At 48.5% G+C, this 126,891-nt stretch overlaps 3 protein-coding genes and 3 pseudogenes across 4 annotated transcripts; 3 read left to right on the forward strand and 3 right to left on the reverse strand.

The window, feature by feature from the left end:
* Positions 1-39,120: 39,120 nt before the first annotated feature.
* On the forward strand, positions 39,121-43,742 carry LOC100285911 (uncharacterized). Its single transcript, NM_001158800.1, has 12 exons — positions 39,121-39,642; positions 40,719-40,829; positions 40,924-40,998; positions 41,124-41,184; positions 41,365-41,438; positions 41,515-41,619; positions 42,017-42,124; positions 42,205-42,308; positions 42,485-42,628; positions 42,712-42,841; positions 42,988-43,131; positions 43,324-43,742. Exons 1-11 carry the CDS (start codon positions 39,280-39,282, stop codon positions 43,090-43,092), a joined length of 1,380 nt encoding a protein of 459 aa, NP_001152272.1. The 5' UTR covers positions 39,121-39,279; the 3' UTR covers positions 43,093-43,131; positions 43,324-43,742.
* Positions 43,743-45,174: 1,432 nt separating this feature from the next.
* Positions 45,175-68,492, reverse strand: LOC109941699 (EIN3-binding F-box protein 1-like; annotated as a pseudogene).
* A 2,486-nt stretch (positions 68,493-70,978) lies between these two features.
* On the reverse strand, positions 70,979-74,085 carry LOC103634829 (wings apart-like protein 1). 2 transcript variants are annotated; one of them, XM_008657419.2, is made up of 4 exons: positions 73,532-74,085; positions 72,580-72,913; positions 72,207-72,319; positions 70,979-71,178 (listed from the first exon to the last, which is right to left on the reverse strand). In XM_008657419.2, the coding sequence occupies exons 1-4, from the start codon at positions 73,712-73,714 to the stop codon at positions 71,143-71,145; spliced, it is 666 nt and encodes a 221-aa protein (XP_008655641.1). In that variant the 5' UTR covers positions 73,715-74,085; the 3' UTR covers positions 70,979-71,142. The 2 variants fall into 2 exon arrangements, with proteins under 2 accessions (XP_008655641.1, XP_008655639.1); XM_008657417.3 differs by lacking the exon at positions 70,979-71,178 and having other exon boundaries at positions 71,903-72,319.
* A 1,985-nt stretch (positions 74,086-76,070) lies between these two features.
* LOC109941700 (uncharacterized) lies at positions 76,071-89,980 on the forward strand (annotated as a pseudogene).
* Positions 89,981-90,576: 596 nt separating this feature from the next.
* Positions 90,577-92,009, reverse strand: LOC109941701 (uncharacterized; annotated as a pseudogene).
* On the forward strand, positions 91,589-96,893 carry LOC103634830 (glutathione hydrolase 3). The gene is made up of 6 exons (XM_020542533.2): positions 91,589-92,526; positions 94,692-95,213; positions 95,324-95,559; positions 95,662-95,926; positions 96,062-96,199; positions 96,301-96,893. The coding sequence occupies exons 1-6, from the start codon at positions 92,008-92,010 to the stop codon at positions 96,550-96,552; spliced, it is 1,932 nt and encodes a 643-aa protein (XP_020398122.1). The 5' UTR covers positions 91,589-92,007; the 3' UTR covers positions 96,553-96,893.
* Positions 96,894-126,891: the final 29,998 nt, after the last annotated feature.

Genomic DNA, 126,891 nt, shown 5'->3' on the forward strand with positions numbered 1-126,891 from the left:
ATGAACTCCTCACCGGTAAAAAGCCCAATGTTTTATATTTTAGAGTCTTTGGTAGCAAATGCTTTATTCTTGTTAAAAGAGGTAGAAAATCCAAATTTGCTCCTAAGGCTGTAGAAGGCTTTTTACTTGGTTATGATTCAAACACAAGGGCATATAGAGTCTTTAACAAGTCCACTGGACTAGTTGAAGTTTCTTGTGACATTGTGTTTGATGAGACTAACGGCTCTCAAGTAGAGCAAGTTGATCTTGATGAGCTAGATGATGAAGAGGCTCCATGCGTCGCGCTAAGGAACATGTCCATTGGGAATGTGTGTCCCAAGGAATCTGAAGAGCCTCCACAAGCACAAGATCAACTATCTTCCTCCATGCAAGCATCTCCACCAACTCAAGATGAGGATCAAGCTCAAGATGATGAAAATGAAGATCAAGAGGAGCCACCTCAAGAGGAGGACAATGATCAAGGGGGAGATGCTAATGATCAAGATAAGGAAGATGATGAGGGTCCAAGACCACCACACCCAAGAGTCCATCAAGCAATACAACGAGATCACCCCGTGAACACCATCCTCGGTGATATTCATAAGGGGGTAACCACTCGATCTCGTATTGCTCATTTTTGTGAACATTAGTCCTTTGTGTCTTCTATTGAGCCATACAGGGTGGAAGATGCATTAAGGGATTCAGATTGGGTGTTGGCAATGCAAGAGGAACTCAACAACTTCACAAGGAATGAGGTATGGTATTTAGTTCCACGTCCTAACCAAAATGTTGTAAGAACCAAGTGAGTTTTCCGCAACAAGCAAGATGAGCATGGTGTGGTGATAAGGAACAAAGCCCGACTTGTGGCCAAGGGATATTCACAAGTCGAAGGTTTGGATTTCGGTGAAACCTATGCACCTGTAGCCAGACTTGAGTCAATTCGTATATTACTTGCCTATGCTACTTACCATGGCTTCAAGCTTTATCAAATGGACGTGAAAAGTGCATTCCTCAATGGACCAATCAAGGAAGAGGTCTATGTTGAGCAACCTCCCGGCTTTGAAGATAGTGAGTATCCTAATCATGTCTACAAACTCTCTAAGGCGCTTTATGGGCTCAAGCAAGCCCTAAGAGCATGGTATGAATGCCTAAGAGATTTTCTTATCGCTAATGGCTTCAAAGTAGGAAAAGCCGATCCTACTCTCTTTACTAAAACAATTGCAAATGATTTGTTTGTATGCCAAATTTATGTTGATGATATCATATTTGGGTCTACTAACAAATCTACTTGTGAAGAGTTTAGTAGGATAATGGTTCAAAAATTCGAGATGTCTATGATGGGGGAGTTGAAGTATTTCCTAGGATTTCAAGTCAAGCAACTCCAAGAGGGCACCTTCATCAGCCAAACGAAGTACATTCAAGACATACTCACCAAGTTTGGGATGAAGGATGCCAAGCCCATCAAGACACCTATGGGAAGCAATGGGCATCTCGACCTCGACACGGGAGGTAAATCCGTAGATCAAAAGGTATACCGGTCGATGATAGGATCTTTACTCTATTTATGTGCATCTCGACCGGATATTATGCTTTCCGTATGCATGTGTGCAAGATTCCAAGCCGATCCTAAGGAAGCTCACCTTAGGGCCGTAAAACGAATCTTGAGATATTTAGTTCATACTCCTAAGTTTGGCCTTTGGTACCCCAATGGATCCACTTTTGATTTAATTGGTTATTCAGATGCTGATTGGGCAGGGTGTAAAATTGATAGAAAGAGCACATCAGGGACTTGTCGGTTCTTGGGAAGATCCCTGGTGTCTTGGGCTTCAAAGAAACAAAATTCAGTAGCTCTTTCTACCGCCGAAGCCGAGTACATTGCCGCAGGCCATTGTTGCGCGCAATTGCTTTGGATGAGGCAAACCCTTAGGGACTATGGTTACAAATTAACCAAAGTTCCTCTCCTATGTGATATTGAGAGTGCAATCCGCATGGCGGATAATTGAAAGGGAAATAGGGTCAAACCTTTTCCTAATTGATTTTGGTGGTTGAATTGCCCAACACAAATAATTGGACTAACTAGTTTGTTCAAGATTATACAAAGGTTCAACAGAAACCAATCAAAAGGACAAGTTAGGTCTCAAAATAAAGGAGCAAAAAGGAAACCGAAGGCTGCCTTGGTCTGGCGCACCGGACCGTCCGGTGCACCAGGGTGAATCAGCTCGAACTTTTCACCTTCGGGTTTCCCAGGCGCAGCTCCGCTATAATTCACCGGACTGTTTGGTGTGCCACCGGACAGTGTCCAGTGCACCACCGGACTGTCCGGTGCACCAGCGGAGCAACGGCTATCTGCGCGCAACGGTCGACTCTGATGGATGAACAGTACCGTGGCAGAAGTCAGAGCAGCGGTCAGAGGGGCACCAAACTGTCCGGTGTGACATCGGACTGTCCGGTGCCACATGAGGACAAATGTCACACCCGGTTTTAGAAGGCAAACCGAATGCGAACCATGTACGTGCCAGGATCAGTTATTCACGTACACAGCAGTTACATAATATGGACATCATCACACAGTGCTCAAAATAGTATGAATAAGGGAAATAGTCGATTACATCATACGTCTGAGACGCCCATATAGTTCTTACAATAAATCAAAGTGCGGAAAAGAAACGTAGATAACACGGCCTTCACAGGCAGCCGACTGGGGGTTGCCGCTAACCCACACCTAGAACTCGTCGTAATCTTGGAACTCCTGGAAGTCTCCTTCCACAGCTTCATCTTCTCCTGAGCAGTGGTTGCAATGCTGACAACCTGGGGGGGGGTTTGGTGTGTAGAGCAAGGGTGAGTACACATCAACATACTCAGCAAGCATCCTGTTTGGCTGTAGTGGACTAGCTTTATGTGGGGATAAGTCAAGCAGTTGCTTTTAGTTGGTCAGGTTATTACTTACTAGTAGAAAGCCAAGTTTTAGCATTAACCCAAGTTATTAACCTGATGTACCCTTTCCAAACGGAAAGAATACCACTTACCAGCACCATAATCATAACCAGAACCATCAATCTCATAACCACCTGTACCACAATGTCTCTGATCAAGTACCACTAATCACTGGAGCTCCCTTGGCCGCTCATAACCGCGAGCACGGCTGATATATCAGTTTCATAACACTCTGCAGAGGTTGTGCACTTTACCCACAAGCCGTGATTCCCTCTCTGGCCCGGGCTTGCAAGACCCTTATTCACTCCCGAGGTGAATGGCCAGGGATTCACTACGAAGCCTTTACAAAGATTCCCCGGGGCTGTAGCCACCCGTTAGGTTTCCTAAATGCACCGCACTCCTCCCCAAGGGGCGAACCCAAACTTGGCAGAGCGAGCCGCATACACCGAGCCCCATTGACGGCACGACGGCTAAGTGAACTACACCCCGGATCCTCTAATTATTCAGCTAAGGGCACCCCATTCCACCCTCATGGTTGCACTGTTTTCCCGGGCGGTCATCCATAGAACAGGTCCTTACGGAGAGGCACTCGAGAAACCGCTCGAGCCCCCTTGAAAACCACAAGTATAATCATAAAGAAGAACGGGAAAACAGCGTATCATAGATAATCACATCATGTTCATTGATTAGAGTTGAGCAATAGCATCAGACTAAGTAGTAATAATCCGACCCAAATAGGTAAACAAGGACATGGATAACAAAAGCTAGTCAATCCTTAGGTATAAATGTGTAATGCGGGAGGTGAATTAAAGAATGAATAGGACATAGATAGGTCAAAGGACACTTGCCTCCACCAAACGACTGCTGCTCAGGGGCTTCTCCTGCGAATTCCTCGGGCTCTTCGACCGGATCGTTCTCTATGCGAGCGCAAACATACATACATACATCCACATATTTAATACAAAAGAACAGTACACCATACAAGGTAACAAATAAAGCGAATATGCATCAAGTATGACATTCGATAACGCATTTGTTGTGGCTAGAAAGAAACGGGAAAGGTCTCGCAGGGGGGGGTTAAATCTTATGCACTAACGATCACTTACAAATGGTTCTTAACAAAAGAATTCTGTTACATATATTTATATATACTAATGGAAACCTAATCACTTTTAGTTGATCAACATTGCACAGGGTAAACAATTAACTACGTGAATCAATAGCATAACGGAATTTTAAATTAAACTTCCTATTTCCCATAGCATAAACAGTGATTAGACTACTTAAAATACAGTAATTATGATCACAGAAAGTAAATAAAATAAAAAAAAAATAAAAAAAAACAGAAGGGGGGGGGGGGCGGTTGAACCGGCCCTAGGGCGGTTGAACCGGCCCTAGGCGGGGCGCGCAGGGGCGGCCGAACCGGCGGGGCAGGGGGCGGCGCGGGGGGCGGCCGAGCCGGCCGTGGGGCGGCCGAACCGGCGGGGCAGGGGGCGGCGCGGGGGGCGGCCGAGCCGGCCATGGGGCGGCCGAACCGGCGGGGCAGGGGGCGGCGCGGCCGAGCCGGCCATGGGGCGGCCGAACCGGCGGGCAGGGAGGCGGCCGAACCGGCCATGGGGAAAGGGGAGAGGGGATGGGGGAGGGAGGAGAGGGGGAGGGGGGGAGCTCACCGGAGAGGGGCGCGACGGCGAGGGGCGGCCGGCGGCAGGGGCGGCCGAGGGCGGCGGTTGGGCAGGGGGCGGCGGCGGCTTAGGGCAGGGGTAGGGGCGGCGGCTTAGGGAGAGGGAGAGAAAATGAGAGAGAGGGAGAGGGATTGGGGGGTTTTGGGGAAAATAAAGGGAGGGGGGGGTGGCATGGGCTTTTTGGGCCCAAAGGGGGCGCCAGGGGCGGCTGGGCCGGCCGGGGTCGGCCCACGGCGCGGGAGAGAGAGAAAAAGAAAGGAGAGAAAAAGAGAGGGAGAAAAAGAAAGAAAAGATCTTCTCCTCATTTTCGAAATCCGATCTTTCTACATGAATGCAATTGCGCTTTCAAAGCAATCAAAAGAAATGCAAGGGCGGCATGGTGCATCGAACAACATAAAGTATTTAGGGTTTTTATACGTACGGGAATTCCAAACCGAATCCCGCTAGAACTTTGGAAAAGGTCAAGGTTTAGCGAGGGGAAAAAGAAAAGGAAAAGGTAACGCCCGAATTTTGGCGAGTAAAGAAAAGAAAAAAATTCAACTGCAAAATTCGGGGCGTTACAAACCTATCCCCCTTAAAAGAATCTCGCCCTCGAGATTCAGGGCTGGCTAGCAAAGAGCTCCGGGTACTTGGCCATCAGATCATCTTCACGCTCCCAGGTTGCTTCTTCCTCAGAGTGGTGACTCCATCTGACTTTGCACATTCTGACGGTCTTCCTTCGGGTGACTCTATCTGCAACCTCAAGGATCTGAGCTGGCTTCTCAACATAGGTCAAGTCCTCCTGGACTTCCAGACCTTCCACTGGCAACTGCTCTTCTGGCACACGCAAGCACTTCTTCAACTGAGACACATGAAAGACATTATGCACAGCAGACAAATTCTCTGGCAAACTGAGCTGATAAGCCACTTCTCCTCGTCTTGCAAGAATCTGATACGGACCAATGTAGCGGGGTGCTAGCTTGCCTTTGACTCCGAATCTTCTGACTCCTCTGATCGGTGACACTTTCAGATAAACAAAGTCTCCGACTTCGAAACCCAGCTCTCTTCTTCTTGTGTCTGCATAGCTTCGCTGCCTCGATTGCGCTATCTTCATATTCTCTCGAACCATTTTGATGTTCTCTTCGGCTTCAAGCAAAATATCTGGCCCAAACACCTGCTTCTCTCCAGGCTGATCCCATTGCAACGGAGTTCTGCAACTCCTTCCATACAGCGCTTGAAATGGTGACATCTTCAAACTGGCCTGATAACTGTTGTTATAGGAAAACTCCGCATAAGGCAATCGCTTGTCCCATCCGGACTGATCTTGCAACGCACAGGCTCTCAACATATCTTCAAGAATTTGATTGGTTCTTTCAGTCTGACCATCTGTCTGCGGGTGATAAGCTGAACTGAAATTCAGATGCGTGCCCAAGGCTTCATGCAACTGCTGCCAGAAATGAGAGGTGAACTGCGTTCCTCTGTCTGACACTATCTTCTTTGGCACACCATGAAGACAAACGATCCGAGACATATACAATTCTGCCAATACTGCACTGTTGTAGTTGGTCTTGACAGGTATGAAGTGGGCTGACTTGGTCAAACGGTCCACCACTACCCAAATGGAATCGTAGCCGGCTCGAGTGCGAGGCAATCCGACTATGAAATCCATACCAATTTCATCCCATTTCCACTGAGGGATCTGCAACGGTTGCAACAATCCAGCAGGTCTCTGGTGCTCTGCCTTAATTCTTCGACAACTATCGCACATAGCCACATGCTCTGCGATTTCTCTTTTCATTCCGTACCACCAGAATTTCTTCTTCAGATCCTGATACATCTTCTCACTGCCAGGGTGAATCGAATAAGCTGTCTCATGAGCTTCCTTAAGAATCAACTCCCGAATAGACTGGACATTGGGAACACACAAGCGGTCTTTGAACCATATCACGCCTTCAGCATCTTCTCGAAAATCTTTGCCTCTGCCATCTAGAATCAATCGTCGAATCTCACTGATCTTTTCATCATTCTTCTGCGCTTCTTTGATTTCGCGCTCCAAGGTAGGTTCCAATTCAACTGTAATTCCTCGCGAATTGTTCAGAAATCCGAGACTCAACCTGTCAAACTCTTTGGCCAACTCATAAGGCATCGGACGAGCGACCATCAGATTGACTTGACTCTTTCTGCTCAAAGCATCTGCCACTACGTTTGCTTTGCCGGGATGGTAATGAATCTCCAACTCATAGTCTTTGATCAATTCTAACCATCTTCGTTGCCTCATGTTCAACTCTGACTGAGTGAATATGTACTTCAGACTCTTATGGTCTGTGTAAACATCGCATTTCTGTCCATACAGATAGTGCCTCCATGTCTTCAGTGCGTGAACCACTGCTGCCAACTCTAGATCATGGATTGGGTAATTCTTCTCATGAACCTTCAGCTGTCGGGACGAGTAAGCCACAACTCTTCCCTCTTGCATCAACACACATCCCAAACCTGTGTAACAAGCATCGCAATACACCGAGAAGGGCTTGTGCACATCAGGCAAGACTAGGACAGGCGCTGTTGTCAACTTCTCTTTCAGCGCTTCAAAGGCCTCTTGGCATTTCTGGGTCCACTTGAACTCAACCTTGTTGCCTAGCAACGCTGTCATTGGTTTCGCAATCTTCGAAAACCCTTCAATGAATCGCCGATAATATCCGGCCATTCCAATGAAACTCTTGATTCCTCTAGCATCTGTTGGCGCTTTCCAGTTTAGAATGTCTGCCACTTTCTTCGGATCCACAGCCAATCCTTCTTTGTTGATTATGTGACCCAAGAACAGGACTTCACTGATCCAGAACTCACACTTGCTCAACTTTGCATACAACTGGTGCTCTCGCAATCTCTGCAATACCATCTTCAAATGATCTGCATGCTCTTCTTCGCTTTGAGAATAAATCAGAATGTCATCAATGAATACCACCACAAACTTATCAAGATAATCCATGAATACACTGTTCATCAAGTTCATAAAGAACGCTGGCGCATTGGTCAAACCAAAAGACATCACTGTGAACTCATATAAACCATACTTGGTAATGAATGCCGTCTTCGGAATGTCCGAAGGTCGGATCCTGAGCTGATGATAACCTGACCTCAGATCGATCTTGGAGAACACACTGGCTCCTCTCAACTGGTCGAACAGATCTTCTATTCTGGGCAAAGGATACTTGTTCTTGATCGTGACCTCATTCAAAGCTCGATAATCGATACACATCCTCTTGGTGCCATCTTTCTTTTCTACGAACAAGACAGGGGCGGCCCAAGGCGAGGTGCTTGGCCGGATGTAACCTTTCTCTGACAGCTCATCAATCTGCTTCTTAAGCTCAACCAACTCTGGTCCAGATATTCTGTAAGCTCTCTTAGAGATAGGGGCGGTTCCAGGAAGAAGCTCTATAGCAAATTCAACTTTTCGCTCTGGTGGCATACCCGGTAAATCCTTTGGAAACACATCTGGGAATTCAGACACAACCTTGATACTCTCAATTGGGTCTGCTTCACTGCTATCGACAGCCATCTGATAACAACTTCCTTTCTTCGGCTCAGGTGGGACTAACTCGGTCACCACTTCCTCTCCTAGTGGGGACACCAACTTGATGGTCCTTTTATCACAACTGATAACTGCCTGATACTTATTTAACCAATTCATCCCTAGGATGACATCTATTCCCTGAGTACCCATTACTATAAGGTTGGCGGGAAATGCTATCCCCCTTATTTCCACACTTACATTTAAACAAATGCTATCAGCTCGAATTCTACCACCGGCTGAGTCGATTTGAATGGGGGTTAACATGGTAGTAGTTGGAAGATTATGTGCTTCTACCCATGATGCAGTAATGAAAGAATGTGTTGCTCCAGTATCAAATAACACTTCTGCAATATGGGAATCGACTGGGAACATACCTACTGTCATGTCGGGGGTCTCCTGAACTGCTTCAGCCTCCAAGTGATTCAATCTTCCATGATTATAGCGCGGCTGAGAGCGATTGCCTGCTCCAGGCTGAGGCACATTCTGCTTTGCTGGGGCATTGGGGCCTGACTGCTGCTGGGCTGCCTTCTTCGGACATTGCATCACCCAGTGGCCTTGCTCTCCACAGTGGAAACATGCCCTGTTTCCAACCTGAGCTGGTGCTGCCTGACTGTTCTGCTGATTTGCTGGGGCAGGAAGACGAGGTGCCTGCTGATTCTGCCTTTGGAACTGACCTCCTGACTGATTGCTCTGACGGTTCTGGTACTGATGCTGAGGGTACTGCCTTTGGAACTGCTGATACTGCTGACGCTGCTGATGCTGCTGAGGTGGACGCTGGTTCTGCCTGAACTGCTGAGGTTGATTGCCTGAGAAACGGGGACGGCTGCTGCTTCCAGGCTGGGGTCCACTGATCTTGCGCTTACGATCTTCCATCTCCTTGCGCTTCCTTTCTGTCATGATTGCTCTGTCAATCAGGTGCTGGAATGTCGGGAAGGTGTGGTTCATCAGCTGATACTGCAGAGGGTCAACCAAGCCTCTCAGGAAACGGTACTGTCGCTTGGCGTCGGTGTTGACATCTTCAGGAGCATAGCGAGACAATTGCAGAAACCTGTCTCGATACTCACTGACAGACGATGACCCTTGCTTAAGGGCCAGGAACTCCTCCTTCTTCACTGTCATCAGACCTGCAGGCACATGGTACTGACGAAAGCTACCTCGGAATTCTTCCCAGGTGATGGTGTCGGGGTTGGCATGGGTGGCGAGGTAAGACTCCCACCATGACTGGGCTGCTCCTCTCAACAGACGGGGACCATACAGAACTTTCTCCCTGTCATCGCACTGAGCGGTATGCAACTCCCGCTCCACAGTGCGCAGCCAATCTTCAGCATCCATGGGGTCAGAAGAATGAGCGAACGTTGGTGGATGACCTCTCATGAATTCAGCACGCTTGTCTCTAGGCATCTGAGGCATCTGAGGCTGGGGTGGTGCTTGCTGCTGTTGCTGCTGCTGCTGCTGCTGAATGGCGGCCAGAGTCTGACCGATGGCTTGAACTGCCTGAGTCTGCATCAGAAACATCTGCTCAATCGACATCGGGGGCGGGGGCGGCAGGTGCTGCTGCTGGGGCACCTCATCTTGCGGAGCGGCTCGCTCCTGCTGAGCACGCCTTCCTCCTCTACGCCTGTTCTCTGACATCTGCAGAACGCAACCACACATCAGAACTGATCTGGCAAAGCTTGCAGCATAAGAAAAGAGTATAGAATTCTCCAACAGCACTGAACAGATGAGCATCTTCACTGATCTCCAACACAGACCACACAGCTTCTCAGATAAAGAGGAAAGGAGAATAATGGGTTTCCCAACTATATAACTAACTTTATTGACATAGTATGTAAACCAAAATGCAGGGGATACCCACACTCTGGTGACAATCATTACAAAGATCCAAACCAAACATAGTTCATCATGACAAGCATAAATGCACAGGATATAGCAAACTACCCTGTCTAACTAGAACTAACTAAGACCGAGACTAACGCTAAGACTGAAGCTTCTATGTATATATTTATTTCGTATTAATTACAAGATTCAACTCTAACGATCTATGGTTCTAGGTTTATCTTGGTCTTGCAGGCGGGATTGCCATAAGACTGGTGTCCACGCTGAGGTGAGCGGTACGGGTGCTGAGTCCCAACGGGAGCGGGGGAACCACCGTCCAGAAAACGACGTTCCGCGCGCTCAGCCCGCAGCAGGGCGATCTCAGCACGAGCCCTACTCAGCTCGTCTAGTGCATGGTCCAGCTCCGTGTTTAGCACGGCGGCTAGGTTGACTGTGCTGCTCAACCTAGGATTGCCCTCACCGACGGGTGAGACAATCACGCCTCCTGTGCTGCCAGATGAACGGCGGGGGTAATACTTCAGGTCGAGACCGTCAGCTGCCCCACCGAAAACCGAGCAGTAGTGCGAAAGCGCACGCCGTGCAGCATCTTGCATGGCTGCCTCAGCTGAGTCCCGCTCAGAGATAGAATAGTGCTCTGAACAGGCCTCTGCACCCTGGAGACTGTCCTCCGGGCAGCGCACCAAGCAAGTTGCCTCCCAGCGGTCCGGGTAGACCCCGCGACTATGCTGGTAGACCACACAGCGATACTCGACGGACCAAGTATGCCGGTCAAATGCCCGACGTAGCAGGGTGTCGAGCGCATCATGGAAGTGACACCCGCGAGCAGCGTCGCGAGTGATGGGTCGAGCAACCCATCCTTCCGGCTCAGGGTTAGCAGAGAAGTCGGTGTCGTGGCTCGAGCTGTCGTCGCCTCCTCCGTCGTCTGGGTCTCCTCCAGCAGCTACTCCAGAAGCTGGGGCGCCCAGGGGTGGTGCAGGGGGCGGCTCCAGAGGAAGCACAGGGGAGCAGCTCCTCACAGACTCTATCTCCTGGTGGAGCGAGAAGGAAGAGCTCTGCTGCTCCTGTCGTCGACGCTCCTGCTCCTCACGCAGGCGGTGGTGTAGTCTCTCCAAGTGGCTGGACTGTCCGGCCACGGGACGGCGAAGCGGACGCTCAGCAAGGCGGGAAGGTAAGAAGGGGATGACTGACTTTCGTGCAGTGTGTCTAAGTCGAGCCATCTACAAAAGACATCGCAAGCAAAAGGGTGAGAACAGAATTAATATGACCAGCAAGTAATAAGTAAATGAAGGATCAGAATAAAACACAATTTTTAGCAAGGTATAATATATAGTAGAACATAGGTTTGGTCAGTAGGACCAACTTTTGAAGGGATATCAAAGTCAAGGCAGAGACAGAGGTCTATAATCCTTAGAACGACCATTCTACTCTAGGTTAGCGGTCCTACAGTCAGCACGGCTCTGATACCACTTATGTCACACCCGGTTTTAGAAGGCAAACCGAATGCGAACCATGTACGTGCCAGGATCAGTTATTCACGTACACAGCAGTTACATAATATGGACATCATCACACAGTGCTCAAAATAGTATGAATAAGGGAAATAGTCGATTACATCATACGTCTGAGACGCCCATATAGTTCTTACAATAAATCAAAGTGCGGAAAAGAAACGTAGATAACACGGCCTTCACAGGCAGCCGACTGGGGGTTGCCGCTAACCCACACCTAGAACTCGTCGTAATCTTGGAACTCCTGGAAGTCTCCTTCCACAGCTTCATCTTCTCCTGAGCAGTGGTTGCAATGCTGACAACCTGGGGGGGGGTTTGGTGTGTAGAGCAAGGGTGAGTACACATCAACATACTCAGCAAGCATCCTGTTTGGCTGTAGTGGACTAGCTTTATGTGGGGATAAGTCAAGCAGTTGCTTTTAGTTGGTCAGGTTATTACTTACTAGTAGAAAGCCAAGTTTTAGCATTAACCCAAGTTATTAACCTGATGTACCCTTTCCAAACGGAAAGAATACCACTTACCAGCACCATAATCATAACCAGAACCATCAATCTCATAACCACCTGTACCACAATGTCTCTGATCAAGTACCACTAATCACTGGAGCTCCCTTGGCCGCTCATAACCGCGAGCACGGCTGATATATCAGTTTCATAACACTCTGCAGAGGTTGTGCACTTTACCCACAAGCCGTGATTCCCTCTCTGGCCCGGGCTTGCAAGACCCTTATTCACTCCCGAGGTGAATGGCCAGGGATTCACTACGAAGCCTTTACAAAGATTCCCCGGGGCTGTAGCCACCCGTTAGGTTTCCTAAATGCACCGCACTCCTCCCCAAGGGGCGAACCCAAACTTGGCAGAGCGAGCCGCATACACCGAGCCCCATTGACGGCACGACGGCTAAGTGAACTACACCCCGGATCCTCTAATTATTCAGCTAAGGGCACCCCATTCCACCCTCATGGTTGCACTGTTTTCCCGGGCGGTCATCCATAGAACAGGTCCTTACGGAGAGGCACTCGAGAAACCGCTCGAGCCCCCTTGAAAACCACAAGTATAATCATAAAGAAGAACGGGAAAACAGCGTATCATAGATAATCACATCATGTTCATTGATTAGAGTTGAGCAATAGCATCAGACTAAGTAGTAATAATCCGACCCAAATAGGTAAACAAGGACATGGATAACAAAAGCTAGTCAATCCTTAGGTATAAATGTGTAATGCGGGAGGTGAATTAAAGAATGAATAGGACATAGATAGGTCAAAGGACACTTGCCTCCACCAAACGACTGCTGCTCAGGGGCTTCTCCTGCGAATTCCTCGGGCTCTTCGACCGGATCGTTCTCTATGCGAGCGCAAACATACATACATACATCCACATATTTAATACAAAAGAACAGTACACCATACAAGGTAACAAATAAAGCGAATATGCATCAAGTATGACATTCGATAACGCATTTGTTGTGGCTAGAAAGAAACGGGAAAGGTCTCGCAGGGGGGGGTTAAATCTTATGCACTAACGATCACTTACAAATGGTTCTTAACAAAAGAATTCTGTTACATATATTTATATATACTAATGGAAACCTAATCACTTTTAGTTGATCAACATTGCACAGGGTAAACAATTAACTACGTGAATCAATAGCATAACGGAATTTTAAATTAAACTTCCTATTTCCCATAGCATAAACAGTGATTAGACTACTTAAAATACAGTAATTATGATCACAGAAAGTAAATAAAATAAAAAAAAAAATAAAAAAAAACAGAAGGGGGGGGGGGGCGGTTGAACCGGCCCTAGGGCGGTTGAACCGGCCCTAGGCGGGGCGCGCAGGGGCGGCCGAACCGGCGGGGCAGGGGGCGGCGCGGGGGGCGGCCGAGCCGGCCGTGGGGCGGCCGAACCGGCGGGGCAGGGGGCGGCGCGGGGGGCGGCCGAGCCGGCCGTGGGGCGGCCGAACCGGCGGGGCAGGGGGCGGCGCGGCCGAGCCGGCCATGGGGCGGCCGAACCGGCGGGCAGGGAGGCGGCCGAACCGGCCATGGGGAAAGGGGAGAGGGGATGGGGGAGGGAGGAGAGGGGGAGGGGGGGAGCTCACCGGAGAGGGGCGCGACGGCGAGGGGCGGCCGGCGGCAGGGGCGGCCGAGGGCGGCGGTTGGGCAGGGGGCGGCGGCGGCTTAGGGCAGGGGTAGGGGCGGCGGCTTAGGGAGAGGGAGAGAAAATGAGAGAGAGGGAGAGGGATTGGGGGGTTTTGGGGAAAATAAAGGGAGGGGGGGCGGCATGGGCTTTTTGGGCCCAAAGGGGGCGCCAGGGGCGGCTGGGCCGGCCGGGGTCGGCCCACGGCGCGGGAGAGAGAGAAAAAGAAAGGAGAGAAAAAGAGAGGGAGAAAAAGAAAGAAAAGATCTTCTCCTCATTTTCGAAATCCGATCTTTCTACATGAATGCAATTGCGCTTTCAAAGCAATCAAAAGAAATGCAAGGGCGGCATGGTGCATCGAACAACATAAAGTATTTAGGGTTTTTATACGTACGGGAATTCCAAACCGAATCCCGCTAGAACTTTGGAAAAGGTCAAGGTTTAGCGAGGGGAAAAAGAAAAGGAAAAGGTAACGCCCGAATTTTGGCGAGTAAAGAAAAGAAAAAAATTCAACTGCAAAATTCGGGGCGTTACAACAAAGCCTCCAACGGTCGACCAGCTCAGAGGCCTAACGACGAGGTGACGTGGCGGCGCACCGGACACTATCCGGTGGCACACCGAACTGTCCGGTGCGCCCATCGCCAGCAGACTTCACCAACGGCTAGATTTTGGTTGGTGGCTATAAATACCACCCCAACCGGCCACTTCAAAAAGGGGGAGCCCAAGCAACATTCCAAGTCATCTAGTTGACATACTCAAGCCCTCCCAACCACATATATTCATTGATCCATTCTATACACAAGATTTAGACCACCACAACCAACACAAGTGCCACAAAAGATAAAGCAAGAAAGAGAGAGCTACTCATTTGAGTTTAAGCACTAGTGCCTTGTGAGATTCTTTAAGAGATAGTGTGTGCTACATCTTTGTGTTCATTTGCGCGTGGAGTTTTGACTCCCATTGAACTTCCTCCAAAGTTTTGGAGGCTTGTAAAAGCCAGCAAGAGACACCAAAGAGTGTGGTGGTCCTTGTGGGGTCTTAAGTGATCCTTGAGAAGAAGAAGAGCTCGCCGGTCTTGAGTGATCGGTGGAGAGAGGGAAAGGGTTGAAAAAGACCCGTCCTTAGTGGACTCCTCAACGGGAACTAGGCCTTCGAGGGCCGAACCTCGGTAAAACAAATCACCCGTGTCTCGTGTGCCTATTACTTGTGATTTGTTTGTTCTTTCCCTTTCTAAGTTTTTCTTGCACTACTCTTTTCTAATAATATTTGGTGTTGGTTTGAGTTAAGTTCTCATTTGGTGAAGCAACACTTTGCAAGAAAGAACTTGTGTTATTGCTCTTCTTATCTAAGCCCTCGTGATTTATTCTTATAGACTTATTAGTAGTATTGATTTATCAATTCCGCATTATTTGAAAGCAATACTCTTTACAAGCAAGGACTTAGTTTTTATACTCCGATAATTGTATATCTTGTTCTAACCACTAATCAAGGGATCTAGTTGGGGGATAAAGTTTTAATTTTCAGGTTTCGCCTATCCACCCCCCCTCTAGGCGACTTTCAATTGGTATCAGAGCTAGGCACTTCATATTGAGTCTAACAACTCGAAGTGATGGCTCGTAGAAGATCCCAAAAGAACAAGAAGACAACTCTGAAGGAGAACAAGGAGGTAACTCTTGAGATATTACTTTCCGATTGTTCTAATTATGATCCATGGTCTACTAGAGTGATAAATGCTTTTAGAATCGTAGATCCACAATTAGAACAAATCTTAGACAAGAGTATTATTCCTCCTAGTTATGATAAGAAAAATGCTTCCGAGGAAGATCAAAGATGTATACACTTAAACTATCTAGCTTATGACATCTTAAGTAAATCTCTTAGCAAAGAAGATTATCATGCCTTCATAATGAATTATAATGAATCTATTCGTGATGCGCATGGTATTTGGACTAGAATTAAAACTAAATTTAATGAGTCCAAACATGATAGTTCATATTGTGCTTCTACTTCCTTTGGTATTTGTGAAACTAACCCTTTGAAGGAAGAAGAAGAAGAAAATGAACGATGGAGACCAAACGATGAATCCACCTCTCCAAAAGGTTTGTCTTCCCATTTCGATTCCCACATATGTTGTGTGGCTAATGAAAATGATAACGGAAGCACAAATGAGGATGAGGAGGAAGAAAGAAGCTTCATGCAACTCTACGCTTGCCTAAGCCAAGAAGATAAGGCGGTCATGCTCAAACTTCTAGAAAGAGCGAGAGAACAAAGCGAAGCTCGTCAAATGCTAGAAAATGTTCTCTCCATGAAAATGCTATACTTTGACGAGTTGACTAAAGAACATGAGGAGCTAAAGTGCTCTCATGTTGATTTGGTCCAAAGGTATGAAACTATTTCAATTGAGCAAAATAACGCTTTACATTGTATCGCTCAGTTGGTAAATAGGAATGCCTTGCTTAAGGACCAAGTAGAAAAGCTAAAAGATGAAAATATAGCTTTTCAAGAAAAATATGATATGCTCCTATGTTCTCATAAAAATCTTATGGATGATCATATGATATTAAATATTGCTCATGAGGTTGTGATAGAAAACTTAAAATGCCAACAACCTCACTCATGCACATGTATTCAAATTGAAACTACATTACCATGTGCTAATGCTTGTTGTCCGTCGACAAGCAAATCTTTCTTTGAGCTAGAATTTGCAGGAACAAACGATGATACGTACCAAAAGCTCAAAGAAGAAAATGAGAGGCTAAAAATAAGCTTGACACAACTAAAAGGGAAGTGCATTGCTCAACCTTCTCAAGATAACCGTGATCACATGGTGAAGAAACTTGAGACGGAAACAACCGTTGCATGCACTAAATCCCTTGAAGAAAATGTCAAGGACTTGAGGATTGCCAAGAGGAGGGAGCAAAAGAAGAAAATCAATACCTCTTCCAAAAGCCTCAACCATGCCTCCATAAAAGGTAACATCCAAGGTAATAATCAAGTCACACTTCATACAAAGAGAAATAAGAAGTGTAGTGAATGCTTTGAAAAGGGACACTTGATTAGATCATGTCCCTATATTAAAAATGGCTTGATTATTAACAAGGATGATAAACTTTGTTTTAAATGTTCAAAGAAGGGACACTTTATTAAATCTTGTCCCCATTTGAAACAAAAGGGAATAAGGTTAGAAAAGAAAATATTAACTAACCATGTAGCAAGCAAGAAGCAAGGAAAGAAGAAATCTTCAAAATTTGAGGATCGCCTTTGCTACATATGCCGAAAGAAGGGACATCAATGCAAGGATTGTCCCATTGGTAACAACCCCACTCCTAGCTTGTCAATTAATTCTCATGTAACTAGGCAACCCAAAATTGCAACTTGTGCTAGAAAGGTAATGAGTTTACCTAGCGCTAACACAAAGGACATTTGGGTTCCTAGATCTTTGTTGACTAACCGTGATGGACCCATCAAACGATGGGTACCAAAATATGCTTGACAAGCTTTACAGGAAAAGGAGATGATATGAAGCTTTGGGGTGCTTGAGAAAGCCAATTCAATTTTTATTTACTCAAGTTATCAATCTTCAATGATCTATATCCAAGATTGACCCAAAGTTATTTTGAATTGTTATATCTAAAACTCATATCATCTCGGGGAGGATATTGATGTTGTAGGAATTAAGGAATTAATTCTATGCCGAAAAGTCGAGGCCTACAACATGGAGGAAAGCCAAAGAATGATAACATTTATGTTTTTAAATGCAAGTATATTAAATTATCATTTCTTATGTGTCTTGTGTAGTCACATAGAAAAATAAAGCACTTCAACTGTTTTTAACTTATGTCACCATTCTTTGAAGAAATTCCTCTCATATGGTAGATTGTACACTCATCATTTCCTTACCATAGCAATCTACATGCTTTAAAGCGTTGAAAGTATCCCATGGCATGTTTTACACTAATTATCTTATTATTGACATGATTCTAGATATAGAGAGATATTCCAAGTTCCTAAAAGAATAAGGTGTCATGTAAAGAATTCAAATCCTTATGACACTTATAAAAGGGAAATTCTCTTTATGACTAGAATAGTGTCGGGGACCATAATTAGGGGTACCCCCAAGACTCCTAATCTCAGCTGGTAACCCCCATCAGCACAAAGCTGCAAAGGCCTGATGGGTGCGATTAAGTCAAGGCTCGGTCCACTCAAGGGACACGACCTCGCCTCGCCTGAGCCCATCCTCGGGCAAGGGCAGCCGACCCCAGAGGATTCACGTCTCGCCCGAGGGCCCCCTCAAGCAATGGACGCACCTTCGGCTCGCCCGAGGCCCAGTCTTCGCCGAGAAGCAACCTTGGCCGGATCGCTACACCGACCGACCGTATCGCAGGAGCATTTAATGCAAGGATGGCCTGACACCTTATCCTGACGCGCGCCCTTCAGTCGATAGAGCCGAAGTGACCACAGTCACTTCGCCGCTCCACTGACCGACCTGACAAGAAGACAGCGCCGCCTGCGTCGCTCCGACTGCTGTGCCACTCGACAGAGTGAGGCTGACAACAGCCAAGTCCGGCCTCGGGCGCCATAGGAAGCTCCGCCTCGCCCGACACCAGGGCTCGGCCCCCGTCTCGGCTCCGGAAGACGACGAACTCCGCCTCGCTCGACCCCAGGGCTCGGACTCGGCCTCGGCTCCGGAAGATGACGAACTCCGCCTCACCCGACCCCAGGGCTCGGACTCGGCCTCGGCTCCGGAAGACGACGAACTCTGCCTCGTCCGACCCCAGGGCTCGGACTCAGCCTTGGCCTCGGACGACGGTCTCCGCCTCGCCCGACCCAGGGCTCAGACTCGACCTCGACCTCGGAAGACTGACTCGACCTCGACCTCGGAGGAGCCTCCGCCTCGCCCGACCTAGGGCTCGGACCAACCATGTCATAGGGGGGGCATCATTACCCTACCCTAGCTAGATCAAGCTACGGGGAACAAGACCGACGTCCCATCTGGCTCGCCCCGGTAAACGAATAATGATGGCGCCCCGCGTGCTCCATGACGACGGCGGCTCTCAGCCCCTTACGGAAGCAAGGAGACGTCAGCAAGGACTCGACAGCCCCGACAGCTATCCTTCCGCAAGGCTCCAACGGTCCTCCGATGGCCACGACATCATATGAACAGGGTGCCAAAACCTCTCTGGCTGCCACAACGGCATGTACTTAGGGCGCTAGCTCCTCTCTGCTAGACATGTTAGCACACTGCTACACCCCCCATTGTACACCTGGACCCTCTCCTTACGCCTATAAAAGGAAGGTCCGGGGCTCTCTTACGAGAAGGTTGGCCGCGCGGAGAGGACGGGACGGCGCGTGCAGGCCTCTCGCTCCCTCCCACGCGGACGCTTGTAACCCCCTACTGCAAGCGCACCCGACCTGGGCGCAGGACAAACACGAAGGCCGCGGGTTTCCCCTTTACGCCTATCTCCTCGTTTCCCCCCTTCGTGCTCCGTCTCGCGCCGACCCATCTGGGCTGGGGCACGCGGCGACAATTTACTCGTCGGTCCAGGGACCCCCCACGGTCGAAACGCCGACAGTTGGCGCGCCAGGTAGGGGCCTGCTGCGTGTTGACGAACAGCTTCCTGTCAAGCTCCAGATGGGTAGTCTCCAGCAACCTTTCCAGCCTGGGATGGTGCTCCGTTTCAGGAGTCTCGAGTTCATGTCCCTTGACGGCAGCTACGACATGATACTCCTTCCCCCGCCGCGCGACAGTGACAATGGCGGCCGACAACCCGCCCGCCTGCGGCGGAATCGACGATGTCTTCCCCACGTAGCGGAAGAACAACATTCGGGTTTGTCCCGTCGCCTCCCCCGCCGACGGAGGAGGAGGCGGGGCAACCAAGGCCAAGCAGGAGGCGGCACCTCGTCGGTTGTCGAGCGAGTCGACGGCGCCGGTGCCCCAACAGGGGACACGTCGAGCGTCGACCTCGCGTCTAAGACGAAGACGAGCGCCGTTTCCCCGCAACACGCCAACTCCAAGTGGACGGACGACGCCAGCACGCTCGCAAAGGACTTGCTGGGCGTCACCCTCGTACCCGAGACGACGGTGCAGTCTGCCCCTGACGCGACTTCGTCACCGCCCGTCGACCAGGAGGTACCGACCGATTCCCATCTCGTGCCTTTTGGATTCAGCCTCGACCCACCAAGTGACTTCGCTTCGGTGGAAGCCTTCATAGAGGCGTGTCCAAACCCTCCGGGGTACGGTGTGCGGTCACCCTAGGACCGGCTGACGACCGTCTCGACCTACGGGCCCTCGGGTTCCGAGGAAGATGACGAGCCCGACTCTTGTTGGGATTTCTCCAGACTTGGTAACCCCAGTGCCATGCGGGACTTCATGACCGCATGCGACTACTGCCTTTCCGACTGTTCCGACGGCAGCCGCAGCTTCGGCGACGAGGACTGCGGCCCAAGTCGTGAATGTTTCCACTTCAATCTAGGGGGTCCCGGCGAAGGCAACCATCTTGGTATACCAGAAAACGGTGATCCCCCTAGGCCTGCGCCTCGCGTTGACATCCTTCGGGAGCTAGCTGTGGTCCCAGTCCCTGCGGGGGGTCAGGACGCACAGCTCGAGCAAATCCGCGAGATGCAGGCCAGGCTCGACGAGGGAGCAGGAACACTTGAGCCGTTCCGCCGGGACATCGGGCAGGAATGGGTAGGCCAAGCTCCGGCCGGAGAAGCGCGTCATCTACCCCAGGGCATCCAGCATCGCATCACCGACGATGTCAGGGCAAGGCCGCCACCGGCTTCCAGTGGGGTCGGCCAGAACCTGGCTGCAGCAGCGATACTTCTCCGCGCGATGCCGGAGCCATCAACCACCGAGGGGCGGCGTATCCAGGGAGAGCTCAAGAATCTCCTGGAGGATGTCGCGGTCCGACGGGCCGAAAGCTCTGCCTCCCAAAGGCAGGGATACCCCTCGAAGCATCGCGTCGCAACTTCCCGATTCATGCGGGAAGCCTCGGTCCACACCGGGCGCACGCGCAACACAGCGCCTACGGCCCCGGGTCGCCTCGGCAACGAGCACCACCACCGCAACCGTCGAACCCACCTCGACGAGAGGGTGCGCTGAGGCTACCACCCCAGGCGTGGGGGACGCTACGACAGCGGGGAGGATCGGAGTCCCTCGCCCGAACCACCCGGTCCGCAGGCTTTCAGCCGGGCCATACGACGGGCGCCATTCCTGACCCGGTTTCGAACCCCGACTACTATCACAAAGTACTTGGGGGAGACGAGGACGAAACTGTGGCTCGCGGACTACTGGCTGGCCTGCCAACTGGGTGGAACGGACGATGACAACCTCATCATCCGCAACCTCCCCCTATTCCTCTCCGACACCGCTCGAGCCTGGCTGGAGCATCTGCCTCCGGGGCAGATCTCCAACTGGGACGACCTGGTCCAAGCCTTCGCCGGCAACTTCTAGGGCACGTACGTGCGCCCTGGGAACTCCTGGGATCTCCGAAGCTGCCGCCAGCAGCCGGGAGAGTTTCTCCGGGACTACATCCGACGATTCTCGAAGCAGCGCACCGAGCTACCCAACGTCACCGACTCGGATGTCATCGACACGTTCCTCGCCGGCACCACCTGCCGCGACCTGGTGAGCAAGCTGGGTCGCAAGACCCCCACCAGGGCAAGCGAGCTGATGGATATCGCCACCAAGTTGGCCTCTGGCCAAGAGGCGGTTGAGGCCATCTTCCGGAAGGACAAGCAGCCCCAGGGCCCCCAGCCGGAAGATGTCCCCAAGGCGTCCACTCAGCGCGGCACCAAGAAGAAAGGCAAGAAGAAGTCGCAAGCGAAACACGACGCCGCCGACGCGGACCTTGTCGCCGCCGCTGAGTACAAGAACCCTCGGAAACCTCCCGGAGGCGCCAATCTCTTCGACAAGATGCTCAAGGAGTCGTGCCCCTATCATCAGGGGCCCGTCAAGCACACCCTTGAGGAGTGCGTCATGCTTCGGCGCCACTTTCACAGGGCCGGGCCACCTGTGGAAGGTGGCAGGGCCCACAACGACGACAAGAAGGAGGATCACAAGGCAGAGGAGTTCCCCGAGGTCCATGACTGCTTCATGATCTATGGTGGGCAAGTGGCGAACGCCTTGGCTCGGCATCGCAAGCAAGAGCGTCGGGAGGTCTGCTCGGTAAAGGTGGCGGCGCCAGTCTACCTAGACTGGTCCAACAAGCCCATCACCTTCGATCAGGGCGACCACCCCGACCGCGTGCCGAGCCCGGGGAAATATCCGCTCGTTGTCGACCCCGTCATCGGCAACGTCAGGCTCACCAAGGTCCTCATGGACGGAGGCAGCAGCCTCAACATCATCTACGCCGAGACCCTTGGGCTCCTGCGGATCGATCTGTCCTCGGTCCGGGCGGGCGCGGCGCCTTTTCACAGGATCATCCCCGGGAAACGCGTCCAGCCCCTCGGACAACTCGATCTACACGTCTGCTTCGGGACTCCCTCCAACTTCCGAAGGGAAACCCTCACGTTTGAGGTGGTCGGGTTCCGAGGAACCTACCACGCAGTGCTGGGGAGGCCATGCTACGCCAAGTTCATGGCCGTCCCCAACTACACCTACCTCAAGCTCAAGATGCCGGGCCCCAACGGGGTCATCACCGTCGGCCCCACGTACCGGCACGCGTACGAATGCGACGTGGAGTGCGTGGAGTACGCTGAGGCTCTCGCCGAATCTGAGGCCCTCATCGCCGACCTGGAGAGCCTCTCCAAGGAGGCGCCAGACGTGAAGCGCCATGCCGGCAACTTCGAGCCAGCAGAGACGGTCAAATCCGTCCCTCTCGACCCCAGCAACGACGCCTCCAAGCAGATCCGGATCGGCTCCGAGCTCGACCCCAAATAGGAAGCAGTGCTCATCGACTTTCTCCGCGCAAACGCCGACGTTTTCGCATGGAGTCCCTCGGACATGCCCGGCATACCAAGGGATGTCGTCGAGCACTCGCTGGATATCCTAGCTGGAGCCCGACCCGTGAAGCAGCCTCTGCGCCGATTCGACGAAGAAAAGCACAGAGCCATAGGCGAGGAGATCCACAAGCTAATGGCAGCAGGGTTCATCAAAGAGGTATTCCATCCCGAATGGCTTGCCAACCCTGTGCTTGTGAGAAAGAAAGGAGGGAAATGGCGGATGTGTGTAGACTACACTGGTCCAAACAAAGCATGTCCGAAGGTTCCCTACCCTCTGCCTCGCATCGATCAAATCGTGGATTCTACTGCTGGGTGCGAAACCCTGTCTTTCCTCGATGCCTACTCAGGGTATCACCAAATTAGGATGAAAGAGTCCGACCAGCTCGCGACTTCTTTCAACACACCTTTCGGCATGTACTGCTACGTTACTATGTCGTTTGGTTTGAGGAATCCAGGTGCGACATACCAAAGGTGCATGAACCACGTGTTCGGCCAACACATCGGTTGAACGATCGAGGCTTACGTCGATGACATCGTAGTCAAGACGAGGAAAGCCTCCGACCTCCTTTCTGACCTTGAAACGACATTCCGGTGTCTCAAGGCGAAAGGCGTAAAACTCAATCCCGAGAAGTGCGTCTTTGGAGTACCCCGAGGCATGCTCTTGGGGTTCATCGTCTCCGAGCGGGGCATCGAGGCCAACCCGGAGAAAATCGCGGCCATCATCAACATGGGGCCCATCAAGGACTTGAAAGGCGTACAGAGGGTCATGGGATGCCTTGCGGCTCTGAGCCGCTTCATCTCGCGCCTCGGCGAAAGAGGTCTACCCCTGTACCGCCTCTTGAGAAAGGCCGAGTGCTTCACTTGGACCCCGGAGGCTGAGGAAGCCCTCGGGGACCTGAAGGCGCTCCTCACGAACGCGCCCATCTTGGTGCCCCCCGCTGCCGGAGAAGCCCTCTTGATCTACGCTGCCGCTACCACTTAGGTGGTCAGCACCACGATCGTGGTTGAGAGACGAGAAGAGGGGAATGCATTGCCCGTCCAGAGGCCGGTCTACTTCATCAGTGAGGTACTGTCCGAGACCAAGATCCGCTACCCACAAATTCAGAAGCTGCTGTACACGGTGATTCTGACGCGGCGGAAGTTGCGACACTACTTCGAGTCTCATCCGGTGACTGTGGTGTCATCCTTCCCCCTGGGGAGATCATCCAGTGCCGAGAGGCCTCGGGTAGGATTGCAAAGTGGGCGATGGAAATCATGGGCGAGACAATCTCGTTCGCCCCTCGGAAGGCCATCAAGTCCCAAGTCTTGCCGGACTTCGTGGCTGAATGGATCGACACCCAGCTTCCAGCGGCTCCGATCCAACCGGAACTCTGGACCATGTTTTTCGACGGGTCGCTGATGAAAACAGGAGCGGGCGCGGGCCTGCTCTTCATCTCACCCCTCGGGAAACACCTCCGCTATGTGTTGCGCCTCCATTTCCCGGCGTCCAACAACGTGGCCGAGTGCGAGGCTCTGGTTAACGGGTTGCGCATCGCCATCGAGCTAGGGGTCTGACGCCTCAACGCTCGCGGTGACTCGCAGCTTGTCATCGACCAAGTCATGAAGAACTCCCACTGTCGCGACCCGAAGATGGAAGCCTACTGCGACGAGGTTCGGCGCCTGGAAGACAAGTTCTACGGGCTCGAGCTCAACCACGTCGCCCGACGATACAACGAGACCGCGGACGAGCTGGCCAAGATGGCCTCAGGGCGAACAACGGTTCCCCCGGACGTCTTCTCCCGAGACCTACATCAACCCTCAGTCAATACCGACGACACGCCCGAGCCCGAGAAGGCCTCGGCCCAGCCCGAGGCACCCTCGGCCCCCGAGGGTGAGGCACTGCGCGTCGAGGAAGAGCGGAGCGGGGTCACGCCTAATCGAAACTGGCAGACCCCGTACCTGCAATATCTCCACCGAGGAGAGCTGCCCCTCGACCGAGCCGAAGCTCGGCGATTGGCGCGACGCGCCAAGTCGTTCGTCTTGCTGGGGGACGGGAAGGAGCTCTACCACCGCAACCCCTCAGGCATCCTCCAGCGATGCATATCCATCACCGAAGGCCAGCAGCTCTTACAAGAAATACACTCGGGGGCTTGTGGTCATCACGCAGTGCCCCGAGCCCTTGTTGGAAACGCCTTCCGACAAGGTTTCTACTAGCCGACCGTGGTGGCCGACGCCACTAGAATTGTCCGCACCTTCCAAGGGTGTCAATTCTACGCAAGGCAGACCCACCTGCCCGCTCAGGCTCTACAGACAATACCCATCACCTGGCCGTTTGCTGTGTGGGGTCTAGACCTCTTCGGTCCCTTGCAGAAGGCACCCGGGTGCTACACGCACCTGCTGGTCGCCATCGACAAATTCTCCAAGTGGATCGAGGTCCGACCCCTAAATAGCATCAGGTCCGAACAGGCGGTGGCGTTCTTTACCAATATCATTCATCGCTTTGGGGTCCCGAACTCCATCATCACCGACAACGACACCCAGTTCACCGGCAGAAAGTTCCTGGACTTCTGCGAGGATCACCACATCCGGGTGGACTGGGCCGCCGTGGCTCACCCCATGACGAATGGGCAAGTAGAGCGTGCCAACGGCATGATTCTGCAAGGACTCAAGCCACGGATCTACAACGACATCAACAAGTTCGGCAAGCGATGGATGAAGGAGCTCCCCTCGGTGGTCTGGAGTCTGAGGACAACGCCGAGCCGAGCCACGGGCTTCACACCGTTCTTTCTAGTCTATGGGGCCGAGGCCATCTTGCCCACAGATTTAGAATATGGTTCCCCGAGGGCGAGGGCCTACGACGACCAAAGCAATCGAGCTAACCGAGAAGACTCACTGGACCAGCTGGAAGAGGCTCGGGACATGGCCTTACTACACTCGGCGCGGTATCAACAGTCCCTGCGATGCTACCACGCCCGAGGGGTTCGGTCCCGAGACCTCCAGGTGGGCGACTTGGTGCTTCGGCTGCGACAAGACGCCCGAGGGCGGCACAAGCTCACGCCTCCCTGGGAAGGGTCGTTCGTCATCGCCAAGGTTCTGAAGCCCGGGACATACAAGCTGGCCAACAGTCAAGGCGAGGTCTACAGCAACGCTTGGAACATCCGACAGCTACGTCGCTTCTACCCTTAAGATGCTTTCAAGTCATTCATACACCTCGTTCACACACAAAGTCTAACCATCAAGGAAGGGTCAGCCTTGCCTCGGCAAAGCCCGACCCTCCCTCGGGGGCTAGAAGGGGGAACCCCCTCTGCGTCAAATTTTTCCTCGGAAAAGATCTTTTCTGCCAGAACGTCTTTCGTGCTTTGCGACTACTTCGAAAGTGGGATCCTGAAAATGACGGAGTACACGTAAGCAGCCAAGGCTGACCGAGCCGAGGGACTCCTACGCCTCTGGGATATGGATACCTCACTCATCACCTTTTGCGATAAGTTACTCACGCTCGGATAAGCGATTCCACGGACCGAACAAGTCTTAACACTCGAAATCTCTTCTGCCGAAATGATTTTTCGTGCCTTCTCGACTATATCGATAGCATAATCCTACGGACGAGTAAGAGTACACATAAGCGGCAAGGACGACTGAGCCGAGGGACTCCTATGTCTCTGGGATACGGATACCTCACTCGTCACCTTCCGTGAGAAGTAACTCTCGCTCGGACAGACAATTCTGTTACCGACAGATAAGTCTTGATATCCGAAACAAGAGGAAAAGAAACGCAGCTTTACAACACAACGACAGTATGTTTGGGCCTCGGCGGCCGCAGAAAACATATGCACACTACAAGATAAACAGATCCTGCAGGCTCGGACCTTGACAGAGGGGAAGCAGCAGCACCCTCAGCGTCAACTACACCTTCGGCGAAGTCCGACCGAGCCTCGGACGACAACGCGGTCAGAGGATCTCTGCTCCGAAGGACGACATCAGCACCGCGCCCGGGCCATCGCCGCCAGGGTCTTCTCCAGGAATCCGGCCCGGGCAGACGGCTCGGCCGGCCACCCCGAAGCCTCAGCCAGCGGTCCCCCGAGGACACCAGCTCGGCTCGTGGCTTCGGCAACTTGACTCCGACGTCGATCCCGCCAGTGTACGGCCCGGCCAGGCTCCGACCGACGAAGTCTTCTTTTCGAGCCAACTCTGCCTCTGTCCATGCTAACACCACTGCCTCCGGCTCCGGCTCATCGAAGAGCGGCCGAGGGGTTCCTTTAACTAAGCAAGAGAAGCCTCGGGCGGTAAGGCCGACCGAGCCGAGGGACTCCTACGCCTCCGGGATACGGATACCTCACTCGTCACCTTCGCACGAGGCAGCTCACACTTGGTTAAGCGGTTTAGTTAGCCGACAGGCGAGTCCTAGTGCTCGGAATGAGGAAAAAACAAGGCTTCATGCCAAAAATACATACATGTTCAGGCCCCGACAGCCACAATGAACAGACACCGGCACTCAAGGTGCCATTACAAACGGAACTCCGGTTCCGCCCCCGCGGGTACGAACAACCCCCCACATTGGAGGGCCCGCGGGGCGACAAGGCTCCAGGTGGCTCACCACCGCCCGCTCCGGCAGCAGCGACAACGATCTCCACTCCAGGTGGCCAAACTGCAGCGGTGATGGCCTCAGGGCGGACGCTGCTGCAACAATGCCCTCGCCCACGTCCCCACTCGAGGGGCGAGGATAAGCTATCAAAGCCAAAGAGCTGGAGGCCTGGAGCGCGGATGGTGGCGGTGATCCCGTCGGCGACGAGGACTTCTTCAGCCGCCACCACCTCAGCGCCGACGACGGAAGCCATCTGCCCACCGGCAGATCCCCACTCGGATCCTCCCGGACGAGCGGAGACATGGTTGCCTTTCGAGGGGGTCACCCTCCTTTTAAAGGCAACTCTCCCCACTTGCATCCTCAGCCGTCGCGGACTGAGTCTTCTCCAACACGCTCCAAGGTCTTCCCCCTACGACACGGGGGCTGGGTCCCACGCGTCATGCAAACTGGCCCAGGACAGAAGGAGCCAAAACCGCCGCGCGCGGCGCGCACAACTGCCCAGCGGTTACGAGCATTCCTCCACTTTCGCCCAGGCCAGCGGGTGAAAGGGCGGACCACCATGCAGGCGGCATGCAACCGCATCAAGGGGGCACACCTTTTCGAGTTCGACGCGTTCAGCATGAGGGCCTAGGCCCACACGTCATGTAACCGGTGCGACGGTCACTGCGTACAAGAAACTGCACCGCCACTCGCGCCACTATCGTGCCTCCTCGACTGTGGAACCAGTACCGCGACTCGAGGCAACCCTGCGCATGACCCAGCAGTGCCAACCAGGCACATCGGTCATGGGTCAGTCAGCCACGGGAGAAGGCGCGACGGTCGATACAGCCAGAAATGGGCCGACAGTAATGACGGTGGCAGGCAGGCGGAAGCAGCCGTCACGTCGTCAGCAAGCTCACGCCCCCTCCTGGGACAGCGAGAGGACCCTCTCCCACGGTGTGAAGATGACGCGTCCGTGTTCCGTTCCTCGAACGGCCCGCGCACGCACAACGGCCGCCCCGTGAACCACTCGTCTCGTCGCATTAACTCTGCGGCAGGACAGGCGGCACCTTTGGCAAGCGAAGCAGGCGACACTTCGTTTCCGCCATAATGACCGCGTCAAAAAAGGTGTGCCACGTCGTTCGATTTCGTACCCTTTCCCTTTTCCTCTTTCTCTCTCTTACAACAGGGACCGGGAAAGGGGATACCCCAAAAGGGATCCTTCTCCGCGAAGGAGGCGGGCCCCAAGCCCCATACTGATCAGAGGTTCGAAGGCTGGCCCCTCGAAAGGGTTCAACAGCCGCCTCAGAGCACTCGGGCTCCGCGCCCACTACTGGTCAGAGGTTCGAAGGCCGGCCCCTCGAAAGGGTTCAACGGCCGCCTCAGGCCACTCGGGCTCCGCGCCCACTACTGATCAGGGGTCCGTAAACTGGCCCCCAAAGGGTTCGACAGCCGCCTCAGACGTAGAGCGAGGGATGACCCTGGGTACGTTCGATACATAACCAAGGCTCGAGCTACGCTCCCGAGGTACCCTAGGACATTTCCGAGACCAACGGGAACGATCTTGTAACGGAATCCCACCAGAGGGAGGCATCGAGCCCTCGGACCCCGTCAAAAGGGGACCGGGTCCAGCAAATCACCCGCAGGTACTTTTGGAGCGCGCCTCCGGGCCACTAGCCGACCCCTAACGAATGGGGCACGGGCGTCCACTCGGATTACCCGTTAGCAACTCACTGGAGACACCATGTTCGGCGCCCTCCGAGGGCAGCATGGCGCTTTCCCCCCTCCTCCTTGCGGAAAGACGACGCAGGGGCGTATGTAAAAAAGTCGAGTCTGTCCCTGACCGTCCTCTCGCTCTGTGCGGAGGCTCGGGGGCTGCTCTCGCAAACCCGGCTCCGGCCAAACCGTTGACGGCGTCAACATACCAGCCTGAGAGCTTGGGACTCGACTGTGCACCCGGGCTACGGCCAGTTCGCATGAGGGAACAACCAGACCGGCCGAAGCATCACGAAACGCATTAAGACCTCGAAGGAGTCAAACCACTCCTCCGAGGCCTCGGGGGCTACATCCGGCAGATGCGCTCGCGCGCACCCACCGGAACGAAACGCAACCAAGAAAGGCCGATCCCCTTGCAAAAAAGTGCGACAAAAGCCTCCAAGCGAGTATTAACACTCCCTTCGAGGCTCGGGGGCTACTGTCGGGGACCATAATTAGGGGTACCCCCAAGACTCCTAATCTCAGCTGGTAACCCCCATCAGCACAAAGCTGCAAAGGCCTGATGGGTGCGATTAAGTCAAGGCTCGGTCCACTCAAGGGACACGACCTCGCCTCGCCCAAGCCCAGCCTCGGGCAAGGGCAGCCGACCCTGGAGGATTCACGTCTCGCCCGAGGGCCCCCTCAAGCAATGGACGCACCTTCGGCTCGCCCGAGGCCCAGTCTTCGCCGAGAAGCAACCTTGGCCGGATCGCTACACCGACCGACCATATCGCAGGAGCATTTAATGCAAGGATGGCCTGACACCTTATCCTGACGCGCGCCCTTCAGTCGACAGAGCCGAAGTGACCGCAGTCACTTCGCCGCTCCACTGACCAACCTGACAAGAAGACAACGCCGCCTGCGTCGCTCCAACTGCTGTGCCACTCGACAGAGTGAGGCTGACAACAGCCAAGTCCGGCCTCGGGCGCCATAGGAAGCTCCGCCTCACCCGACCCCAGGGTTCGGCCCTCGTCTCGGCTCCGGAAGACGACGAACTCCGCCTCGCCCGACCCCAGGGCTCGAACTCGGCCTCGGCTCTAGAAGACGACGAACTCCGCCTCGCCCGACCCCAAGGCTCGGACTCGGCCTCGGCTCCGGAAGACAACGAACTCCGCCTCGTCCGACCCCAGGGCTCGGACTCAACCTTGGCCTCGGACGACGGTCTCCGCCTCGTTCGACCCAGGGCTCGGACTCGACCTCGACCTCAGAAGACAGACTCGACCTCGACCTCGGAGGAGCCTCCGCCTCGCCCGACCCAGGGCTCGGACCGACCACGTCACAGGGGGGGCATCATTACCCTACCCCTAGCTAGATCAGGCTACAGGGAACAAGATCGGCGTCCCATCTGGCTCGCCCCGGTAAACGAATAATGACGACGCCCCGCGTGCTCCATGACGACGGCGGCTCTCAGCCCCTTACGGAAGCAAGGAGACATCAGCAAGGACTCGATAGCCCCGACAGCTGTCCTTCCGCAAGGCTCCAACGCTCCTCCGATGGCCACGACATCATATGAACAGGGTGCCAAAACCTCTCTGGCTGCCACGACGGCATGTACTTAGGGCGCTAGCTCCTCTCTTCTAGACACGTTAGCACACTGCTACACCCCCCATTGTACACCTGGACCCTCTCCTTACGCCTATAAAAGGAAGGTCCAGGGCTCTCTTACGAGAAGGTTGGTCGCGCGGATAGGACGGGACGGCGCGTGCAGGCCTCTCGCTCCCTCCCACGCGGACGCTTGTAACCCCCTACTGCAAGTGCACCCGACCTAGGCGCAGGACAAACACGAAGGCCACGGGTTTCCCTTTACGACTGTCTCCTCGTTTCCCCCCTTCGTGCTCCGTCTCGCGCCGACCCATCTGGGCTGGGGCACGCGACGACAATTTACTCGTCGGTCCAGGGCCCCCCGTGGTCGAAACACCGACAAATAGTGAGACTAATGCTCTTATCTAAGTAACCCATGTAGTCTCACTAGTAGAGAATATGTTTCTCTTTGGAGATGCGTAATTTAACATAAAAAGAAAAGTCAATCCAATGATTTATGTTGTTTTGCTTCCTGCTTATATTGGATATGATTCTTCTACATCTATCGCTCTCCATGTTATGAATTAGAAACTGAGCATACTTCAAGGAATAATCTAGTTCATATTATAAAGTTTCCATGCTTTAGTAATCCACTTTTCTTGTCAAAAATGGTTACAAAAGGGAAACTAGTGCTTGTGTTACTAATGACATACCTCTTGAGCTTTCTTATGAAAATCTACAAGAGAGTAAGTGCAAGTTTAAAGCCACAAGCCTCAAAGGATTCTTTTCATCCAAAGGAAGAAAGGTAAAAGCAAAGGTATGGGAACTCATCTTCTTAATCAAATATAGTTCCCATCAATGGTTGTTTACTCTAATTTATCTTATTCTACCTATGTGAAGAATAGATTCGTTGTTGGACCAAAGTCGGCTAGATGTGCACTCAATCTCATTCTCATAAAATGCACTTGTCCATTATAATCTATTTCATGCCTTTGCTATATATGTTCTCATATTGACTTGCTTCTAAGTAATGATTAACGAATTCAATATGAAGAAGTAAATTTCCTATGATTGATCAAAATATTTAAAAAGTGCATATTCCTCTTTCTTAATGATGTGCACTAATGTTAAGAAGTTTACTTCATGTCTATGTGACTTATGGATGATGAATTGTCTTTATTTTCTATCTAAAGAAATCATCATTCATCATTTACTCCCTTGTGCTATTAACATCTCTCTTGAGTATTTTCAATAAGTTTGAAAGGAAAAAGAGTCAACTATAAAGGGAGGACACTCAAATGAAAAAGGAAGACATCAAGAGCAACAACACCTACTTGGATAATGAGATCTTCAAAACATTCAATGGTGTGGTTGTAAGCATTCTAAATCTTTTTCATTGTGAGAATACTAGGCAAAAATTGTTTATTGCAAATTTTTGTAAGCCTTGATCAAATCGAATAGTGCTTCTCCTTATTTGTCCTTAAAAGTGAGTGCATCTATCAAATTCTTTCTTGATGCATATCTTTAGGGGGAGCCTATATCTTGATTATATTGAGACTAGCACTTTATCTTAGTAATCTCATATAGTCTCATGTATGAGAACAAGTTTCTCATAAGGCATGCTACTACATTTCAATCCATCTTGGTAAAATAATGTCACCTTTATCAAGGATTGTAGCTTTCATTGTTAAAGTAGCATATTTACTGGATTCTCCCATTTAAAGCTTGTTTAATGATCTAATGCCTATGTTGTTCCTCTGATCACATCTATTGTGTGTTTGATCATTGAATAGCTTCAATTAACACTTATGCTTCTTAGTGCATCTTGTAACCTGAATCGATATCTCTCTTGATGTGCACTAAGTTAAAAGGAGAATTCATGATACATTTATGCAATTTGTGATCTACTTGATATATAATAACAATGACTTAGAAAAGGATCACTAGTTGTAGAACTCTCTTGTGCAAAATATTTCCATGTATTGTCTTGAGTATTGGTCTTAAGCGACTAAGACTAAGGACAAAGCACAATAAAGAGAGCATCTCTAAGTGAAGGTACAAAAGGGTAAAACAACTTCCTTTCATTTTTACTTGTACCTAAATCTTCCTTTTTCATACTTTCTTTGCATATCTTGTATAAAAGGAAGAGAAAGCATGTTCACGCATTATCCCTGCTTCATACCTAGTTTAACTTCTCAATTACTCATTCTTGCATCTTTGTTAAAACTGGGTGAAGTAATTTTATTGTCAAAGAGCTTAAAGCTTTACCTTGTAACGAGGATAAGCTGCCTTTGTTCCAAAGGTGGATGGTCCTTAAGTCTCTTTGAAATCCTTAAGGGTAAATGCTTGAGATATTTATGACATGCTTTCATAAGTGCATAAACTGTCATGAGCATCACACTAATTCTATGACACAATGCACTTCACATTCTCTATGATATAGACATTATCTCATTAACCTAATTATGTGCACTTGGCATTTAAGACCAAAAATTTGTATTCCTCTCAAAGCATGTATTTAGGGGGAGCAATCTATAGAATTGTTTAAGCTTAATTGACATATCCTTTTAATCATGTCTCTTTCCTTTGGTACATTTGCATATTTCTTATCTCTATTTGTGCCAAGGCTAAGACTAATATGTTTTCATGAGCATATCATGTATTAAGTCTTAGATTGAAAGGGAAATGGAGTATTCGGCAAAGACATCGCTTCCACTCAACTCCATTGGTATTATCCCTCCTTGCCGGTATTCCGCCAGCTCTCCAATTTAGTATAATCTTCACTCATATATTGTTTGACAAAGGGGGAGAGAAAGTAAAAATGGATTATATTTCACTCAAGTATCCGTTTTTGGTGATTCATGCCAAAGGGGGAGAAAGTATTAGCCCAAAGCAAAAGGACCACACCACCACCAATTTAAAAAATTTGAGTTAAGAAAAGATTGTTCAATTAGTGATTTTTCATTCAGTATCTTTTTTTTGATAGAATTTCAAATTGGTTCAACCTCTTCAAAACTAATATCTAAAACCCTCTTGAACACTAAGAGGAGGATTTAATTGAGGGGGAGTTTTGTTTAGTCAAAGGAAAAGCATTGAAACAGGGGGAGAAAATTTCAAATCTTGAAAATTCTTCTCAAAATCTTATTCATTTACCTTTGACTAATTTGCAAAAGACTTTGAAAAGAATTTCCAAAAGAGTTTGCAAAAACAAAACAAATGGTGCAAGTATGGTCCAAAACATTAAATATGAAAAAAGCATCCATGCATATCTTATGAAATATAGATTGGTTTAATTCCAAGCAATCTTTGCACATATATCATGCAAACTAGTTCAATTATGCACTTATATATTTGAAATAGGGTCAAACCTTTTCCTAATTGATTTTGGTGGTTGAATTACCCAACACAAATAATTGGACTAACTAGTTTGTTCAAGATTATACATTCTACAGGTGCCAAAGGTTCAATAGAAACCAATCAAAAGGACAAGTTAGGTCTCAAAAGAAAGGAGCAAAAAGGAAACCGAAGGCTGTCCTGGTCTGGCGCACCGGACCGTCCGGTGTGCCACCGGACAGTGTCCGGTGCACCAGGGTGAATCAGCTCGAACTCTTCACCTTCGGGTTTCCCAGGCAGCTCCGCTATAATTCACCGGACTGTCCGGTGCACCAGCGGAGCAACGACTATCTGCGCGCAACGGTCAACTCTGACGGATGAACAGTACCACGACAGAAGTTAGAGCAGCGGTCAGAGGGGCACCGGACTGTCCAGTGTGACACCGGACTGTCCGGTGCCACATGAGGACAAAGCCTCCAACGGTCGACCAGCTCAGAGGCCTAACGACGAGGTGACGTGGCGGCGCACCGGACACTGTCCGTTGGCGCACCGGACTGTCCGATGCGCCCATCGCCAGCAGACTTCACCAACGGCTAGATTTTGGTTGGTGGCTATAAATACCACCCCAACCGGCCACTTCAAAAAGGGGGAGCCCAAGCAACATTCCAAGTCATCTAGTTGACATACTCAAGCCCTCCCAACCACATATATTCATTGATCCATTCTATACACAAGATTTAGACCACCACAACCAACACAAGTGCCACAAAAGAGAAAGCAAGAAAGAGAGAGCTACTCATTTGAGTTTAAGCACTAGTGCCTTGTGAGATTCTTTGAGAGATAGTGTGTGCTACATCTTTGTGTTCATTTGCGCGTGGAGTTTTGACTCCCATTGAACTTCCTCCAATGTTTTGGAGGCTTGTAAAAGCTAGCAAGAGACACCAAAGAGTGTGGTGGTCCTTGTGGGGTCTTAAGTGATCCTTGAGAAGAAGAAGAGCTTGTCGGTCTTGAGTGATCGGTGGAGAGAGGGAAAGGGTTGGAAAAGACCCGTCCTTAGTGGACTCCTCAACGGGGACTAGGCCTTCGAGGGCCGAACCTCGGTAAAACAAATCACCCGTGTCTCGTGTGCCTATTACTTGTGATTTGTTTGTTCTTTCCCTTTCTAAGTTTTTCTTGCACTACTCTTTGCTAATAATATTTGGTGTTGCTTTGAGTTAAGTTCTCGTTTGGTGAAGCAACACTTTGCAAGAAAGAACTTGTGTTATTGCTCTTCTTATCTAAGCCCTCGTGATTTATTCTTATAGACTTATTAGTAGTATTGATTTATCAATTCCGCATTATTTGAAAGCAATACTCTTTACAAGCAAGGACTTAGTTTTTATACTCCGATAATTGTATATCTTGTTCTAACCACTAATCAAGGGATCTAGTTGGGGGATAAAGTTTTAATTTTAAGGTTTCGCCTATCCACCCCCCTCTAGGCGACTTTCAATAATCCCGTTGAACACAGCCGCACTAAGCACATAGCCATTCAGTATCACTTTTTGCGGGATCACCAACAAAGTGGGGATATCGAGATTGCTTATGTTAGCACCAAAGAACAATTAGCCGATATCTTTACCAAGCCATTAGATGAGAAAACATTTACCAAACTTAGGCATGAGCTAAACATTCTTGATTCTAGGAATTTTGATTGATATTTTGCACACATAGCTCATTTATGTACCTTTGATAATCTCTCTTTCACTTGCTATGACTAATGTGTTTTTCAAGTGCATTTCATGCTAAGTCATAGATTGAAAGGGAAATGGAGTCTTCGGCGAAAACAAGGCTTCCACTCCACTCCATCGAATTATTCATCCTTCGCCGTCACTCCGCATCGCTCTCCAATTTGGTATAATCTTCACTCATATATTTCTTTTTGCCAAAGGGGGAGAGAAAAGTAAAAGGGCTTATATTTCACTCACAAGTATCCGTTTTGGCGATTCATGCCAAAGGGGGAGAAAGTATTAGCCCAAAGCAAAAGGACCGCACCACCACCAATTTCAAAAAATGTAGTATTTTCAATTTGTATTAAAAAAGTTTTTCAATTGGTATCTTATTTATGATATAATTTTAAATTGGTATGACCTCTTCAAAATTAATATATAAAACCATCTTGAACACTAAGAGGAGAATTTCATTGAGGGGAAGTTTTGTTTAGTCAAAGGAAAAACATTTGAAACAGGAGAAGAAAATTTCAAATCTTGAAAATGCTTCTCAAAATCTTATTCATATACCTTTGACTATTTGCAAAAGACTTTGAAAAAGAATTTCCAAAACATTTGCAAAAACAAAATAAGTGGTGCAAGCGTGGTCCAAAATATTAAAATGAAGAAAGCATCCATGCATATCTTATGAAATGTAAATTGGTTTAATTCCAAGTAACCTTTGCACTTACCTTTTTGCAAACTAGTTCAGTTATTGCACCTATATATTTGCTTTGGTTTGTGTTGGCATCAATCACCAAAAAGGGGGAGATTGAAAGGGAAATAGGCTCACACCTTTTCCTAAATAATTTTGGTGGTTGAATTGCCCCAACACAAATAATTGGACTAACTAGTTTGCTCTAGATTATAAGTTCTACACGTGCCAAAGGTTTATAACAAACCAATACAAAGATTAAAGAAAGGGTTCAAATCAAAGGAGCAAAGAAAACCGAAGGCTACCCTGGTCTGGCGCACCGGACTGTCCGGTGTGCCACCGGACAGTGTCCGGTGCACCGGGGTGAATCCACTCGAACTACTCAGCTTCGGGTTTCTGGAATTGCCCTCCGCTATAATTCGCTGGACTGTCCGGTGTAGCACCGAACTATCCGGTGTGCCAAGCGGAGTAACGGCTACAGCGCCAACGGTCGACTGCAAATGTGAACAGTGAACATTGAACAGTGTGGATTGCGCGTGCAGAGTCAGAGCAGGCGCAAGATGGCGCACCGGACAGTGAACAGTGACTGTCCGGTGGCCCACATGTTAGAAGCTCCAACGGTCGAACCCTAACGGTTGGGTGACGTGGCTGGCGCACCAGACAGTCCGGTGCGCCCTTCGACAGTCGCCTTCCCCAACGACCACTTTAGTGGTTGGGGCTATAAATACCCCCCAACCACCAATACTTCAATGCATCCAAGTTTTCAGCCAACACATTCAATACAAGAGCTAGTGCATTCAATACAAGACACAAATAGAGTGAATCAAAATCTCTCCAAGTCCCAATTCCACTCAAAGCAATAGTGACTAGAAGAGAGAGTTTTGTTGTGTTCTTTGAGCTCTTGCGCTTGGATCGCTTTTCTTCTTCATCTATTCTTGTTCCCATGTTCTTTGTAATCAAAGCAAGAGACACCAATTGTGTGGTGGTCCTTGTGGGGACTAAATGTCCCAATTGATTGAGAAGAGAAGCTCACTCGGTCTAAGTGACCGTTTGAGAGAGGGAAAGGGTTGAAAGAGACCCGATCTTTGTGACCACCTCAACGAGGAGTAGGTTTGCAAGAATCGAACCTCGGTAAAATAAATCACCGTGTCATCCGCCTTATTTGCTTGTGATTTGTTTTTCGCCCTCTCTTTTGGACTCGATTATATTTCTAACGCTAACCCCGGCTTGTAGTTGTCCTTAAACTTTATAAATTTCAGATTTGCCTATTCACCCCCCCTCTAGGCGACTTTCACTTTTTTACAACATCTCTATGTATCATGTCTGTTGCCATGTTTGATGGTACACCATACATGTCCAATGTGTAAATTGTGTCTAAGACCAATTATGCAAGCTCTTTGGGTGCTCTGTCCGGTGCACCATATTCAGTGCACATTGTAGATGTCGGTGCTATGCTAGCCGCACTCCTATCGTGTGACCCATATCCAATGCCCATTGGACACATCTAGTGCTACTGCAACACCACCAACTCACTTGTTTCAACCATTTTTCATAGTTGTGTTTTGTTAAAGTATGCTTTAACACTCCTAATAACTAGACTTTCCTAGGTCAAGTTACCTGTTTTATGGCCCCTTTATAGTACGTCCAAAGAAAAAAAGGCCCTATCACTACTCTAAGTATCCAACAACTCCATTGAGACTTAGAACTAGTTGACCTTTAACCCTTCTCACTCATCTTTTGAAAACCAATAATTGATTGCCATAAATAGAGGCATGAATACCATATAAGTCCAATTGTTCTCCATTATTATGACCCAACTCACATTATTTTTGTAAAACACATATTAGTTACAATAATCTTGTGTTTTCATTAATTACCAAAACTCAACGAGGGGCATAGATGCTTTCAGGACCAACAAGAGACTCTATTGCTTAAACTGGTATGAAAATGAACGAGTGGATATCGTTTGGTGCTCATGTTGCTACCCCTTGTAGTGGAGTTTGCTCCTCCCAAGGGTAGTGTAGTGGAAGACGGCGTGGGAGTGATGGTAAAAATCAAACATTTGCCTTTGGTATCATGTTATATTTCATGCACCAACCTTTTGAACATAAAGTTTACAGAATGAGGTGGGTAATCCACTTATAAACTTTAATACTGCAAATAACACTAGTGCCTGAGACTTAGGTGCTCCTCTGACTAGAATAGTAAAGACTTCACCATCTTCAGTGGCATATGCCGACCCCACAACTAGTCACAATTCCTATGACTAGTTAGCTAGAGCGTGAGATAAGAGCTCTAGCGCTAGAGCATGTTAAATAGACAAAGCCTTTTCCGACTAAGATGAGGAGGCACTTCCCATATAGTTTGGGATCACTCCACACACTTCGGCGCTTGACACGATTGTGTAGACCCCTCCATAAAATCCTTTATTTTTAGTTTTTGGTGGTTGACGCTAAAGATGAAGAGGGGACGGGGAGTGTGTGAGATAGGGAGAGGGGGAGAGAGAGATAAGGGGATGATCTTGATCTTGCTATCTTTATGTGTGATACCCTTACGATACTATATTATGTGTTTATATGTTGCTACACATTTTTTTGTTGCATTGTATAATACTTTATGTTGTATGTGTATGGTTGTTGTGACGTGTACTACTCTTTTTGTATTTATATCATATCACTTATGTCTGTTTATGCGCTTACGTTTATATTTCATGCAAACAAGCTTACTTAATCATGTATGTGTTCTTAAACTTTGACATGATATGGACTTGATTTGTATGAATTTGCACTAACATTCCATATCTTAATGCCATAAATCCATGCAAATCAAGTACATAACTGAGCTGAGCACTTGAGCTGCAGAGACTGCAGTAAAATTCAGCAGTGAACCGAACCGTAGTGGTAGTGGCGGTGCGCCAAGTCCACGAGCGCCAAGCGGATAATAAAGCGTCCCCCACCTCCACCTCCTCCTCCAACGACAACCTCCACCTCGCCTTCAACTCCTCCACGCTCCCGTCCTCTCCACCTCTCGCTCCCACCTCCCCCGCCGTCACCACCACCACCACAGCCTCTCCCCCGCAACGCGTTCCTTCCCGGTGCATGAAACCCTAAACCTATACCCCACTCCCCTCCCCGAGCCATCCTCTCCCCCCGCGGCGATGGCCAAGGCGCTGCTCTACTCCTCCCTCCTCCCCGGGCTGCCCCGCGCTGTCGGGAGCAGCCGGAGCGCTGCCGCGAGGCTGCTGCTGCTCCCGCCTCTCCGGCTGCGGCGCGGCCGGCGCGCCGCCTCCGCGTGCGCGGTGAGGGCGGGCCTGCACGGGCTCGACTCCGTCGGCGGGCCCCACCTCCAGGCCGCGCTGGAGCGCGCCGAGGCGGCGCTCTACACGCTCGCCGACGCAGCGGTAGCCGCGGCGGACGCCGCCGCGGGCGCGGGGGACGACGCCGGCCAAGCTGCGGCGGCGGTCCAGAAGAACGGCGGCTGGTTCGGCTTCATCTCCGAGGCCCTCGAGGTCGTTCTCAAGGTAATGATTGCCTAATCAATGGACGGGCCCGCGGCTGCTACCACGTACCGGATTCTTTCTGGGAGAATTGAATGCGCCCGAATTAAGAGTTATGGAAGTGGAGCTTTCTGGAGAGTCGAGGGTGAGGGATGATGGTCGTGGGTCGTCTGCACACTGTACACTGTGCTAGTCTTTAGCTTCCATGCTCTCGTCTCTTGGAACTCGCTGCCACATTGATCCGTGGGCAACTGTGTTTGGTCCTTTACCAATTGGTAGTGTTCGTTTAGGGCTGCGGAGAGCAAGTAGTAGGTGGGCTGGAAGCCTGGAAGCCATGCCGCATCAGATTTATGTTTACGTGGAAGAGAGAGAAATAGAGAGAAGAAAAGTGGACTGCTCACTGATAGCCAAGGACTCCAACGTAATTTGTAAGAGGGAAGAGATAAACCAAACATTAAATATACAACCTACATTATTATATGATTAGACTTTTAATTGGCTACATGTGACATGACAAAGAGTCTGTTTGGTCGGATTGTGGCTGTGAAAAAAAAAGCTGTTGTGGGCTGTGAGCCGTAAAAAAAGGTGGTGTGATCTATGAGTTATTAAAAAGTTAAAAATTATTTGGTGGAAACTACTAAAAGTCGCTAAAAGTTTTTCTATTTATATTTGTCACAGTTTATCCAAAAGCCACTAAAAACAGGTCTAAAGGTGCTTTCAGTTTTTCACAGTGATAAAATCGGCTTTTAAAAAAAAGGTGATTCTTTGTTCCGGTCCTTTGGTTTGGCTTTTGGCTTTTAAGGGATAAAAGTCAAAGCCAAAATCCAAACCAAACACACCCAAAATCATATATCTTGTTAAAGTCGTACATCCTGTTGTGGGTTATATTATTAAAGTTGCTCTTTGAGATAAAATGGGTGTCGAGGAAGACTGCGTAGTTCCACATGCGTGTTTATGCATTTTGCCTCCAAGGCCGTTCACTGTAAATGATAGAATTTCAAAGTTATGTGATGTCATCTCTTACTTCACTAGTTAGAGCGCTAGTTTCATGACACTGAAAGCATTGAAATGCTGATGCTATCCGAGTCCAAACCATACAGGTGCTCAAGGATGGTCTCTCAGCAGTTCATGTGCCGTACTCCTACGGATTTGCCATCATTCTTCTTACTATCATTGTTAAGGCTGCGACATTGCCTTTAACCAAAAAGCAGGTGAATGTTCCAAGCTATTTGAAGAAACCTGTCCCTTCTGTGGTTTCTTGTTACAGATTTGGTGGATTGATTGCTGTGCTTCTCATGTATTTAGGTGGAATCAACTATGGCAATGCAGAATTTACAGCCGCAGCTTAAAGCAATCCAGCAGAGATATGCGGGCAACCAGGTTTGTGCAGATGTTTAACATTTCAATCATCGATGGTGCTCCTTACAAGCTTATTTTAGCATTAACTTTTTCAGATTCACTACTTTGCATATTTTGATTTCCTACTTCTATATAATTTGTATTAGGAAAGGATACAGCTAGAGACTGCTCGGTTATACAGGCAAGCTGGTGTCAACCCTTTAGCAGGTTTCTCGATTTTTTTCCTTCTAAACCATACTGACTATTTTATTTTGTGATTGGTTCCTGAATATGAATCCCTTTGTGTAATATTTGTTTTTTCCTGATGGCTGATACAATCCTCCCTGCCTTGCAAAAACTGTTTTTTTATGACATAGTATCATCATGATCTTATATTTTATCTGACAGGATGTTTTCCAACATTGGCAACAATACCTGTATGGATTGGTCTTTACCAGGCACTTTCAAATGTAGCAAATGAGGTAAGTTTAGTCCAACTACTTTAAGCTTGCTTGATTAAGTGTTTTTTTTGGGCTGAGTGTGTTCTATGATGTGAAGGGGCTATTGACAGAAGGATTTTTCTGGATTCCATCACTGGGTGGTCCTACAACAATTGCAGCTCGGCAAAGTGGTGCTGGGATTTCGTGGCTCTTCCCATTTGTGGTATTGAAATTGATTGCATTAACATATAAATTGGCTGTTTCATTCCTGGTTCTGAAAAATAGTTTGATCTACTGCACTTGAGTGGCCATACTAGTATGTCACAACGTACTCAGTTTAGATTAAACTGATGTGTCGGAACAGTGGCATGTTTCTTTTCATAGTTAGATAGGAAGCACATTCGATGGCATTCAAGCAAACAAAAGCTTTGGCATGTGCATAATTTAAATTCCATGCCTCTTTAGTACCATGGCTGAAATAGTAATTGGTCATGCAGCAATTATATTATTATTGTATATCAGAGCCTGATGATACAATGATCGATAAGCTTTCATGATTGAGGTATGCAGATACGGTAAATGCCTAAAACTAATGCTAACATCTCAACCAATTTATGCAGGATGGCCATCCTCCGCTAGGCTGGTATGACACGATATGCTACCTTGTATTGCCTGTGCTACTTGTTGCTTCTCAATATGTCTCTATGGAGATCATGAAGCCACCTCAGGTGAATGCTTCCCTGTATATCCTTTCGTTGGTTATGATGCCAATTACATGGTTTAACTTAAGATCTATGGTCTGGCACAGAGTGATGACCCGTCACAGAAGAACACACTCCTCGTTTTGAAATTTCTTCCATTTATGATTGGCTATTTCTCTTTGTCAGTGCCATCAGGATTGTCTATTTATTGGTATGTTCATGTCTTTTTTTTCTAACTACAAATATGTTCATATATTCTTGTTGCATATTATGTCGCTAGTTGCTTCAAACAAGATCATGGCCCCTTCCCTGTTCAGTTTTCACTGAATTTTACGATTAATCAAATCCGCAAGTTTTTTTTTGTATTGACTCCATGTTTTCCATTAGGTTCACAAACAATGTCCTCAGCACAGCACAGCAGGTTTGGTTGCGGAAAATGGGAGGAGCCAAGCCTGTAGTGAGTGAGGGGGATAGGAGGATAATTACAGCAGGACGAGCAAAACGCTCTAATGCTCAACCAGCTGGAGAAAGGTGCCTTTGAACTTCATTTTGAATGCTTAAACTTAAACCTCTTCTGTTCTGGATATAATTCTCACACACAATCTCACAAACAGGTTTAGGCAGCTAAAAGAAGAGGAGAGCATGAGAAAAGTCAACAAAGCACTCGCTGCAGGAGACTCAAATGCATCGTCATCAACGTATGACATGGAGGATGAAGAGTCGGATGACGAGACCACAGAAGAGGTACACTCTTCACCTTTTTTTCCCACTATTACAGTTGGGCATTGTGGGGATGAAGAATCATATCGGAAAAAAAACACTTGTCCCTACAGCTCCTAAAGAACGTGAAATTCATCCCCTGTTACTTATATGTAATCATATGCAAGCAGGGAGGGCCCGTGGAGGAAGCATCCAGTACTGGCAGTGACAAGAAGCCTCCAAGTTACTCAGGGAAGAAGGGCAAAAGATCCAAGAGGAAGCGCATGGTGCAGTGATCGTCACAGCTCAATCGGATGCGATTTTCGCCACAACTGGTAAGTGCTATTGACCCTCAGATACTGTTCACGACGAATCACGCCACGGACACAGAGAACTAGGGTTGATCTTCTCCCTTTTACAAAAAAAAAAATGATAGACGGTTCCTTGCTGTTCGTTTCCTCAGTAAATTAAGGTTTTCTGAAACGGGTACCCTCAACAGAAAACATGACAATAGTTTGCCATTGCAGGTTGATTCAGTTGACCAGTTAGGTGCCGCAGTGGATCACGGAGACAGTTTTGGCGGTCTGCTGGAGCCCTATATTTGGGGTGCAGACAAAATGAACAGCTTCCGGGGTCACAGGTATTTGCTGCTAAGCTTATGCAAATGGAGGTAGCTGAGTATATATGCTAGGCCTGAGGGTGAGTGATGGACCGGAGAACAGGAGTCGGGTACGCGTGCAAGCAGAGAGACAGGGTCTGTAGAAGTAGATAAGGTGTAATCTCTCGTCAAGCTGGGTTCCAGAATCTGGATTGTCCTCACCATTCGTATGCATTGCATTGTATTTGCTTTCCTCTTGTAACCTAATGAACCACTGTTTTGGAGGGTATGATCGCGCAAGCTGACAACCATCCAGTCGTATACAAATGAGTTCGAATTCGTCTTGTCAGAACTCGTTAAGAGAATGAACTTGCGCGAGATTTTTTGCATCGCATCGCATGTGCTGTTTACAGAGGCGCAGAATAATCATCGTATATACAGAAGTGGTGGTGTCGGCGAGCGATGACGAAATTGTCGCGCCACCGCTGGAGCATCAAAGGCCCGTCCTACACGTTTTTAGTGGTGACCCAATCCAACCTGACACACGTTTGTGTACTTCTTTCGAAGCTTGTTGCTAGCACGTAACAAACTTTGAAAGAAATCTCGAGGCTTGCAATTTGACTACAGAGGCCGTGTTACCGTGTACATGTCGTACCCAGTCCTCAGTCCTAACATGGCCATGTATACTGTACTAGTTGGGACGGAGCGGCAGCCATGATGTATGATGTATCTAGACCGGTTTTCGTTTTTCCTTCTCTTTGATCTTGCATCTAGCCCGGTTATGTGGCTCCATCCATCCACACAAAAGCTCCGACCAGCGTCCATTGACCTGGCCCCCTCGACCGTCTCGGACTCTCACGGTTATTACACGACCCGTCGGTGACCGCCGTGTTCTTTGTAATCGTGAGGCTCCGTTCTTCAACTCGTCACTAGGTATATGCCTGTGTGTTGCAACGGGTGACACTTGTAGACGCATAGTTCATTGTTTAGTGATGTTATCAACTCACGGGTCACACTTGTGTATGCATAGGTCATTGTTTAGTGATGTTATCAACTGAACTCTGCTTGTCGGGTCGGCACGCAAGGGAGGTGGCATCGGGAGACAGGCTCGGGGGCGGGGCATCGAGTGTGTGCGACCGTGAATCGCGTCGGGAGGCAGGCTCGGAGGCGGCAGGTGGCTGGAGGCCATGGCATGCGGAGTGCTGCGCGATTGGAGCGAGAGGCGGGGAAAAGCTAGAGGAGGCCATGCGTGGATGGTTCTACCAAAAGTGTCGAGTCCATTTGTCGGAGATAGGAAAGGTAGAACCAGACAGGGTCAACCTACCCCTTACCTTCTTCATAGTAGTATAGTTATATACATATACGTTTTTATGGACATACATAAGCCTTGTTTAAATAAGATAGTTATTTAGATAGTTATTTAAACATGTTCCAACAGAATTTGCGAGTAAAGCTTGTTTGGTATTTATACCTTTCCCTCGTGATCTTCTAGACTGCCTTCTTCATCGAGATAAGTAGAGATTGACATATCCTATTTGAATGTGAACCAATCCTATAATTCATTTACCAAATGTATTTTTATATGTGCCTGAAACATTGTGGGTTCCACAACATTGTACAAGCTTGGCTATATTGGGCACCAACTATATATAAAGCTAGTTTATCCATGTCAGCTTCTGTACAACTTTACATTCATATGCTACATTTGCCTGAAAGAACCACGAAGCAAAAAAAGGAACAAAGCCTTTGATTTCCTCTAAACCATGCAACAACCAACATCTTATCTTCTAGCTATATGCCAACTTGTTGAACTTGAATTGATTGTCCCCAAAGCAGGAGAGGCAGCCCTGCGTTTGGTCCTTGGGTTCATGTCGCCGCCCTTGGACATGTCGATCGCCTCCACCATGGACACCACCTCCGCCATCTCGAGACGCTTGTCCAAGTTTGTGTCCCAACATCGCATGTTTGCTAGCGAGCTAGGACAACAACGCAATATCTCAGGCCTCAGGTTTTGTACAAAAGTTTATTTCACCTCAGGCTTTCCATGACAAACATGGCAACGAGGAATGGGACAGAGACATGTCTTTGTTTTCACCTGGTGAACGAAAAGCTGAGATCAGGGTATGGCATGTTACGACGGTATATCTCCCACAGGTAGTTCCCAAAGTTGTACATGCCACACTTCCTATTGTAAGCGTCGCCATTGAGGACCTACACGCATATGCCAAAGTGCATAAGCATCTACATTTATATTGTGTTTTAGGAAAAAAGCATAAGACAATCTCTCTATCATAATCTTATGTTTTAGATGGAATCACTATTACCCGGACTACTGCCAATTATAGGAGCACAAAATAAGGACCTCGCAATATCATTTCCATGCAATAGCGGAAAGGGAAAGTGCATAAAGCAGAAAGGGTGATACACGATGACCCTGGAATCGATAAAACCGATGCAAGAGAAGAGAAAAAGAAAGAATTATTTTATTGTCGTCGAACTTAATCTCTCTGTTTATAAACATTCACGTTTAAAATTATACATCTGTAACGAAAGCATAACATTATGGAGACATTTCCCACATCAATGCATTGTACATAAGATCACAAAACACAAACCTAGCCCTTGAAATCTCCTCTTGTATATCATGCAATCCTTCTCTTATAGCAGGTATCTGCTTGTTCTCAAATCTGATATGCTCTAGCCCCTGGTATAATGACTGAACCTTCACAAACATCTCTTTGTGCAAAGCTTCGAACTCCATCTTTTCAGAACTTAGCACCAACACTTCTTTCATGCCACCCTTGATAATATCCTTGTATTCCATTTCATTATCAGCACTAACTCTAGGAATGGTTTGTTTGGCAAGTATATGGATCTCTTCTTCAATGACAAATAATTCTTGCCTAAGGCCATGAGTATCCTCTAGCACAATAGTATTATCAGCAACAATTCAATGAATCTCTTCACAATGAACTGCAAGTTTCTATTGGAAAGGGAGCAGAGGCATGGGTCCAGGAACTCCTCCAGCTAATGAATTTGGCGAGGAATTTCTTTAGCCATTATTGCTCCAAAGTTGGCAGCCATGTGGTATTCTGATGGTGCCTGCAATGGTGTGGGTAGAAGAGGACACACAACATTTGAATGAATGGATATGTTTGAATAACATGGGATAAAAAATTGAACAGTCTTAAATAGTTAAAATGGCATAAGTATGTGACTGGAATTAGATATGGTAAATAGATTATCATTTCCAAACAAGCATGACTGCATTTTAGTACACAAAACAACATCATACAACATGATTGCACAAACACACCTAAGGTAAAAGTGCAGGTATTTCATAAACCAACAATTAACGGATTAGCTCATTTAACATTTTGTGGCGACTTGCACTTAAATACACTTGGTCACCATGACAGACAACACCATGCAAATTGGGATGCACCTAAGAACTTCGGGATAGAAAATGTAAACTAAGCCATGGGAAATTGAATTTTTAAACATTCATGTTTTGATCTATGGTTCCCTTTATAGTAAGAACCAACTTTCATGTCGAACTATGGTTCCCTTTCCCTCTGTACTAAGAATATAGCATCATTACTTTAATCTAATCAAATTTGTAGAATTCCAGAAGTAGGATCCATGGATAGCTCACTAAATATAACAAATGGGGAAACAAACCATTCCACTTTATTTTCATGCAGTAAAGAAGGATGTACATGACTAAGATAACAAAAGGTTATGATGTATAAACTGGACAGTTAAATTTGTTTTAGGGTAGCTAGAATGCACCTTCCCACATCTAACTTTCCATCTCCAACGATGTGTCCAAAGAGTAAATGAATTATCATTTTGCCAACTGATAAACCAAATTCACTATTGTTGAACTGTCAACCAGTATCTCAAATTTTGAAAGCAAACACTGAGTCATTGATGTCAACATTTGTTTCAGTATAGCTAATTGAATAGATAGCATTAAATAGATCTGTGTTGAGCACAAGTTTTAAGTCTATGTTAAATCTGAATCAAACTATGTGACATAGAAGTTGATGTTTGAACCATGGAATTGTGCTCAACCATAGAAGTTGTTGTTCGAACCTTGTGCAAACATAGGTTTTAGGTTACCATAGAAGCAACATACAAAACAACAGCTTCTTCGGTAACCTTGTGGAACATGCCATACAAAATAGCAGCTTTTTTGGTATGAATCATAGAAGCTGTGGAACCTTGTGCATACAAGCAGCATACAAAACAACAGCCACTATGGATCGATTGGAATCCAAAAGGCACTGAATTTTGTAGCCAACAAAAATATTATAAAGATATCACACTAATTGCATCACACAAAATATAAATTATATATAGCTGACAAGCTTGAAGTTTATTTTATTGGTAAATACAAGTAAATATGATGGAGCTTGGTTGATATCAAACAACAACCAACAGAAATGACAAAATCTTATGATGTTAGAGAGTGCATTGCATCAAGTAAGCTATATAACCTTTGTTTACCCTGTAACAAAATAACATGAACATAAGTAATCTTCTCATGTCAAAACAGACAAAGATCAAGCCTCAAATTAGTGTTGTGTGCTCACTTGCAGTGAAGTCAAAAGTTGCAATATAAGTTAGAAAAAAAATCACCCCTAATGATCACCCCATTGTCCAATCGACATGTTGTTTTGAATTCTGCTTGTTGAGGTTTACCAGCAGGACGCCGATGCTATCAGTTGTAGAGGGCACATAGCTATTTGTTGATTTGTGTTGACTGAAAATGACCAGTCCCAGTCGGATGTTGTAATCTGCTATAAGATTGTGTTTCCTGTCACAGTTTAGACTGCAGAGAATGATGATATACCAACCTGCTTCAGGTACCTTTACTATTAGACAACTTGTACATTAGACATATTAAAAAATCTAATTTCTTTAAGTATAAGACACCATTTTAAGGTGAACTGATATGAGTTCGACCAATGAACTATAGCAGTAAACATATGGTTCATGTCGCTTGGATGATAAAAGTGGAGACTTACAAAGATGATGTTGCCCCTCCTGGATGGGTCCTTGAAGATAGCCTGCGGGTTGCAAGGTGGCAACACATGCCCAAGAGAAAGGATCGTTCCATGTTTGCTAGTAAAACAAACAAAAAAAAGAATGCCTTCAAGCTTGGCTTGCCATGACACTTACTATAGGATGACCTCACTGTCCTCATCGGGTCCTCGCTGGAGCTGGAGTCGTCCTAGTTCCACTTTGGCAGCTTGCTGGGATCGGTCACCGAGCTGGAAAGGGTCTACACCAGCACCCACCAGATCAGTATGATTTTACAATATAGAACAGAGAAAATATAATTATAGTGGTAGTGGTGAGCATGTAGCCTCATTGCATATTTGTACATACATGGAACCACAGATTTATGGGAGAGGGAATTTGAAATATGTGGAACAACGATGATGCACATACCAGCTTTGGATGAATACCTGCAAAGTTATGAATTGCACGAGCTGTGTTGACAGTAGTACGTACTGAGTTACGAAGAAGGTCGACCAGTAAGGTAAATACTAATTGAAATGTGAGGTTATGAAGCTATATTGCATAAACACACTGTTACGTGCTAATATCTGGATGAAGAAATACAAACACATATTCCCTCCATTATATTCTCATTAGGTATTAGAGATACAACTTCAACCACTATCACATCATATTTAATTATAGGTATTGTCGGGGACCATAATTAGGGGTACCCTCAAGACGCCTAATTCTCAGCTGGTAACCCCCATCAGCATAAAGCTGCAGAGGCCTGATGGGTGCGATTAAGTCAGGGATCAGTCCATACGAGTGACTCGATCACGCTTCACCCGAGCCTAGCCTCGGACTCGGGCAGCCGACCTCGAGGGACTTCCGTCTCACCCGAGGCCCCCCTTTTAACGGCGGACACATCCCCGGCTCGCCCGAGGCCTTGGCTTCGCTAAGAAGCAACCCTGACTAAATCACCGCACCGACTGACCGAGTTGCAGGGGCATTTAACGCAAAGGTGGCCTGACACCTCTATCCTGACGCGCGCCCCCCGGCAGAGCCGAAGTGACCGCCGTCACTCCGCTGCTCCACTGACCGGTCTGACAGAAGGACAGCGCCGCCTGCGCCACTCCGACTGCAGTGCCACTCGATAGAGTGAGTCTGACAGGCAGTCAGGCCTCGCCAGGGGCGCCATAGGGAACTCCGCTCCGCCCGACCCCAGGGCTCGGACTCGGGCTAAGACCCGGAAGACGGCGAACTCCGCCCGACCCTAGGGCTCGGACTCGGGCTAAGACCCGGAAGACGGCGAACTCCGCTCCGCCCGACCCCAGGGCTCGGACTCGGGCTAAGACCCGGAAGACGGCGAACTCCGCTCCGCCCAACCCCAGGGCTCGGACTCGGGCTAAGACCCGGAAGACGGCGAACTCCGCTCCGCCCGACCCCAGGGCTCGGACTCGGGCTAAGACCCGGAAGACGGCGAACTCCGCTCCGCCCGACCACAGGGCTCAGACTCGGGCTAAGACCCGGAAGACGGCGAACTCCGCTCCGCCCGACCCCAGGGCTCGGACTCGGGCTAAGACCCGGAAAACGGCGAACTCCGCTCCGCCCGACCCCAGGGCTCGGACTCGGGCTCGGCCCCGGAAGACGACGAACTCCGCCTCGCCCGACCACAGGGCTCGGACTCCACCCTGGCCTCTGCCGAACGACTTCCGCCTCGCCCGACCCAGGGGCTCGGACTCGGCCTCGGCAACGGAAGACAGATTTGACCCCAGCTTCGGAGGAGCCCCCACGTCGCCCGGCCTCGGGCGCGGGCCCGCCACGTCAACAGGGAGCGCCATCACCACTCTACCCCGAGCCGACTCGGGCCGCAGAGAACAAGACCGGTGTCCCATCTGACCAGCTCCGCCAGATAGGCAATGATGGCGCCTCCCAAGCTCCATGACGGCGGCGTCTCTCAGCTCTCTTACGGAAGCAGGTGGACGTCAGCAAGGACTCGACCGCTCCGACAGCTGTCCTTCCGCCAAAGCTCCGTTGCTCCTCCGACAGCCACGACATCACGCCAGTAGGGTGCCAAGATCTCTCCGGCTGCCACATTGGCATGTACTTAGGGCGCTAGCTCTCCCTCCGCTAGACACGTAGCACTCTGCTACACCCCCATTGTACACCTGGATCCTCTCCTTACGACTATAAAAGGAAGGACCAGGGCCTTCTTAGAGAGGGTTGGCCGCGCGGGACCGAGGACGGGACAGGCGCTCTCTTGGGGCCGCTCGCTTCCCTCACCCGCGTGGACGCTTGTAACCCCCCTACTGCAAGCGCACCCGACCTGGGCGCGGGACGAACACGAAGGCCGCGGGACTTCCACCTCTCTCACGCCCGTCTCCGGCCACCTCGCCTCTCCCCCCTTCGTGCTCACCCACGCGCTCGACCCATCTGGGCTGGGGCACGTAGCACACTCACTCGTCGGCTTAGGGACCCCCCGGTCTCGAAACGCCGACAGTTGGCGCGCCAGGTAGGGGCCTGCTGCGTGCTGACGAACAGCTTCCCGTCAAGCTCCAGATGGGCAGTCTCCAGCAACCTCTCCGGCCCGGGACGGTGCTCCGTTTCGGGAGTCTTAAGTTCATGTCCTTCGACGGCAGCTACGACATGATACTCCTTCCACCGCCGTGCGACAACGACAATGGCGGCCGACAACCCGCCCGCCGGCGGCGGAATCGACGACATCTTCCCCGCGTGGTGCAAGAACAACCTTCGAGCTCGCTCCGTCCTCTCCCCCGCCAACGGAGGAGGAGGCGGGGCAACCAAGGCCAAGCGGGAGGCCACGCTTCGTCAGTCGTCGAGCGAATCGACGCCCCCGACGCCCCGACGGAAGGCACGCCGGGCGTCGACCTCGCGTTCGAGACGAAGGCAAGCGCCGTCCCCCCGCGACACGCTGATCTCGAGCAAGAAGACGACGCCAGCGCGCTCGCGGAAAGCTTGCAGGACGTCGCCCTCGTACCTAGGACGACGGTGCAACCAGTCCCCGATGTGACTACGTCGCTCCTCGTCGACCAAAAGGTACTGACTAACTCCCATCTTACGTCATTTCGACTCGGCCTCAACCCGCCTAGCAACCTTGCTTTGACGGGCGCTCTCATTGAGGCGAGTGCAACCCCACTGGGGTTTCATATGAGGTCGCCTTGGGACCGGTTGATGGACGTCTCGACCTACGGGCCCTCTGGGTCCGAGGAAGATGATGATCCCAGCATCTGTTGGGATTTCTCTGGACTTGGCAACCCCAGTGCCATGCGGGACTTCATGACCGCATGTAACTACTGCCTCTCCGACTGTTCCGACGGAAGCCGCAGCCTTGACAACGAGGGCTGCGGCCCAAGCCGCGAATGTTTCCACATCGAGCTAGGGGATCCCTCCGAAGGCAACCATCTCGGCATGCCGGAGGACGGTGATCTTCCTAGGCCGGCGCCTCGCGCCGACATCCCGCGGGAGCTAGCTGTGGTCCCCGTTCCGGCGGGGGGTCACGACCCACAACTCGAGCAAGTCCGCGGGGCGCAGGCCAGGCTCGACGAGGGAACAGGAGCGCTTGAGCCGATCCGTCAGGACGTCGGACAGGTATGGGCGGGCCAACCCCCGGCCGGAGAAATACGTCACCTGCCCCAAGGTCTCCAGCACCGCGTCGCCAACGATGTCAGGGTCAGGCCGCCACCCGCATCCAGCGGGGTCGGTCAGAACCTGGCAGCCGCAGCGATGCTCTTCCGCGCGATGCCGGAGCCATCAACTACCGAGGGTCGGCGGATCCAGGGAGAGCTCAAGAATCTCCTGGAAGGCGCTGCGGCCCGACGGGCCGAGAGCACTGCCTCCCGAAGGCAGGGATACCCCTCGGAACCTCATGCCGCGACTTCCCGATTCATGCGGGAAGCCTCGGTCTACACCGGGCGCACGCGCAACACCGCGCCTGCGGCCCCGGGCCACCTCGGCAACGAGCACCATCGACGCGACCGTCGGGCCCACCTCGATGAAAGGGTGCGCCGAGGCTACCACCCCAGGCGTGGGGGGCGCTACGACAGCGGGGAGGATCGGAGTCCCTCGCCCGAACCACCCGGTCCGCAGGCCTTCAGTCGGGCCATCCGACGGGCGCCGTTCCCGACCCGGTTCCGACCCCCGACTACTATCACGAAGTACTCGGGGGAAACGAGACCGGAACTGTGGCTCGCGGACTACCGCCTGGCCTGCCAACTGGGTGGAACGGACGACGACAACCTCATCATCCGAAACCTCCCCCTGTTCCTCTCTGACACTGCTCGCGCCTGGTTGGAGCATCTGCCTCCGGGGCAGATCTCCAGCTGGGACGACTTGGTCCAAGCCTTCGCCGGCAATTTCCAGGGCACATACGTGCGCCCCGGGAATTCCTGGGACCTTCGAAGCTGCCGGCAGCAGCCGGGAGAGTCGCTCCGGGACTACATCCGGCGATTCTCGAAGCAGCGCACCGAGCTGCCCAACATCACCGACTCGAATGTCATCGGCGCGTTCCTCGCCGGCACCACCTGTCGCGACCTGGTGAGTAAGTTGGGTCGCAAGACCCCCACCAGGGCGAGCGAGCTGATGGACATCGCCACCAAGTTCGCCTCTGGCCAGGAGGCGGTCGAGGCTATCTTCCGAAAGGACAAGCAGCCCCAGGGCCGCCCATCGGAAGAGGCTCCCGAGGCGTCTACTCCGCGCGGCGCCAAGAAGAAGGGCAAGAAGAAGTTGCAATCGAAACGCGACGCCGCCGACGCAGACCTTGTCGCCGCCGCCGAGTACAAGAACCCTCGGAAGCCCCCCAGAGGTGCAAACCTCTTCGACAAGATGCTCAAGGAGCTGTGCCCCTACCATCAAGGGCCCGTCAAGCACACTCTCGAGGAGTGTGTCATGCTTCGGCGCCACTTCCACAGGGTCGGGCCACCCGCGGAGGGTGGCAGGGCCCACGACGACGACAAGAAAGAAGATCACCAAGCAGGAGAGTACCCCGAGGTCTGCGATTGCTTCATGATCTACGGTGGGCATGCGGCGAATGCCTCGGCTCGGCATCGCAAGCAAGAGCGCCGGGAGGTCTGCTCGGTGAAGGTGGCAGCGCCAGTCTACCTAGACTGGTCCGACAAGCCCATCACCTTCGACCAGGCTGATCACCCCGACCACGTGCCGAGCCCGGGGAAATACCCTCTCGTCGTCGACCCCGTCATCGGCGACGTCAGGCTCACCAAGGTCCTGATGGATGGGGGCAGCTGCCTCAACATCATCTACGCCGAGACCCTCAAGCTCCTGCGCGTCGATCTGTCCTCCGTCCGAGCCGGCGCTGCGCCCTTCCACGGGATCATCCCTAGGGAGCGTGTCCAGCCCCTCGGACGACTCGACCTCCCCGTCTGCTTCGGAACACCCTCCAACTTCCGAAGGGAGACCTTGACGTTCGAGGTGGTCGGGTTCCGAGGAACCTACCACGCGGTACTGGGAAGGCCATGCTACACGAAGTTCATGGCCGTCCCCAACTACACCTACCTGAAGCTAAAGATGCCGGGCCCCAACGGGGTCATCACCGTCGGCCCCACGTACAAACACGCGTTCGAATGCGACGTGGAGTGCGTGGAGTACGCCGAGGCCCTCGCCGAGTCCGAGGCCCTCATCGCTGACCTGAAGAACCTCTCCAAAGAGGTGCCAGATGTGAAGCGTCATGCCGGCAACTTCGAGCCAGCGGAGACGGTTAAGGCCGTCCCTCTCGACCCCCTTGGCGACACCTCCAAGCAGATCCGGATCGGTTCCGGGCTCGACCCCAAATAGGAAGCAGTGCTCGTCGACTTTCTCCGCGCAAACGCCGACGTCTTTGCGTGGAGTCCCTCGGACATGCCCGGCATACCGAGGGATGTCGCCGAGCACTCGCTGGATATTCGGGCAGGAACCCGACCCGTCAGGCAGCCTCTGCGCCAATTCGACGAGGAGAAGCGCAGAGTGATTGGCGAAGAGATCCACAAGCTGATGGCAGCGGGGTTCATCAAAGAGGTATTCCATCCCGAATGGCTTGCCAACCCTGTGCTTGTGAGGAAGAAAGGGGGAAATGGCGGATGTGCGTAGACTACACTGGTCTCAACAAAGCATGTCCGAAGGTTCCCTACCCTCTGCCTCGCATCGATCAAATTGTGGATTCCACTGCTGGGTGCGAAACCCTGTCCTTCCTCGATGCCTACTCAGGGTATCACCAAATCCGGATGAAAGAGTCCGACCAGCTCGCGACTTCTTTCATCACGCCGTTCGGCATGTACTGCTATGTCACCATGTCGTTCGGTTTGAGGAATGCGGGCGCGACGTACCAGCGGTGCATGAACCATGTGTCCGGCGAACACATCGGTCGCATAGTCGAGGCCTACGTCGATGACATCGTAGTCAAGACAAGGAAGGCTTCCGACCTCCTCTCCGACCTTGAAGTGACATTCCGATGTCTCAAGGCGAAAGGAGTCAAGCTCAATCCTGAGAAGTGTGTCTTCGGGGTGCCCCGAGGCATGCTCCTGGGGTTCATCGTCTCCGAGCGTGGCATCGAAGCCAACCCGGAGAAGATCGCAACCATCACCAGCATGGGACCCATCAAGGACTTAAAAGGCGTACAGAGGGTCATGGGATGTCTTGCGGCCCTGAGCCGCTTCATCTCACGCCTCGGCGAAAGAGGTCTGCCTCTGTACCGCCTCTTAAGGAAGGCCGAGTGTTTCGTTTGGACCCCTGAGGCCGAGGAAGCCCTCGGGAACCTGAAGGCGCTCCTTACGAAGGCGCCTGTCTTGGTGCCCCCAGCTGATGGAGAAGCCCTCTTGGTCTACGTCGCCGCAACCACTCAGGTGGTTAGCGCCGCGATTGCGGTCGAGAGGCAAGAGGAAGGGCATGCATTGCCCGTTTAGAGGCCAGTCTACTTCGTCAACGAAGTACTGTCCGAGACCAAGATCCGCTACCCACAAGTTCAGAAGTTGTTGTATGCTGTGATCCTGACAAGGCGGAAGTTACGACACTACTTCGAGTCTCATCCGGTAACTGTGGTGTCATCCTTCCCCCTGGGGGAGATCATCCAGTGCCGAGAGGCCTCGGGCAGGATCGCAAAGTGGGCGGTGGAAATCATGGGCGAAACAATCTCGTTCGCCCCTCGGAAGGCCATCAAGTCCCAGGTGTTGGCGGACTTCGTGGCCGAATGGGTCAACACCCAGCTGCCGACAGCTCCGATCCAACCGAAGCTCTGGACCATGTTTTTCGACGGGTCGCTGATGAAGACGGGAGCCGGCGCGGGCCTGCTCTTCATCTCGCCCCTCGGGAAGCACCTACGCTACGTGCTACGCCTCCATTTCCCGGCGTCCAACAATGTGGCCGAGTACGAGGCTCTGGTCAACGGGTTGCGGATCGCCATCGAGCTAGGGGTCAGACGCCTCGATGACCGCGGTGACTCACAGCTCGTCATCGACCAAGTCATGAAGAACTCCCACTGCCGCGACCCGAAGATGGAGGCCTACTGCGATGAGGTTCGGCGCCTGGAAGACAAGTTCTTCGGGCTCGAGCTCAACCACATCGCTCGGCGCTACAACGAGACTGCAGACGAGCTGGCTAAAATAGCCTCGGGGCGAACGACGGTCCCCCCGGACGTCTTCTCCCGGGATCTGCATCAACCCTCTGTCAAGATCGACGACGCTCCCGAGCCCGAGGCACCCTCGGCACAGCCCGAGGTACCCTCGGCCCCTGAGGGCGAGGCACTGGACGTCGAGGAAGGGCAGAGCGGGGCCACGCCTGATCGAGATTGGCAGGCCCCGTACCTGCAATATCTCCGCCGAGGAGAGCTACCCCTCGACCAAGCCGAGGCTCGGCGGGTAGCGCGACGCGCCAAGTCGTTCGTCTTGCTGGGCGATGAGGAGGAGCTCTACCACCGCAGCCCCTCAGGCGTCCTCCAGCGATGCATCTCCATCGCCGAAGGTCAGGAACTCCTGCAAGAAATACACTCGGGGGCTTGCGGCCATCATGCAGCACCCCGAGCCCTTGTCGGGAATGCTTTCCGGCAAGGCTTCTACTGGCCAACGGCGGTGGCTGACGCCACTAGAATTGTCCGCACCTGCGAAGGGTGCCAATTCTATGAGAAGCAGACCCACCTGCCCGCTCAGGCTCTACAGACGATACCCATCACCTGGCCCTTCGCTGTGTGGGGTCTGGACCTCGTCGGTCCCTTGCAGAAGGCGCCCGGGGGCTACACGCACCTGCTGGTCGCCATCGACAAATTCTCCAAGTGGATCGAGGTCCGACCCCTGAACAGCATCAGGTCCGAGCAGGCGGTGGCGTTCTTCACCAACATCATCCATCGCTTCGGGGTCCCAAACTCCATCATCACCGACAACGGTACCCAGTTCACCGGCAAAAAATTCTTGGATTTTTGCGAAGACCACCACATCCGGGTGGACTGGGCTGCTGTGGCTCATCCCATGACGAATGGGCAAGTAGAGCGTGCCAACGGCATGATTCTACAAGGGCTCAAGCCCCAGATCTACAACGGCCTCAACAAGTTCGGCAAGCGATGGATGAAGGAACTCCCCTCGGTGGTCTAGAGCCTGAGGACAACGCCAAGCCGGGCCACGGGTTTCACGCCGTTCTTCCTGGTCTACGGGGCCGAGGCCATCTTGCCCACTGACCTGGAATACGGCTCCCCGAGGACGAGGGCCTACAACGATCAAAGCAACCAGGCTAGCCGAGAAGAATCGCTGGACCAGCTGGAGGAGGCTCGGGACAAGGCCTTACTACACTCGGCGCGGTACCAGCAGTCCCTGCGACGCTACCACGCCCGAGGGGTCCGGTCCCGAGACCTCTAGGTGGGCGATCTGGTGCTTCGGCTGCGGCAGGACGCCCGAGGGAGGCACAAGCTCACGCCCCCCTGGGAGGGGCCATTCGTCATCGCCAAAGTCCTGAAGCCCGGAACATACAAGCTGGCCAACAATCAAGGCGAGGTCTACGGCAACGCTTGGAACATCAAACAGCTATGTCGCTTCTACCCTTAAGATGTTTTCAAGTTGTTCATATACCTCGCACCCACGCAAAGTTTAGTCATCAAGGAAGGGTCGGCCTTGCCTCGGCAGAGCCCGACCCTCCCTCGGGGGCTAAAAGGGGGGAGACCCCCTCTGCGTCGAATTTTTCCCTCGAAAAAAGATCTCTTTTTAGCAGAATTTCTTTCGTGCTTTTTGACTACTTCGAAAAGCGGATCCTGGAAACGACGGAGTACACGTAAGCAGCCAAGGCTGACCGAGCCGAGGGACTCCTACGCCTCCGGGATACGGATACCTCACTCATCACCTTCTGCGATAAGTAACTCGCGTTCGGATAAAGCGACTCCGTGGACCGGACAAGTCTTCACGTTCGGAAGCTCTTCTGCCAAAGTGGTCCTTCAAGCTTTCTCGACTAAGTCGGAGACAGGGCCTCATGGACGGGTGAAGGTACGCGTAAGCGGCAAGGCCGACCGAGCCGAGGGACTCCTACGCCTCCGGGATACGGATACCTCACTCATCACCTTCCGCGAGAAGCAGCTCTCGCCCGCACAAACATCCCTGTTACCGACGGAAAGTCCAGATGCTCGAAATAAGGGGAAAAGAGACGCAGCTTTACAAGCGCAGCGAGGGTGTGTTTTCTGGCCTCAACGGCCGCAGAAGGCACACGCTACAAGACGATCTGATCCTGCAGGCTCGGGTCTTCACGCTGAAGGGGGCCGTAGCACCTTCGGCATCGACGACGTCTTCAGCAAGGTCCGACCCAGCCTCGGACGGCGGCACGGTCCAGGGACTTCTCCGGGAATCCGGCCCGAGCAGGCGGCTCGGCCGGCTACCCCTGGGGCCTCGGCCAACCATCTTCCAAGGGCGCTAGCCCGACCCGAGGCCTCGGCTGATCGACTCCGGTGTCGGATCCGCTAACGGACAACCCGGCTAGGCTCCGGCCAACCAGGTTCCCATTTTCGAGCCAACTCCGCCTCTGTTCGTACTGATATCGCTACCCCTGGCCTCGGCTCGTCAAAGAGCGGCCGAGGGGTCTCTTTAACTAAGCTAGAGGAGCCTCAGACAACAAGGCCGATCGAGCCGAGGGATTCCTACGCCTCCGGGATATGGATACCTCACTCGTCACCTTGACACGGGGCGACTCATGCTTGGTGAAGCGGTACAAATAATAAACAGGCGAGACTTAGTGCTCGAAAATAAGGAAAAAAAACACGGCTCCGTGCCGAAATTACATACATGTTCAGGCCTCGACAGCCACAATGAACAAAAAACCCTGGCAATCGAAATGCCATTACAAACGGAACTCCGGTTCCCCCTCCGCAGGTACGAACAACCCCACTCCATGGGGGAAGGCCTGTGGAGCAACAGAAGACTGACGGGCGGCTCGCCGCCGCCCGTTCCAACTACGACGACAACAACCCCCGCTCCGGATCGCCGAGCCGCAGCAGTGCAGGCCTCAGGGTGGGCGCTGCTGCAATCTTGCCCTCGCCCACGCCGATGCTCGAGGGGCGAGGACAAGTACGAAGAACCGGAGGCCCGGGGCGCGGATGGTGGCGGTGATCCCGTCAGCGACGGGGACTTCTCGAGCCGCCTCCGCCTCGGCGCTGATGGCGGGGGCCACCAGCCCCCCCGGCAGATCCCCACTCAAATCCTCCCAGACGAGTGGGGCACCGGCCTCTGCGCGAGGGCGCCATCCCCGTGCAAAAGCAGGGCCACCCCAGAACACGAACGCCGCCCTAGCAGCGCGCGGCGTCGTGGGTGGTCCTCCCGTGCACACGGCGCGGCAGCCGCCCTCTGGCCGGAGGGGCCGCCGGGAACCCAGCCGACGACTCCGACACGCTGGAGGTGACGACGTCCGCCGTCGATCAGCCCCACGTTGTCTAAGTCCGCGCCGCCCGCAGGGCCAGTGAGCGCCTCCTCCCCCGAACGCTGCGGGAGAAGGTGACCCGCAGGCCCGCACGGGAGGTCGAGCGCCGGCTCAGCCTGGCCCCCACCCCAGCAAGGATGATGAACATCCTTGAAGCTGAGGGTGGGACCAAGATCGCAGCCCGACTTGCTCTTCCCCACCAAGGAACTGGTGGTCATCATCCTGGGTGACCGCCGGCGTGGGGGTGCAGCCGGGCTGGCTGATGAAAATCCTTGAAGCCGAACGATGGCTGAAAGGTACCAACTCCCACGGAGTTGCGTTCCTCCAACGAGGAGGCGGAAAGACGGTGGGTACCCCCCATCCGGAGGCTTGGAAGATGGAAAGACACGACGCATGAGGGAGGAAGAAGACATGGTTGCCTTCCGAAAGGGGTCGCCCTCCTTTTAAAGGCAACTCTCCCTACGTGCGCCCCCAAACGCTGCGGGCTGAGTCTTCTCCAACACGCTTCAAGGCCCACCCCTGCGACTCGGGGGCTGGGTCCCGCATGTCATGCAGACCGGCTCCGAGCAGAAGAAGCCAAACCGCCGCGCGTGGTGCGCACAACCGCCCAGCGGTTACAAGCGACCCCCCACTTTTGCCCAGACCAACGGGCGGGAGGGGCGGGCAGCCATGCAGACGGCATGCAACCGCGCCAGGTGGACGCGCTTCTCCAACTTCTGACACGCCAGCTTGGAGGCCCAGGCCCACGCGTCACGCAACCAGCGCGCCAGTTGCTGCATGCAAGCAGCCGCGCCGCCACTTGTGCCACCGTCGCACCTCTTCGGTTGCGGAGCCTATGCCGCGACTTGAGGCGACCCAGCGCACGACCCAGCGGCGCCAGCCTGGCGTGACGGTCAATGCGGCCGAAAGTGGGCCGGCAGTAATGACGATGGCAGGCGGACGGGAGCAGCAGCCACGTCGTCAGCCAGGCTCACGTCCCATCCAGGGACAGCAAGACAGCCTCCTCCCACAGCGTGAAGACGGTGCGCCCGTGATCCGTTCCTCGAACGGCTCGCGCACGCGCAACGGCCGCCCCGCCAACCACTCGCCCCGTCGCATTAACTCCGCGGTGGGACAGGCGGCGCTTCTGGCAGGAGAAGCGGACGACGCTTCGCCTTCGCCGTAATAACCGCGCCAAAAAAGGTACGCCACGTCGTTCGATTTCGTATCCTTTTCCCTTTTTCCTCTTTCTCTATCTCTTGCAACAGGGACCGGGAAAGGGGGATACCCCGAAAAGGATCCTTCCCTGTGAAGGAACCGGGCCCCGAGCCCCCCTACTCATCAGAGGTTCGAAGGCTGGCCCTCTGAAGGGTTCAACAGTCGCCTCAGATCGCGTGGGCCCGACACCCACTACTGGTCAGGGGTTCGAAGGCCGGCCCCCCGAAGGGCTCCATGGCCGCCTCAGGCTACTCGGGCTCCGCGCCCATTACTGATCAGAGGTTCGAAGGCTGGCCCCCGAAGGGTTCACAGTCGCCTCAGACGCCGAGCGAGGGATGACCAGGGGTACGTTCGATACATAACCGAGGCTCGAGCTGCGCTCCCGAGGTACCCTAGGACATTTCCGAGACCAGCGGGAGCGATCTTGTAACGGAATCCCATCGGAGGGAGGCATCGAGCCCTCGGACCCCGTCGCCAGGGGACCGGGTCCGGCAGATCACCCGCAGGTACTTTTGGGCGTGCCTCTGGGCCCCTAGCCGACCCCCAACGAACGGGGCACAGACGTCCACTCGGATTACCCGCTTGCAGCTCACCGGAGACACCATGTTCCGTGCCCATCGAGGGTAACATGGCGCACTCCCCCCCTCCTCCTTGCGGAAAGGCGACGTAGGGGCGTATGTAAAAAGTCGAGTCTGTCCCTGATCGTCCTCTCGCCCTGTGCGGAGGCTCGGGGGCTGCTCTCGCAAACCCGGCTCCAGCCGAACCGTTGACAGCGTCAACATACCAGCCCGAGAACTTGGGCCCCGACCGTGCACCCGGGCTACGGCCAGTTTGCATGAGGGAACGACCAGACCAGCCGAAGCGTTACGCAAGGCATTAAGACCTCGAAGGAGTGAAACCACTCCTCCGAGGCCTCGGGGGCTACACCCGGCGGGTGCGCTCGCGTGCACCCACCGGAATAAAATGCAACCGAGGAAGGCTGGTCCCCTTGCAAAAAAGTGTGACGAAAGCCTCCAAGCGAGTGCTAACACTCCCTTCGAGGCTCGGGGGCTACTGTCGGGGACCATAATTAGGGGTACCCTCAAGACGCCTAATTCTCAGCTGGTAACCCCCATCAGCATAAAGCTGCAGAGGCCTGATGGGTGCGATTAAGTCAGGGATCAGTCCATACGAGTGACTCGATCACGCTTCACCCGAGCCTAGCCTCGGACTCGGGCAGCCGACCTCGAGGGACTTCCGTCTCACCCGAGGCCCCCCTTTTAACGGCGGACACATCCCCGGCTCGCCCGAGGCCTTGGCTTCGCTAAGAAGCAACCCTGACTAAATCGCCGCACCGACTGACCGAGTTGCAGGGGCATTTAACGCAAAGGTGGCCTGACACCTCTATCCTGACGCGCGCCCCCCGGCAGAGCCGAAGTGACCGTCGTCACTCCGCTGCTCCACTGACCGGTCTGACAGAAGGACAGCGCCGCCTGCGCCACTCCGACTGCAGTGCCACTCGATAGAGTGAGTCTGACAGGCAGTCAGGCCTCGCCAGGGGCGCCATAGGGAACTCCGCTCCGCCCGACCCCAGGGCTCGGACTCGGGCTAAGACCCGGAAGACGGCGAACTCCGCTCCGCTCGACCCCAGGGCTCGGACTCGGGCTAAGACCCGGAAGATGGCGAACTCCGCTCCGCCCGACCCCAGGGCTCGGACTCGGGCTAAGACCCGGAAGACGGCGAACTCCACTCCGCCCGACCCCAGGGCTCGGACTCGGGCTAAGACCCGGAAGACGGCGAACTCCGCTCCGCCCGACCCCAGGGCTCGGACTCGGGCTAAGACCCGGAAGACAGCGAACTCCGCTCCACCCGACCCCAGGGCTCGGACTCGGGCTAAGACCCGGAAGACAGCGAACTCCGCTCCGCCCGACCCCAGGGCTCGGACTCGGGCTAAGACCCGGAAGATGGAGAACTCCGCTCCGCCCGACCCCAGGGCTCGGACTCGGGCTAAGACCCGGAAGACGGCGAACTCCGCTCCGCCCAACCCCAGGGCTCGGACTCGGGCTCTGCCCCGGAAGACGACGAACTCCGCCTCGCCCGACCCCAGGGCTCGGACTCTGCCCTGGCCTCTGCCGAACGACTTCCGCCTAGCCCGACCCAGGGGCTCGGACTCGGCCTCGGCAACGGAAGACAGATTCGACCCCAGCTTCGGAGGAGCCCCCACGTCGCCCTGCCTCGGGCGCGGGCCCGCCACGTCAACAGGGAGCGCCATCACCACTCTACCCCGAGCCGACTCGGGCCGTAGAGAACAAGACCGGTGTCCCATCTGACCAGCTCCGCCAGATAGGCAATGATGGCGCCTCCCAAGCTCCATGACGGCGGCGGCTCTCAGCTCTCTTACGGAAGCAGGTGGACGTCAGCAAGGACTCGACCGCTCCGACAGCTATCCTTCCGCCAAAGCTCCGTTGCTCCTCCGACAGCCACGACATCACGCCAGCAGGGTGCCAAGATCTCTCCGGCTGCCACATTGGCATGTACTTAGGGCGCTAGCTCTCCCTCCGCTAGACACGTAGCACTCTGCTACACCCCCCATTGTACACCTGGATCCTCTCCTTACGACTATAAAAGGAAGGACCAGGGCCTTCTTAGAGAGGGTTGGCCGCGCGGGACCGAGGACGGGACAGGCGCTCTCTTGGGGCCGCTCGCTTCCCTCACCCGCGTGGACGCTTGTAACCCCCCTACTGCAAGCGCACCCGACCTGGGCGCGGGACGAACACGAAGGCCGCGGGACTTCCACCTCTCTCACGCCCGTCTCCGGCCACCTCGCCTCTCCCCCCTTCGCGCTCGCCCACGCGCTCGACCCATCTGGGCTGGGGCACGCAGCACACTCACTCGTCGGCTTAGGGACCCCCCGGTCTCGAAACGCCGACAGGTATATATTCGTGCGTTGCTACGGAATCAATATGATAAAATATATTAATATATAAAAACACTAATTGTTATTTTATACTTTTGTTAGCATCACTAAAAGATGAAAATGATGTACTTTCATCCGCACTAAAATCTGAAATGGACTTCTACTGCAAGCCCGATGCTATCCTCAATTCCAGCTATCGATCTTGCCAATCTTAGCTTATTTTAGATTTCCAGTAAATAAACCAAAAAACATTTAGAATTTAGAAAAGATGAGACTTGATTCAGTATAATAGTTAAACCCGTCACTTATATATGAATGCTCTACCAAGGGAACATTCATGCCACTTTAGCAAATTATCTAGTAATGACTATACTACTGCAGCATTATGAAGCATTCCAATAGCAATATACTTAAGCAACTTTTTCTATCAATAAAACTATGTTTTAAAGCATGCTTGCACAAACCAACCAACCATTTCTTTACCTATTACGTCAATCAGCTTTATAAAGCATTCCAGTAGTACACTGACATGTCTTCATAGCAGTTATTAAAAGACTGCTAAAAATTACGCTCGGGAGAAAAAACAGGTCAATGAAAATTCTAAATAAATACAGATGCAAATAAATCAGTTGCAATGTCATCATACTATTAATCACAATCAGTGAAAATTCTTGATAAATACATATGCAAAATAACCACCAACAAAAGAGAAGTATGAATCTGATGTCTAACCTGACATAGCTACGACACAAACTCATTCATCTAAAACTCTTATCACCTATAATATAGATAAAGCTCTTGATATGACATCCGAAAACAAGTCTTCCCCATAAAGTTTATCATCTTGGACCAACAAAGTTTGTATTAGGGTCATTTTTGGACCATTTTAATGCAAGAAAGAAGCATCGAATGAGATGTAAAAGAACTCAAAGAATGTACATTGTAGATGATGAAACACATCATCCATGTTTCCAAAAGATAAATGAACTGATGGTCACATATAATATATCATACTACATTTTCAACCAAATAAACAAAAGATGTAATATTCCCTCCTTTTATTAGCATAAGACTTATATAACATCAGGCACCGTTGACGTTTGGTTATAACATAAGTACTTTATCAGTTAGGTATTAAAACAATAAAATAAGCAAACAGCTACCTAAACATTAAACTATAAGCTAGTAATACACTACAACAACTATTGTAGCACAGATGGCCCATGAAGAATGTAAGTATGACCCAGCTGAAGAAATGCTCTAGGAACCAAATCTGACACCATTTTTTTTGGAACTGGACAATAAAGTGAATCACGTGATCGAACAACGAACCGCAAATGACATCAAGGTCATGCAGAAGCCTCCAAAAGCATGCTCTTACTAACATCAACCGTAATTATAGTAGTGACCGGAAACTTCTGGTGCTGTCAGACCGGGAACTAAATCTTTGGACCTCCAATCTAGCCATGAGAGTGCTGGTCGCAGCTTGGTTCAGCCAAAATTGTTCCTTATAAACAACATACATGCATTTCATATATCGAGATATCGACAAATAATATTAGCATCACTAAATTTTGGAACAATGCATGTTAGTTTTCTTTTTAATTAAATAATCATGCTTACTGGTCCACGACATCTCATCAGCGTAGTAGTACTACAGACGCTGCTACAAAGTAGCTCTGAGGGAGTCCGACGCATAAATATATGCTGCTGCTAAATGAACTGTTAAAATAATATTGTTTCCAATACTGACTGATTTACATGTACTGTCAGTTGAATTAGGTAAGCCAACTTTTATTTTGCACCGACTGATACTGAGCATAAAGAAAATAGAATTTGGAAGCACAAGCAGATATTCAGACATCAGAGAACCTAATAAACAAAAAAAGAAACAACAGATCAACCTATACTTTGACACGGTTAACTGTGATATGAGCTACATTTTTATGTTGTTGGAATGAACAGCCAATACGATATGCAGACCAAATGTTTAGTGATATTTATTGATGGATACTATTGGCTTTATTGCACAAATGGCTTAAATTTTGAGTAGTGCGTCAATGACAGTAGTAGAGAATAAATTGATATAACCTTAGAAACGTTTGATGAAGTAAGGGCTTCAAGCTCATGTTCATTCGTAAATTCAGAGGAAGATGCCTTGTACCATTGAACCCTGCTAGACCCTTTAGTTCCACTTGTAAGAGTAAGGCAAGTTTTATTTTGCACCATCAGCATCAAGCATGAATAATAGTTCACCATGTGAATAAGCATTCCCTATTAGATCATGCTTCCACAAAAAAGTATAAAGCACCAATTAGTTTTTGTTTGAAACCTAAGAACGATGGAATATCCAGGTTTTCAATACTCACTTTTCGGATGTGCGGTGGGCAGCATGAGCAATTTGGGATGAGTGGACATGGGCTCCTTGTACATCCCGTTCACCGTTGGCACGTCCTTGGCGAGCCCATTCATCGTCAACACCCCCTTTCATCAGTAAAATGTAAATAAAACTGAGAATCAAACTTGCCCGATTGACGTGTGATAAAAATCTATGTGCATTGTGTTACTTAGTCGATAATGCTAACTTTTATTACTTTTTTCTTGTAGGTTTCAGTCTGTGGCATGGTATTGAAAAATCAAATGAGAGAAGGGTCAACAAAAGAGGTGGGGAAGATTATTAAAACATGAACATAAGATTAAATTATTCAAGATTCTAAAAATTACTATCAACAATTCTCTATCCACATGACAAATAAATAAATAAATCCAATAAGAAAGGAGAAAGCACATGAAGAAGAAAGTGGTGATTCATCTGTGTTGTTGACCTAACCTCTGTGCGCAGGTTGCGATTGATGTACTTGAGATGGCTCAGCGTGCGCTGCATGTTATTCTACAGAGATACATATATAGTGAAATTTAACCCAATAAAACATGGAAATTATTTAGACATCTAGATCTCATCATCATCACATGGACATGTGGATAAACAGCGAGCGAGCGAAACAAAAGAGATAAGAGATTTTTATTTAACATCAAGTGATTTTATTGCATGCAAACCTTCCTCACATTTTTAAGTCCATAACAATCAGACCTTTGAATTACATCAGGTCACCTGCAATAGAACAATGACATAACAATTCAGCTACTTCAAGTATCCAGCATAACCAAAAGTAGGTTTGCATGCACAAAACATGCGAGGAAGGGTTCCATGCATGTGCCTATTTATCCAAATTTTCTGTTTTGCACTATGAAGCACTTAGTGCTTTCATGCTGAAACGTCTTCTATTGCCTTGTGAGACTTGTCCATCATTTCTTTCAAACGTTCTTCAGAGGCGTGATAATTATGACATAACGAAACAATCAGATCCACGTCTTTCTCAGTTTGTTTGACTGAATTCAAGCAAACAAAAAACATAACTACAGATGATATGATGAATGAACAATTTAAAAATAGATTCAGAAAGAACAATTACTTATGTGATAAGTGCCATCAGGTCACCAGGTCCTCAAACGAAGCATTAAGAAGAGATGCCACCCAAAAAGCATATACTCAGGAGTATTAGTCGACAATTCAGGATCCTGGTCAGTACTTACACACCTGAGAATACTTCATTATATGCTTTGTGGTAGAACCTGACATTTTGTGAGAATGTCGATGAGAGTTATCATATCATATGAAAGTATGAACCAATAGATAAACTTGTTGAAGTGTATAAGTAGATTGTCTATGAAGTTGAATTGGAGATTCAGCCCCTCCAAGGACGAAGACAAGCTACCAAAGAAAGCTACGCTCTTCTGGGTGACCTTCATACAGCCACACAGCAAGAGGACACGCAGCCTGAGCTGCTTCGTCGCTTCCAAGACCGCGACGTTGTAGTCACTGACCATGCAGTTCGAAAGGCCGAGCTCGATGAGCTTGCTGCAGCTCTCACAGATGGCGAATAGGTTTGCATTAGTGATCTTGATGCATCCCTCGAAACCGAGGTGGCAAGGGAAGCGTCATGGCCTTAACCAAGGCAGAAACAACCGCGTCCGTGAGATTCTCGCAGTTGTTCAAATCAATGTCGACCAGCCCACTGTCTGAGCTCTTCATTAGTGGAAGGAAGCCATTGTCGGTGACTGCACTAAGGCCACTCATATTGATGTTCTCCAGCTGAGGGCAGAACATGCCAACATAGGAAGGTTGGTGTCGGTGAAGCCTGAGCAATCCTTGATGGCCAGGGACTGAAGCGATTTGCATTCTGGAAGCTGTGCAGGTGCAGAGCATATGTCCTTGATCTCGATGCACTTGGACAGAGAGAGGGACTTGAACTTTGGGTTGCAGTTGAGGAAGAAAGCAAGAATGCCCATAAGAGTAACCTTACTGCATCCCTCGATCTGCAAAATCTCCAGGACCTTAGATGATTACGTAAATTCCTTAAGACATCCGTCTGAGACCTTGCTGCACTTCTTGAGGTTAACAAGCCTCAAACTTGGGCTGAACTTGGCGACGGATGTAAGGGCAAGATCCATGAGTCCCGGACAGGAGGCAATAGTCATATGCCTAAGCTTCTTAGGACCAGGACATTCCATCATCCAGAATCCCCTCTCACTGACAGCAGGGAGGCGAGCGAGGGCCAGATCTTTGATTGACTTCCCATAGTACCCAATCACGACAAGATAACATAATTAGTAACGTTCAAACCCTGAAACCGCATCTCCTCTGTATCCCTGGAACGGAGACATGCCGAGCCGCAAAAGACCAAGAACGCACAATCCTGAAACAAGCATCAGACTTTCTCAACGATTTAATCCCAAGTTCAATAGCACATCTATACAAAAAACCAAATCAAGAGAACGACATGCCTTCAATCACATAACAACACCAAAGAGAATCACACAAATCATTCAGGAAGGGCTAGGGTTTGATGTGTTACATCCGGACGTAGGGTTTGTCGTCGAGGCATGACTCGCAGACGATGGTGAAATTTGATCGCTCCCACCCGTTCGCCTGCACGTCCCACAACAGCCGGTGCGCCATCCCCCTCCTCTTCTCCAGCGTCGAGAAGCCGGATGGAAAGAAGCGAAGGGGCTGCGGGCAAGCGAGACGATACCCCGAGCCCGAGTGTCGATTCCCGACCGAATTATCGACGTGCTACCACCACCTCGCTCTCCCTCAGTTGAGCAGATTAGGCCGCGGGCATGAGGCGAGTATGCTCGAGGTGGAGGCGTCGACCACAGGAGGGCAAGGGCGTCATGGAGGAGGAATACTTCATGAAGAGGTGCCATGGCAGAGTTGAGGTCGTGGGAGGGGGCAAGAGTAGCGGGCGTGGAAAGGATGAGGCGGAAGGGCGGCGGCGACAATGGCCTCCGTGAATTTTGCGAGGGCGTGGAAGCAAGGTGGGCATCGAGAATGAGGTGAGGAACCGACGAGTCCGTGCGGGCGGACGGTTGAGCAGATGGGAGGAAGAGACGAGCGAGCGGGACATGGATGGTTCAGATCGATCGAAGGTAGAACGTGGACGCTCCAGATCGATCGAAGGCAGAACAGCAGGCTACTCTTACTGCCTTAATAAATAGTAGAGATTAGCATTTCCGTCAGGACAACGAGGAGGCTCAGACACGCATGCAGCCGTTGACCGCCGCCGACGAGGCAACCGAAGCATGCATGCTGCATGAGCATGGCTGAGCCAGAGGCCTGGCCTCGAGAGGCAGACGTCGAGGCGTGCAAGAAAGATTAGTCACGGTGCCGTGTGCCCGTGTCGGTCTTTTGCGTCCCCGACCACTACGCCCCGAACTTTTCTCTTCTGCGTGTCAATGTTTTTATAATAATTATAAGCATAAAATATAATCTAATTACAAAACTAATTATAATTAAAACTAGGTGGATGCCCGTGCGTTGCAACGGAAACACATAATAATATAACGTAGTCTGAAACAGATATAGAGCTGGAAAGATGGGTCCAGGAAATGAGGCGAACACAGATCCGAATTTTCCAGGATAGTGAAAATGACCCATGATTATTATAGAAAAACATAAGTATTCACATTCTAAGATATAAAATAGCATAAGAGTGGAACGAGGGCGTCCATACTGTCCGTTTCGTGGGCCTCGCTCTTGCCGCTCAAGCACGAAAGAAGTCCCAGCGTCGCGTTCTGGTCCTCGACACCATCCGCGATATGACCTCTCTATAATATATTTTGGCTTCTGTCATGATCGGCGCTTCGTTTTATCTTTAGTTTTCTGTAGTAGCTGATTATAATGTAATATTATTTATAAATTTATCATACTTAAGTATCCATGATACTTATTTGGTATCATAATTAGTATTATTTTATTATATAAATTTAATCATACTTAAAACTACTTTGATCTCTCTAAAAAATATAATTATTTAAACCGTTTTGGAACATAGAATTTGGGACGGAGTATATCACTGCACGCTAGTTTATCTGTACAAGGCAATCTGCAATTGTACAGCGTTGTACAGACTTTTATTATACAAACAGAGTAAAGAGTGCAATACAACATCCGTCATCACACGCACGGGTTAAGCTCGGACGCTCGGCGGCGCCATGTCTGCAGCACAAGGACTGGACACCATGACTGAGCAGTTGTTGAGCTGCATGCAGGAGCGATCAGTAGGTGTCATCGGTGTCTGCCTCTTCCTCGTCGCTCTCCAGCTCTGCCATCTCAGCCAGCAGCGATCAGTAGGTGTCATCGGTGTCAGCGATCAGTAGATGTCATCGGTGTCTATAATCAGTTGCTGAACACATAGAAATAATCGCGCAGTGAAAAGATTTCACTGTTAAAAACCTCACACTATATATCAAATTCAGCAGTGTTCTGCTGCAGACTGGTACACCGTTATCTCGGCCACCACGATCGCGACAGTCGTTGCCATCACGATCGCCACTGGTATACCGTTACTCGCCATTTTTTTTTGCAATGCAATCTTCAGTAATTAACTTTTATGCCTGTAGTTAGAACTTCTGCCGCCGCCGCTGCTGCTTGCGAGTTGCCATCTTTAGTCCTCGAAATGCCTTTCCAAGTCTCAAATCCGCCTCTACCAGTTACTGTCATTATCGATACTACTGTCTCTTTCAACTGTGCTTCGTATGCGTTTCAGGTTGGGTTGCATTCTTCTGGTTTGTTTGGTTTACCGCCAGAGAATGCCTGAGCCTGACGACTAAGCGAAGAACCGGCACCACAAGTCCATGATCTGAGCCAGTTTCTGGGTCGTAGCAGGAAACAGGGAAATGTACTCCATGTTGACGTGTTTGGAGAAGGCCAGCAAAGCTTTTATTTGCGTTGGGCCTTATTTGAGTTGAGCCTAGCCATGAGTTCCACGCTCTCTCCTCTTCCTCTACAGCACTTTGTTAGTCCACAACGCGTGCTACTGCTGCAGCAACAAGGCAACAGACGAAATGATGAATTCTTCTGTTTGTGTCTGGCCGAATGGTGTCCATGAAATGAGATCGCTGCAAGAATTTGCACTGATTTTTTTTATCTCTCTCCACCACCACGGACTGAGGATTGAGGAGACGCCACCCTGATGCTTATCTTCTTCCAGTTCGTAAACAGTAACCTGAACCTGAAACTTGCTCCAATTTAGAACATGAAGCTGAACACTGCCGACAGTTTAGGCCCCTTTGGAACAAAGAAAAATTTTCTTGTGTTTTTGAACTAATTCCTGTGAAATTTCTATACCATGAAATTCCTGCATTCCAAATGATCCAGTTCAGGTTCATGTTCAGACTACCAGCATTGTCATTCTAAAGAACACCATGGCTACGAGTATTTGAACAAACCTGTAATTTGGAAACTTATTCTGTCAAAATCTAAACAACTATGCTTAGGAAGGAATCTTATTGCAGTTTGGAAGCAAACCCAACTACCCTAATTACAACAGCATGACCAGACACCACCTGCTAGCTTCTAGTTAATCGTTCTCGCATGATAGCTGTTTTAGCCTAAAAAGTAGCCCTAGGCCTAGACATATTCCAGAATGCTGCGTTTCTTTCTTTTCAGGTAAAGAAAAATATTTGGGTGGGTCTTAATTAAGAGGTAGTGTGCAAGCAAGATGTCTAGAAAGATAAAAAAAGAAAATACTGAACAGAACAAAAACTCAAAAAGACATCTATGTTTTATTCGGTTTTGTAAAGAGGTGGTCCATCATCATCTCACACCTCAAATTAATGTTTGGTTTAAGTATTGGAATAGGGTGATCTATCATCATCACATTCCTCATATGCACACAAATAGTATATGTATGGAGAATGAGATCATCCCACCAAATTCATATAGGATCACCTGATGATGGACCACCCCATCAAGGATAAGGTGATTCCTCGAACCAAACACCCCATTGATGACACTATTTGATGGGACTGTTAATAATCATCAGCTTGGGAGTATATGGGATGGGAAATTCAAATTTCAAGGCCTTCAAAGGATTACTTCATCATTTCTCCAAAGTTCAAAATGTATTGGTAATCACAGTAAGAGTACATGAACAACAACAACAAAGTCTTTTAGTCCCGAGCAAGTTGGGGTAGGCTAGAGTTGAAACCCAACACAAACCCAACAGTACATTTGAAATCTAAAACATTTCAACCAAAGCAATTACTGCAACATATCCTTGTCTTGCAACATGTTTTTCATGTTGCTCAAAATAATATTCATCAGATTGCAGCTCCAAGTATACTGGAGCATGAATTGTACAAGGCTCAAAAGTTAACCATCCTTTACCATAGCAGAACAAAATAACAAATAATGCCAATTTAATAGTTTTGTATAAACTGTTAGAGAACATACATACACACAAATAAGGTCTTACCTCCAGTTCTGAATGGCAATTCACCATGACATTAAAAATATCATCAAGGCCACCCAACTGCCTTAATGTTTCTTTGAAATTTCCTCCGAGTTCTAACACCATGTCAGATGTATCTGTAAAAATGTTATAGCACTTCAGACTGATGATGTGATGGCAAACCTTGCTACTAAATTAGGTTTATTAAATTAAAAGTAAGAAAAATACTCAAAGTTCTAAATATGACAACAATCAATAACAAGTGAGATAATAACCTGAGAAAATCATCCATGTAATGTTGTAAGATATTACTTATCTTATTATTTAATTTTATTGCTTTGACTAATAAAATCAGACCTAAAGAATCATGATCCAAAATTTTGATTGGAGAATTTACCCTCTAATGCAACAACAGACAAGCACGCCTTTTCCATTGTCAACAAAGCAAGCCACTTTGAACATAGTTCCGGCCTTGTTGTTCTCTTATAATCCCTGTCTGCTGGTTTGATCTCTTTGCAGCTTAAGAAGATTTCTTCAACTTTTGAAAGTATGTCCTCTGAACAAGAGTCCACATCCTTATTGGAACCGTTAAGCATCTGAAATTTACCGATTCCAAGAAGTTTGGAACCTATTGATGGTGCTTTGGCATCAACAACATTCACCGGAGGGTTTAACAATTTGAGGAGGAAATGGACACAAGTTTCTGAAGACAGCAAATTATTGTCTTGGACCTGAATAATAACAAAGGAAACAATAAGCAGAACCCGTATTGAAGTATTACTACCTGAGTTCCACAATCTAGTGCCATCAATCAAATTCTAAAGGTTGACCATTTGTATGCCTGTAAGGTTAGAGTTACATAGATTCACTATATAAAAATATCATTAGAGTTATCATTCGAATGCCTCCATTAAGTTGTACCAATGGATAAAGTTGCATCTCATAGACAATGAAAAGTCAAAAACTTTATTAAGTAGAAAAGAAAGGAAGTGTTTTTTTAGAACAAAAGCAGGAGATCTGTGAGTCATTAAGAAAAAAAGATAAAAGACTTGATATAATATATTGATTGATATATTAATCCGTCGGCGGATGAATCTGTAGTTCATGGATTTGGACAATAGTCGATTAATTTATTAATACACAAAAAATAAAATAAGTAGAGGAGGAGCCTAACCAGCCTAGCACGTACAAGTTTAGAATAGAAAACAAATAAACAATCCAACATCATATTGAGGGAGCTCGTTCATGTCTCCGTGAACAAATAAAAAAATGCTAATATGCTACGGAATTGATAGGCCCTAGATTAGAATAGAATGTTGTGTGCAGTTTACTGCAAAATCAAAACATACCTCAAAAGGCAAAACAATGGATTGGTCCGTTGGTTCCTGATTGGGCTGCCGTCGACGGATGAATCTGTAGTTCATGGATTTGGTCGAAGTCGAAGGAAGAGGTTGGAGCTGTGCCGGAGGCTCTGCTTCTCGAGGACACCGCCGCTTGACCACCGTCCACCGGGATGATGTTCTCGCCCGCATATCCAGTGGGGAATAGATGCCGCCAGCGCCGATTGGTGATGGAGGGGTCGGGTCGGCCCGCGATCTATCCTCGGGTAACGGAGGTGACTGTCTTCTTCATGGAGAAGGCGAGGTCCAGCGGGGAGGACACACGACACGCGGAGAGGATGAGTCGGCTCATGTGAGCATCGATGTCGGCCGTCTCCCACGAGTTTGGCATGGCAGATGTGGTGTCCTCGGCTGCAGGCTCCATGGCTTTATGTGCGCTTGCGATCTTGAGCTAGAGGGCGGAGAGACTGGAGGTAGGGACGAGGGCAGCCATGGAGCCTAGGCATCGGGATCTGGAGGAGGAGAGGCGTTGAGGAGTATTGCGGTGCGTGCGGCGGAGGATGCGGGGGACGTCGAGACGGACGGGCGGGTGGGATGTGAGAGGGGCGTGGGGAGAGGAGAGGCATCGCATGCGCGGAGGGGAGGCGGAGGCACGTCGCGCACGCCGGGAATCGCGGCGTGGTTGGAGCGGCCGAGCGTGCGCGGAATCCGCGGATGCAGCGCGACGCCGGCGGAATCGCGACGTGGCTGGGGTGCGCGGCCGAGCGTGTAGGGAGACAGGGGCGGGGGCAGTCTACATTTGGCCCTTAATAGTTAGTAGAGATACTATAATCAACATTCATAATTAATATTCAAATCGTTTGACGGTGCGACGCTAGCTAAATTTTAGTCGGGAGAGTCAAACACCATCTAAATCGGTTAATATGCAAGTATATTCCATCTTGTTGTCGTCGAGTGCACATATTATTTTTTTGTCCCAATCAATCTTACATCACACACAATGTTTACCGTTCAACCAACCGGTTCTAGCCAACGTTACTTTGCTATGTTCCCCCGCGTACTATTTACTAATCAAACGGTTTACATCATACCGCCTGGAGGGTAGGCGAGAGGGGCTAATATCTCAAGCAAGTCATGTACAAGGCTGTGCCTATTTTGCACTGTATTGTACTATTGTAGAGTGAAGTTTAAAATAATGAGTGTCGTGCTGGAGACAGTCTAATGGCATGTATAGTGGAGAGACACTAAAACGGTTCTTCGAGCACAAAAGATAACTAAGAGACTCTATTATATAATTGAGTGTCTATAAATGTAATGTATTAATAAGAGTTTTTTACATTGGTCCCCTTAATTTCGCCACGGTACTCGTTGCTACCCTTAGTTTTTCTTCTTGCTCAGTTTTACCCAACGCTACTTCCATTTGCTCAGAAATCCGCCTGGCCGCCGTCTCCGTCCATTCTAACGTGACTTACAGCGCGGGCCCACTACGCAGTTCCATCCTTACCTTCGCCGCACGCCCACGCTACGCTGCGCAGCCGCCTCTGCTCTTCCTCCCAACGCGCGACTGGCAGCCTCCCGACTCCAACTCTCCATCTCTCCTTCGCCTGGCAGCCTGCTTCTCGGACCTGTGTCTTCAACGGCCTGGCAGATCACGCCGGGAGGAGCTCCAAGCGACGGATCCGCGGACGAATCGGCGGCGCGGCGCCTGGCGGACGGAACGACGGCGCGGCAGGACTCTTCTTCACCGGCGCGGCGGCCTGCGTCTTCAACCCCTTCGAGTGTTGTTGCTTGCCCTTCGAGTCTGAAGGACGATAGTGCTCCAGCAAAGCAGAAAAAGGCTGACAGCGGCTACACCTTCATCAACCTCGCTACGATTCGACGAATCCGCCCAAGCCCACGCCGGGAGTAGCTCCAATTCGACGAATCCGCCGCCGGGAGTGAGGGAGGAAGCCGCCCGGAAGGACCTGCAGCTGCCCCGTGCCGCCGGCCACAGGCTGCTTCGTGGGGGCGCCCCGTGCCCCGTGCCGCCGGCCACAGGCTGCCAGTCGGCCGGCTCGGCGCGCTCGCTGCAGCGCTCAGCACATCTGGCCACCGGGGACGGCAACGCTCCGGCGCCGGCGGCGGAGGCCAGTTGCTCCTGGTCCGGGGTAAGCTCTCGGTTGACTTTCATTCGTCCAATTAGCGCAGCGTTCACCCTGCACAAAATCCACAATCTTGACCTGCACGATTTTGACAGGGTTATTGTCTTATTGAATCGAGGGCCTGCTGCGCAGCGGCGTCGACGTCAACAGCATTAACCTTGACAGCGACACCGCCCTGCACATCGCCGCGTGCTAGAGCCACCGCGACGTCGTCAGGGTGCTGCTCAGCTTTTTTTGAAGAATTGGTGCTGCTCAGCTGGAAGGCCAACATCGACGCGCGCGACCGCTGGGGAAGCACGGTGAGCCGCCCGCACGCCATTGCCATTTCTCTCAGCTCATGCCATGTACTCTCTATAAATGTTGGCTACTATATGAGTTCTTAAAGTCGTTATTTCCTATGAAATAGGATGGATCATATTATTCCCAATGATGAGGTTGAACCAATAGAAGTAGTTGCTGCACCTGATGATGATGAAAGACAGTATCCTGAGTTTGTTGACAAGTGGGATATGCTAGAATTCGAGGACTATGATGGAGACATTTTCACAGGGGCACAATTTGAATAGACTGATGAAGAGGAGGAGGAGGAAAACATAGCTATGGGGGTGGATGAGCAAGGAGAGGGTGATGATGTACCAAGAAATGATTATGACAGAGATAATCCATCCTTAAAAGAAGGCAGCACATTTGCATCGATGACCGAATTTAGGAATGCAGTTGCTACCTATTGCATCAAAGGTGAGTATGATTATGTAATTGAAAAGAGTGAGCCAACAAGAATGACTGTTCATTGCGCATTTGAGAGGTGTCAGTGGAGGATACATGCTTCCTGTATGCGGAATAGTACAATTATTCAGGTCAAAGTGAATCCATCTCCTCACACTTGTCCAAGTGAAAGAAAAGGGTCACATAAGGTAGCTAAAAGTAGATGGTGTGCAGATGCAGTATTAGAATGGGTGACAGATAACCCATGCATTGGTACAACTGAACTGGTAAAGAAGATTAAAGAGAAATACAACATTTTGGTGCCTTACATGAGAGTGTATTATGGCAAGGAAATGGCTCTTGACAAGATTTATGGCCCATGGAAGGAAAGCTTTAACTTATTATTCACTTTCAAAACTGAAGTGGAGAAGGTGTGCCCAGGTAGTGTTGTTGAGATTGACCATCATACGGTGGATTATAAAGTGAATGGCAAGATTTTGAACAAAGAATGTTTTAGAAGGGTGTTCGTTTCATTCAAAGCATGTTGGAGTGGGTTCTTAGCTGGTTGCAGGCCTTATTTAGCAGTGAATGCAACAGCTCTTTATGGGAGGTTTAGAGGCCAGTTAGTAGCTGCTTGTGCCATTGATGCACATAATTGGCTCTTTCCAGTGGCTTATGGTGTCCTCAAGGCAGAGTCAACAGAAAGTTGGACATGGTTCCTACAGAATTTGCGTCAGGTTATAGGGTTTCCACATGGATTGACTATACACACAGACGCTTGCGAGGGTTTAGAAACTGCAGTGGATTATGTGTTTCTTGTAGTAGAGCATAGGGAATGCATGAGGCATTTTGCTTCAAACTTGGGCAAATCATTCAAGGGAAAGTTGATTGATGACAACTTATGGCCAGCATCATTGACATATAGCCTTAGAAAGCATAACTATCATGTGAATCAATTGTACACAAACTCTAGGTTAAAAATATACATTGAAAGTCATCACAAATATCTATGGGCTAGAAGCAAATTTGGTGAAGGGTGCAAGGTGGACTATGTGAACAATAACTTGGCGGAGTCATTCAATGCATGGATCAGAAAAACAAAGGGGCTTCTGAAAGGGAATTAGGCTTACACCTAGTCCCTAATTAATTTTGGTGGTTGAATTGCCCAACACAAATAATTGGACTAACTAGTTTGCTCTAGTGTATAAGATATACAGGTGTAAAAGGTTCACACTCAGCCAATAAAAAGATCAAATATTGGATTCAACAAAGGAGCAAAGGGACAACCGAAGGCACCTCTGGTCTGGGGCACCGGACTGTCCGGTGTACACCGGACAGTGTCCGATGCACCACCGGACAGTGTCCGGTGCACCAGAGGACTCTAACTCCAACTCGTCACCTTCGGGAAAATCCAGAACCGGCGCGCTATAATTCACCGGACTGTCCGGTGTACACCGGACAGTGTCCGGTGCTCCAACGAAGACGCTGCTCCGGAACTCGCCAGCCTCGGGATTTCACGAAGGCTGCTCCGCTATAATTCACCGGACATGTCCGGTGTGCACCGGACTGTCCGGTGCATCCTCGGAGCAACGGCTACTTCGCGCCAACGGCTACCTACAACGCATTAAATGCGCGCGCAGCGCGCGCAGAAGGCAGACGAGCCCATACCGGCGCACCGGACACTGAACAGTTCATGTCCGGTGCGCCACCGGACGTCGAGGCGGGCCCAGAAGTCAGAACTCCAACGGTCAGAATCCAACGGCATTGGTGACGTGGCTGGGGCACCGGACATGTCCGGTGTGCACCGGACTGTCCGGTGAGCCATCGAACAGACAGCCTCCACCAACGGTCAAGTTTGGTGGTTGGGGCTATAAATACCCCCAACCACCCCACCATTCATTGCATCCAAGTTTTCCACTTCCCAACTACTTACAAGAGCTCTAGCATTCAATTCTAGACACACCAAAGACATCAAATCCTCTCCAAATTCCACACAACGCTCTAGTGACTAGAGAGAGAGATTTGCTTGTGTTCTTTCGAGCTCTTGCGCTTGGATTGCTTTCTTCTTTCTTGATTCTTTCATTGCGATCAAACTCACTTGTAATTGAGGCAAGAGACACCAAACTTGTGGTGGTCCTTGTGGGAACTTTGTGTTCCAAGTGATTAAGAAGAGAAAGCTCACTCGATCCGTGGGATCGTTTGAGAGAGGGAAGGGTTGAAAGAGACCCGGCCTTTGTGGCCTCCTCAACGGGGAGTAGGTTTGCGAGAACCGAACCTCGGTAAAACAAATCCGCGTGTCACACTCTTCATTTGCTTGCGATTTGTTTTGCGCCCTCTCTCGCGGACTCGTTTATATTTCTAACGCTAACCCGGCTTGTAGTTGTGTTTATATTTGTAAATTTCAGTTTCGCCCTATTCACCCCCCTCTAGGCGACTATCAATTGGTATCGGAGCCCGGTGCTTCATTAGAGCCTAACCGCTCGAAGTGATGTCGGGAGATCACGCCAAGAAGGAGATGGAGACCGGCGAAAAGCCCACTACAAGCCACGGGAGCACTTCATCGGAAGAGTCCCGCGCCAAGAGGAAGGAGAAGAAGAAGAGCTCCTCCAACAAAGGGAAGGAGAAGAAATCTTCTTCTCACCACAAAGAGAAGAAGGAGAGATCTTCCTCTCACAAGCCACATCGGAGTGGGGACAAGCACAAGAGGATGAGGAAAGTGGTCTACTACGAGACCGACACTTCATCAACATCGACCTCCGGCTCCGATGCACCCTCCGTAACTTCTAAACGCCAAGAGCGTAAGAAGTTTAGTAAGATCCCCTTACACTATCCTCGTACATCTAGACATACTCCATTACTTTCCGTTCCATTAGGCAAACCGCCAACCTTTGACGGTGAAGATTATGCTAGGTGGAGTGATTTAATGAAATTTCATCTAACCTCAATCCACAAAAGTATATGGAATGTTGTTGAGTTTGGAGCACAGGTACCATCCGTAGGGGATGAGGATTATGATGAGGACGAGGTGGCCCAAATCGAGCACTTCAACTCTCAAGCTACAACCATACTCCTTGATTCTCTAAGTAAGGAGGAATACAACAAGGTGCAAGGGTTGAAGAATGCGAAGGAGATTTGGGACCTCCTCAAGACCGCGCACGAGGGTGATGAACTAACAAAGATCACCAAGCGGGAAACGATCGAGGGGGAGCTCGGTCGCTTTCGACTTTGCCAAGGGGAAGAGCCACAAGACATGTACAACCGGCTCAAGACCTTGGTGAACCAAGTGCGCAACCTCGGGAGCAAGAAGTGGGACGACCACGAGGTGGTTAAGGTTATTTTAAGATCGCTCATTTTCCTTAACCCCACTCAAGTTCAATTAATTCGTGGTAATCCTAGATATACTCAAATGACCCCCGAGGAAGTTATCGGGAATTTTGTGAGCTTTGAATGCATGATCAAGGGCTCCAAGAAGATTAACGAGCTTGATGATCCCTCCACGTCCGAGGCGCAACCGATGGCATTTAAGGCGACGGAGGAGAAGAAGGAGGAGTCTACACCAAGTAGACAACCAATTGACGCCTCCAAGCTCGACAATGAGGAGATGGCCTTAATCATCAAAAGCTTTCGGCAAATCCTCAAGCAACGGAAGGGGAAGGATTACAAATCCCGTTCCAAGAAGGTTTGCTACAAATGTGGTAAGCCCGGTCACTTTATTGCTAAATGTCCATTATCAAGTGACAGTGACAAGGACAACGACAAGAAGGCAAGAGGAGAGAAAAGAAGAGGTACCACAAGAAGAAGGGCGGCGATGCCCACGTGTGCCGCGAGTGGGACTCCGACGAGAGCTCCACCGAGTCCTCCGACGACGAGGACGCCGCCAACATCGCCGTCACCAAGGGACTCCTCTTCCCCAACGTCGGCCACAAGTGCCTCATGGCAAAGGACGGCAAAAGGAAGAAGGTTAAATCTAAATCCTCCACAAAATATGAATCCTCTAGTGATGATAATGCTAGTGATGAGGAGGATAACTTGCTTACCCTTTTTGCCAATCTTAACATGGAACAAAAGGAAAAATTAAATGAATTGATTAGTGCTATTCATGAAAAGGATGACCTTTTGGATTCCCAAGAGGATTTTCTAATTAAAGAAAACAAGAAACATGTTAAGGTTAAAAATGCTTATGCTCTAGAAGTAGAAAAATGTCAAAAACTATCTAGTGAGCTAAGCACTTGCCATGACACTATTGCCAACCTTAGAAATGAAAATGCTAGTTTAATTGCTAAGATTGATTCTCATGTTTGTGATGTTTCAATTCCCAATCCTAGAAATAATGATGATGATTTGCTTGCTAGGATTGAAGAATTAAACATTTCTGTTACTAGCCTTAAAATTGAAAATGAAAAATTGCTTGCTAAGGCTAAGGATTTTGATGTTTGCAAAGCTACTATTTCCGACCTTAGAACTAAAAATGATTTATTACATGCTAAGGTTGTAGAATTGAAATCTTGCAAACCCTCTACATCTAATGTTGAACATGTTACCATTTGTACTAGATGTAGAGATATTGATGTTAATGCTATTCATGATCACATGTCTTTAATTAAACAACAAAATGATCATATAGCAAAACTAGATGCTAAAATTGCCGAGCATAACTTGGAAAATGAAAAGTTTAAATTTGCTAGAAGTATGCTCTATAATGGGAGACGCCCGGGCATCAAGGATGGCATTGGCTTCCAAAGGGGAGACAATGTCAAACTTAATGCCCCTCCTAAAAATTTGTCTAACTTTGTTAAGGGCAAGGCTCCCATGCCTCAGGATAACAAGGGTTACATTTTGTACCCTGCCGGTTATCCCGAGAGCAAAATTAGGAGAATTCACTCTAGGAAGTCTCACTCTGGCCCTAATCATGCTTTTATGTATAAGGGTGAGATATCTAGTTCTAGGCAACCAACCCGTGCTAAGTTGCCTAAGAAGAAAACTCCTAATGCATCAAATGATCATGCTATTTCATTTAAAACTTTTGATGCTTCTTATGTGCTTACTAACAAATCCGGCAAGGTAGTTGCCAAGTTTGTTGGGGGCAAACACAAGGGCTCCAAGACTTGTGTTTGGGTACCCAAAGTTCTTGTTTCTAATGCAAAAGGACCCAAAACCGTTTGGGTACCTAAAGTCAAGAACTAAACTTGTTTTGTAGGTTTATGCATCCGGGGGCTCAAGTTGGATACTCGATAGCGGGTGCACAAACCACATGACAGGGGAGAAGAAGATGTTCTCCTTCTACGAGAAAAACCAAGATCCCCAACGAGCTATCACATTCGGGGATGGAAATCAAGGTTTGGTCAAAGGTCTTGGTAAAATAGCTATATCTCCTGACCATTCTATTTCCAATGTTTTTCTTGTAGATTCTTTAGATTACAATTTGCTTTCTGTATCTCAATTATGCAAAATGGGCTACAACTGTCTCTTTACTGATGTAGGTGTCACTGTCTTTAGAAGAAGTGATGATTCAATAGCATTTAAGGGTGTGTTAGAGGGTCAGCTATACTTAGTAGATTTTGATAGAGCTGAACTCGACACATGCTTAATTGCTAAGACTAACATGGGCTGGCTCTGGCATCGCCGACTAGCACATGTTGGGATGAAGAATCTTCACAAGCTTCTAAAGGGAGAACACATTTTAGGACTAACAAATGTTCATTTTGAGAAAGACAGGGTTTGTAGCGCATGCCAAGCAGGAAAGCAAGTTGGTGCTCATCATCCACACAAGAACATCATGACGACCGACAGGCCGCTTGAGCTACTCCACATGGATCTATTCGGCCCGATTGCTTACATAAGCATCGGCGGGAGTAAGTATTGTCTTGTAATAGTGGATGATTATTCTCGCTTCACTTGGGTGTTCTTTTTACAGGAAAAATCTCAAACCCAAGAAACCTTAAAGGGATTCTTGAGACGGGCTCAAAACGAGTTCGACTTAAGGATCAAGAAAATTAGAAGCGACAACGGGACGGAGTTCAAGAACTCTCAAATTGAAGGCTTCCTTGAGGAGGAGGGCATCAAGCATGAGTTCTCTTCTCCCTACACTCCACAACAAAATGGTGTAGTGGAGAGGAAGAATCGAACTCTATTGGACATGGCAAGAACCATGCTTGATGAGTACAAGACACCGGATCGGTTTTGGGCTGAAGCGGTCAACACCGCTTGCTACGCCATCAACCGATTATATCTTCACTGAATCCTCAAGAAGACATCCTATGAACTCCTAACCGGTAAAAAGCCCAATATTTCATATTTTAGAGTTTTTGGTAGCAAATGCTTTATTCTTGTTAAGAGAGGTAGAAAATCTAAATTTGCTCCTAAAACTGTAGAAGGCTTTTTACTAGGATATGACTCAAACACAAGGGCATATAGAGTCTTTAACAAGTCCTCAGGACTTGTTGAAGTTTCTTGTGACGTTGTGTTTGATGAGACTAACAGCTCTCAAGTAGAGCAAGTTGATCTTGATGAGATAGGTGAAGAACAGGCTCCATGCATCGCGCTAAGGAACATGTCCATTGGGGATGTGTGTCCTAAGGAATCCGAAGAGCCTCCACATGCACAAGATCAACCATCCTCCTCCATGCAAGCATCTCCACCAACTCAAATTGAGGATGAGGCTCAAGATGTTGAACAAGAAGATGAGCCACCTCAAAATGACGGCAACGATCAAGGGGGAGATGCAAATGATCAAGAAAAGGAGGATGAGCAAGAACCAAGGCCGCCACACCCAAGAGTCCACCAAGCAATACAACGAGATCACCCCGTCGACACCATCCTCGGCGACATTCATAAGGGGGTAACTACTAGATCTCGTGTTGCGCATTTTTGTGAACATTACTCGTTTGTTTCCTCTATTGAGCCACACAGGGTAGAGGAAGCACTACAAGATTCGGATTGGGTGGTGGCGATGCAAGAGGAGCTCAACAACTTCACTAGAAATGAGGTATGGCATTTAGTTCCACGTCCTAATCAAAATGTTGTAGGAACCAAATGGGTTTTCCGCAACAAGCAAGATGAGCATGGTGTGGTGACAAGGAACAAAGCACGACTTGTGGCCAAGGGATACTCCCAAGTCGAAGGTTTGGATTTCGGTGAAACCTATGCACCCGTAGCTAGGCTTGAGTCAATTCGCATATTATTGGCCTATGCTACTTACCATGGCTTTAAGCTTTATCAAATGGACGTGAAAAGTGCCTTCCTCAATGGACCAATCAAGGAAGAGGTCTATGTTGAGCAACCTCCCGGCTTTGAAGATAGTGAGTACCCTAACCATGTCTATAAGCTCTCTAAGGCGCTTTATGGGCTCAAGCAAGCCCCAAGAGCATGGTATGAATGCCTTAGAGATTTCCTTATTGCTAATGGCTTCAAAGTCGGAAACGCCGATCCTACACTCTTTACTAAAACTCTTGAAAATGACTTGTTTGTATGCCAAATTTATGTTGATGATATTATATTTGGGTCTACTAACGAGTCTACATGTGAAGAGTTTAGTAGGATTATGACACAGAAATTCGAGATGTCTATGATGGGGGAGTTGAAGTATTTCTTAGGATTCCAAGTGAAGCAACTCCAAGAGGGCACCTTCATTAGCCAAACGAAGTACACTCAAGACATTCTAAACAAGTTTGGGATGAAGGATGCCAAGCCCATCAAGACACCCATGGGAACCAATGGGCATCTCGACCTCGACACGGGAGGTAAGTCCGTGGATCAAAAGGTATACCGGTCGATGATAGGTTCTTTACTCTATTTATGTGCATCTCGACCAGATATTATGCTTTCTGTATGCATGTGTGCAAGATTCCAAGCCGACCCTAAGGAAGCTCACCTTACGGCCGTAAAACGAATCTTGAGATATTTGGCTTATACTCCTAAGTTTGGGCTTTGGTATCCTAGGGGATCCACATTTGATTTGATTGGATATTCGGATGCCGATTGGGCGGGGTGCAAAATCAATAGGAAGAGCACATCGGGGACTTGCCAGTTCTTGGGAAGATCCTTGGTGTCTTGGGCTTCAAAGAAGCAAAATTCGGTCGCTCTTTCAACCGCCGAAGCTGAGTACATTGCCGCAGGTCATTGTTGCGCGCAATTGCTTTGGATGAGGCAAACCCTGCGGGACTACGGTTACAAATTAACCAAAGTCCCTTTGCTATGTGATAATGAGAGTGCAATCAAGATGGCGGATAATCCCGTCGAGCATAGTCGCACTAAACACATAGCCATTCGGTATCATTTTCTTAGGGATCACCAACAAAAGGGAGATATCGAGATTTCATACATTAATACTAAAGATCAATTAGCCGATATCTTTACCAAGCCTCTTGATGAACAATCTTTTAACAAACTTAGGCATGAGCTCAATATTCTTGACTCTAGGAACTTCTTTTGTTAAATTGCACACATTGCTCTTCTATATACCTTTGATCATGTCTTTTTCATATGCTATGACTAATGTGTTTTTCAAGTCTATTTCAAACCAAGTCATAGGTGTATTGAAAGGGAATTGGAGTCTTCGGCGAAGACAAAGGCTTCCACTCCGTAACTCATCCTTCGCCGTCGCTCCAAGAGACTCTCCATCTTTGGGGGAGAGAGCAAAAGGACTTCGTCTTTGGTATAATCTTAACTCATTTATTTATGACCAAAGGGGAAGATAGCACTTAGAGGGCTCTAATGATTCCGTTTTTGGCGATTCATGCCAAAGGGGGAGAAAGTATGAGCCCAAAGCAAAAGGACCGCACCACCACCCATTTCAAAAACTTCGTGTTTTCCAAGAATATTATCAATTGGTATCCTATTGTGTTCAAAAGGGGGAGAAAGTAGTATTTCAAAAATGATATATCAAAACCCTCTTGAACACTAAGAGGAGGATCTCATTTAGGGGGAGTTTTGTTTAGTCAAAGGAAAAGCATTTGAAACAGGGGGAGAAAATTTCAAATCTTGAAAATGCTTCTCAAAATCTTATTCATTTGCCTTTGACTATTTGCAAAAGAACTTTGAAAAGGATTTACAAAAGAATTTGCAAAAACAAAACATGTGGTGCAAGCGTGGTCCAAAATGTTAAATAAGAAAGAAACGATCCATGCATATCTTGCAAGTATTTATATTGGCTAAATTCCAAGCAACCTTTGCACTTACATTATGTAAACTAGTTCAATTATGCACTCCTATTTTTGCTTTGGTTTGTGTTGGCATCAATCACCAAAAAGGGGGAGATTGAAAGGGAATTAGGCTTACACCTAGTCCCTAATTAATTTTGGTGGTTGAATTGCCCAACACAAATAATTGGACTAACTAGTTTGCTCTAGTGTATAAGATATACAGGTGTAAAAGGTTCACACTCAGCCAATAAAAAGATCAAATATTGGATTCAACAAAGGAGCAAAGGGACAACCGAAGGCACCTCTGGTCTGGGGCACCGGACTGTCTGGTGTACACCGGACAGTGTCCGGTGCACCAGAGGACTCTAACTCCAACTCGTCACCTTCGGGAAAATCCAGAACCGGCGCGCTATAATTCACCGGACTGTCCGGTGTACACCGGACAGTGTCCGGTGCTCCAACGAAGACGCTGCTCCGGAACTCGCCAGCCTCGGGATTTCACGAAGGCTGCTCCGCTATAATTCACCGGACATGTCCGGTGTGCACCGGACTGTCCGGTGCATCCTCGGAGCAACGGCTACTTCGCGCCAACGGCTACCTGCAACGCATTAAATGCGCGCGCAGCGCGCGCAGAAGGCAGGCGCGCCCATACCGGCGCACCGGACACTGAACAGTTCATGTCCGGTGCGCCACCGGACATCGAGGCAAGCCCAGAAGTCAGAACTCCAACGGTCAGAATCCAACGGCATTGGTGACGTGGCTGGGGCACCGGACATGTCCGGTGTGCACCGGACTGTCCGGTGCGTCATCGAACAGACAGCCTCCACCAACGGTCAAGTTTGGTGGTTGGGGCTATAAATACCCCAACCACCCCACCATTCATTGCATCCAAGTTTTCCACTTCCCAACTACTTACAAGAGCTCTAGCATTCAATTCTAGACACACCAAAGACATCAAATCCTCTCCAAATTCCACACAACGCTCTAGTGACTAGAGAGAGAGATTTGCTTGTGTTCTTTCGAGCTCTTGCGCTTGGATTGCTTTCTTCTTTCTTGATTCTTTCATTGCGATCAAACTCACTTGTAATTGAGGCAAGAGACACCAAACTTGTGGTGGTCCTTGTGGGAACTTTGTGTTCCAACTGATTAAGAAGAGAAAGCTCACTCGATCCGTGGGATCGTTTGAGAGAGGGAAGGGTTGAAAGAGACCCGGCCTTTGTGGCCTCCTCAACGGGGAGTAGGTTTGCGAGAACCGAACCTCGGTAAAACAAATCCGCGCGTCACACTCTTCATTTGCTTGTGATTTGTTTTGCGCCCTCTCTCGCGGACTCGTTTATATTTCTAACGCTAACCCAGCTTGTAGTTGTGTTTATATTTGTAAATTTCAGTTTCGCCCTATTCACCCCCCCTCTAGGTGACTATCAGCTTCATTTGATGGAGTTGCTAGATAAGATTCGACAAATTCTTATGGTAAAGTTTGAGTTGCGTCAAAGAATTGCACTTGAGAGGTTTCATGGCCACATGATAATCCCAGCTGTGATGAAGACATTGCATGAAAAGACCAGAGGTTTGAAAATGTCTTTCATCAAGCGCAGACCGCTTGAGGCAGAGGTGACAGTGTTGGACAAACAAAAGAGGGAATGGAGATATCCAGTGGACTTATCGAACAGGACATGCACTTGTAGGCAGTGGCAGATTACCGGGCTGCCATGCACCCATGCCCTATTTTTCATTACTTCTCTTCGTGGTGTAGCCAGCGAAATTGATCAATATGTACATAAGTACTACTCTATTGCCAAGTTCAAAGCAACATATGCTGAGAATGTGCCTTCCATAGAGGCAAAACATCAGTGGGAGGTCGTGAATCCTGGTTTCGTTCTCAACCCTCCAATCCAGACTAGAGCACCAGGAAGACCAAGAAAAACTAGAATAAGGTCAAGTGACGAGGGTAGTGGACTTGGACCAAGGAAGAGAAAATGCAAAAGGTGTGGAGGATTAGGACATATTGCGAGAAATTGCAAGAATGCAGTAGATCCAGCTTTTGGAGAGGATCAGCCACTAGAGCCACAATTGGCACTTGATACAACTTTTGGAGATGATCAGTCACTACAACCACTAGAGCCACAAGTGCCACTGGATCAGCCACAAGTGCCACTAGATCAGCCACAAGTGCCACTGGATCAGTCACTACAACCACTAGAGCCACAAGTACCCTCCTCTGTTGGCTCTGTGGTACCCTCCTCTGTCGTGCCTTCCTCTGTTGGCTCCGTGGTACCCTCCTCTGGCGTGCCTTCCTCTACTGCCTCTGTTGTGCCTTCCTCTGCTGCTTCTATCGTGCCCTCCTCTGCTGCTTCTATCGTGCCCTCCTCTGTTGCTATGATAGAGCCCTCTGACCTTGCTTTGGTGCTGCCCTCCATTGCTGCCTCGTCAAGGTTATATTCATCTAAAATATACTTTATTTTTTCAAGTTTCTAAAATTCACATGATTATTTACTATTTTCATGTTTTGTGTAGAGAAAAAAAGGAAGAGAGGAAAAGAGGTTGTAACTGAATGTGCGCGTACAACTGACGACAATCCAACGACTAATACAACGACCAAGGTTATGAAGAAGGCAAAAATCAAGAAAAGGCTCGTTGCGGACTTGTAACTGAATGTGCTCGGTTTAGCTGAATTTGGATGTAACAGAATATGCTCGGTTTGCTTGTGCTGAGATTTGGACTTGTAACTGAATTTAGCTATTTATTTATTTATTTTTGGCTAGGAAGGCATTTAACCCACAAAATAGTAAATAGTCCAAAAAAAGGGACAACTATGGATGAAGTAAGTTTGTAGTGGATAGATGAACAAATTGTACATTTTCCTTGGAAAGAAACCACACAAAACTATAAAATGTAGCTCAAACCATGTAGTTGTAGTCCAATGTCATGAAACTTAGTGAGGTATGTGTCCGTTTGTGAAGCACCTATATTCAAACTTTTGCATAATCCTCTGAATTTTTTACCTTAAGTAAATAAGGCCAAAACATGACTCCATGCCAAGTTTCACTAATTTTTGACCAAATTTGCTATTTATTTATTTATTTATTTATTTTTGGCTAGGAAGGCATTTAACCCACAAAATAGTAAATAGTCCAAAAAAAGGGACAACTATGGATGAAGTAAGTTTGTAGTGGATAGATGAACAAATTGTACATTTTCCTTGGAAAGAAACCACACAAAACTATAAAATGTAGCTCAAACCATGTAGTTGTAGTCCAATGTCATGAAACTTAGTGAGGTATGTGTCCGTTTGTGAAGCACCTATATTCAAACTTTTGCATAATCCTCTGAATTTTTTACCTTAAGTAAATAAGGCCAAAACATGACTCCATGCCAAGTTTCACTAATTTTTGACCAAATTTGCTATTTATTTATTTATTTTTGGCTAGGAAGGCTTTTAACCCACAAAATAGTAAATAGTCCAAAAAAGGGACAACTATGGATGAAGTAAGTTTGTAGTGGATAGATGAACAAATTGTACATTTTTCTTGGAAAGAAACCACACAAAACTATAAAATGTAGCTCAAACCATGTAGTTGTAGTCCAATGTCATGAAACTTAGTGAGGTATGTGTCCGTTTGTGAAGCACCTATATTCAAACTTTTGCATAATCCTCTGAAATTTTTACCTTAAGTAAATAAGGCCAAAACATGACTCCATGCCAAGTTTCACTAATTTTTGACCAAATTTGCTATTTATTTATTTATTTTTGGCTAGGAAGGCATTTAACCCACAAAATAGTAAATAGTCCAAAAAAAGGACAACTATGGATGAAGTAAGTTTGTAAAGGTTAGATGAACAAAAGGTATACTTTTCAAGGGGAAAAACAAAAAAAGTAAGAAATGTAGCTCAAACTTTGGAGTTGTAGTTCAATGTCCCGAAACTTAGTGAGAGATGTGTCCGTTTGTGAAGGACCTACATTCACACTTTTGCATAATCCTCTGAATTTTTTACCTTAAGCAACTAAGACCAAAACATGACTCCATGCCAAGTTTCACTATTTATTGACCATATTTACTATTTATTTATTTATTCTGGCTAGGTAAGGCAATTAAACCACAGAAATTAGTAAATAATCCTAAAAATGGACACCTATGCATGAAGATAAACTTGTTTTTGAACCTTGTTTTTGACCATATTCATATAAACTTGTTTTTGAACCTTGTTTTACATACTTATAAGCCAAACTGGGAACATATAGATAGTTTTGTTTCCTCTAACTTCACACAAGATATGGCATAGTGTAATGGTAATCTGGTTCTCACACTGTGGGAGGTCCTAGGTTCGATCCATGGCTGTAGCGCAGTATGGAACCTGTTTTTTTGGATTTTTCGACAGAATCATGTAACCTCCATTTTTTTGCATGGAATCTGTTTTTTTGGATTTTTCGACAGAATCATGTAATGTCCATTTTTTTGCGGTATGTCTCCTGAATCAAATCTCATGACACCAGAATTCAAATAAATTTGTCTCCCACTAGATTTAACACTAAAAGATCATGGCACACAAATTCCACACTAGAATGCCATCACATACTCAATTCACCACCACAAATGTCCATCACAATTCAACATCACAAATGTTCAGCACAGGTTCACCATGAATCCCATATTTAGCGCTTACAATTATAGTTCATCACAAAGAAAAGGAATAGAATAAAAATCATAGAAGCATAAAAGGCTCCAAACATCTTCTTCAACTCAACCATGTTGTCCTTTATCTTCTTCAACTCGACCATGTTGTCATTCATCTTCTTCAGTTCGGCAGCAAATTTGTCCTAGTTCGTAGTCACATTTGCTCGTTCATCCCACATATTAGACGCCATCATCTCCTCAGAGCCACCCACCACCCCTGCCCCTTCAAGCATCTTGACATAATCGTCCATCCACATGAAAAAATTGCATATTTTAACAACCTAAACAATCCAAATAGGGGTTCACAATTCAGCAGTAAGCACAAAAATGAAATCAACCGTAATGGATAAAACAAGGATGGACCTTATTATCTCGATATGACTTGCTTTCACACTTCACGAACTCTCGACCAAAGTTGCCGTTCTCCCACCTTTTCGATCTTAGTCTCACGAGCGACTCTGACCTTTCGCATTTGGGGCAGCGGATCAGCGACACCGGACCATAACTGGGCCATCCTTGTCCTCCATTGGAGGAGCCGCTTGCCCGCGACATGCGTGAATCCATGCTAGTAAACACAAACAGTTTAGCATTTGAGTTAGCAACAACTGTTATATCACAACAATGAGTTAGCAACAACTGTTATGTCACAAACAGGACCAACTAGAGGACTGCAGGCGGCCGAACCCTAAACCCTTGGAGGACTGCAGGCGGCCGAACTCAAACCCTAACCTGGAGGCACGAAGCGCGGGGCGCGGACCAACTCGAGAGGCTGGAGGCACGGAGCAGCGGATCCCTCCCGGCGGCGTCTTCCTCCTTCCCGGCGGGGCGACCGGATCCGCGGACTGGAGGCAAGCGTGGGGCGCGGACCAACTCAAGAGGCTAGAGGCAGGCGACGTCTTCCTCCTTCCCGGCGGGCCGCCCCCACGAAGCAGCGGGTCCCTCCCGGTGGGGCGGCCGGATCCACGGACTGGAGGCACGGAGCGCGGGAACAGAGCGCGCGGACTGGAGGCACGGGGCGACCGGATCCGCAGACTCGAGCTCGGCGTGGCGGCTCCAGATCCGTCGCGAGGACCTCGAACTCGAGATCCGCCGCCCAGCTCTGGCCAGGCGCTTGCTCCCTCCCGCGGCGGGCGTGGCAGCTCCTACCAATGGCGTGGTGGGTGGGCGGCGGCGCGGGCGCGGTTCCTGGGCGGCGGCCGGTTGAGGGCTCGGGCGCGGGCGCGGTTCCTATGCTGTCGAGTGGAGTGGGGATTTTTTCGCAGTGGGCCCGACCTGTAAGACACGTGAAAGTAGACGGAGACGGCGTCCAGGCGTATTTGTGAGCAACGGGAACGAGAATCGGGTAAAACTGAGCAAGGACAAAAACTAAGGGTAGCAACGAGTACCGTGGCGAAACTAAGGTGACCAATGTAAAAAACCCTATTAATAAATATAGAAGTAAATGTGTTTGTATAGCATCAGATCGATAGAACAGACGACAAATTCGTACAGTGGGAAGTGATGCGTCGGTTGCTACTTGAGTTACGAGTCAGATGCGTCTCTTCACGAAGAGATGACTCCATGATTTTTTTGCAAATACTACTTAAATACCTTAAGAGTCTCTATATTAAATACTACAGTATATGTCCTAATCGTGCTAATAGTTCAGTACTCCCATTGGCCGGATGGCGCTGTCCTTATAATTGCAGCTCCAATCCCCCCACCCAGGCCCAGCACAAAGGGACCGAGCTCTCGCCAGTCGCCATCCAAGAATCTCCTTCCTCTCCTCCTCTCGCGTCCTGTCCAAGGATCCGGCCGGCAAGGATCTCCGGGGCGCGCGAGCAGCCATGGCCGCGAACGGAGAGGATTTCCGGGGCCCTCTCCTGCTTGGAGCGCGAGACGACGGAGCGGCCTGGTGGGGCCGTGACGACGCCGGCCCTCCGCGAGGCCGCCGGAGCAGCAGCCGCCCGTGGACGGCGCTGGCCATCGCCGCGGCGCTCCTCGCCCTGGCGGGCGTCGTCTTCCTCCTCAGCTCCAGTAGCTACGGGGGCCGTCCCGGTCCCGGTCCCGGTCCCGGCGCCTCCCGCGCCGCCGCCGCCGCGCGGCGGAGCCCGCAGGAGGTGGAGTCCGCGGTGGGCGCGGCGGCGGCGGACGACGCGCGGTGCTCGGAGGTGGCCGCCGCGGCGCTGCGCGCGGGCGGGCACGCGGTGGACGCCGCCGTGGCCGCCGCGCTCTGCCTCGGCGTCGTGCACCCCATGTCCAGCGGCATGGGCGGCGGCGCCTTCGTCGTCGTCCGGGACGCCGCCGCCTCCGGCCAGGCCGTCGCCTTCGACGCCCGGGAGGCCGCGCCGGCCGCCGCCACGCCGGTACGTGCGCCCTGCAACTGTAATGCACGTCGCCCCCCCCCCCCCCCCCCCCCCCCCCCCCCCCCCCCCCCCCCCCCCCCCCCCCGCCTCTGCCTCTGCTCGTCACTGGCTGTTAGTTAGAACTAGAAGCCAGCAAGAGCCGAGCGGGAGGAGGCTAGTCGTCGCGATCGCGAGCGAGGAGAGGAGACAGATTGTGGGGCCGCGTGACACCTGGACGGCACCAGTAGGACGCCTGGGCCCAAGTGTGTTGGGTCGTCCGCGTGTCGCTGTCGGGTGGGCCAGGCACGCTTACCCTAGTGATAGACTGATAGGCTCGCGCACGGCGCACGGCACGGGTCACTGAAGCTGATACGACCAGAATCCTTTTTTTAGGAGACAGATTCCGTCGCAAAGATAAGCAACTTCAGCATTTGCTGTATATTATCTATCCATACTATAAAAAACGCTCACTTATTTTTCTTCTCCCTTTCAGAGCACAGCCATGAAAGCGCATATATCACATATGCATTTTTTAAGATGTTTCAAAAAAAATTAACAAAAAAGAGAAAAAAAAGTGAGTTACATACTATCTAGAAGTCATAAAACTAATATTTATAAAATCATAGGATAAAACTTCCCATTGAAAACGAGTTGTTTCGTCAATGTTTTATTTTATTTTATTTTATTTTGTATGATATGTCGACCAGTCATAAAACTCTCCGTCAAGACTTGTCTAAGAGCCATATTAGGATACAGCGGCAACTTACTAACTAGCAGCCAAAACTATCTCCAGCGTACCATGGTAAAAAACATGTGTTGAACTTGAACTACTACGGCAGCTTTATTTTGCAAACCCTACCATGTAATAGCAGCTAGCTCCATAGATTCCTGAAACATTTTTAGTTAGAGCAGAGTTTATGGAGCTACATCTGTTAAATTGAAACATTTTTAAGTACAGCAGTTCCAAATAGACCTTTAAAAGGTGGATGTTTTTTAGCTAAACATTCAACTAGTGGTTAGCCAACTAGCTAGCTAAGCTAAGAACACAGTCGATTTATTAAACTACACGACAGATGACAGAACAACAAATTTCTTAGGTGACATCATCCGATATTAATACATATTGATGGACACACTACTCCACGTTATGTGTTGCTATATGGTACTGAATCCGTTCTTGAATATCTGTCGCTCTCAACAAAAAAAAAGAATAGAGGGAGTAGTACTTTCCAATCGTGTTTTCATGTTAAAGTTGACAAGATCATCTTGTGCGATCGACCACGACGTTGCGTACGATCGCAAGAAACAACGAGATAAATAAATAAATATCAGCATTGCTGAATAGTGACGTTTCGTACGCTTATCCTCCAATAAACGACTCCTGCAACCCAAGGATCATCAGTGGCCTACTCGGCTTTACAGTTCAGAATGTATCTCTTCTCCCACCGGGTGCGATCAGCCTTTTGTTTACTTACTTTATTTATAGCCACGTGGTTCAGCCACGCCCGCGATCTGAGCAGTGCAGACTGACCCAAATGTTTTTCTTACAATTTGTTAGAAGCATAAAATTATTTTAGTTTAAAATATAAATAGAGTCTGATTTTAGTCTAATCCGATCCTTTAATTTATAGGTCTCATTTCGTTTTTTTAATTTGTCGCTTTTTTAAAAAAAATTAGCAGATCAGAAGTATTCGAGAACGATAGTATAAAATTTAAAGTCCATCATTAGGTGGTAGGTACCAGTGTCGCGAGGGATCGGAGAATGTGTACCAGTTTCTTTATATATATATAATTGGAATGCTTCGCATGCGCTAGTTTTTTTTTTCTGCCAAAGTATTTGCCCTGCTCTGGAATCTGTATTAATAATTTTAGATAGCAGAGCCGGCAGCGGCAGGTAACCCATCTTTATATTGGCAAGTTGCTTCATGCTTGTATCCCGTCGTTTTGTGGGACGGCTTCGGAACATTCTCCGTCCAGTGTCTTTTTTAATCACATAAAATATACACTTAACGTTCCAAGTGAAAAATAATCACCGTCTTTGGCACGTAATTTCCAGCAGTCCGGAAAATTGTGCACGGAAACATCTCTCAAAAAAAAAGAGAAATATTTTTTTTTGAACGAAGCAAAACAGCGCGCTCTTTCTGACTGCAGCTCTCCGCGTGTGTTTGTGCTGGTGCCAACTCCAGGACATGTACGCGGCGGACCCGGCGGCCAAGTACAGGGGCGCGCTGGCCGCGGGCGTCCCGGGCGAGCTGGCGGGGCTCCACGCCGCGTGGTCGCGGTACGGGCGGCTGCCGTGGCGGGACCTGGTGGCGCCGGCGATCCGCCTCGCGCGCGACGGCTACGAGGTGGTCCCGTACCTGGCCCGCGCGCTGCAGGAGTGCGAGGGCGACGTGCTCGCGGACCCCGGCCTGCGCGCCGTGTTCGCGCCGGGAGGGCGCCGGGTGCTGGCGGCGGGGGAGACGTGCCGCAACCCGGCGCTGGCGGCCGCGCTGGAGCGCGTGGCGGAGGAGGGCGCCGCGGCGCTCTACGGCGGCGCCGTCGGGGAGGCCCTGGTCCGCGACGTCAGGGCGGCGGGCGGGGTCCTGACGGTGGACGACCTCAGAGGGTACAGGGTGGAGGTGGGCGCCGCCTTGCGAGCCGACGCCATGGGGTTCACCTTCCTCGGCATGCCGCCGCCGTCCAGCGGCACCCTCGGGATGGCGCTGGTCAGTGCTTGCTTTGCTCCTGCTCTGCAAGGGGTTCGATCCAAACGCAAGCGACGTGCACTTATTTGTTCGTTTCTTGGTATCATGCATTTGTATGATGACCAATGCAGATCCTGAACATCCTGCAAGGGTACAGCTCGCTCGAGTTCTTGAAGGAGCTCCTTGGCATCCACCGCGTCATCGAGTCCATCAAGCACATGCTAGCCATCCGGATGGACCTCGGCGACCCCGACTTCGTGGACGTGACCAGCGACGTCGCCGAGATGCTGTCCACGACATTCGCCGACAAAGTCCGGCAGAGGATCGTGGACAACACGACGTTCCCTCCCGGCTACTACTTCCCCAAGTACGTATGCCTAATTTGGCGTTGCGGATTCTATCGGTCGCAGCCTTGCAGCCAGCGGGCATCACTCATTCCTGTTCTGGTTATTGGCGGCAATGGCATCAGGTGGAGCCAGCTGGACGACCACGGCACCAGCCACCTGTGCGTGGTGGACGGCGACCGGAACGCGGTGGCGATGACGACGACCGTCAACGCATACTTCGGCGCCAAGGTGCTGTCTCCGTCGACGGGCATCGTGCTGAACGACGAGATGGACGACTTCTCCGTCCCCGCGAAGCGCACGCCGGACCGCCTCCCGCCCGCGCCGGCCAACTTCATAGCGCCCGGGAAGCGGCCCCTGTCCTCCATGACGCCGCTGATCATACTCAAGGTATCTCTATTCTATTCGCCGCGTGCCGTCTGGCTTGCACTGCATGAGCCCGACGTTGGTCGTCTGAGTCTGACGGCACGAGCACGCACGTCTCGCTCCGTACCGAAGCTGAAAGCCGTTGAGCTGTGCGCGCAGGACGGTGAGCTCGCCGGCGTCCTCGGAGGCAGCGGGGGCACGAACATCATCGCCACGGTGGTCCAGGTGTTCGTGAACCACTTCATCGTCGGCATGGACCCTCTGGCGGCCGTCCAGCATCCCAGGGTGTACCACAAGGTACCGAAACAACCAGGACGCGCGCCATGGCAAACCCTGCCTCGTACGTTGGACGGACGAGTGGCTGACTGAGCAATGTGCTGTTCCTATATATCCTGCAGCTGATCCCGAACGTCGTGACGTACGAGAACCAGACAGTGGGCGACGGCGAGGTGATCGCGCTGGGCGGCGCGGCGAGGGCGTTCCTGGAGGAGAGGGGCCACCGGCTTCGCAGCACGGACTCGGGCGCCGTGTGCCAGTTCATCGTGCACGAGCTGGCGGAGCCGCCGGCCGCGCCCGGACACGGCGTCTTCCGCGGGAGGCTCACCGCCGTGAGCGACCCCAGGAAGGGCGGCAGCCCTGCGGGGCTGTGATTGTGATGGAGGCTGGTGCGCGTGGATAGTTGCGCCTTCCGATCCAACTTTCGTGCGTGGATCTCATCTCCTCCCTGTAGATAGATAGAAAGATTCATAGACATATCATGCATTGTTTCCTGTCCAGCATTCGCATGGAGAGTAGACGAAAAGGACATATATAATTCATCTCTTGTTTATGTATATTGCCTAGATGGGAATCCATCAAACTGCTTTCGTGAACTAGTGGACATGCACGACCAGTGAAAGTTTCGAGAAACAATAGTGAACATTTGAGAGAATTTATATGTAACAGGTGACGAGATTTAATATAATGTCTATTTGCAACAAGAGTTCGCTGATGCATTCATGTAATGGATGATAAGAATTTAGAGAGATAAAGTGTGTATTTACAACAGAAATTGGTTGCTAAGCACATCCCTTGCGATCCTTTTTTCTTCTGTACAAATAGAATCGGCTCCATAAGGTGAAGAATTCGGACGAATGTACCCGGCCTCTTGTAATTCCGTTAATTGCTTATTAAGGTCCTTTAGTTCTTCTAAGGACATCCTGTATGGCCGTTTAGAAATAGGAGCAGTCTCAGGTAAGAGATCAATGACAAACTCAACTTCTCTATCTGGTGGCATCCCTAGTAACTCCTCTGAAAGGACATCCGGAAAATCCCTAACCACACGGATGTTGTCACCAACAAACTTCCCATCTACTAAGAATGCCGCTAGTCTAGTGGCGGTAGTTACTGCAATTCCAACTTCAATTTTTTCTCCTTTGGAACTGAATTTTTTCTCCTTTGGAACTGGTGAGCTCTATGGTTTCTTTAGCACAGTGTATAAACTGTGACACCCCAGGTGTCAGTTTCGTGTTATGACGGGAGATTAATTCTAATCTCGGATGCTCAGTAAAAATTTCTCTTTCTCGCTCGCGTATGTATCTGATTATCCAGATTATTCATTCACATTTCGCCGAATTCGGAGCTATTCGATCTCGACGAATACCGAATTTGGAGCCTGTTGAAACTTTTATTTCTCGGAACGAATGCAAACTCGGAAATCATTCTCGAATTTTAAATCTCATCTGAAGCTCATTTAATCAAACTCTCAACGACTGTTATTTGATCTGTGTCCGAATCCAACTCCTCGAACTTCGATCGATGTCCGACTATTTTATCCGGGTCCGTATTCTCCAACGGGATACTCTGTACGTCGCCCTCTAATTAATTCTTATCCGACTCGACTCATACCTCTATGTTCGATCCCGATTTAAAAATCAACCTCAGCGATAATTTTAAATATCGCGATTTATCTCTTTCAATCATAAATCCAAAAGCCAGTCATATCTTAAGACGATTTATTTTCAAATCTTGCGTAGTGAATTATTGCCGAGCGAATTCAAATCCAACTCTCGGCCGAATTGATCGCTCAATCGTCCGTTCGACGAAATTCTAGTTCGCTCTGTTTTGTGACTGACGAAACCCGCAGGAACATTTTTATTCCGGAAAATAAATTTAGCGCGACCCGAATTGGGATTTTGGGCCAAGCCCATTCTAGCCCAATTGGCCCACTAAAGAACCCTAACCCTAGGGCTCCTTCTATAAATAGGATCCCTCTCCCCTTGCACTTGGCAATTTTGCACTACCACCCCTAGCCGCCAGCAGCCTTCTCTTCCCACACTCTTCTTCCTCCTCCGGTCGTGCATCAGCCCTGCACTTCCCTCCACGGCGCCACTTCCTTCTCCCCCATGGCCGCGAGCTCTCTCCTCCAGCTGCTCGACGCCCCCAGCTTCTTCTCCCTCGCGCAACAGCAGCCGACCATCTCCCTCAGCACAACCGAGCTCCCTCCCAAGGACAACGTCCCTCCCCTGCTGCTGCTCGCCCTTTCCCTCCCCTACGCAGGTCTGCTCCACCCATGGCGCCCAGAAAATTTCAGCCGACTCCCTGTCTTCTTCTCCCCACGGTAGCAGGCATGGAGGTTGGCTCCTCTCTGCATGGCAGCCGAGCTTCCATAGATGGCGCCCTCCTCCCTCTGTCCCTTGCTGTAGGAGCTCCCTTGGTGCAGCCGACGCCCTGCACAGCGCCCCTTCTTCCTCCCTGCTCGCAGCGGCAACAATCTCCAACGACTTCCTTGCTCCATGGCTGGCGCCCAGCAGCAGCCCTACGCAGCGCCGCTGCTCCATCCCCTCCCCAGCGCCCCTCTTTTCTTCTACCTCTGGCCGGTCTTTTCTGCGCAGCAAGACGCGCGCTGCAGCAACACCGTTCTTCGCCTTGCGTCGTCGTCGAGTTTCACCATTCCCCTCCCCCAAAACAGCAAGACCACAACAGCCCCGGATTCCCTCCGTGTCGCTTGCATGCCACCCGCTTGATGTATTGCACAGCCACATTGTCACTGCTCGTTGTCCGTCAACGCGCAACCCCTCTGTTTTCCCCGTTGGCGCAGCAGCCCCGACGCCTCCGCGCTCTGCGGGCTCGCTGTTTTATAAAGCACAGTGAACAGCACGCCGTCGATACTCGCCGGTTGTTTGCTGTTTTTGCGCAGCCCTGTCGTCGTCGTCGTTCACCCCGGTGAGACCGCGACGCTCCTTGTTCGATTCCGCATCGACATTATTTTCCTATGATTAATTATGTATGTGTGCTGCTTTGTTTTATTTTTGTGGAGGAGAGAACCCCGTGTTTTGCGTGGAGAAGAAGGCAAGCCGCTCGACGCTCGTCGATGTTCGTAGCGATGCACAAATCGGAATCGTCGTCGTCCTCACAAACACCGATTGGGTTTGTTTATGGTGAGCCAATGCATGTCGCTCTCGATCGACTCGATTAGTTATTTTGAATGGATGTGTGTAAAATGTTTCGATTATGCGCATTGGTAGGATCGCGTTTGCGATTGGAGAGCAAGAGGTTAATTGATGTGCGCGATTTGTAGTTGTCTAATTATGTTTTGGTCGATGATGTGCATGTGGTTATATGTGTGTGAAAGTATAATTGTATGAATGGACGCGTGTAGGGAAGAAAATGAAATAGAAAAGAACTCGGGTATTTTTATTTTGATAGGAAAATATGTGATGCGTTGTTTGATGCGAAAACTAAGTTACAAAATGTGGATTTTGTTTTGGGAAATGCATCGATATGTGTTTATGTGAAAAGTGTATTTGTTTTAAGCAATGTGACGGGATTCGTAATTTTAGAGGGGATATATTTATTGATGTGGTGAGTAGTTTAGAGAATGCTAGTTTGCGTGGAGGATGTATCGTTAAGACATGAGTGTCGGAGTTCATTTATATTAGTGGTCGCGCCACATTGAGTGAAGTGTCTCGAGTGCACGCCATAATGTGGTTGTATGCGAGACAGGGTTATGCATATGATGAGTTTAGTAAAAAATTCCATCGGTGTCAGTTGTGTTAAGTTGAAGTTTATTTGTGCATGTAAAGTAGTAAGGTATTTAATGCTTACGACTCTTAGTCGATGGTAGAAATTGTCTTGGCTTAAATAGAGAGGTGGTGACATGCCAGAGTAGTCATCGCTTTCTCTATATTTATAGGTCAAGTCATGACGATGCGTATTATGCGCTCGTTAAATTAGGCTTCGCATGTAGTGTATGATTGTGCTCACGATTTCGAGTAGACACTTCATGTAAGTCAAGTAGGTTTGTGATACAAGGATGTAATGGAGTTAGTTGTTTTAGGCTAATTATTGAAATACCCGGTTCGTAGGATAAACATGTAAGCGTTCATGATTTGGGAAGTAAATGTGTGGTGATTGCGATTTGGAGATTTGTGGTTTACGATTCATATGAGTTGGTCGGTGTGCACATATACTTGTGAATCTGTGGGTTTATAAAAATGTTGTAGTATATGTTGTGTCTCGGATTGCGGCAATAAAAGGCAAGTTGACGTGTATGTTATTTAGCGGCGATGTCGTTGCTCTAGTTAACCGAATTGTTAGATGACGTGGTTAAGCTCGTAATCACGGTGAATTGCTTGTTGTAGTCTAGATATGTATGGTTACGGTCGCGGGTAAAAAGTAGTAGTGTTCATATGATGTCTAAGCTAAAATGCAAATTAGTGTGTGAAGGGCGCATCGATACATGTATATGTACCGGGTCTGATGATTGTGGTGAATGCGTTTGTTAAATGAATGTGGTAATTTTAGTGCACTAAATGACTTAAATAAAAATTTCAAGTCGATTTGTTGATTTTAATTGATTGTCTTAACTCGAATAAATAGTAAAGCGTTAGAGTAATTCAAGTCTCTCGAACGCGGCGATTCTTGAATTATATAGGAGCTGAAATTTATTGATTGCTGTTTTGGACTGCACGCACTGTTTTAGTTGTGCTGCATGTTTGATGAACTAAATTGTGTTTTCTGTAGATATGTGCTATAGAAAATTGGTAGATAACTTTATTATCTTGCTGGTGTTAAAATTTGACAGCCATAGGTCTGACAGTTTAGGAGTTATGCTTTTTACAAATTCAGTAACTGAATCTGTCCAAATTCTGTACAGATTTCAGAAACTGCACTGTTTGCTTAAGTTAATGTTACAATATGTTCATGGTGTGTTGTGTGGAGTTGTGTGGAGTTTGGAGAGGATTTGATCACTTGAGTGTGTCTAGAATTGAATGCTAGAGCTCTTGTAAGTAGTTGAAGTGGGAAAACTTGGATGACTTGAATGTGGGGTGGTTGGGGGTATTTATAGCCCCAACCACCAAACTAGCCGTTTGGTGGTGGCTGACTGTCGTATGGTGCACCGGACAGTCCGGTGCACACCGGACATGTCCGGTGCGCCAGCCACGTCACCAGGCCGTTGGGATTCGACCGTTGGAGCTGCTGACTTCTGGGCCCGCCTGGCTGTCCGGTGTACACCGGACATGTACTGTAGATTATCCGGTGCACCGTCTCGCGCGTGCCTGACTTCTGCGCGCTTCTGGCGCGCATTAAATGCGCCTGCAGGTGACCGTTGGCGCGAAGTAGCCGTTGCTCCGCTGGCTCATCGGACAATCCGGTGAATTATAGCGGAGCGAATTCCCGAGACTGGCGAGTTCCAGAGCCGCTCTTCCTTGGGGCACCGGACACTGTCCGGTGTACACCAGACAGTCCGGTGAATTATAGCGGAGCGCCTCTGGATTTTCCCGAAGGTGATGAGTTTGACTTGGAGTCCTCTGGTGCACCGGACTCATGCTTGCTTCCCTGCTTGGCATGCGCTACAAATCCTGTCTTTCTCAAAATGAACATTTGTTAATCCTAAAATGTGCTCTCCCTTTAGAAGCTTATGAAGATTCTTCATCCCAACATGTGCTAGTCGGCGATGCCAGAGCCAGCCCATGTTAGTCTTAGCAATTAAGCAAGTGTCGAGTTCAGCTTTATCAAAATTCACTAAGTATAGCTGACCCTCTAACACTCCCTTAAATGCTATTGAATCATCACTTCTTCTAAAGACAGTGACACCTACATCAGTGAATAGACAGTTGTAGCCCATTTTGCATAATTGAGATACAGAAAGCAAATTGTAATCTAAAGAATCTACAAGAAAAACATTGGAAATAGAATGGTCAGGAGATATAGCAATTTATCCCAATCCTTTGACCAAACCTTGATTTCCATCCCCGAATGTGATAGCTCGTTGGGAATCTTGGTTTTTCTCGTAGGAGGAGAACATCTTCTTCTCCCCTGTCATGTGGTTTGTGCACCCGCTGTCGATTACCCAGCTTGAGCCCCCGGATGCATAAACCTACAAAACATCTTTAGTTCCTGACTTTAGGTACCCAAATGGTTTTGGGTCCTTTGGCATTAGAAACAGGAACTTTGGGTACCCAAACACAAGTCTTTGACCCCTTGTGCTTGCCCCCAACATATTTGGCAACTACCTTGCCGGATTTGTTAGTCAGAACATAAGATGCATCAAAAGTTTTGAATGAAAAGCTATGTTCATTTGATGCACTAGGAGTTTTCTTCTTAGGCAACTTAGCACGGGTTGGTTGCCTAGAGCTAGATGTCTCACCCTTATACATGAAAGCATGGTTAGGGCCAGAGTGAGACTTCCTAGAATGAATTCTCCTAATTTTGTCCTCGGGATAACCGGCAGGGTATAAAATGTAACCCTCGTTATCCTGAGGCATGGGAGCCTTACCCTTAACAAAGTTGGACAATTTCTTAGGAGGGGCACTAAGTTTGACATTGCCTCCCTGTTGGAAGCCAATGCCATCCTTAATGCCAGGGCGTCTCCCACTATAAAGCATACTACGAGCAAATTTAAATTTTTCATTTTCAATTTCATGCTCGGCAATTTTAGCATCTAGTTTTGCTATATGATCATTTTGTTGTTTAATTAAAGCCATGTGATCATGTATAGCATTGACATCAACATCTCTACATCTAGTACAAATAGAAGTGTGCTCAACGGTAGATGTAGAGAGTTTGCAAGATTTTAATTCTACAACCTTAGCATGCAATATATCATTCTTAGTTCTAAGGTCGGAAACAGTAGCATTGCAAACATCAAAATCTTTAGCCTTAGCAATTAATTTTTCATTTTCATTCCTAAGGCTAACAAGAGATAAGTTCAATTCTTCAATCTTAGCAAGCAAATCATCATTATCATTCCTAAGATTGGGAATTGAAACATTACAAGCAATAGAATCAACCTTAGCTAACAAATTAGAATTCTCATTTCTAAGGTTGTCTATAGTCTCATGGCAAGTGCTTAGCTCACTAGATAATTTTTCACATTTTTCAACTTCTAGAGTATAAGCATTTTTAACCTTAACATGCTTTTTGTTTTCCTTGATTAGGAAGTCCTCTTGGTTGTCCAAGAGATCATCCTTCTCATGGATGGCACTAATTAATTCATTTAACTTTTCTTTTTGTTGCATGTTTAGGTTGGAAAAAAGAGTGCGTAAGTTATCTTTCTCATCACTAGCATTTTCATCACTAGAAGACTCATATCTAGTGGAGGACTTAGATTTAACCTTCTTCTTTTTGCCGTCCTTTGCCATGAGGCACTTGTGGCCGACGTTGGGGAAGAGAAGTCCCTTGGTGACGGAGATGTTGGCGGCGTCCTCGTCGTCGGAGGAGTCGCTAGAGCTTTCGTAGGAGTCCCACTTCCGACAAACATGGGCATCGCCGCCCTTTTTCTTGTAGTACCTCTTCTTCTCCTTTCTTCTCCCCTTCTTGTCATCGCCCCTGTCACTGTCACTAGAAATAGGACATTTTGCAATAAAGTGACCGGGCTTACCACACTTGTAGCAAACCTTCTTGGAGCGAGGTTTGTAGTCCTTCCTCCTCCTTTGTTTGAGGATTTGGCGGAAGCTCTTGATGACGAGCGCCATTTCCTCATTGTCGATCTTGGAGGCATCGATTGGTTGTCTACTTGGTGTAGACTCCTCCTTCTTCTCCTCCGTCGCCTTGAATGCAACCGGTTGAGCTTCGGACGTGGAGGGACCGTCAAGCTCGTTGATCTTTCGTGAGCCCTTGATCATAAATTCAAAGCTCACAAAATTCCCGATTACTTCCTCGGGAGTCATTAGTGTATATCTTGGATTACCATGAATTAATTGTACTTGACTAGGGTTAAGGAAAATAAGAGATCTTAGAATAACCTTAACCACCTCGTGGTCATCCCACTTTTTGCTCCCGAGGTTGCGCACTTGATTCACCAAGGTTTTGAGCCGGTTGTACATATCTTGTGGCTCCTCCCCTTGGCGAAGACGGAAGCGACCGAGCTCCCCCTCGATCGTTTCCCGCTTGGTGATCTTGGTGAGTTCATCACCCTCGTGCGCCATCTTGAGCACGTCCCAAACGTCCTTGGCGCTTTTTAGTCCTTGCACCTTGTTGTACTCCTCCCTACTTAGAGAGGCGAGGAGTATGGTTGTAGCTTGGGAGTTGAAGTGCTCGATTTGGGCCACCTCGTCCTCATCATAATCCTCATCCCCTACGGATGGTACCTGTGCTCCAAACTCAACAACATTCCATATACTTTTGTGGAGTGAGGTTAGATGAAATTTCATTAAATCACTCCACCTAGCATAATCTTCACCGTCAAAGGTTGGCGGTTTGCCTAATGGAACGGAAAGTAATGGAGTATGTCTAGAAGTACGAGGATAATGTAAGGGGATCTTACTAAACTTCTTGCGCTCATGGCGCTTAGAAGTTATGGAGGGCACGTCGGAGCCGGAGGTAGAAGGTGATGAAGTGTCGGTCTCGTAGTAGACCACCTTCCTCATCTTCTTTATTTTGTCGCCACTCCGATGCGACTTGTGGGAAGAAGTCTTCTTTTCCTTCTTCTTCTCCTTGTTGCGGGACTCTCCCGATAGAGCTTTCTCGTTGCTTGTAGTGGGCTTTTCGCCGGTTTCCATCTCCTTCTTGGCGTGATCTCCCGACATCACTTCGAGCGGTTAGGCTCTAATGAAGCACCGGCTCTGATACCAATTGAAAGTCGCCTAGAGGGGGGTGAATAGGGCGAAACTGAAATTCTCAAAAATAATCACAACTACAAGCCGGGTTAGCGTTAGAAATATAATCAAGTCTACGAGAGAGGGTGCAAAACAAATCGCAAGCGAATAATGAGTGTGACACGCGGATTTGTTTTACCGAGGTTCGGTTCTCGCAAACCTACTCCCCGTTGAGGTGGTCACAAAGACCGGGTCTCTTTCAACCCTTTCCCTCTCTCAAACAGTCCCTCGGACCGAGTGAGCTTTTCTTCTCAATCACTTGGAACACAAAGTTCCCAAAAGGACCACCACATGATTGATGTCTCTTGCCTCAATTACAAGTGAGTTTGATCGCAATAAAGAATCAAAGAAAGAAGAAAGCAATCCAAGCACAAGAGCTCGAAAGAACACAAACAAATCTCTCTCACTAATCACTAGGGCGTTGTGTGGAGTTTGGAGAGGATTTGATCACTTGAGTGTGTCTAGAATTGAATGCTAGAGCTCTTGTAAGTAGTTGAAGTGGGAAAACTTGGATGACTTGAATGTGGGGTGGTTGGGGGTATTTATAGCCCCAACCACCAAACTAGCCGTTTGGTGGTGGCTGACTGTCGTATGGTGCACCGGACAGTCCGGTGCACACCGGACATGTCCGGTGCGCCAGCCACGTCACCAGGCCGTTGGGATTCGACCGTTGGAGCTGCTGACTTCTGGGCCCGCCTGGCTGTCCGGTGTACACCGGACATGTACTGTAGATTGTCCGGTGCACCGTCTCGCGCGTGCCTGACTTCTGCGCGCTTCTGGCGCGCATTAAATGCGCCTGCAGGTGACCGTTGGCGCGAAGTAGCCGTTGCTCCGCTGGCTCACCGGACAATCCGGTGAATTATAGCGGAGCGAATTCCCGAGACTGGCGAGTTCTAGAGCCGCTCTTCCTTGGGGCACCGGACACTGTCCGGTGTACACTGGACAGTCCGGTGAATTATAGCAGAGCGCCTCTGGATTTTCCCGAAGGTGATGGGTTTGACTTGGAGTCCTCTGGTGCACCGGACACTGTCCGGTGGCACACCAGACAGTCTGGTGCGCCAGACCAGAGGTGCCTTCTGTTATCCCTTGCTCTCTTTGTTGAACCCCATACTTGGTCTTTTTATTGGCTAAGTGTGAACCTTTGGCACCTGTATAACTTGTACACTAGAGCAAACTAGTTAGTCCAATTATTTGTGTTGGGCAATTCAACCACCAAAATCATTTAGGAAATAGGTGTAAGCCTAATTCCCTTTCACAGTGGATGCTCGCCAAGCGAGTACCTCCCCCAGCAAACACTATCTAAGTGTTAAATTAAAGGCAAGCCCCGGTTTTATGCATAACCGTTATATATATGCTATTTTACTACACTTAATGTTTGTAGGCTTGTACTGTGCACTTAAGTGTAGGAGTTGAATGAAACCCTAGTTGCATGAACTCAGGATTCCTTTTTGTGATGGATACTAGTATGCTAGGTCGAGTAGCTGCTATACTAATTAGGGATCTCGGTAGAAGTCGAGTGATTTTTCTAGCACTCGCGCGAGGTCAGGAATTGGTTGTATCCATTTTGATATCGTAATGATGATAGTCTGTGGACAACGGTCCATGGGGATGCGTTGTCTACGAGACGGAAATTGGAATAAGGATTAAGGTGTGGTACCGTGTGTCAAGCGTTTGAACGTACTAAGCACATGCCGAGAAATATGGTAAATCGGTAAGCCTAGTACCTGATTGAACCTGGCAGTGGACTTTACCCCTCACGCGACCTGAGACGTGGTCTCCCATTCCGGTTATGGTGGGTACAAGTGCGGTCACTGCACGACGGCAGTCGGGGTCAGTGAGGCATTTTACGCCAAGGCGGTGAGCCCTGATCTGCTGACGGGGAATCGATGGGGACGGTTGATGTGTGTGGGGGCGGAGTGCCTCGCCACGTCGTGTGTTTAGGTTTACCTTGCAAGGTTTAAAAACTCGATTCGAATCGTCTGCTTCTCGTGGCTAATGAGACTGCTTGATCCATGCTGCTACATTGAGTAATAAGTGGAAATGAGTTGACTGGCAAAAAGGTTGATTGCTTAAAAATGTTTGATATCATGTATGAGTAGCTAGGTACTCATCTAGTTTAAAAAGGATCATACTAAAACTTGAAAAGCTAAAACATGATTTTAGACTCAGCTAGTGCTTTTGGCAACCAAACCCCTCAGCCAAACAGCTGCATGTCTAGAGGTAGAGGAGTAGACTCCTCACACCGGGTAAGTCTAGCTGAGTATTAGTATACTCAGCCTTGCTTGTGGCATAATTTTTGCAGGTACCTCCTTGAATTTTGGTTGATGGTGTGACTTGGCCTCCATCCCTGCCACCGGGATAGACGGTCGAGTGGGTTAGTGCTTCCGCAGGAGAGGACCGGGAGGAGTAGTGTGGCCAGGCTTCGCCATGTTACTCGGTTCTTCCCCGTTAGTTATTTCCGCTGCATTAAAATTTATGGTTATTATTTCTGAAACTCCGATAATGTAATCACTAATGATACTTATTAATTTGTTGTATTATGCTTTATTGTATTTCTCTGTGCCTCACCTTCGAGTGAGCTAGTGGTATTCGATCCTGGTAAGTGGCCTTGTCGGACTAGATCCGAGGGACTGACGTTTTATTCCTATTTAAGTGTGGTCTAGCCTCTAAGGCGGGACTTAGGCACTTAAGTTGGAATAATTCGGGCGGTTCCGCCACAGCTGGTATCGGAGCGAATACCAGTACAGAGAAGTCAATAAGTCATGATTACCAACCTTTTCTAAAGTAAAACTTGCTTAGAAACCAAAGTTGGATAGATATCAGGACGATAAGGATAGACCTAGGACGTGAAGCCTTAGGAAATAGATGGGTAGCTAGGTGGCTATTTATATAGGCCATAAAGGCTACTAATACTATTAATAGGGATGCTGTAGAAGCACCCGAAAAATTAGTTAGGTCTGAGAAGACGACTAGAATGAGCATGCATCATGATTGTCGCATTATAATTTTCTCTTGTGCATCAACATGCTTCTCTCATCTTTATTCCAATAATAAGAACTTGTGAATAATGTGATGTATTGTTATGTCAGGAAACCTAAGAAATGCCTTATCTCTTGTCTAATTGGTAAGTCTTGCTAGGTTGTGTTAAGTGTTTCTCTTGCCTTGCTATCTAGGTGGTATTGAAATTGTTCAACCCTTTTTGCAAAAAAAATGTTGTTTGTTTCCTCATGAAAGACCCCCTCCAAACAACCTTGTGGTTAGCAAGTGAAACCCTTAAAAAAATCAAATCACATGCTTGTGTTGGTATTTTCTGACCCTTGAGTGTTTTACCCTTGAATTTACACTTGCACAACTTATAGACCACCACAACTTGACCGCTAGACCAACCCAAGTCTCCTTGTGCACTCGTGTATGTTAAATAAATAAATAAATAAAACCTTGATTGGGTCTAGTTGCGCAAACCATATGCAAGCCATGTTTCTTTCCATAAATCCTTGCCCCTAAAACTTCATAGCAATTCTGTTGATCATCCTAGCTGATTCTGTTTGCCTACCTCTCCTTTCGCATGGACCTAGTAATCTTTTTCCTTGTGAATTATGTTGTGCCTTTATCATCCAAATCTCTGGATCCTTCATCGATTCTGCCCTATTATCTGGTTATCTGCTATAACCCGTTCTCAAGTATCGGATGTTGATCTCACCAAAATCTCTCATTTCTGATCATTCTCATACTCGTTCTCCGAGGACCACGACGCTTGTTTTATCAACTTATCTCTAAACGACATATCCATGTGGATTAATTGATGTTGCTGTTATCTTTGGATCTCTCATGTCTCTAAAAGCTTATCAATCTCGATCTCATGGTTGGTTCCTTCTCATATCAAATCTCGTATCAATCTTTGGCTAATAATCCACATGATGATCAAGAAATAGTTCTTAGAGTGAAGAAAATTCTCATGTGATGCTCTTTTTGCCAGTAACCTCTGCTTCAATTCTGGTCACATTCTTATTTTCTGAGCCATACTGTCACGGGCTCCATCTATCTGTGCTATGTGGATTTCTTATTGTTGTGTTTAGTAATGGTGTTGCGACTAAACGACCGATGGTGCCACGACGAAACCGAGAGCCTACTATGGTGCACACATGGTTGAGCTGCTCGACACGCGTTGGTATCATGGTTAGTAGTGTGATCCATTACGAAACTATACTGATGTGCTATCTTTTGTGGACCTTATCTCAAAGTGGTCGCTGTATTTTGTCTCGATATGTCGCGATATTCTAACCAAATCTATCTTCAAGTATCTCATCAGATCTCATCTCATGAATTTGCATCCATCTCCAGCCTGGGAGTTACATGCTTCTCCACCCTTAAAGATCCTCATCCGAATCTCGGGAAGAGATTCTTTTAAGGGGGGAAGGCTGTGACACCCCAGGTGTTAGTTTCGTGTTATGACGGGAGATTAATTCTAATCTCGGATGCTCAGTAAAAATTTCTCTTTCTCGCTCGCGTATGTCTCTGATTATCCATATTATTCATTCACATTTCGCCGAATTCGGAGCTATTCGATCTCGACGAATACCAAATTTGGAGCCTGTTGAAACTTTTATTTCTCGGAACGAATGCAAACTCGGAAATCATTCTCGAATTTTAAATCTCATCTGAAGCTCATTTAATCAAACTCTCAACGGCTGTTATTTGATCTGTGTCCGAATCCACCTCCTCGAACTTCGATCGATGTCCGACTATTTTATCCGGGTCCGTATTCTCCAACGGGATACTCTGTACGTCGCCCTCTAATTAATTCTTATCCGACTCGACTCATACCTCTATGTTCGATCCCGATTTAAAAATCAACCTCGGCGATAATTTTAAATATCGCGAGTTATCTCTTTCAATCATAAATCCAAAAGCCAGTCATATCTTAAGACGATTTATTTTCAAATCTTGCGTAGTGAATTATTGTCGAGCGAATTCAAATCCAACTCTCGGCCGAATTGATCGCTCAATCGTCCGTTCGTCGAAATTCTAGTTCGCTCTCTTTTGTGTACTGACGAAACCCGCAGGAACATTTTTATTCCGGAAAATAAATTTAGCGCGACCCGAATTGGGATTTTGGGCCAAGCCCATTCTAGCCCAATTGGCCCACTAAAGAACCCTAACCCTAGGGCTCCTTCTATAAATAGGATCCCTCTCCCCTTGCACTTGGCAATTTTGCACTACCACCCCTAGCCGCCAGCAGCCTTCTCTTCCCACGCTCTTCTTCCTCCTCCAGTCGTGCAGCAGTCCTGCACTTCCCTCGACGGCGCCACTTCCTTCTCCCCCATGGCCGCGAGCTCTCTCCTCCAGCTGCTCGACGCCCCCTGCTTCTTCTCCCTCGCGCAACAGCAGCCGGCCATCTCCCTCAGCACAACCGAGCTCCCTCCCAAGGACAACGTCCCTCCCCTGCTGCTGCTCGCCCTTTCCCTCCCCTACGCAGGTCTGCTCCACCCATGGCGCCCAGAAAATTTCAGCCGACTCCCTGTCTTCTTCTCCCCACGGCAGCAGGCATGGAGGTTGGCTCCTCTCTGCATGGCAGCCGAGCTTCCATGGATGGCGCCCTCCTCCCTCTGTCCCTTGCTGTAGGAGCTCCCTTGGTGTAGCCGACGCCCTGCACAGCGCCCCTTCTTCCTCCCTGCTCGCAGCGACAACAATCTCCAGCGACTTCCTTGCTCCATGGCTGGCGCCCAGCAGCAGCCCTACGCAGCGCCGCTGCTCCATCCCCTCCCCAGCGCCCCCCTTTTCTTCTACCTCTGGCCGGTCTTTTCTGCGCAGCAAGACGCGCGCTGCAGCAACACCGTTCTTCGCCTTGCGTCGTCGAGTTTCGCCATTCTCCTCCCCCAAAACAGCAAGACCACAACAGCCCCAGATTCCCTCTGTGTCGCTTGCATGCCACCCGCTTGATGTATTGCACAGCCACATTGTCACTGCTCGTTGTCCGTCAACGCGCAACCCCTCTGTTTTCCCCGTTGGCGCAGCAGCCCCGACGCCTCCGCGCTCTGCGGGCTCGCTGTTTTATAAAGCGCAGTGAACAGCACGCCGTCGATACTCGTCGGTTGTTTGCTGTTTTTGCGCAGCCCTGTCGTCGTCGTCGTTCACCCCGGTGAGACCGCGACGCTCCTTGTTCGATTCCGCATCGACATTATTTTCCTATGATTAATTATGTATGTGTGTTGCTTTGTTTTATTTTTGTGGAGGAGAGAACCCCGTGTTTTGCGTGGAGAAGAAGGCAAGCCGCTCGACGCTCGTCGATGTTCGTAGCGATGCACAAATCGGAATCACCGTCGTCCTCACAAACACCGATTGGGTTTGTTTATGGTGAGCCAATGCATGTCGCTCTCGATCGACTCGATTAGTTATTTTGAATGGATGTGTGTAAAATGTTTCGATTATGCGCATTGGTAGGATCGCGTTTGTGATTGGAGAGCAAGAGGTTAATTGATGTGCGCGATTTGTAGTTGTCTAATTATGTTTTGGTCGATGATGTGCATGTGGTTATATGTGTGTGAAAGTATAATTGTATGAATGGACGCGTGTAGGGAAGAAAATAAAATAGAAAAGAACTCGGGTATTTTTATTTTGATAGGAAAATATGCGATGCGTTGTTTGATGCGAAAACTAAGTTACAAAATGTGGATTTTGTTTTGGGAAATGCATCGATATGTGTTTATGTGAAAAGTGTATTTGTTTTAAGCAATGTGATGGGATTCGTAATTTTAGAGGGGATATATTTATTGATGTGGCGAGTAGTTTAGAGAATGCTAGTTTGCGTGGAGGATGTATCGTTAAGACATGAGTGTCGGAGTTCATTTATATTAGTGGTCGCGCCATATTGAGTGAAGTGTCTCGAGTGCACGCCATAATGTGGTTGTATGCGAGACAGGGTTATGCGTATGATGAGTTTAGTAAAAAAATTCCATCGGTGTCAGTTGTGTTAAGTTGAAGTTTATTTGTGCATGTAAAGTAGTAAGGTATTTAATGCTTACGACTCTTAGTCGATGGTAGAAATTATCTTGGCTTAAATAGAGAGGTGGTGACATGCCAGAGTAGTCATCGCTTTCTCTATATTTATAGGTCAAGTCATGACGATGCGTATTATGCGCTCGTTAAATTAGGCTTCGCATGTAGTGTATGATTGTGCTCATGATTTCGAGTAGACACTTCACGTAAGTCAAGTAGGTTTGTGATACAAGGATGTAATGGAGTTAGTTGTTTTAGGCTAATTATTGAAATACCCGGTTCGTAGGATAAACATGTAAGCGTTCATGATTTGGGAAGTAAATGCGTGGTGATTGCGATTTGGAGATTTGTGGTTTACGATTCATATGAGTTGGTCGGTGTGCGCATATACTTGTGAATCTGTGGGTTTATAAAAATGTTGTAGTATATGTTGTGTCTCGGATTGCGGCAATAAAAGGCAAGTTGACGTGTATGTTATTTAGCGGCGATGTCGTTGCTCTAGTTAACCGAATTGTTAGATGACGTGGTTAAGCTCGTAATCACGGTGAATTGCTTGTTGTAGTCTACATATGTATGGTTACGGTCGTGGGTAAAAAGTAGTAGTGTTCATATGATGTCTAAGCTAAAATGCAAATTAGTGTGTGAAGGGCGCATCGATACATGTATATGTACCGGGTCTGATGATTGTGGTGAATGCGTTTGTTAAATGAATGTGGTAATTTTAGTGCACTAAATGACTTAAATAAAATTTGCAAGTCGATTTGTTGATTTTAATTGATTTTCTTAACTCGAATAAATAGTAAAGCGTTAGAGTAATTCAAGTCTCTCGAACGCGGCGATTCTTGAATTATATAGGAGCTGAAATTTATTGATTGCTGTTTTGGACTGCACACACTGTTTTAGTTGTGCTGCAGGTTTGATGAACTAAATTGTGTTTTCTGTAGATATGTGCTATAGAAAAGTGGTTTATAACTTTATTATCTTGCTTGTGTTAAAATTTGACAGTCATAGGTCTGACAGTTTAGGAGTTATGCTTTTTACAAATTCAGTAACTGAATCTGTCCAAATTCTGTACAGATTTCAGAAACTGCACTGTTTGCTTAAGTTAATGTTACAATCTGTTCATGGTCATTATAATAAAGTTGTAGGTGCTTTTCTTATCTTGCTTGTGTTAAAATTTCATAACCACAGGCCTAATAGTTTAAGAGTTATGAATTTTACAAACTGCTTGTTGTGTTCTGTCCTCTGTCAGAACAGATTTCGAAAACTGTAATGTTTGATTTGATTAAAACTAGAATAACTTCTTGGTGATTGTAAAAGTTATGTAGTGTTTTTCTAAGCTTTCCAAAAAGTCTTGGATCACTATTTTTGGTGATCTGGAGATTAAGTTATGGATGTTTAAAGTCTGAAGACTGAATCTGTCCAATTCTGGACAGCAAAGCCTTCTAGTGTATTTTGTCCTTAGTTAAATATTGAATCACCTTAAGATGTTTATAAATGATATGTAGACTATTTTATTAACTTTACAGAAAGTCTAGGATCACCTTGTTTGGATGTCTAAATCTTCAGTTATGAATTTTTAAAGTCACAAGTCTGAATCTGTCCAAATCTGGACAGAGCTGTTGTATTGGCTGTTTTAACCTTTCTAAGTGTTGAATCTTGTTGAGATGACAATACCAAAGTTGTAGAGCACTTTTTAAGCTTTCCAGAAAATCCTAGTTTGCTATTTTTGGATTAATATTTGAAGAGATATGATTGAAACAAGTAACTGTTGTGCTGCTCTCTTAATCATGTTGATTGTGATTGATTACTCTACTCTGTTGTGTTTGTCTTGAGTGACTGCTTGCTTGTTTTGGTGTTAAGTGCATATGAGTAACAATGATAGTAACTACTATAATTAGGTTATATGTAAGTAACTAGTGCACGTTCCTAAGTAGTAAATTAAATTGTTGAAGTCTAGTAAGTAATTAGCTTCAATCAACATCAATTTAGCAAGTGCCACTATATGGACAAAAAACAAAATTAATGAGATGTTATTATTTCTAATAATTGTGCTGCTAATCTGAGTATTACTAAATACCAACCTCAATAGATTAGTATAATAAGCAGTGTGATTAGGCTATCACTTTCTTGTGTGCCCTTGGATGTATGCTTGCATTAGAGTATTGCGAACAATTGTAAAACCCGATTAAGTAACTATTCCTTTTTAACTAAGTCAGTCTATGTGTAAGTCATCGTAAATTATATGTACTTAACTAGTTTAATCATAAGTAGCCAATGAACGATTAAAGTGAACATGGTAAATGCTTGTACTCGTGATGTCGTGTTTGTGTGGGTCAAATATAGGAAATGTTCGTCGTCTTTCCAGTAATGCTGACTTGTTGTGCCCAATGACGTATAGATAGCTAGCGTTAACGTATGGATGTTTATGTGTCTTACTAGTTAATGTTAGTTCGCTATCATGTACTTAAAGTATCTTGTGCTATTTCATTATATTCATACATATGCACCTTGCATCTCATTTAGGACCGAGAGATGACGATCGTGCAAGTGATGTGGTGCCACCCACAAGATGCAGTCGGTGGACGACCCAAAGAAGGATGGACATAACCAGTGGATGCTCGCCAAGCGAGTACCTCCCCCAGCAAACACTATCTAAGTGTTAAATTAAAGGCAAGCCCCGGTTTTATGCATAACTGTTATATATATATGCTATTTTACTACACTTAATGTTTGTAGGCTTGTACTGTGCACTTAAGTGTAGGAGTTGAATGAAACCCTAGTTGCATGAACTCAGGATTCCTTTTTGTGATGGATACTAGTATGCTAGGTCGAGTAGCTGCTTTACTAATTAGGGATCTCGGTAGAAGTCGAGTGATTTTTCTAGCACTCGCGCGAGGTCAGGAATTGGTTGTATCCATTTTGATATCGTAATGATGATAGTCTGTGGACAACGATCCATGGGGATGCGTTGTCTACGAGACGGAAATTGGAATAAGGATTAAGGTGTGGTACCGTGTGTCAAGCGTTTGAACGTACTAAGCACATGCCGAGAAATATGGTAAATCGGTAAGCCTAGTACCTGATTGAACCTGGCAGTGGACTTTACCCCTCACGCGACCTGAGACGTGGTCTCCCATTCCGGTTATGGTGGGTACAAGTGCGGTCACTGCACGACGGCAGTCGGGGTCAGTGAGGCATTTTACGCCAAGGCGGTGAGCCCTGATCTGCTGACGGGGAATCGATGGGGACGGTTGATGTGTGTGGGGGCGGAGTGCCTCGCCACGTCGTGTGTTTAGGTTTATCTTGCAAGGTTTAAAAACTCGATTCGAATCGTCTGCTTCTCGCGGCTAATGAGACTGCTTGATCCATGCTACTACATTGAGTAATAAGTGGAAATGAGTTGACTGGCAAAAAGGTTGATTGCTTAAAAATGTTTGATATCATGTATGAGTAGCTAGGTACTCATCTAGTTTAAAAAGGATCATACTAAAACTTGAAAAGCTAAAACATTATTTTAGACTCAGCTAGTGCTTTTGGCAACCAAACCCCTCAGCCAAACAGCTGCATGTCTAGAGGTAGAGGAGTAGACTCCTCACACCGGGTAAGTCTAGCTGAGTATTAGTATACTCAGCCTTGCTTGTGGCATAATTTTTGCAGGTACCTCCTTGAATTTTGGTTGATGGTGTGACTTGGCCTCCATCCCTGCCACCGGGATAGACGGTCGAGTGGGTTAGTGCTTCCACAGGAGAGGACCAGGAGGAGTAGTGTGGCCAGGCTTCGCCATGTTACTCGGTTCTTCTCCGTTAGTTATTTCCGTTGCATTAAAATTTATGGTTATTATTTCTGAAACTCCGATAATGTAATCACTAATGATACTTATTAAATTTGTTGTATTATGTTTTATTGTATTTCTCTGTGCCTCACCTTCGAGTGAGCTAGTGGTATTCAATCCTGGTAAGTGGCCTTGTCGGACTAGATCCGAGGGACTGACGTTTTATTCCTATTTAAGTGTGGTCTAGCCTCTAAGGCGGGACTTAGGCACTTAAGTTGGAATAATTCGGGCGGTTCCGCCACATAAACTGTCTTTGCCTTTCTTAACCATGACATACCAAGGATCACGTCTATACTGCTCTCTTCTAACACTATAGGGGTAGCCATCTGGGTTAGAAACAAAGGGTAAGAAAGAATAGTAGACAAGGCAGGTGATTACGAATCAAGTTACTTTGGGGGATTTATTAGCTAAGCAGATTGGTGTTTTATGTAGTAATGTTATTTCATTATCTTATGGTAGTACATGCTAAGATGTCCATATATAATATTTCAATTAATCAAAGAAGCAATATAGACATTTATCATCAGAACAATCAACCAACACTTTTAAATAGAGAAAATAGTTTTAATTTCGTATTAGGTTCCCTATCTCTTAAGAATGTCATAAATGTAGGATTCCAAAGTGTGAAACCCATCTTGTCTTAGAGTAGAAAAGATAAGAGTAATCAGAGTATGACAGCAAAAGGTGAGACATGATCAAGATAAGGTAAGTATATAATGAATCAGAGTAAGGTAAGTAGATAAGGGTTTTGTCCATTTCTATCTAGGTTTCGTCCTACAGTCAACATTTCCTCTGATACTACTTCTGTCACACCCGGGCTTTAAGGGACAAAGTCGGGTGCATCTCATACATGCGCCAAAGAAGACAACATATATAATAATAGAGTGTATAGAGATACATGTCACAATATAATCAGAGTACTTATTACATAGCGGAAGTCTTACAAAAATAAATGATAAAATAAAGCGAACTAAATATTATTCCCTGACGCCACAAAGCTGACTAGGAGACGCCACCTAGATCAAGTCGAAAACCTCAGTATTAGGTGGCTCCTCTTCGACCACCTACTCTTCTCCTGTGGGGGTGTGAGACAGCAAGAGTGAGCTCACACATATTCATCACTCAACAAGTTGTGGGGAATAATGTGCATGAACTCACCAAATGTGGGAGTTCATGTGAAGTCTAAGGCTGATCAATAACATAAAGGCTGAAGCTGAGCATTGCTTTTATAAGTCGGTCAAAATTTTAATAGCAATTACTAAGTGTAAGTAAATACCAAACCATAATAATAATAAGTAAAAATAATAATAAAATAATCCTAGATGCAATGAAATGACAAATTGAATTTAAGTTCCATAAATTAATCATGTGAGTGTCCTAGCCGCTCATGACCGTGAGCACGGCTAGTATACCAGTTTTACACTCTGCAGAGGTTGTGCATCTTTACCCACAAGTCGTGTTACCCATTTGCCACGGAGTTGATCAGACCTCATACACCTCTACCAAGGAAGCGAGGCAGGGTACCACTACGAGGCCTTTACAAAGTTCCACTAGCTTCAAAAAACCCGCTACAGTTTATAGGAAGCTCCAGTGCAGGAATCTCTCGCCTGACCGCCATCGTTGCAAAAACAACCCAAGGACCTCCCTACACTGACCACTCCCCTACTGCCCTTGCCCCTTTCGGGTAAGGTAGTCATCCACTAGCTTTCCTAGTTAATCAGTCAAGGGCGTCCTATTAAACCCTTGTGGTAGCATGGTTTTCCCGGGTGGTTCTCCATATTCCCATTAACATAATAATATTATCATGAATAGTAAATAATAAACATATAATAATAAGTATAACAATGAGTGATGAATATATCTATACCCAAAGCCACATAAAGCAATAGCATGTACTATCCAAAAAATTAGTAGTAAAACCAGTGGTGAAACAAGGTATAAAGATAGTCAAAATCTAGGGTAACCTATTGGGTCCCATCAAAATTAACCTATGCAGATCATTATGATTAATAAGAACATGAATGGGTAAAAGGAAGTGATCAAGGGCACAACTTGCCTTCAACGAGCTCCTGCTCAGGAGTCTCTACCAGCTGAACCTCAGGATCTTCAGTGACTTGCTCGTCTACTCGCATCAATACAAACATACATAGTATAAAGCGAAAATTAACATCACACCAAACATGTGAATAAAATGTACAATAAAAATCTACACAATAAAATAAGATCCTAGGAACAGGAACCATTAATTTTGGAGTTATAGGTTTTAAGATATGAATTTCTGAAGGTTTTATGTATTTAATACAAGATTAAGTACTAGATAAAATTTAATGTGCCTTTCATGCTAAAACAGTGGCACTAATGGATAGACAATAATATTACAAAAATTTAGGAACTGGAATGGACCAATTTGGAGTTCATATGGATTTTCTACAAATTAAACAAGTTTTAACATTTATTTCTGCATTAAAAATCGGTTTCTGTGATTATTTCCTATTTTCCCAAGTCTCTGGATTAGGCCTCAAATACAGAAAAGTGTAGGGGGCACGGAGGAAGAATCCCCAGGCACAGTGAACAATCCCAGTGAATTGCGGACTAATTTTATAAAAACAGTGGGGTTCTTATGCTATTCGGCCCTAGCGAAGGGGTATCGGCCAACACAGGCCATCCGATCGAGTTTGGACCGACGAGATTAGATCCGGATCAACCCGAACCGGTACGCAACCCTAGCCTTATGATCTGCGATCAATGGACCGCGCTCAACATAACCGAGATCAACGCGCCACCCTCGGATCATGGATCAACGGTCGCGCGCGCTCGGCCGAAACGGTACGCTCGGCTTCTAATCTAAACTGTAGGGAACCGGTCCAACGGCACGAGATCTACCCGCTTCCTTCCTGGCGAACAGACACAACGGAGGCCATACTTGTTGTGGCGCCATAGCCGGACACCGCGATTCAAGCGTTCTAGCATCCTATCCTTCAATCAACTGGTGGAAATTGTAGTGTTGGACAACGCAAAATGGAGAAGCCTGCACTCACCGGAGATGGCGCACGTCCAGGGGGGTCGGTCTACGGTGGAGTGCGGTCCCGTGGTGGCTTGAAACTACGACGAGGAATTCACCAGAGCTCCCTGCCTCAGCCAACGCGATTCCTCCGCAGTAGCAACCCACGCACCCAGGTGATCCGTCCAGGCCCCTCGCGAGTCCCGGAGCGGCAGTGTAGAAACGAGTCCTCGGCAGCGGCGGCGAACAGGTGTTGTGGCGCTGCCAGGAAACAACGGTGAGGCTCAGGTCGGTGCTAGGTGATGGAATAGGGTAGGGGGTGCGGCGTAGAGTAGTTGAGGAGGAGACGGGGACGATTGGGGTTTTAACCCCCGGTTGGTTTCGGTCAGCGGCGCTTTTTGCGGGGGAGGATCCGAGCAGGTCCGCACGAGCCACGCCTCGACCGGAAGGTAGTTGACGGCTCTGACGGTAGGCCCCACCGGTCACACACAGCGCGAAGGAAGCGAGCGCAAGAGGGAATAGCGGCTTGCGGCTGACAGTTGGGTCCCGCGCGTAAGTGAGTCCGGGCGGGCGGGCGTGGCGTTGGGCTGGCAGGGGATGAAGCGTAGAGTGGGCCAAATTGGTAGTTCTGGCGGCCCATATGAGGTTTTGTCTTTTTCTTTTATTTATTCATTTTTTCTATTTCCTTTCCTCCCTTTCCAATTCAAATTTAAATCCTAGTTTAAATTTAAACTTGTGACAAACTTATCTTCAAATTATATTGTGAGATTAGAAGTACTAATTTTAGAAATATAATTATACATATATTATTTATATTTTCATACCCTTTCTTTTCCTCTTCTTTTTCCTCAAAACCTCTTCATTAATATTTTATTTTTATTCATATTATTATTGTTTTAAATGCACAAACAAGAATCCAATATGATGCACTGGTTTATTTGTGTCTTAGTGAAGTTTTACTCATTTTTAAACATGATCAGTCACATGTGATGATAAATAGAGATACACTCACCTATATAAAGGAAAACAATTGCTCCTTTTATTCATCCTTACAATTTGGGTCTTACACTTTGCTGAGTGCGGCACTCGGCAAAAGGCTTCTTTACCGAGTGCCCCACTAGTAGAAAAAGGCTCAACGCCTGCGGGACGATATATTTTTACAGACGAATCCGGTTATCTACCGACTGTGTTATTTTTAGTGGCGGATTCTTAAGAAAACCGCCACTAGAAATCGTATTTTTAGAGGCGGTTCCTTAAGAAAACCGCCAGTAGAAATCCATGATTTCTAGTGGCGGTTCTCTTAAGGAACCGCCTGTATAAATCGATTTCTAGTGGCGGTTTTCTTAAGGAACCGCCACTAGAAATCATTTTTATCCTTAATTTTTCGAGTTTTTCAAACGACCTCGTATGACAAAACCACCAAAATAAAAGTTGTAGATCTTTAAAAGTTATGAAACTTTGTAGTTAACAACTTTTTTATTTGAACTCATTTCGGTTCTTAAAAATTGAATCTAAGAATGTCAAATTTAAAATTCAAATTTTGCAAACTAACTCGGATGAAAACAGTGTCAAAATAAAAGTTGTAGAACTTCAAAAGTTATTTAACTTTGTAGTTGACAACTTTTTTATTTGAATTCGTTTAGGGTCTCAAATAAGCAATTTACACTCAAATGGTTGTAATATGTGGACAAAACAACTACAAACTAGATACAAAGCATATCATAGACGGAGTTGTAGTGGAGGGTACGCGCGAGGGTGAGGTTGAAGGTTCGATTACTAACAACCGCGTAGCGCGCGAATTTCGCGCAGAAAATGCCGCGACTTGCGAGTTGCGACTGAGACGGGTGGGCCCCCTAATAAAAATATTTTTTTTACTATTTTTAAAATCTGTTTTATGTTTCCTGGAAACGATTTGCACTGGCGGTTTTATTACGTCGACCGCCCCGCCTGTAAAAAATGATGTTTTTTACTAGCCCCTAGCACTGGCGGTTACGATAAACGCCACTAAAAATTAGGTTTACGACCGCCACTATAGAGCTTCTCTGTACTAGTGCCCGACAAAAAACACTCGGCAAAGCGCCGAGCACTCGTCAAAGAGCCAGATTCCGGTAGTGCTACCTATGCACGAACACAGAATATAATTATACGTATTATATAGAGAAGATATCCATCCTTGTTTCGTAGATGGAACTTCACATAGAAGTCACCCACATCAATACTACCGATGTCAAAAACTTCCATATTTACACCAAGCAGGATGCCTCCGGACCTACCGTGAGGTTTCGACAAGTGCCATAAGAAGTCCCGACCAGCACAAATATTATTCAATGTACTTTGTGTGAAATCATTTTTTCCTGTTTCGAGTAACGCAATGAAGTCTAGCTTCTCTTTCTTACTAGTATCGGAAAGGAACCTGAATTTAGCCAAGTCACCAAGACCTCTGCGGAGCAATCAAAAGATGGAGGGTCGAGGAGCTTAGGAGCTCGTGCGATGGCACGGGCGCCCCCCGGCGGCGGCAGCCCCGTCGTCGCGTTGGCCGTTCCGGCGGGCGATGTGGCTTCCTCCGGCGGAGGTCTGGACGCGAAGGTTCGCCTGAGCTTTGGCAAGCCGCGCCGCCGTGGGGTGGGCCGCCGGCTTACGCTGGCTCCAGCTCCGGCTGAGCATGATGTTCCCGGAGTCGTTTTTGGCTTTGGGACTCCGGTTGATGAGTTAAGCTCTGCCGAAGAGGATGAAGATGGGGGGGTTGGTGACGGTTCGTCGGCGGCGTGGATGGGGACTGGTGCTCGGAAGATGGCGGCGCGGCGGCCATGGCGAGGGCCGCTTCCGCCGGCTAGGGTGTCCCCACACCTCACTTTGGCGGACGTTCTGGCCAGGGCGCGGACTTTCCATGGTCATGCTGGCCGTGGGCATGCCCCTGGTGTCTTGTTAGCACACGCCTCGACTTCCTCTCCGGCGCATGCTTCGGCTTCCTCTCCGGCGCCGTCTTGCGTTTCTGCTGGGGGACGGACGGTCTCGTCGTTCCTCGCGTCGCGACCAGGCATGCGGGTGCTCGGAGATCGGTCTGCTGGGCCGGGCCGAGCCATTGTAATTTGCGTTGAGGGAAGAAAAGCCCATTTCACCTTCACGGACGGTCTTTGCGGCTTGTTTGGGAACGCGGGGCGCCCGAGGGGTTTCTCTTCTCCTGCTCGCGCGCCGTCGGACGGTGTCCATCCGCTTGCCTCGGCCATTCAAGTCGCGGCCTCCTCGCCATTGGAGCCGGTTGTCGTGCAGGCGAAGTTCGGGGCGAAGACGAAGTCCGTTGTTGCCATGGATCGCCGCGGTGCTGGAGGCCATGGTCGGGGCTCGGACCGCGACGTCGCATGTCAGGGTCGGGGCGGGGGTCACGGCGTGGATCCCGGTCTGTTCCATGGCGGCGGCGGCGGCGAGTTTCAAGGAAGCAATCTCGGTTTCGATCCAGGATACGGTGGCGATGATCGTGACCGTGGCTGGCAGCGGGGTGGTTTCCGGCCGCGTGGCTCCCGTGGCTTCGCTCCTCGTCGCGGGGTTTCGCTGGCCGACGATGGCACGACGCTCGGGCTGGCCACCGTGGCCATCAGTCCTGGGACCCTGCAACGGCGGGCAGGGGCTACCGCCCTGTTCAGACTGTCCAGGCGGCTGCTAGGCTCCCGCCTGCTCCTGCTCCTGGGATGGATGATGCTACAGCAGCTGCTGCTGTCACCGTGCCGGCGTTAGTCGTCGGCTCTGATGCTGCTGCAGGTGCTTGGAACCAGGAGACAGTGGCGGGAGATAGGGAGGTGCACAGGACAGGGAAGAAGGAGAAGAACTGTAGCCGCTGTGGTTTGAAGGGGCACTTGGGTGCTGAGTGCTCTACCAAGTTGTATTGTGTAATTTGTGATGGCCATGATCATGTCAACCACCATTGCCATTTGCTCAAGCAACCTCGACCCGTGGCACATGTTGTCGGATATGCGGTGTCTGGCTTGGGTTTCTACCATATACCTCATCCGCCACTCTCCAGGAAAAAGGATTCCAAAACAGCCCTTGTTTCGGTTGTTGGTAGTAATCTTTCGGGTGATCAGTTGGTGGCGCAATTGCAGCGTATTGTTTCAAGCAAGTGGAATTGGGAACCTGTTGTTCATGAGCAGAACTCTTTCATTGTCGCGTTTCCATCTAAGAATGAGCTACAGAGGGCCATTGCATTTGGGGGTGCGGATGTCCGTGATAAAGATGTGCCCATGGGGACAAGGATGCAATTTGAGGAATGGCATGAGGAGGAGGAAGGTTTTCTGTTACCTAAGGTTTGGATTCGGGTCACTGGAATAAGGAAAAAATTGAGAGAATTTTTGAATCTCTGGGCCATTGGGTCTATGCTTGGGTCTACACAAACGGTTGATATGGAAACTACTCGCAAGAACAATTTTGGCCGGGTGTTGGTTGCTGTGTTGGATCCCAAGTTGTTGCCGACAAAATTGGATGCTGTTATCGGCGACCACTACTTTGAATTAAGATTCGAGGTCGAATCTGTGGGCTTTGATGAAAACGGTGATGAAGTGAACCAGAATTTTGGGGATGGAAATGATGGCGACAATGAGGACATGGATGAAGATGATTCCAATGATAGCAGTAGCTTGGACAGAGAGGGGAAGCGCTCTAAGAAGGACCTCTCTGGCAACCAAAATGGAAGTGACAATTCTATGGGAATGGGTGGGGCTGCCCCTGGTGGCACCTCTGCAGCCCCTGTTTTGGCACTTGAGCATGGAGTAGATACGGAGGAAAAAATCAGGAAAATGGCAAATGAAATTATGGATATGGTCGTGGATATGTCGCTTGACTTTTGTGTTGACAAAGTTCTCGCGGAGGAAGGTGGCGAATACTTGGAAGGAGCAGCTGATGGCATTTCTATTGACATGGTGGCTGAATCTCCCACTGTTTGTCCCATGAAGGTTGTGATTGGTGGCTCACTAGATGGTGTGCTGGTGGACAAATTGCCTACTGCGTTTTCTGTGGTTGGAGGGGTATCTGATGATGGTGTGTGCGGTGGTGGATCTCCTTCTGAGGCCTTGTTGTTGGCTGATACTGAGGCCACAATGGTGGCTGCTGATCTGGTGCAGGAATCGCATCCTAGTCGGTCGCGGGAATGCCTTGCGGTTTATGCGCGCCGTGGGGCTATCTCTGAGCCGCCTTGCTCCAGGAGGGGGCTGCAGCAGCCTGGACTTGGCGCCCTCTCATCAGATATGCTGGTGGCCGCTGCGGGGATCAAGGAGGTGGTGTCGCAGCCTACACATTCAAGCCCAAGGCTTGCGGGCGGGGCTGACCACCACATTTTGGAGAAGGCCAAGCTGAGGGCTGCATGGAGGAATCTTGACGGTCCAGGTAACTCCATATCCTCTGGCCCTTTCTCTCTTCCTAATGATGTTATCTCTACTATGGTTAGCAATCTAGGGGTATCCCTAGGTTCTAATCAAAAACAAGTTTCAGATTCAGTTTCTCTTTTAAATAGACTTGAGCTCCACAATTCTGAACCCCAATTAGATAGTAGCACGTTTTTTTTCTGGTTCAGAGTTTGTACATTGTGATAATGATGAGGTGGACAAGTATGAATCTGACAATCTCACTCTCGGACACTTATGTGGTGACTTTGTGGAGGAGGTTATGGATGAGGACAGTGATCACCTAAGTTGTGATTTCCACACTGTCTTTAAGAAAAATAAATCAAAAGGCTCCTCAAGAAGCAAAGGTAGCATAAAAATAAAGTTGGTTAAGAAACATAAAAGGTGTACAAAATGAAAGGAATTTTTTGGAATAGCAGAGGTCTTGGTGACTTGGCTAAATTCAGGTTCCTTTCCGATACTAGTAAAAAAGAGAAGCTAGACTTCATTGCGTTACTCGAAACATGAAAAAATGATTTCACACAAAGTACATTGAATAATATTTGTGCTGGTCGGGACTTCTTATGGCACTGGTCGAAACCTCACGGTAGGTCCGGAGGCATCCTACTTGGTGTAAATATGGAAGTTTTTGACATCGGTAGTATTGATGTGGGTGACTTCTATGTGAAGTTCCATCTACGAAACAAGGATGATGGCTTTAGTTGGGTTCTGGTGGCGGCCTATGGGGCTGCACAAGATGAATTCAAGGAATCTTTTCTGGCTGAACTGGTGCAAACTTGTGCCAAAGAAAACCTGCCGCTTATTGTTGGTGGTGATTTTAATATCATTAGAAACCAACATGAAAAAAATAATGATAACTACAATGATAGATGGCCTTTCCTTTTTAATGCAGTCATTGATAGCTTGGATCTCCGGGAATTGGGATTATCAAATCGGAAATTCACTTGGGCTAACTCTAGAAGCGTACCCACCTTTGAGACTCTTGACCGTATCTTGGTTACTACCGAGTGGGAGTCAAAGTATCCTTTGACAACGGTTCAAGCTTTGACGAGAGAAATTTCTGACCACACTCCACTGCTCATGAACACGGGAAGTGGAACCCACTCATGCAATCAGCCTCCTTTTAAATTTGAGCTCGGCTGGTTTCTGAGAGAAGGTTTCTCGGATATGGTGGCATGGGTTTGGAAAAATGAGAATAGAGGTTGGACCCCTCTGCAAAAATGGCAGTTCAAAATTCAAAGACTACGCCAATTCCTAAGGGGTTGGGCGAAAAATACCAGTGGTGCATATAAAAAAGAAAAAGAGCAAATTATTAAGAAGACTGATGATTTAGACAAAAAGGCCGAAACGCAGATGCTTACTGCTCAAGAACTTGACTTAAAGCAGTGTCTAAAGCAGCGTCTAGCTCACATGCTAAGAGAGGAAGAAATTAGATGGTACCAAAGAGCCAAAACAACTAAGTTGTTACAGGGTGATTGTAATACTAAGTACTTCCAGCTGGTAGCAAATGGGAAACATAGAAAAACGAGGATATTCCGGTTAGAACAAGAGAACTGCACTATTGAGGGTGATGAAAATCTTAAAAGATTTATCACTATCTATTACAAGGGCCTCTTTGGTGCATCAGAACCCAACCATTTTTCCATGGTTGAATCGGTCAGAGACGATATCCCACAGGTAACGGACCTGGAAAATGAAATTCTTACTTCACCATTTATGATGGATGAAGTCAAGAAGGCAATCTTCCAGATGGAACATAATAAGGCACCAGGACCTGATGGCTTCCCAGCTGAATTTTATCAAGTCTTCTGGGACGTAATCAAAGACGATTTACTATGCCTCTTTCTTGAGTTCCATAAGGGAAATCTGCCCCTATACTGTCTCAACTTTGGTATAATTACTTTACTCCCCAAGCTAAAAGAGGCCAAACAAATTCAACAATTTAGACCTATATGCCTGCTTAATGTGAGCTTTAAGATTTTTACCAAGGTAATGACGAACCGTGTGGCTCTAGTAGCACAGAAAGTCATTAAGCCTTCTCAAACTGCTTTCATGTCAGGAAGAAACATTATGGAGGGAGTCGTTATTTTACACGAGACGATCCACGAGTTACACAGGAAGAAGCTTGATGGCGTCGTACTAAAACTCGACTTTGAGAAGGCCTACGACAAGGTCAATTGGTCCTTTCTCCAACAAGCTTTGCGCATGAAAGGCTTTTCCCCCCAGTGGTGCAATTGGATCAGCCAAATTGTCAAGGGCGGTAGTGAAAGGGAAATGTGCCTTTGGGCCATTTCTAAGTATTTTGGTGATTGAGTGCAAACACAAGTGCTTAAATGTGAAAATATGCCCAAGGATGAACAAAGTGCAAATCACAAGTTAAGGTATGTTTCTAAGCCTTAGTACATTGGTTTTGTGTACTAATATATTTGTCTAAGTGTTAGAAACAGAAAGAAGAAGAGAAGAGAAGACTTGGCTGTGTACAGCCAAGAGGCTGTTTCGGTCTGGGGCACCGGACTGTCCGGTGGTGCACCGGACAGTGTCCGGTGGTGCACCGGACAGTGTCCGGTGCGCCAGGCTGCCTCGGCCGAAGAGGCAGCTCTCGGGTTTTTCTCCGGCGACTTCGGCTAAAATTCACCGGACTGTCCGGTGTGCACCGGACTGTCCGGTGAGCCAACGGTCGGCCGGGC

Source organism: Zea mays, chromosome 8, assembly GCF_902167145.1.
Source record: "Zea mays cultivar B73 chromosome 8, Zm-B73-REFERENCE-NAM-5.0, whole genome shotgun sequence".
NCBI lineage: Eukaryota > Viridiplantae > Streptophyta > Magnoliopsida > Poales > Poaceae > Zea > Zea mays.

What these genes read in the sequence shown, in the direction of transcription:
- LOC103634829 (XM_008657417.3), bottom strand. Translation starts at nt 73,714, where the DNA reads ATGCGGGCGAGAACATCATCCCGGTGGACGGTGGTCAAGCGGCGGTGT. An exon ending in CCATTGTTTTGCCTTTTGAG is followed by an intron (nt 72,914 to 73,531) that starts GTATGTTTTGAT and finishes GTTATTATTCAG; the next exon opens with GTCCAAGACAATAATTTGCT. An exon ending in GTCTGTTGTTGCATTAGAGG is followed by an intron (nt 72,320 to 72,579) that starts GTAAATTCTCCA and finishes ACATTTTTACAG; the next exon opens with ATACATCTGACATGGTGTTA.
- LOC103634830 (XM_020542533.2), top strand. Translation starts at nt 92,008, where the DNA reads ATGGCCGCGAACGGAGAGGATTTCCGGGGCCCTCTCCTGCTTGGAGCG. An exon ending in CCCGGCTACTACTTCCCCAA is followed by an intron (nt 95,560 to 95,661) that starts GTACGTATGCCT and finishes CAATGGCATCAG; the next exon opens with GTGGAGCCAGCTGGACGACC. An exon ending in CGCCGCTGATCATACTCAAG is followed by an intron (nt 95,927 to 96,061) that starts GTATCTCTATTC and finishes CTGTGCGCGCAG; the next exon opens with GACGGTGAGCTCGCCGGCGT.
- LOC100285911 (NM_001158800.1), top strand. Translation starts at nt 39,280, where the DNA reads ATGGCCAAGGCGCTGCTCTACTCCTCCCTCCTCCCCGGGCTGCCCCGC. An exon ending in CGTGGCTCTTCCCATTTGTG is followed by an intron (nt 41,620 to 42,016) that starts GTATTGAAATTG and finishes CAATTTATGCAG; the next exon opens with GATGGCCATCCTCCGCTAGG. An exon ending in ATGACGAGACCACAGAAGAG is followed by an intron (nt 42,842 to 42,987) that starts GTACACTCTTCA and finishes ATATGCAAGCAG; the next exon opens with GGAGGGCCCGTGGAGGAAGC.